The following is a 123,990-nucleotide window of genomic DNA, read 5'->3' as shown; positions in this document are numbered from 1 at the left end:
AGCATTTTGGAAGGCACAGGCGGGTAGATCATTTGAGGTCACGAGTTTGAGACCAGCCTGGCCAACATGGCAAAAACCTCTCTACTAAAAATATAAAAATTAGGTGGGCATGGTGGCGCGCGCCTGTAGTCCCAGCTATTTGAGAGGCTGAGGCAGGAAAATCGCTTCGGCCCAGGAGGCAGAGGTTACAGTGAGCCAAAATTATGCCACTGCACTCCAGCCTGGGCAACAGAGCAAGACCCTGACTCAAATCAACACAAACAAACAAACAAAAAACGCTAAAACCCACTTAGCCAGGCCAGTAGCCTAGGATGACATTTGCAGCCTCAGACCTGAGATACATGCTCGGAGTCACATGCACGTGTGTGTGCTAACACATGCACACACACCCTTCTTACTCTCAGTCCTCCCAGAAAGCAACCCACTTCCTCCTCACTACCCTGTATAACCCTCAAAGGTTCACCCCAGCCCCCTAGTCCCTCCCCCCATGCCCCACACAGCTTTGTCCCTCAGCCCATGGGGCTCAATTTAGTCAATTCTCTTTTCTTTTTTTTTTTTTCCTTTGAGATAGGGTCTCCTTCTGTCACCCAGGCTGGAGTGCAGCGGCCCGACATTGGCCCACTGCAACCTCTACCTCCCAGGTTCAAGTGATTCTTCATGCCTGTAATCCCAGCACTTTGGGAGGAGGCAGGAGGATCATTTGAGGCCAGGAGTTGAAAATCAGTCTGGGCAACATAGCAAGACCTCCACCTCTACAAAAATTTAAAAGAAAATTAACAGGGTGTAGTGGGGAGCACCTGTAGTCCCAGCTACTTGGGAGGCTGAAGTGGGAGGATCACTTGAGCCTGGATGTCACTGCACTTCAGCCTGAGCAACAGAGCAACACCCCACCACAAAACAAAAACAAATGAGAGTTGCAGAATAGCATGAACAACCTATATAAATCCTTTGTCCAAGGCCAGGCGTGGTGGCTCATACCTGTAATCTCAACACTTCGGGAGGCTGAGGCGGGAGAATCATCTGAGGTCAGGAGTTCGAGACCAGCCTGACCAACATGGAGAAACCACATCTCTACTAAAAATGCAAAAAAAATAGGCAGGCATGGCGGCACATGCCTGTAATCCCAGCTACTGGGGAGGCTACAAGGAGAATCACTTGAACCTGTGAGGTGGAGGTTGCAGTGACCCTAAATCATGCCATTGTACTCCAGCCTGGGCAACAAGAGCAAAACTCTGTCTCAAAAAAAAAAAAAAAAAACCCTTTGTCCAGATTCACCAACCACCCACATTTTGCCACATTTGCCACATATATGTGTGTGTATATATATATACACACATATATATGTACATATATAATATACATAGACATATATATGTGTACATATATAATATACATAGACATATATATGTACATATATAATATACATAGACATATATATGTGTACATATATAATATACATAGACATATATATGTACATATATAATATACATATGTATATATGCATTTTCTGGCTACATGATTTGAGAGCAAGTCGAAGTGGGAAGATCGCTTGAGCACAGGAGGTTGAGGTTGCAGTGAGCTGTGATCATGCCACTCCACTCCAGTCTGGATAATGGAGCAAGACCCTGTGTTACAATAAATAAATAAACAAATATTTATTTATTTATTTATTTGCTGGCCCCGGATCTAATGCTGCATCATGCAGGATCTTGGCTCACTGCAACCTCCACCTCCTAGGTTCAAGTGATTCTCCTGCCTAAGCCTCCTGAGTAACTGGAACTACAGACACTCACCACCACACCCAGCTAAGTTTTGTATTTCTAATAGTTGATAATTCTAGTATTTTGTAAAAATACAAAAATTTTGTATTTTTAATTGAGCCTCACCATGTTGGCCAGGCTGGTCTCGAACTCCTGACCTCAAATGATCCAACTACCTCTGCCCCCCAAAATGCTGGGATTACAGGCATGAGCCACTGCACCTGGCCTTCCTTCCTTTTTAAGCTGAATAATATTTCATTGAATGGCTATACCATACATAACTTATTCAGTCGTCCATTGATACTTTGGATGGATGGTTTTATTTTTTGAAATGGAGTTTCACTCTGTCGCTCAGGCTGGAGATCTCTATAAAGAATCTCAGCTCACTGCAACCTCCGCCTCCTGGGTTCAAGCAATTCTCTGCCTCAGCTTCCCAAGTAGCTGAGATTACAGGCGCCCACCACCAAGCTCAGCTAATTTTTGTATTTATAGTAAAGATGGGGTTTCACCATGTTGACCAGGATGGTCTCGATCTCTTGACCTCATGATCCACCCGCCTTGGCCTCCCAAAGTGCTGGGATTATAGACGTGAGCCACCACGCCTGGCCCGGATGGATGATTTTTAAAGGCTGAAAGAGAAGAAGGCAAAGAAGACAGAGAAGGACTGTCAAATAGAGGAGACAGCCGGACACAGTGGCTCACGCCTGTAATCACACTTCAGGAGGCAGATGCCGGAGGATCACCTGAGCAAAGGAGTTCCAGATAAGCCTGGACAACATAGTGAAATCCCATCTCTATAAAAAATTTTAAAATTATCTAGGTATGGGCGCACTTTGGTAGTCCTAACTACTTAAGAGTCTGAGGTGAAGGATTGCTTGAGCCCAAGAGTTCCAGGCTGCAGTGAGCTATGATCACACCACTGCACTCCAACCTGGGCGACAGAGCCGTCTCAAAAAGAGAGAGAGAGAGCGAGCTAAGGATGAAAGCTGAATGAATGACCAGGGGCTAGGATCAGTGATAACCCCTGACCTTGCCCTGGCTTCTAAGAGGGCAGGAGCTGAAGATGTTCTATCATTTCCATCTTACAGGTGCAGACGCATCACTTAGAGAAGACAGGTGGGGTGAGGTGGCTCACACCTGTAATCCCAGCACTTTGGGAGGCAGAGGAGGGTGGATCGCCTGAGGTCAGGAGTTTGAGAGCATTCTGGTAAACATGATAAAACCCTGTCTCTACTAAAAATACAAAAATTAGCTGGGTGTGGTGGCAGGTGCCTGTAATCCCAGCTACTCAGGAGGCTGAGGCAGGAGAATCACTTGAACCTGGAAGGCGGAAGCTGCAGTGAGGTGAGATCGCGCCACTGCACTCCAGCCCAGGCAACAAGGGTGAAACTCTGTCTCAAAAAGAAAAAAAGAAAAAAAGACAGTGACTCACTACAGGCTTTCCAGAAGAAAAGCCAGTTGTGGCAGTGCATGCCTGTAGTCCCAGCTACTCGGGAGACTGAGGCAGGAGAATAATTTGAGCCCAGCCTGCAGTGAACTATGATCATGGCACTGCACTCCAGCCTTGGAGCAAGACTGTCTCAAAAGGAAAAAAAAATGGCCGGGCACAGTGAAGCACACCTGTAATCTCAGAATTTTGGGAGGCTGAGGCGGGAGGATCACTTGAGCTCAGTTTCAGACCAGACTGGGCGACATAGTAAGATTCTGTCTCTACAAAAAAATGAAACAATTAGCTGGGTGTGGTGATGTGCACCTGTAGTCCCAGCTACTCAGGAGGCTGAGGGAGAAGGATCGTTGAGCCTAGAGTTTGAGACCAACCTGGGCAACATAGTGAGATCCCGTATACCTGTAGTCCCAGCTACATTGGCAGCTGAGGCAGGAGGATCACTTGAGTCCAGGAGTGCTAGACTTCAGTGAGCCATGCTCATACCACTGCATTACAGCCTGGGCAACGGAGTGACCCTCTGAAAAAAAAAAGAAAAAACATGCCAAGTACAGTGGCTCACGCCTGTAATCCCAGCACTTTGGGAGGCCAAGGCGAGCAGATCACAAGGTCAGGAGTTCAAGACCAGCCTGGCCAATATGGTGAAACCCATCTCTACTAAAAATACTAAAATTAGTGGGGCGTGGTGGCACATGCCTGTAATCCCAGCTACTCAGGAGGCTGAGGCAGGAGAATCGCTTGAACCCAGGAGTCGGAGTTTGCAGTGAGCCAAGATCACACCATTGCACTCCAGCCTGGGTGACAGAGCGAGACTCCATCTCAAAAAAAAAAAAAAAAAAAAGGAAGAAAAAGAAAAAAAATGAACCTGGGTCTCAGTGACTCCAGGCCACATGGAGCACAGGGGCGGGGTAGGGGTTGAACAGAGGAAAAGACAGAAGTTGCCTAAGAAGGGCTCACACTGACTCACAGAGGCTGTGCTGCGTCGACATGCCCATGGGGCAGGCACAGATCTAGTCCTGCGTCATGCCCACCACCCAGGAAGGAAATCCAAGATCCTCAGTCCTGCTTTCAGGCCAGGACTGACCCTCTCCTTCCTAACCCTCCCCACAATGCCCCTCCAAAAAAAAACATCGACACCTCGTGTCAAACTCCATCTGCACCCAGCAGGCCTTGCGCTCCCACGGCCTTTGCCTGGGTGCTTCCCTCTGCCTGGGGCACCCAGCTGCACAGAAAGAACCTTCTGCTTCCTTCCCAAGCAGGAACTCACAGCAAATGTGCCCTCTTCAAAAATTCATCTTCTTCCAGCTGGAGGGAATGCTCTGCTGTTTCTCACATAGGCCACCCTTTTCCTCATGCTGCTTTCTTTCTTTTTTTTTTCTTGAGATGTAGTTTCGTTCTCTGTCACCCAGGTTGGAGTGCAGTGGTGCAATCTCAGCTCACTGGAACCTCTGCCTCCTGGGTTCAAGCGATGCTCCAGCCTCAGCCTCCCATGGAATTACAGGCGCCCGCCACCACACCCAGCTCATTTTTGTATTTTTAGTAGAGACGGGGTTTTACCATGTTGGTCAGGCTGGTCTCAAACTCCTGACCTCAAGTGATCCGCCCACCTCGGCCTCCCAAAGTGCTGGGATTACAGACATGAGCCACCATGCCTGGCCTGCTCTCTTTCTTTCTTATTTATTTATTTATTTTAATTTTTAATTAGTTAATTTTTTTGTTAGGCATTTTTTTCTTTTTCTTTTTCTTTTCTTTTCTTTTTTTTTTTTTTGAGACAAAATTTTACTCCTGTTGCCCAGGCTGGAGTGCAGTGGCACCATCTCAGCTCACTGCAACCTCCACCTCCCGGCTTCAAGTGATTCTCCTGCCTCAGCCTCCGGAGTATCTGGGATTACAGGCATGTGGCACCTTGCCCTGATAATTTTGTATTTTTAGTAGAGACTGGTTTCTCCACGTTGGTCAGACTGGTCTCAAACTCCTGACCACAGGTCAGCTGGCGTGCAGTGACTCGATCTCAGCTCACTGCAACCTCCACATCCCAGTTTCAAGCGATTGAGAAAGGGCTTTCTGCTGGAATGGATGCTGTAGGAGGTGCTGAGCTCCTCATCACTAGGAGCAACCAAGGACTCTGGACACACATTTCACTAGGCAGGAAGTTCCGAGTCTGTGACTGCTGATACAGCACACCCTGGTCTGTGGGAAATGTGGTATTAACGGTGAAAACACAGGCAGACGATGGCACAGGGGAATGTAGACTAAAAGAAGAAAGACACAGCTGGGGATGGTGGCTCATGCCTGTAATTCCAGCACTTTGGGATGCCGAGACAGGCTGATCATTTGAGATCAGAAGTTCGAGCCCAGCCTGGCCAATATGGCAAAGCCCCATCTCTACTAAAAATACCAAAGTTAGTCAGGCCTGGTCGCAGGTGCCTGTAATACCAGCTACTCGGGAGGCTGAGGTAGAAGAATCACTTGGACCTGGGAGGTGAAGTTTTCAGGAGCAGAGATTGAGCCACTGCATTCCAGCCTGGGCAACAGAGCAAGATTCTGTCCCAAGAAGAGAAGAAAAAAGACCCAGGTTGGACACAGTGGCTCATGCCTGTAATCTCAGCGCTTTGGGAGGCCGAGGCGGGTATCATGAGGTCAGAAGATCAAGACCATCTTGGCTAACATGGTGATACCCCATCTCAACTAAAAATACAAAAAATTAGCCAGGCGTGGTGGCACACACCTGTAGTCCCAGCTACTCGGGAGGCTGAGGCAGGAGAATCGCTTAAACCCGGGAGGTGGAGATTGCAGTGAGCCAAGATTATGCCACTGCACTCCAGCCTGGGCAACAAGAGCAAAACCCCATCTCAAAAAGAAGAAGAAGGAGAAGGAGAAGAAGAAGAACTACAAAGTACTTGCTCACCAGATGGGGTCTCAGCTGCGGGGTCCTGCCACTGCCCTCCAGCCACGGTGGTGGGACCCACCCAAGGTGTCCAGATCCCTAGGAGACGGGGCAGTCGGGGCAACCCTTCCCATGGCCTCGCAGCCCGTGGCCGAACAGTTCCCAACGTGGTGGGGGTGGGCTAGATCCCCCTCCCCGGCCCCTGCTGGCTGCCTTGGCTCAGGACTGCATTTCTCCTTCATGAGCTCAGTCCCTGGGGACATGGGACCTGGGGCCAGGCCAAGACACAGCTGCCGGCTCCACTGACCAGGAACCTGAGAATGTGCCCTTGGCTTCTCCTCTTGGGACTGCAGTCCCGCCCTCTGTGCGGAAGCTGGGGCCAGGCTCTCGAGTCAGGCAGTGGGCTGTGGGAGCCCAGTGAGAACCAGCAGGGGTGAGGGCAGTTGGGTGTGGGCCTTGGGCAAGTGTGGGGAGGCTGGACCCAGCCATATTCCCTGGACACTGCTTCCCTGGGACACTCAGACGCTTGAAACTTCTATGGCTCCCCATTGCCTGGAGTGACACAATTCCTCTTCACCTCATCAGCTTTATCTCCCTGCCTCTCAGACTTGCCAGGCCTTTGCATGTAAGTTCCCACTGGTAGGAACATGCTTCACACTTGTAATCCCAGCACTTTGGGAGGCTGAGGCAGGCAGATCACCTGAGATTGGGAGTTGGAGATCAGCCTGACCAACATGGAGAAACCCTGTCTCTACTAAAAATACAAAATTAGCCAGGTGTTGGTAGTGCATGCCTGTAGTCCCATCTACTCCCAAGGCTGAGGCAGGGGGATTGCTTGAGCCTGGAGTTTGAGGCTGCAGAGAGCTATGATTGTGCCACTGCACTCCCACCTGGGCGACAGAGCAAGACCCTGTCTCAAAAAATAAAAATAATAATAGACCAGGCATGGTGGCGCATGCCTGTAATCCCAGCACTTTGGGAGGCCGAGGCAGGCAGATCACAAGGTCAAGAGATCGTGACCATCCTGGCCAACATGGGGAAAATCCATCTCTACTAAAAATACAAAAATTAGCTGGGTGTGGTGGCATGCACCTGTAATCCCAGCTACTCAGGAGGCTGAGTTGGGAGAATCACTTGAACTCGGGAGGCGGAGGTTGCAGTGAGCCGATATCATGCCACTGCACTCCAACCCGGTGACAGAGCAAGACTCTGTCTCAAAAATAATAATAATACTAAAGAGGCCAGGTGTGGTGGCTCATGCCTGTAGTTCCAGCACTTTGGGAGGCTGAGGCGGGCAGATTGCCTGAGGTCAGGAGTTCAAGACCAGCCTGGTCAACATGGTGAAACCCTGTCTCTACTGAAAATGCAAAAATTAGCTGGGCATGGCGGTGGACGCCTGTAATCCCAGCTATTCGGGAGGCTGAGGCAGAATCGCTTGAATCTGGGAGGCAGAGATTGCAGTGAGCTGAGATCGCGCCACCACACTCCAGCCTGATGACAGAGGGAGACTCCGTATCAAAAGAAAAGAAAAGAAAAAACCAGAACCCAAACAGAACCATTGAAACAAGATAGTTAAATGGGAAGGAGAGAGTGGGAGGTCACCTAAAGGAGGAGAGGAGCCTGCAAGGCAAACAGCGGGGCAGGGGGTTGAGGGATGGGTGTTCTAGGCAGAGGGAACAGCAAGTGCAAAGGCCCAGAGGAGGAAGGACACGTAGGCGAGAGGAACCTAGAGGAAGCCTGGGTGCCGGGTGCAGAATGAGCAAAGGTGGGAAGATCAGGGAAGAGGGTGGCACTCACTCCCAAGGGGCCAGCGGGTCTGGGATTCTAGCCCAAGCACAGTGAAGCCACTGGAGGGCTTTAGCACAAGAAGCTGATCTGACTTAGTTTAGAAAATTTAGAACAATCACTTTGGGTTTTTTTGGTTTTGTGGAGACAGAGTCTAGCTCTGTCGCCCAGGCTGGAGTGCAATGGTACAATCTCAACTCACTGCAACCTCCACCTCCTGGGTTTCAAGTGACTCTCATGCCTCAGCCTCCCAAGTAGCTGGGACTACAGATGCACACCACCATATCCAGATAATTTTTTTTTTGAAACAGAGTTTCACTCTTTGTCGCCCAGGCTGGAGTGCAACAGTGTGATCTCAACTCACTTTAGCCTCCGCCTCCTGGGTTCAAGCTATTTTCCTGCCTCAGCCTCCCAAGTAGCTGGGATTGCAGGCACCCATCACCACGCCTGGCTAACTTTTGTATTTTTAGTAGAGACAAGGTTTCCCCATGTCGGCCAGGCTGGTCTTGAACTCCTAACCTCAAATGATTCATCTGCCTTGGCCTCTGAGAGTTCTGAGATTACATGCATGAGCCACCACACCTGGTCAAAAAGAATCACTTTGCAAAGTCTAACATTCTTTTCTCCCAGGGAGCCTTCCCTGACTCTTCACACGGCCTCCATCAGGGCTCTGATGACTCCATGTAATCCTGCCCGGCTTGCCCATCAGATTCCAAGATAAGTGGGCATCTGTCTTGCTCAGTGCTGAGTCCCCAACATCCAGCACAGAGCTTGATGCACAGTAACTGAAAACATTGTCAACCGAATAAATGAATAAATTGAGAGCTGGGACCTAATCGTGTCTAGGGCCAGCCCTCAAGATCTCCTGAGCCCCCCTGTATGGACACAGACAGAGCCAGCCTCTACAGGATCAGGGGCTAGGTCAGAGGAAAAGATTGGGGGTGTTAGGGCTTCCCAAGGGAGGAGTGTGAGAACTGATGGAGAAGAAAAGGAAGTGGAGGGAAGAGAACTCATTTATTTATTTATTTATTTAGAGATGGAGTCTTGCTCTGTAGCCCAGGCTAGAGTGCAGTGGTGTGATCTTGGTTTACTGTGTGATCTCGGTTCACTGCAACCACCATTTCCCTGGTCCTGGTTCAAGCAATTCTGCCTTAGCCTCCCAAGTATCTGGGATTACAGGCATGCACCACCGTGCTCAGCCGTATTTTTAGTAGAGACAGGGTTTCATTTGGCCAGGCTGGTCTTGAACTCCTGACCTTGCGATCTGCCCACTTTGGCCTCCCAAAGTGCTATGATTACAGCCGTGAGTCACCGTGCCTGGCCTTTTTTTCTCTTTTTCTTTTTCTTTTTTTTTTTTGAGACAGAGTCTTGTTCTGTCACCAGGTGCCAGGCTGGAGTGCAGTGGCACGATCTCTGCTCACTGCAACCTCTGCCTCCCTGGTTTAAGCAATTCTCCTGCCTCAGCCTCCCGAGTAGCTGGGACTACAGGCACGTGCCACCATGCCCAGCTAATTTTTATATTTTTAGTAGAGACGGGGTTTCACCATGTTGGCCAGGATGGTCTCGATCTGTTGACTTCATGATCTGCCCACCTCGGCCTCCCAAAGTGCTGGGATTACAGGTGTGAGCCCCTACACCCGGCCTTTTTTTTTTCTTTTTCCTTTTAGATGGAGTCTCCCTCTGTCGCCCATACTGGAGTGCAAGGATGAGCAGTTTACTGCAACCTCTACCTCCTGGGTTCAAGCAATTCTCCTGCCTCAGCCTCCCGAGTAGCTGGAATTACAGGCACGGGCCACCATGCCCAGCTAATTTTTGTATTTTTAGTAGAGATGGGGTTTCACTACTAAAAAGGCCAGGATGGTCTCGATCTCCTGACCTCAGGTGATCCACCCGTCTTGGCCTCCCAAAGTGCTGGGATTACAGGCGTGAGTCATCGTGACCAGTCTCAAGCCCATCACATTTATCGTGCACTTTATTTCTATTATTATTACATTGTACTACATAATGAAATAATGATACAACCATAACGTAGAATCACTGGGAGCCCTGAGCTTGTTTTTCTGCAACTAGAGAGTCCCAGCTAAGGTTGCTGGGAGACAGTGACACACATCAGGCATGAGATTGTTGTAAGGAGCGTGCAACCTAGATCCCGTGCATGCACAGTTCACAGCAGGGTTCGCACTCCTATGAGACTTTAATGCTGCTGCTTATCTGACAGGAGGCAGAGCTCGGGTGGTAACGCCAGTGATGGAAAGCAGCTGTAAATACAGATGGAGTCTCAGTGGCTCTCCCGCCACTCAGCTGCTGCTGTATGGCCCCATTCCTCTGTGGTCTGAGGTTTGGGGACCCCTGCCCTAACTGCTCGTTTTTGCATCCCTCGCCCCAGAAGCTTGTCCTCCTTCCTGTAGGGATGCCACTTGTCCCCACTGTCCCAACTGTTTTTCCTCCTACTTGAGAGACAAGGAGCTGCTCCTCTGGGCTTTTTTTTTTTTTTTTTTAAATGGAGTCTCACTCTGTCACCCAGGCTGGAATGTAGTGGCACAATCTTGGCTCACTGCAACCTCCACCTCCGAGGTTCAAGCAATTCTCTGCCTCAGCCTCCTGAGTAGCTGAGATTACAGGCGCCCACCATCATACCTGGCTGATTTTTTTGTATTTTTAGTAGAGACAGGGTTTCACCATCTTAGCCAGGCTGATCTTGAACTCCTGACCTCGTGATCCACCCGCCTTGGCCTCCCAAAGTGCTGGGATTACAGGCATGAGCCACTGTGCCCGGCCTTCTCAGGGGCTTTTGACACCAGGAACTACATCCCTATTCCCTGACTCTCCTCCCTCCTCCATTCCTGGGGCATCACGTTTGCCTGGTTCATCTCCTACCTTTGTGGCCTCTATCCTCTGCCTGTCTCTGAGGTGTTGGGGGCCCTCAGGAGTCAGTCTCGAGTCTTGTTCTCCACTTTGCTCTAGGGAGACTTCACCCTGGCTCCCAGCTTCAGAGCCTCTCTGCTCCACAATACATAGATGCTTGCTGGGCTTTTTTTTTTTTAGACGGAGTTTCACCCTGTCACCCAAGCTGGAGTGCAATGGCGAAATCTTGGCTCACTGCCACCTCTGTCTTCCAGGTTCAAGCGATTCTCTTGCCTCAGTCTCCCGAGTAGCTGGGATTACAGGTGTCCGCCACCACGCCCAGCTAATTTTTTGTATCTTTAGTAGAGATGGAGGTTTCACCATATTTGCTAGGCTGGTCTCGAACTTTTTTTTTTTTTTTTTTTGAGAAGGAGTTTCGCTCTTGTTACCCAGGCTGGAGTGCAATGGCGTGATCTCGGCTCACTGCAACCTCCGCCTCCTGGATTCAAGCAATTCTCCTGCCTCAGCCTCCTGAGTAGCTGGGATTACAGGCATGCGCCACCATGCCCAGCTAAGTTTTTGTATTTTTAGTAGAGACGGGGTTTCACCATGTTGACCAGGATAGTCTCGATCTCTTGACCTCGTGATCCACCCGCCTCGGCCTCCCAAAGTGCTGGGATGACAGGCGTGAGCCACCGCGCCCGGCCCTGGTCTCGAACTTCTAACCTCGTGATCCGCCCGCCTGGGCCTCCCAAAGTGCTGGGATGCTGGGCTATTTTTGTCTTTAGCCCATAATATGCTTCTAGGTCCCTACCCCGGGATCCAGCCCCATCAGACTGAATATATCCCAAACCTGCCTCTGTACCTTCTCAGCGTATCTGGTCCTCTTCCAGTGCCTGGACTTGAGTGTCTTTCTCCACTGCCTGGACCACGCCCATTCTCCCTCTGAGGCCTCCCCACCCTGCGTCGGCCCCTCTGGTCCGGCCTTTTCACCACCCCCCAAGTAACATTCCAGACACAGATCTGTCCGAGACCCTCCCCTGCTGGCATGGGAAGCCTTTTACAGTCCCACGTCTTCCTATCCCAAACCTTCCTCCCAGTCTCACGGAAATGCTAAATCATCCCTGCGTGGGTGGCTTCTGTGGGTCAGAGCCCAGCTTTGCAAAGTTCAGCTCCAAGACTGCTTCCTCCAGGGACCTTCCTTCCCTCCCTCCCCCCAGGTAAGTGGTCCTCCCAGTTGCTCTTTCCGCCCGGGCCTGACCACACCCTGCAGGCAGTGTCTGAGCCGGGCTTTGTCTTCCACCACCTCTCCTGGAACTGGTGGCAGGGACAGATGAATGAATGAATGAATGAATGGGAAGTGAGAATTCTACTACTGAACCACCAATGCAGCTCTCTAAATGAGTGAGTGAGTGAGTGATGGAAAGTGGTCTGGAGGCAGGGAGAGGGACTGACCGATCTTGGGAGGAACCCCAGCCTGAGCCCGCGAGGTCCCAGCTCCCGCCCGAAAAGTTGCCGCGCCAAGGCCTTGAGCCAGGGAGGAAAAAAAAAAAAAAAAAACTCGCCGGGATTGGCTCAGGCTGGGGGAGGCGGGTCTAGGACGATACACGAGTTTCTATTCGCTCATTCGCCAAGAAGCTGTCCAATCGACGGGATCGCCTTCTTCAGAAGACCCCGCCTCCCTTACGCCCTCCCGCAGCCGCGGAGGCAGAAGAAGAAGGCGCCTTTCCGTCGTCCTAGCAACCGTCAGCGGACCCCCCCCCGCGTCGCCCGGGCAACTGTCCCAGGCCTCCCGTCAGCCTTTGCCTGGGCCCCTCCGGTCACCCGGACAACCGCTACCCGTTCCGGTCAACCATCAACCCGTCCCCCGTCACCCCGGCAACCGTCGCTGGACCCACCGCCCCCTGGACACCGTCCTGGTCCGGTCCGCCGACCTCCTCGCCCCAAATCTCCGCCGCGGGTTCGGAAGTCCCGGGGCCCCACGTCTCAAGCGTCCCCTCCACGTCTCGAGCGTCCCCTCCTCCTCCCGCCCGTCTCCTCGCCTCCCCGGGGCGGGGGGCGTTGCTCCTACCCCGGCAGGGGGCCCCGGGTTGGGCCGGGCCCCGGGGGTCCCTGCTCGGTCGGGACAGTAGGACCGCCCTGTGCTGTGGCCGCGCGCAGCCCTCTGCAGGCCTCGGCGCTCGCACTCTTGCGTGGGACTGTCCAACCGCCACAGGGAGCTCTTCAAAATGCAAGCCATGTCCCTCCCCTGCTGAAAAACCTCCCCGGCTCCCCTTGAGAACCGAAACCAAGCTCCTGGCAGCCCCTGGCGGTCTGGCTGTGTGGCCTCTTCTCTGAAGCCTCCTCCATCACTCTGTTAGCAATTCCCTGGCCTGCGTGTTGTGACTCCAGTGACCCAAGGTTCTTCCAGCCTGGGACCTTCCTAGTCACTGCTTCCCACTCCTCCAAAAAAGTGCATCCCAAGAGGGGCGCGGTGGCTCATGCCTGGAGTCCCAGCACTTTCGGAGGCTGAGGTGGGAGGATCACTTGAGCCCAGGAATTTGAGACCAGCCTAGGCAACATAGTGAGACCTTTGTCTCTATAAAAAAAATTTTGGGAGGCCAAGGCAGGCGGATTGCTTGAGGTCATGAGTTTGAGATCAACCTGGCCAACATGGTAAAACTCCATCTCTACTAAAAATACAAAAATTAGCCAGGCAGAGTGGAGTGTGCCTGTAATCCTAGCTACTGGGGAGGCTGAGACAGGAGAATCGCTTGAACCCAGGAGGTGGAGGTTGCAGTGAGCCAAGATCTCACCACTGCACTCTACCCTGGGCAACAGAGCAAGACTCCATTCTCAAAAAGAAATTTTTTTTTAAATTAGCCTGGCATGGTGGTGTGTCCCTATAGTCCCAGCTACTTGGGAGGCTGAAGCAGGAGGACTGATTGAGCCCGGGAGGTCGAGGCTGCTGTGAGCCAAGATCACACCACTGCACCCCAGCCTGGGCAACAGAGTGAGACCCTGTCTCAAAACAATAAAACAGTGCATCTCTCAGCTAGGGTCCCACCTGTGGGTCTTCAGAGAAGCCTTCCCTGATCCCTGTCTGCTCTCTCCTCCTTAAACTCTTTCTGGCTCACGCTGTATCACTAGGACCAAGAACACTGCATGGTATCTATGTTGAGTAAAAGCGTGTTGTGCTGGGGACAGGAGGGCAGAGGGGGATGACCAGCAGGCAGGCCCATCTCAGAGATAGAAGAATATATTTCTTAGGGCCCCTCAGTCTTCATGGTACAGGTGATGACAGCAACGTCCCCAAAAAGCCGGGCAAAAGCCAGGGAGATACAAGCTAATGCTATGATCAGCCTGGGGCTGGGTGGCCCACCCTCCACTTGTAACCCCCACCCCCACCTCAGAGGGCTCGAGTCAGCGGAAACTGTGGCTAATTTGGAGCAGAAGTTTCCAGGAGCTGGAGAGGCAGGCCTCAGATCCCAGATGGCTGTTCTGGGACCTGGTGCCTTCCTGCCCCCAATCCAGAATCGCCTGCTCTAACAGACCCGAAAGCTGTTTTCCCAGGGATCTGGAGCAGGCCAGCCTAGGCTGGGGTGAGAGAAGTTGACCTGACCAGGTCTTGGGTCGTGGGGGGTGGCTAAGGAAAGGGGATTGCGGGAGCTCCCCTGGGACTGGCTGGAGAGGAATCTGCACATCCACCTGTCTGCTGATGAGGGTCTGCCCTTGGGGAGGTTGTCAGGAGTCAGACAGGGAGGCCCCCAGCTCTTAGGCTAGGATTACCCTCATCAGCGCTGCCTAACAGAACGTTCTTCACTGATGTGGCAATCGAGCACTTCAAATACAGCTGGTGTGGCCAAGCACAGTGGCTCCTGCCTGTAATCCCAGCACTGTGAGAGGCCAAGGTGGGTGGATCATTTGAGGTCAGCAGTTCGATACCAGTCTGGTCAACATGGTGAACCCTCATCTCTACTGAAAATACAAAAATTAGTCAGGCATGGTGACATGCCTGTAGTCTCAGCTACTCGGGAGGCAGAGACACAAGAATTGCTTGAACCCAGGAGGTGGAGGTTACAGTGAGCTGAGATTGCACCACTGCACTCCATCCAGCCTGGGTGACAGAGCAAGACTCCGTCTCAAGTTAAAAAAAAAAAAGAAAAAAAGAAAAGAAATACAGCAGGTGTGACTGAGCAGAGCATTTTCATTGTATTTCATTTCTATTAACATACCTTTAAGCTGAAGTAGCCAAATGCGCCCAGCAGGATCGTATTTAGAGTAGCACTGAGCTGAAAACCCAGGCAGGAGGTGGAAAGCAGGGACAGGAAGATCAGGGTTTGAGGTTTGTGCAGTTATTCCAGGGACTGACTTTGGCAAGGAGCAGAGTGAGGCCCCAGGGAGGGGAGAGGTGGGACACTTGGTTCCAGTATCTAGCTCTGCTGGAGGAGAGGCATACCCAGGGTCAGAGCTTGTCACACATGCATTCATCCATGCCTGTGTGTGAGCACAGGGGTTGGTATGTTCCAAAGCAGTCATAGGTACACTTGTGTGAGATCCAGGAATCCTATACCCATGAGCGATTCAAGAGTCCACCCATGTATGGACATTCTATGGGCTCCCAGGTACACGCAGATGACGAGGGTGTGTTCCTTCCTGAGTATCCGTGTCTCCCGGGCAGGCCAGCAAGGGCCGCTAGTCCAGCAGGTCTTGCAAGAAAGCCCACATGTACTGGTGCATCTCCTGAGGGTGGCTCTGTGGGATCCAATGCCCTGCGCCTGGCAGGATGTGAGCCTCCAACCGGCCCGGCACAAAGCGGCTGCCGATGGCTTCCACCAGCCCCAGCTCAAAGTAAATGTCCTTCTCCCCCCACAGCAGCAAAGTGGGTGTGGCCAGCTCCTGGGGTTCCAGGGGGAAGTTCCTGTGGCCAGGAAAGAAAGACAGACAGGCAGAAGGATGGCTACCTCCCACCTGCCTGCCCTGCAAATCTCCTGAGCTTATGCCTGGTGTCTGATCTCACCTGAAGAGGTTTCGGTAGTAGTTGATGGGCCCAGTGAGACCACCAGGCTGTGAGAAGTGATAGAGGAAGGCCTCAAGCTCGTTGGGGGTCAAGCATGGGATGCCTGTCTTGCGGTGGGTGAGGGTGGTCTTCAGAATCTGGGTACACAGCAGGACTCTGGCTTCAGTGCCCAGCCCGCCCACCCCCAACCTGCTTCTCTCCCCACCCTCAACCCACCCTGTCTGTACCTGGAAGTCAGACATAGACAGCAACTTCTCCGGCAGCCAGGGGAGCTGGAACAGGAACATGTAGTTGGAACGGAAGAACTGGCCAGGGTGGCGCATGGAGTAGTCTGGGGTGGGAGGGTTGGGGGAGAGCGATTCAAGAGTCCACCTGTGTGTGGACACTGTATAGACTCCCAGGCACACGCAGATAACAGGAGGGTAACTGCAGAGTATGTGAGGCCTGCTCCTGGGGTGGCCCCACACACCTGCACCCCTACACACACCCAGGTCATGCACACAGGACTCAGGAATGCCACTGCTGCCTGCTTGAGTCTGTGAAGGTACTAGACACCCCTCCCGGCCTGGGCGCCAGCTACATTCTCTCCCGCCATGTGTCACTATTCACAGAATGGGGACATCTCCCAGGAACCCCCATATCCACTGGTGTGCATTCCCTGCAGGTTGCCTTTCCTCTGCCTTATTCAGCTAACATTTATTGAGCAACTACTGTGTGCAAGGCCTTGTTCTAGACACAGCAGTGAATGAGGCAGACAAAACTCCCTGTTCATCCTAGGGAACTTAATAACACCCCTCTTTCTACAAAAAATAAATTTTTAAAAATTAGCAGGATGTGGTGATGTGTGCGTATAGGCCCAGCTACTTGGGAAGCTGAAATGGCAGGACTGCTGGAGCCCGAGTCTGAGGCTGCAGTGAGCTTTGATTGCAGCACTGCACTCCCTGGGCCACAGAGCAAGACTGTCTCAAAGAAAAAAAAAAACCCAAAAACCAAAAAACTCCCTGCCCTCAGGGAGCTGACAGTCTAGCTGGGGAGACAGACAAGTAAACAATGACAGGCCGGGCGCAGCGGCTCACTCCTATAATCCCAGCCCTTTGGGAGGCCAAGGCAGGTGAATCACTTGAGGTCAGGAGTTACAGACCAACCTGGCCAACATAGTGAAACCCTGTCTCTACTAAAAATACAAAAATTAGCTGGGCGTGGTGGCGCATGTCTGTAGTCCCCACTACTCTGGAGGCTGAGGAAGGAGAGTCACTTGAACCTGGGAGGCAGAGGTGGCAGTGAGCCAACACTGCACCACTGCACTCCAGCCTGGCTGACAGAGTGAGACTCTGTCTCACAGAAAAATAAAAATAAAAAAAAAGGAAAGAAAACAACACGAGAGAGCACAGTTATGACCATAACACTGCATATTAACATCAGGTGATATGACAGACATTATTAACCTCCGCAGCCTGTTTCCTCCAGCTAGAACATGGGGATGCCGGGTGTGGTGGCTCATGACTGTAATCTCAGCACTTTGGGAGGCTGAAGTGGGTAGATCACAAGGTCAGGAGTTCGAGACCAGCCTGGCCAACATGGTGAAATCCCATCTCTACTAAAAATACAAAAATTAGCTGGGCGTGATGGCAGGCGCCTGTAATCCCAGCTACTGGAGAAGCTGAGGCAGGAGAATTGCTTGAACCCGGGAGGTGGAGGTTGCAGTGAGCCGAGATCGTGCCACCACACTCCACCCTAGGCAACAGAGCAAGACTCTGTCTCAAAACAAAGCAAAAGAAAAACCTTTCATAAGCCCAGGACCCTTAAGTAGGTTACTGTGTATACGTTCCTTGTTACTACAGGTGCTTAAAAAGCATGTGGATTACTCCTAAGTGTATTGTCATTGATTTTTATTTTATTTATTATTTATTTTTTTGAGACAGAGTCTCACTCTGTCATCCAGGCTAGAGTGCAACGGCACGATCTCGGCTTACTGCAACCTCCACTCCCAGAGTTCAAGTCTCCTGCCTCAGCTTCCTGAGTAGCTGGGACTATAGGCACCTGCCACCGCATCTGGTTAATTTTTTGTGTTTTGTATTTTTAGTAGAGACAGGGTTTTACCAACTTGGCCAGGCTGGTCTTGAACTCCTGACCTCATGATCCACCTGCCTCAGCCTCCCAAAGTGCTGAGATTACAGGCGTGAGCCACCATACCTGAACTATTTTATTTTATTTTTGAGACAGAGTCTCACTCTGTCATCTGGGCTGGACTGCAGTGGTGCGATCTTGGCTCACTGCAACCTCCGTCTCTTAGGTTCAAGTGATTCTCTTGCCTCAGCCTCCCGAGTAGCTGAGACTACAGCCATGCACCACAATGCCTGGCTAATTTTTTTGTATTTTTAGTAGAGACAGGGTTTTGCCATGTTGGCCAGGCTGTGTTGAATTCCTGGCCTCAAGCAATCCACCAGCCTCGGCCTCCCAAAGTGCTGGGATTACAAGCGTGAGCCACCGTGCCTGGCCATATTTTATGTATTTATTTTTTTGAGGCAGAGTTTCTCTCTCGTTGCCCAGGCTGGAGTGCGATGGGGTGATCTCAGCTCACTGCAACCTCCGCCTCCTGGGTTCAAGAGATTCTCCTGTATCAGCCTCCCCAGTACCTGGGATTACAGGCATGCACCACCATGCCTGGGTAATTTTGTATTCTTAGTAGAGACGGGGTTTCTCCACGTTGGTCAGGCTGGTCTTGAACTCCCGACCTCAAGGTGATCTGCCCACCTTAGCCTCCCAAAGTGCTGGGATTACAGGCATGAGCCACCATGCCAGGCCTATTTATTTATTTTTGAGACAGGTTTGCTCTGTCACCTGGAGTGCAGTGGTGTGATCATAGCTCACTACAGCCTCAAACTCCAGGGCAAAAGCAATCCTCCCACGTCAGCCTCCCGAGTAGCTAGGACTACAGGCATGCACCACCAATGCCTGGCTAATTAAAAAAAAAAATTTGTAGAGACAGGTCAGGTCTTGCTATGTTGACCAGACTGGTCTTGAACTCATGGCTTCAAGTGATCCTCCCACCTCAGCCTCTCAGAGGGCTGGGTTTACAGGTGTGAACCACTGAGCCTGGCGTGTCATTAATTTCTGAATGAGGAGTTCCACAAGGGAAAAGACCGGGGATGACTGCCCCTGATGTGTTGACAGGTATACACAGAATTGCAAACACAGATACACGCCCCTGCCCCCTTGCACACAAGTACATCCCAGCGTCCCAGTCTGTCACACACACCTTGGTACACCGACTTGGGGGCACCACTGACCACAACCATCCGCTCGACCAGGGATGGGTAGTAGATGGAGAAATTCCAGGCAAGGAGGGCACCCCAGTCGTGGGCCACAAGTACGCACTTGGAGTAACCTGTGGGAATCCGAGGAGCTGGTATCAGTGAGGTGCCAGGTAGGGCTGAAGCAGGGGTGGGGGAAGTCGGTCCCAGCAAGGACAAAGCGGGGTATGTGTGATGTGTGGGATGAGGGAGGCCACGCCCAGGATGGGGGTATGTCTGCACCCAAGCCTAGGATGACATCCTTGATGTCGGCCAGCAGCAGGTCAGTCGTGTAGCAGTCCACATCTCCAGGTGCATCCGAGGGGCCATAGCCTCGCAAGTCCACAGCCACAACATGGAAGCGGCTCTGGAACTCCCGGAGCTGGAAACGCCAGGAGAACCTGCCAGGCAGGCCAGGGAGGGAGATTGAGTCAGGGCCTTCAGGTTGTACCTGCACCCTACGCCCATCAGGGACCATTGGCAACCCTTCCTTCCTGCTCTAAACTTTCCCTAAAAGGAGGATGGGGAATCCCAGGCAGAGGGAGAGACTGAGGCTGAAGCCAGCTACACCCTGAATCCAGGGAGCCTTAATTAGCCTCAATACCCCTTTGTCCCATCCCTCAGGGCCTAGGGATCCTGGGTACGCTGGCTCAGTACCCCTGTCCTCCTCTATGTTCAGCCTGTCCCGATTTACGCAGGCCTCCTCCCTCCCTCTAGGGAGCCGGGGCTCCACCTGCCGCCAAGTCCCGTGCACCCCAAGGCCCCTGGGTCCCAGACATACCAGTTCTCAGGGAAGCCGTGCAGAAACAGCATGAGGGGTCCGTTGCCTCGTCCAGCTGAGACATAGTGCAGACGCAGGCCCGAGCTCTAGGGGGAGGGCACGGCCTGAAGCCTGGGGAACCCTCCCTCCCAAGGCTAGAACCGCCTCGACGCCACGCGACCCCGCAGCCCGGATGGCGCCCCCCGTGCTCTCACCTCGAGGTTCAGGAAGCCGTGCTCGCCCAGCGAGGGGTCGCTCAGGCAGGCGGGGGGCGCGCTCCGGCGGCGCCCGCAGCAGCCGCGCCGGGGCCGGCACAGCACGTGCGTGAGCGCGATGCAGCCGTAGACCGCAGCGGCCACCAGCGCCGCCGAGAACACGAGGCTCCACATGAAGGCGCGCAGCAGCTTTAGCGACAGGCGCGACGGCGCCAGCAGCGCGGTCACCACCAGCTCGGGCATGTCGCCGCGCTCCGGGACCACAGCTTCGCTGCCGGCCGGGGGTACCTGCAGCAGTGGCGAGGCGGCGTCAGGGCTCAGGAGCCCACCGCCTTTGGCCTCACGCCCCTCCGTGCTGTCGGGGCTTGTGGGACTCGATGAGAGAAGAGGCGGGCAGCTCAGGAGTGCATGACTCACCCGAGTGCCAGGTAAACACCTGGGCGCGACAAGGGCGGGAAACAAGGCTAGGGTACGGGAGCTGGAGAAGGAGGGGTTGGAAAGGTGGGAAAGAAATGAGCGGGGCCTAGAAGGGCTTGGGCGAGGCTTAGGGTTGGGGCGGGACCCAGCAGGACTCCGCAGTAGGTGGGTGCGGGTCTAAAGAAGGCAATTCCGGGCCAGGCGCGTGGGCTCACGCCTGTGATTCCAGCACTTTGGGAGGCTGAGGCAGTCGGATCACCTGTGGTCAGGAGTTTGAGACCAGCCTGGCCAACATGGTGAAACCCCGTCTCTACTAAAAATACAAAATTAGCCGGGTGTGGTGGCAGGCCCCTGTAATCCCAGCTACTTGGGAGGCTGAGGCAGGAGAATCGCTTGAATCTGGGAGGCGGAGATTGCAGTGAACTGAGATCGCGCCATTGTACTCCAGCCTGGGCAACAAGAGCGAAACTCCGTCTCAAAAAAAAAACGGCAATTCCGAGTCCAGACAAATCTTGGGAAGGGGTCCTGTGTCAAGTGGGCGGCACCTGGAGTGAGGGGCGGGCATATGCAGAGCAGGCGTGGCCTACAAGCCAGAAAAGAGGGAAGAGTTGAGGTGGTAGGCGTGGCTTACGCGGGTGGGCGGGGAGAGGGTGGAGCCTAGAGGAGTTGAGGCCTAACATTGGGCGGAGAAGGCGGGAGCCTGGGCCAATGAGCTGAGGGTCGGCCTGGAGGCCTATGAGGCCGAGGGCGGGGTGGGAACCTAATATGGCGGGTCGGGCGGGCCCGGAAGCGGAAGAGGGACAGGCAATGCCAGGTCTAGGACTAGAAGGGAGGCGCGGGCGGTGTTAGCAGACCGAGGAGGCTTCGGGAGGCCCGGGTGCTACCCGCCTGGAGCTCCCTACCCCGGGGCGCGGGACCCTACCCTTGGTCTGGCTCCAAAGATCTAGCAGCACTGACTTTACCCAGCTCTGGTTCCAACGGCGGGTCCAGCTGCCTCGGCCCGGCGCCGTCCTCCTGTTGGTCCAACAGACCAGCGGGACCACCCCTGTACGTCTGTGATTGGACGGCGGCGGCCACTGATGTCCAAGCGACAGGTCCTGGCCCGCGAGCCAATCGACAGGTGTTGAGGCCCAGGCTCCTAGAGTGGGCAGAGGAGGCGGAGATACCCTGTTTCCTAGAGGGCCTGCCTGGTTCCCCCAGGAGGACCCGGCCTATTGAGTGACTAGGGTTCTAGCCGAAAGAGGAAGTGGGACAGGGCCGGGTGTGATGGGGCCTAGAGTCACAGAGCCCTGCGGCCCTGCTGTCCCTGCAAGAAGCCAGCTTCTTCCTCCTATTTTGCAACCTTCTCCCGGTAACCTTGAACATTTTAGGGACACCCATCACTTAACCCGTATAGCAACCCTATTAAATGTAAGTAGTAGTATCACATCACTGTAATACAGAACATGAACCTGAATTTCGAGGATGAAGTCATTTGCCTGAAACAATGCATCCTGTTAAACAGCCATCCACAAAGACGTAGGGAAAAAGGCAGCTATCTGTGGCTACACCTCCCCTTCCTCCCGGAAGCAGCCGTTGGAACATTTTTAGCTTTTTCGTTTTTCTTTTTCTTTTTTCAGATGGGATCTCAATCATTGCTCATTGCAGCCTATAACTCCTGTTCTCAAACCTATATTTAGGACTACACTATATTTGGTGCCACCACACTCTGCTAATTTTTCAAAAACTTTTAATAGAGACGACCTGCTATGTTGTCTAGGCTGGTCTCAAACTCCTGGCTGGTGTCACCATACTCAGCTAATTTTTCAAAAACTTTTTTTTTTTTTTTTAAATTTTGAGATGGGAGTTTCACTCTTGTTACCCAGGCTGGAGTGCAATGGCGCTATCTCGGCTCACCGCAACCTCTGCCTCCTGGGTTCAAGCAATTCTTCTGCCTCAGCCTCCCGAGTAGCTGGGACTACAGGCGTGCACCACCATGCCCAGCTAATTTTTGTATTTTTAGTAGAGACGGAGTTTCACCATGTTGACCAGGATGGTCTCGATCTCTTGACCTCGTGATCCACCTGCCTCGGCCTCCCAAAGTGCTGGGATTATAGTGTGAGCCACCGTGCCCAGCCTCAAAAACTTTTAATAGAGGTGACTTGCTATGTTGTCTAGGCTGTTCTCAAACTCCTGGCCTCAAACAATCCTCCAGCTTCGGCCTTCCAAAGTGGGATTACAAGTGTGAGCCACCATGCCTGGCCTGTTTCTTGACTTAACCAATTTGTGACATTAGCCACAGACTTGCTCACATCACTACCCCAGTACGGGACATGCTTTTTCTCTGGTAGCTTCCTTTATAAAACTCCACTTGTCACCTCCTGCCCCTTTCCACCTCCCACTTTTGTCCATATACCTTTGTGCTGTCAAAGCTGCTCAACATTATACTGTCCTGGGATTATAATTAAGTCCATGAAGTTGCTACTTAAAGGTGAATAGTGGTTTATGTTCTGCCTCAGTAAACAATGCATCTCAGAGCTGAGTAGACGTCTATGATTACATTGCCCATAGTGTACAAACTTTTGTTTTCCCTGGACTACTTAACCACTACCTTTCTTTTGTTGTGTGATTAGCCTACATCATAGCTTTGGTTTTTCTTTTCTTTTCTGAGATGGGAGTCTCCACCATGTTGCCCAAGCTGGAGTGCAGTGGTGCGATCTCAGCTCACTCAACCTCTGCCTCCAAGGTTCAAGTGATTCTCCTGCCTCAGCTTCCAGAGTAGCTAGGACTACAGGTATGCACCACCACAGCTGGCTAATTTTTTTGTATTTTTTAGTAGAGATGGGGTTTCACCACGTTGGCCAGGCTAGTCTCTAAGGGATCTGACCTCAAGCAATCCACCCACCTTGGCCTCCCAAAGTGGTGGGATTACAGGTGTTAGCCCCCGCACCTGGCAGCTTTTTTTTTTTGACAGTCTCACTCTGTCACCAGGCGCCAGGCTGGAGTGCAGTAGCACAAGCTCAGCTCACTGCAACCTCTGCCTCCCAGGTTCAAGTAATGCTCCTGCCTCAGCCTCCCAAATAGCTGGGACTAGGGGCGTGTGCCACCATGCTCAGCTAAATTTTTTTTTAGTAGAGATGGGGTTTCACCATGTGGCCCAGGATGGTCTCCATCTCTTGACCTCGTGATCCACCCGCCTCGGCCTCCCAAAGTGCTGGGATTACAGGCGTGAGCCACCGCACCCGGCCAGCTTGTTTCTTGTACACCCTCCATTAAATCAGTTCTGACAATTTGATGTTCCCAGGATCTCTCCTGACTCCACTAATCTGGCTGCATGGCTGGTGGGCACCTGAGGACTCTCCCTTCTTCCTCTGCTACACATCACTGACCCACGCCCTCACCTCCCCACTCCTCCCATGTCTACCCTCAAACAAAAAGACAACAGCCGTCACAGGAGAGTAACTTTATATTCAGTACAAATGTTTATTTTTGCAATGAGAACTGCACAAAAAAAAGAACCTTTCATATATAAGTGAAAAGTCTACGAATTCCCTTCTACAAATGTCTAAAGTGTTTAATACAAGTCTCAGATTCACTGACATAATTATTGGCCAAGCGATCCGTGCATACAGTACAGTAGGGGCTTGTACACACCTCTTACTCTGGTATAGGACTAAGGTTTCTAGTACTTTGGGAAGGATTGGGAAATGGCTGGAGAAACTAAATAGATCCCAGTTCTAAGTACAACCCAGTTAGAGAAACACCCATCAGGGAGGTGTGGAGAAGGCCATGGCAGAGTTAAATCTTCAGCAGGAAGGTGCAGACAAACTATCACTCCAGTTCAGCAGTTGGACCCAGCCTGGGGAACTGTCTGAACAAAACCAGGAACAAAAATGAGGGGATGGGATGAGATGGAAAAAACCCCGAAAACCTAAGTATGTCACACTTGAAGTGGCACAGAGGTCTTTGAGGAAGTGCCTGGGTGGGCAGGGACGTTGAGGAGGAGGAGGGGGCTCTGGCTGGAGGCCTAAATACCCTCGAAGGGAGGTTTGGCAGATCCAAAGACAACAAAGGACCTTTCAGGTTGAAAAGTTGGGATGTAGGTTAATAAACAGTGCTAGAAATGTTTCAGTTTGTCTCTGCATACATATAAATTATATACTTTTATCTTACATCTTAGGGGCTCTTGTTGGGCATCACCTGTGCCTTGTGGCTAGGGCATGTGCGTATAGGTGGGCACACAGGGAGGGCAGCCACCTGTGGGCTTTCTTGGGCAGGAATATGTGCGCATGTGTGTGTATGTGCATGGCAGGGTGAGGATTCTAATGGGGGGTAGGGAATGTAGATTTCTCTAAGAATAACTGATTAACCCTGAGCTTAAATGAAAAGAGTTAGGTCGAGGCAGGCAAGGTGGAAGTCACCCGAGTCCTTTGGTGAGTGGGGGATGGGATGAAGGAGGGTGGAGGGGAAGAATACTGTCTGGAGTTTGGCCAGGGTTCTGCTGGAGCATACCCTCCATCTTGGCCAGGGTCCACAAGGATGAGTACCTGGCTCTGGTCACAGCTTCAGCCTGAGGTGGCCACTATGAGCTTGCATGGCTCCTGCCCAGGGCAGGCAGAGATAGGCCACAGGAGAGGGGCTGGTAATTCCTGGTGATAGTTCTTGTACAGAGGTGGTCCGGTGTCCAGGGTGGGCCCCTGGGCCTAGCCTAGGCAACAATTGGTTCACAAAGAAATGTCAGGGAGACGCCAGCATTAAAAAAGAGAGATGTGTTTATTCCATGATCAGTACAGACCAAATGCATATTCACCGTATGAAAGTCAAACCAGTCAGTGACTCCAGAGTTTGGCCAACACTGAGGCACCAGTGTCGTGGTGTAGAGTGGGTTCTCATGGCACACGTAACCTCACCAAGGGCTCCAATTATAAAAAAAAAAAAAAAAAAAAGCATGGGCAGGAGCGAGCGGCCGCTGGTCGGGGTTGGGCGCCAGGTGGGGGAATCTTTGCCTCAGTCTGTGGCGCCCCTAGGGCCCGGTGCCCACTTTATCCCTTGGCCCTTCCTTTCTCAGTTTAAAACAAAACAAAACAAAACAAAACAAAACAAAACCTCAAAACAGATCTGACATTAAAAAACAAGCCAACAAATGAGGGGTGGGAGGAGGGGAAGGAAAAGAAATTGCAGCTTTCTGGTTTTATAATTAAAAATAGACTAATGAAGTTTGAAACTGAGTAAAATATAGGCAGGATTTTTTTGTGTTTTGTCTTTTTTGTGGATTTTTTTGAGCTTTTTTTCTTTTTTTTACACCAGTTTGGTGGAGTCACCAACAAACTTCAAACAAAGATATGCCAACTATGTTCACTATACAGTACAGCCACGGTCACACACTACCCACAGCGCGGTGGCAGCCGCCGCTCAATGAGGAGACGATCACACCATTTCAGAGATAAGCAGTGCCATTGTGTCTGGAGAAGAGATAATTAAAAATAAAATAGAATTCAACAAAAAATATATATAGGAAAAAAACAAACAAACAAAAAACAAAACAAAACCAGAAACACAGGTGGGAAGGAACTGACTTTGGTTGGTGGCCTCACTCCCCGGGCAAGGCCTGCCCACATGGGACAGCCGCCTCGCTCTGGATGCCATGGACACACACACCTCCATGGCACTATTCCCTTTTGCACAAGCAAACACTTACAGAGAGCGGCTCTCAATTAAAGGCTTGTGGGGGAGGGTTGGGGGGGTCTGTTCAAGGCAAAGTCAGTGCCAGCGAGGGGGTGGGCTGGCCTCACCCACCTCCAGCCCACTCGGGCCTGCCCTGGCCTCCTGGGAGCGGGCGGCGATGGCTGGGGTGTGGGGAAGGACTCCTGGCGGGCAGGACGTCACGAATGTCAGGTTCTTGGGGACAGAAAACCAGTCACGGTGGCGACAGCAACGATGTCCTGTGTATACTGTGTAGACATCTGGCGGAGAGAAGGGCCTCTGCCCCGCATGTGGGGATGCAGGGCTTGGGTCCAGCCGGCACTTGCTCATAACGAGGCGTGCGCTGAGCAGACGTCCTGTGCGGGGTAGGTGGCAGGACGTCTGTCCGGCTGTCCGTAAGGCAGACAGGCTCTGCGATCCTCAGCTGCCCGTCAGGCCAGCCCCGGGCATAGCATGCAGGAGGGCCAGGCCCGGAGATGTCCCCTGGCCGCTGCCCCTACCTCCACTGCCGCCCCTAACACTATGGAAAGTCAACGTTTTGCCAGAAAATCAAAGTCAGAAGCCACCTAGGTGCTCTCAGAAAAGATTTTCTTCAAATATTGACAATAGATCACTCTGGAAATTCATGTCAATGGTAGCTGCCATCTGGAGGAGAAAGGAAGGAGTCAGGAGAATAACCTAGCCACCCCGAAGTTCCAAGCCCTCCCCAGGGCTGAGCCCTCACAGCACCACCTCGATACAGCACTCAGGCCCCTACACCTGAGCCCAGAGGACTGCATGCCGGCCGGCAGGGCCTGGGCTTCCCCACTGCCCCTCCCTGTCCCGGCTCCAGTCCCCACTTACCAGCTTCCCCAGGGGCTAACCCTTACACAGGGGTCCCCACCAGGCCCCCAGACTCACGGCTTCCCGGCGTCTTCGCTCCTGCTCCCGCTTCCGAGCCAACTCCCTCTGCTGGTCCAGCATGGACTGGGGCTGGGAGCTCTGGGCCTGGGGGGTGGCAGCGGCAGCCACTGCGGCTGCTTGTTGTTGCTGCTGCTGCTGTTGCTCCTGGCGCTGCTGCTGTTGCTGCTGCTGCTCCTGGCGCCGGCGTGCCTCCTCATGGGCCCGCCGGGCCTGCTCCAGCGCATCCTCGTCCTCTCGGTTCCTGGGCAGAGGGTCCTGGTCAGCCTGGGGACCTGTGTGGCCCCAGGCGTCCCCATACCCTGCCCAGAGCCTTCGCCCACCTCATGCGCTCCTGCCGCAGCCGCTCCTTCTCCTTCTCAGCGTGCTCAGCCTGAGCCTTCAGGGCCTTCTCACGCTCCTCCTTCTCCCGAGCAGCGCGGCGGAACTGCTCGAAGCTGTCACTGGATGACTTGGCAGTAGAGGAGGGGGTGGTTGGATGCTTCTGCACTAGGCTGGCCCAGGAGCCCATGTTCTTGATTTTTAGGTCCTGCAGAACCGAGAGATTAGGGTGGGTTAGGGGCCTGCTGTGTCCAAAGGGCATGGCAGGGGGACGTGTCCAAAGGGCATGGCAGGGGACGTGTCCAAAGGGCATGGCAGGGGGACGTGTCCAAAGGGCATGGCAGGGGACATGCCCAGCATAGCACCCTCCAGGGTCAAGGGGCAAATGGCACCCTCCCTTCCCGACCTTTTTGGGGGCAACCGGAGTCTTCGGCTCCTGTTTCTGTTTGTCCTTGTCAGGGGCCCCCGGTGGTGGTGCGTTCTGCTCGGGGGGCCGGATCACAGGCCTCCCAACATCCACAGGCTTCATCTCCGGCCCTGGAACATAAACACAGATGGTAGACCCAGGCCCACCTCACCCCGGCGGGGCACGGTCCACCAGCCCCACAGCGAGGTCACGTCCAACATGGGCCTGGGGGCCTGAGCCCTGGCTGTGGGCGGGGAGGGCACTCACGCTGGGGCAGGTGGACGGGGGCCTTGATGCTCTCCGGATGCTTGGGGGGCTCCGGCCGCAGCGAGGGGCTGAAGGGCTCGCTGCGGATGATGGGTGAGTGGATCTTCTCCTCCTTCACCACCACCAGGGGCTGGGGCTGGACCACGGAGGCCGCACGCAGCTCCTGGGATGGCACAGGCACAGCGGCCGGTGAGGTGGGCAGGCACCCCTGGCCCCGGCCCACGCCTGGCTCTGGGGGCTGTGGCCCAGCCCTGCCCGTTACCTGCTTCTTAGGCTGGACGTTTTGCTGGGGTGGAGACTGGTGGGTCAGGCTCTGGAACTGTGACATCTGGGGGGAATGTATCATAAGCGGGGAGGGGGCTTCGCGGAGATGACCTAGGAGAGGGGACAAGGAATGTGTTATGGGGCTGGCTTAGAGCTGCCACCCCTGGGCCACTTGGGCCTTGAGAGAATTGTCGGGAAGGAAAAGATGGGCTGGATGAAGAACCTGCATGTGAATGCCCAGGCCCAGGGGCAAGGGTCCATCAGCCCAGCTCAAAGAGTGAAGACCCATGCAAGTGACTGGGCCTGGTGAGGACATGACCTCTCCCCCAAAAAGCTGAGTGCCCCATGTCCCCCTGCACATGGGACCTAAGTCATATCCTTAAACTTAGTGCGCAGCAGGGCTTTCTGGAGCCCTGTGGCACCAGGCCTGGTGTTTAAACCTCCTGTGTGCATCAGAACCACCCGGGACACTGTGGAAAACTCAGATCCTGACACATGTGGGCTTAGCAGGGCCTGGGCCCTAATACTTTTTAACCCCACGGAGTTCGGCCTGGGTTCCCACCAACTAGCCTGGCCCACCTGGATGGTAACAGGGGATGAAGAACCCAGTCTTGGGGGTGGGGAACCTCAGGACCCTCCCCATGGTCCTATTCCCCACTCAGCCTGCATGCCCCACAGAAGGCGGAAGCCTGGAACTGGCCTCTAACTGGGCCAAGTGGGGAGCAGGCAAAACAGGGCCTGGAGCTGTCTTTTAGGAAATGGGCCAGCCTGCCACCTGCATCCAGCCCAAGGCTGGGAGGGATCCAGCAGACACAGGGACTACTGGGCCCTGAATCACAGTGAGCCAGCACCTCAGGACTGCGAGCTGGAGAAGCCGAGTCCTGCCCATCCAACACATGCCCTCCCTCTGTTGGAATCCCTGCAGGCAAGGGGCCTCACTGCCCCTTGACTAGCTCTAGCTTAGGACAAGCCACACTGTCCACACAAAAGGTTGCCTCTCTGCAAAGCTTCTGCTCCCAGCCTGGCCTCACACCCATCTCCTTTCACTGTCCGCCAGCACAGATACCCTTGGGATTTCCATGAGCCCTACTGGCTGGAGGCACCTATTTTCGTAGGCCTGGAGCAGACCACAATGCCCCAGGTGTGGTGGACCCTCCAGCCTCCCTAGAGCCAGGACCCACTTCTAACGCCAGAAGACATCTTGTAGCCTGCTGGAGCCCACATGGTGTCTAGGCCCACCCTGTCCTTGTGGCCCTCTGCTCTGTGTGGCTGGTTTTGCTGGCCCTGATGTCTCCTCCAATTCCAGCACAACAGAACCACTCTGGGCACTGCCATCCCCATGCACTGCTGGAGGGCCCCAGGCCCAGCCTGCCAGGGATCCACAGACATGCGACTGCAGCAGCTTCCCACTCATCTAGGAAGCGCCTTCAGTAGCACCTGTTGAGGCTGATCTGGGCAACAGAAGGCTCTGGATGCTGTGGTTTATAGAAACCACCTGCCTGCTGGTGGGTTCAGAGGGTGGCTCAGGGATGGCTCCTGAAAGCTGGCTGTGGGCTGAGGGATGCCTGTTAAGTCTCTTTGGGAGTCTAACAACTTGACTTTTGGCCCGAAGGCCCCAGGGCCTAAACTAGAGCTGGCTGGAGACCTGCCTCAGTACCTGTAGGCGGAGGGTCCACCCTAAGCCTGGCTCTTCGAAATGCCTTGCATCCCCTGTCTATCACCCGCAACAGGAGATTGGCTCTGCTTTGTGTGAGAACAGGCACAGCCAGCAGACCCAACACCAGTGTTTCCCAGGGAGGACAGACAGCTGTTCTTGGCTCAGGGCATACAGCGATCCACTTGGCACCTGGCAACTTTTTTTTTTTGAGATGGAGTCTCATTCCGTTACCCAGGCTGGAGTGCAGTGGCACGATCTCGGCTCACTGCAACCTCTGATGCCCAGGTTCAAGTGATTCTCCTACCTCAGCCTCTCAAGTAGCTGGGACTACAGGTGCCTGCCACTGCGCCCGGCTAATTTTTGTATTTTTAGTAGAGACAAGGTTCCACCATCTTGGTCAGGCTGGTCATGAACTCCTGACCTTGTAATCCACCCGCCTCGGCCTCCCAAAGTACTGGGATTCTGGGCATGAGCCACCATGCCTGGCCTGCACCCATCAGCACCTGGTACGCCCAAGACAGATGGCACATCTACATTGCTGAGGCCAGGACCCTCCACCCTGACCCTGCAGCACCACATCAGGAGGCAATGACTGGAACGTTCCCCTGCAGGAGCCAGCCAGGACATTTTGATTACTGACATTTAAACAAGAGCCCAGGAAAGGCAAGAGGGTGTGGCTTGACCAATGCTGTTGATGAGAAAAGGGTGGCCTGGATTGGACTGGAGGCTGAGAGCAGGCAATGAGGTCAGCTCCCAGGCAGGCTCTGAGCTGCATCTGAGCTTCCAGCTCAGTGCTCCCCATCATGGTTCCGGCTCCCCCTGAACCTTATTCCTCACCCTGCTTTCTACGTCGGCTGCTATCTGTAATCATCGCCTCCTGGAAGCATACCCTGACCCCCAGAGGTGGATCAGGTGCCTTGCCTGGGCTCCTAGCTTCCCCACCTAGTGAGGAGTCACCTAGCACTGTCGTGCTCCTGACTGTAAGACAGGGGCAAGAGGGGCCTGCTTCTGAGTCATCTCGGCTCACAAGCAAGACAGACACCTGATAAACACACTGCAGGAAGCACCAATGATCCTTCCAGGTCCCCCTCCAACCAGCCAGAGACTTTGAGGCTCAGCTCTGAACCCACTGCAGCCTGAAGCATGAGTTAACCCTTCCAGCTCCCTGAGGACAAAACTACAGGCCCAGCATCAGCCTCCCTAGAGACCACGGGTGTGGGCTACTTACCAGTTGAATAGGGGTCCGACTTGTGGTGCCGGGGCGAATGGTGGTGCTGCTGGATGACTTGCTGAGGCTTGGCAGGCTGCGGTGGGGGCGGCTGCTGGCCCGGTGGAGGGTGGGGGGGCTGCTGGCCCTGGGGTTGGGGGGGCTGTTGGATGTGGGTGGAGAACTGCATGGGCTGCAAGTGCACGGGCCGTGGAGGGGGCTGATGCTGCTGTTGGGGTGGGGGCTGGGGCTGGGGTGGGGGTGGTGGTGGTGGCTGCTGCTGTAGCTGCTGCTGCACAGAGGGGTGAGGTGGGGGCGGCAGGGGGGGTGGGGGCTGGGACTGCACCTTCACAGAAGGGAGTAGTGGCGTAGGGGGCTGCACTTTCTGCAGCTGCTGCAGGTACAGCTGCATCTGCATGGAGGTGAGGGGTGGGGCAGGTGGCTCTTCATCCTCCAGCAGCACTTGTGGGGGCTGGGCCATAGGGGGCTGTGGAAGCAGAGGTGGTTGGGTCAAGGCTGGTGACACGGCTGGAGGTCGGGCAGGCTTGGGAGGCAGGGCAGCAGCTCGGTTGCTGGGCCGTGATGGCTGCTGGGGCAGTGCGTTGTGCAAAGCTGGAAGGACACAGAACCAAGGCAATGAGGCCTGAGCACCCGTGGCCCTAGCCTGGTCTTTCTGCTCCATCCTGACCTCATCTGGACTCCAGTGGCCTCCTATTGGCCTCCCTCCAACTGGCGCTCTCTCCCCGACTGTGGCCTCCCACAAACTCCAGAACAGAAGCAGTTTTCAGAGAGGGCTCTAGGGCAGTATCATCCTGCCCTGTGCTCTGTGCCCCAGCTCCTGCTCCCCATGTTCACAATGGCCCTTCAGGCCTCAGTCAGAGCTCCGTCACTCACTTGCCCAGTTGTTCCCCAGGCCCCAGGAAGGTGGCCCTGTCCCCGTATCCCCCAAGTGCATGCTGTCCAGGCTTCATGGGAGGAATCCCATCAGCATGAGTGCATGCCCCAACCCCTCATGAGAAAAGCTGCAGAGGGGTCCCAGCTTTTCTCATCTAACAGACGCCTGGCCCAGCAAGAGAACTGAGTCAAAATCTTCTAGATTGTTACACAAATGATCTCAGGTGTTTAAAACAAAAGCAAAAATCTTCTGAAGCAACGTGTTAATAACTCCACTCCACGCAGAACCTGTCTTGAGGCATCTCCTTTAACTTCCAAGATGGCCCTGAGAAGCTGTGGACCTGCCCACTAGAGACCAGAGCAGCTGAGGCTAAGAGGCCGCCCAGCCACAGTGCTCGGGCACCGCATGGGAGAACCTAGGTGGGAAAGGGTCTCAGCCCATACTAAGGCAGGCCATGGCTCACCTGGAGGAGAGACCACTGCGTGCTGGTTGAGATGGGGTGGAGTGCTGTGCTCAGGCGGCTGGGGCAGGTGAGGGGGCAGCTCAGGCTGCGGTAGGTGCAGGATGGGCTGGGTGAAGTGACTGATGGGGTCAAAGACGCTGCCTGGGAGCTGGGGCTCCAGGACGGGCACCTGGGCGGCGATAAAGGGTGGGGGCGAGGACTTCATCGCCGGGGCTGCCTGCTGCGGCATGGAGGGCGGGGGAGGCGGGGGGTGGCGGCTGCTGTTGCTGCTGCGGAGGTGGAGGCGGTGGGGGCTGCTGGGGAGGCGGGGGCGGCTGCTGGGGCACAGGAGCCGGGGCCTGCTGCATCTGCTGATGGTGGTGGTGATGGTGCTGCAAACAGAGAGACAGACAGGCTGACGTCAGCCAGGCAGAATCGGCCAAGGCAGACCCAACGTCCCACCTAATGGAGGATGCCCCTGAGCCCATGTACCTTCTTCTGCTCCCTCCCGGGGTGCCCCTTCTTTTTTGACTTCGGAGCCATCTCTGCAGAGGAAAAGAGAAGGTAGTGAGGCTCTGGGGGAGAAGATGAGTGAGCTGGCCTTGGATGGAGAAAGAGGAGAAAACAGGGCACGTTCAGGAGAAGGACCGGTGACCCTGAGAGAGGGCAGCTGGGTTTGATGAGCGATGAGTTGGTCATTAAAAGGAGGGAGAGACATGCAAGGCATCACCTACCCACTTGCCTGCAGCTTTTCCTAGCGGGGACTGTGCCCGAAAAAGCCTCCCCTGCCAAGCTTCAGACCACCACGGCCACACGGGAAGTTGAGACCTCCTTGCCCAACACCTCCCACTACCCACAGGCCAGTCACTCACTATAGTGACAGAGCGCCTGGCCTGGACAGCAACCTGTTTTTGAACAACCTATGATGGCTGCAATGATCACATTCATCTGACAGTTGAGAAAAGTGGGGCTCTGAGAAGGGAGGGGACTTATCTATGGTCACATGGCTAAAAAGCAACTACTCAGGGACCCCCAACTGCATGGCCCTTGAGGCCTACTCCTTTCCATCCTCCAGGGGAAGCAGAGAAGCTCAGCTGGGGCTGAGAGAGGCAGAGCACGGTGAGGAACTTATCAGCAAGGGAGAACGCAGAGGGCCCAGTCCTGGGAGGAAAAAAAGGAGCAGGGTGTCCCCCTGGAAACGACCAGCAACTAAAGGGGTAGACGGACCTCAGAAGTCCCTGCCTTGGGACACAGTCACTGTGCTGCACACAGAAGGCAGCATGTGCCCTTGCTCCTGTGGGCCGACTGCTCGGCACCACAGCGGGGTGGATAGGTTCAGGGTGTGTCTGCTCCTTCGAGGTGTACTCGAGAGCCAGAGCACCCACCTCTGTCTCCACCCCGAGATTTACACCAAGGGACTTTTGCCAGCTGGACGTCCCCTCGCCAAACACGAATGGTGTACAAGCCCAGGATGAGGATGTGAGCCCTGGCCAGCGCTCACAAGTTGAAAGGTTACACAGTCGCCAGCCACTGAATGGGAGGCGGAGCCCATGGTATGGCGCCTTTTGGATTCCTGTCACTGAGAAGCACCTTGTGCACTGCCTGGCTTCACCTGAGCTCCTTGCCAGGGTGCTGCCTCTTGCTGCTTGTGTTGGAGGACACAGCTTTGTCCAAACTGCGGGTCCTTCCACTTGGATCTGCTTCGTGGAGGGCCACACTAAGCTTCTGCGAGGCATGTGACCCTCAGTGCAGCATGCCATCAAAAGGGATGGGGAAGGACCTTGTGCCCTGGTAAGAGCTCACCATTCCACGTGAGACAAGACACAGACACAGACCTCAGCAGCTACAGACACACGTTCTCGTACAAATGGCCAGGGGTTGCAACTGGGGATACTGGGGCCCCGCCTCAAACCTTCATATGGGGCTCGGGACACGCTGGGTCAGAGTATGATCTCATGAGAGGGATACTGTTGTGGGTGAGACGTGCCAGAAGGGACACCTTGGGTAGATTTGCAGGGTCAGGGCAATGGGGCATCTGACTGCTGTGGTGCAGGGGGAAGAGCACTGGCTGCAGAGGTTGGCGGCCCCAGGACCAGGAGAACCCTGCACACTAGGGAAGTGGGAAGAAAAGGCCAGGGCTTCTCTTCCAGCACTAATGCCAGCATGAGGAGGTGATGGAGCCATGGTGTCTGGGGGCATGCCTTGGAGAGGATCTGGGGCAGGAAGGGCAAGTCAGGGGGAAGAAGCAGGGCCACCGTGTGAAGTCTGACTAGGAGAAGCCTCAGGAATGTGCCCAAACGCAGAGCTGAGGGAGAAAGTGTGTGTGGAGGGGAAGGACAGGCCGAGGCTCGCCTGCTGTCTCGTGGCCTTGGAAGGAATCTTGTTTTTTCTGTTGTAAAAGAGGGATGGTCACTCTAATCCCTCACAGTCTTCCTGCAGGCTGTGAGCACAGGCCCACAGGAGATGTAGGGACAAAGTGCAGCAGGGCCTGTGGGGGTTCCAGGGGCATGTCAGTTGCCTTTGAAAGGCCACAGGGAGTATCCTGGGGACTTGTCTCCAGGGCCCCTTGCAAGTGCTGGGGCCCCCAGTCAGGGCCTAGAGAGTTGGGGAGAGAAGGTGGGAGGCACATGGCAGACGCCAGGACCAGACGACTAAAGGGGCTGCTGGTAGAGGTAGCCCCATCTGGCCCACATGGTCTGAGCCTGTCAGTTACCAGTAAAAGACAAGACAGGAAGTGCACAGCTTCACAACACACCAGCCCCAAGACACCCCCACACAAAACTCTCTAGAAAGGGTTACATGAAGATGGCCTCAAGTATGGTGTGATCTTTATTCCATGACAATCTTCAACTCAACACAAATTTCATCTTTACATAGGATGGTAATTGTACAAAGAAATAAAATGTTTTTGTAAAATCCGATTAAAACACTGATCCGCCCACCCCCCAGACCCACTCCAGTGAAGGAGACAGGATGGAGGGTAAGGTCAGGGCAGAGGAGAAGAGTCTCCGCCTGCACTGAGCAGCTACCTCACACCCCTCTTCAGGACCCATGGCCAGCTGGTGCGTCGAGACCTGGCTGGCACTTCCTGCACAGGAGGCTGCCAACACGGAGAAGTGAGTGGGCACTGTTCTCTCTGGCTCTGTTCCTGGGGCACCAAGCAAAGGTGACAGCTTGTCTAATGAGCTTTCAAGTTCAACGAGCCCTGAGCATTCTCTGCCACATGGAAGCCCCATAGGCAAGAAGGACAGGGACCATGAAGGAGAGCTGGCCTGTGGCTATGGCCCATGTGCACACACACGCAAGTTGTGTGTGTGTGTGGGGGCGGGGGTGGGTGCAGGTGGTGGCAGCAGGGGCAGCACGCAGGCCCTACATTGGGAATCCAGGCTGCCAATTGGTCCAAGAAAGCAGAATCTTCCCAGAAAGACAATGCCAGCAGCTCCCCAACTGTCCTATGGGAATCTCTGGGCATGAAGGCTTTCCCGCCTGCTCCTGTCCCAGCCAGGCTGGGCTGCAATGGGAACACATCAGGCGCAGGCCAAAGGGCAGCTCAGAATAGTTGGTTTGGCAAACAGAGCTTAACTGGAAGCTGGATGCCCAGAGAGGATCAAGAGCAGTCCAGGAACTCCTGAGCATCAACGCAGGGCCCTGGGAGGCTCCGGTGAGGCCAAGGCTAGCCTCTGCTTCCACGGCAAATTTGGGGCAGTTGCAGCTGCTGAAGCCCAAGGAGCTGGGGAGAGCTGCCAGGGCTCCCAGGCGGATGGGGAGCCTGCACCCGAGGGCCTGCCCATGGCGACCAGCCCACTTCTAGTTCCAGAAGAAGGCAGACCTTTAAGAAGCACCCACAAACTACACTTTAAAAAAGGAGAAAAAATGAAAAGGCCCTGAAACACAGATGCAGTTCCTTAAGGGACTTTTCACATCAGGCAGTTTTCTGCTGAGATGCTAGATTTGTGACCAAAAAAGGGCCGGTATTTATTTTTAGAGCGAAAAAGTCTATTCAGTGCCTCTGGGAGGGCTTGGATGATGTGGCCACCCTCGTCTGCCCCAATCCCAGGGACTGTCGTCATTCTAAGGTACTGAAGACCAGGAAAATGTTCACACTGCTAACACCAATCAGAGGTGTCCACAGGGCAGTCCTGGTCCACCAGCCCAGATCCGCCCCCTCTAAAGGAGAGAGGTGAGGTGGGGTGGCAGGGGGATAGTGGGCCCGAGGCCTATCACCAGTGCCTGCCTGGCAGGTCCTGCACACTGCAGCCTGGTTCCAGGAGGGACTTTCCCTATGTGACTTGAGAAGAGGGAGGCCAAAGAAACTGGGGAAATGCCCATCAGGCAACTTAAGCTTTTGGAAATGCATGGGAACAGTGGAGACAGAGGAGGAAAGACTCCAAAAGGCTGAGAGTCAGCTGTGGCTCAAGCCTCATAGGGTATCAGTGAGAAGCATGCTGTGGGAAGAGCCCCACTGAGCCTTCCAGGGTCTCGAGGCCTTACCTCTAAAGCTCCCCACTCCTTATCTGGGACAGCTCTAGAGGTCAGAGTGTTCTTCCTCACACTGAACAAGAGCTCTCCTGGGCTAATGTCACTGCGAGGTTCAGGAGGGAAGCAGTTAGGGTTCAAAGTCCCAGAAAAAGAGGGACGGGACAAAGAGAGAAAACATAGTTGGGGTCTGGCTCTGTACACAGAGCAGCACCACATGAATGCATGTGTGGGGGATTGTCATCACCCTCCAGGAGATGCCACCCACCCAGAAGACCCCAGATGACCAGGGAGGCTGGGCAGGACAGCCAGGCAGTCTTTACACAGGGAGGCTCGGGCAGCTGGCCAGGCAGGCAGCCTTCCCGAAGGCGGGACTAGGCGTGTGCTGCTGGACATGACTAATCCACCCCGGGGGACAGGCCCAGGGCTCTGAGGAATTCCATAACTTGATGGAGTCCTGTCCCTTTCACGGAAGAAAATGGACTTAAGCTATAGCTTGCTGGGAAGGAATCTGGAACTGAAGACCGTTTTATTAAGAGTCCGTGTCCAATGATTAGGCAGGACCTACGTAGAGGGAGAGAGAAACCAGTGTGAGAGAAATGGTGTGGAATGTACCGTTTAAGTCACAAGAACAGAAGAACTGCAGACTGAGCCAGCCTCCTGCACCCTGGTGGCTGATGGGCACAAGAACGGCGCTGGAGACTGGAGCCCTGCCCCCTGCCTGGCTAATCTAGGATAGGGACAGACCCACCTCCCCCTTAGAAAGGCCACATAGGCAGTACATGTGGATGCCTTGGAAATCGCCCCAGCCTCCCAAGCTTCTACAGAGTGGCCTTGGCTCCCACTGACGAGCTCCACATGTGCCCTGAATGAGCACACACCAGCATTTCCTTTACTATTCCTCAAGTGGCTTCTTTGGAACTTGAGTGGTGCCCCTGCCCTGTCCCCCCAGCCAGGTATGGCAAGCCCACCAGGCCCCCTGCTGACTCTGAGCTCATCTCACCTAGGGGCTGCGCGCTGTCTAGTCTCAGGGAGTCGATGTCAGCCCTTCCTCCTGGGTTCCCAAGAAAAGAGGTACCAGAGTGCAGAATCCCCAGTGGAGGAGAAGAAGCCAACCGCCTCATCTCTGCATTCCTCCAGATTGCCCAAACAAAAAGCTCAAACTCTAAAAAGCACAAACTATTATATACACTGTTGAGGAGGAGGAAAAAAAGGAAAAGAAACAGGCCAAGGAATAGAGTCTTATCCTTTCTTTCTTTTTCTGGGGCACCCAGCATGGCTCCCCGGACCAGGGAGGGGCGCTGGGCTTTTTCCCACCCACGCAATAGAGCGGATGCCTCTGCTGGAGTCACGGATGCAACTGACGCGCTACTCCCTGGCCCCTGAATGCGGGCATGGGAAAAACCCGCCCACTGGTGGCCTCTCACTCCGGGCCACATTCCACAAGGCTCACCCTCACCCGCCCATGAAGCCCCGGAATCCCTCCAGCTGTAAATGCTGAGTGTGTGCGGGGGGTGGGTGTCACCTGGCTGTGCAGACAGACCAGCTACTGCCCCACTTTCAAGTCTTTTCGTACTCCCCCACCTCCAGGGTCCTCACCCTTCCCCGAGGAAAGTGCCACATTCGAGCAGGCAAGCAGCAGGCCTGGAGATGCGACTAAGTCCCTCAAAGACTCTGGGGTTCAGGAAGCTGAGGCCGGTTGTGTGGTAAAAACGCCCCATGGCCTCTGTCTGCACTTCCCAGCTCAAATCTTTCCAAAACATCAAGCATTCCTTTTTCCCCTGGAGCTATTAAGAAACACCCACAAGTTCCAATCCTGGGAAAAGGAAGCCAGGAGACTAAAATAGCTGGACTGTGCTCTCGCTCCAACTAGAAGACCAGACCAAAGCCCAGGAGGACCTCTCACACCTCCATGAGACCCTGTCCCAGCCCACGTAGCTGAGGTTAAGGGAGTATTCCTAAGAGGAACATAAGCTGTGGGTCCACCTCTGCCCACAAAGACCTGTGCATGACACTTGGGAAGAGCCAGATATCAGCAATGTGACAAGTGAAAGCTAGAAGATTGCTAGGACATGCCCTGCCCCATGTGCTGGGCAGACCCAACCCCAGTACTGATGACAGCAAAGCCACAGTGCTGTCCACAGCCCACCTGGGAAAGTGTCCTCCTCCAGCCTGCCCCACCCAAGTCTGCAGATGACCTAGAAATGGTGGGTGCCATTTGTACCCTACCCCTGCCTGTCTCAATAGAGAACCCTCAAGCAGCTCCAGGCTTTAGCTGGAATCACAGCTCAATGAAAGACCACAGCCCAAGCAATGTGGTGGGGGTTCAGAGGAAGTGGTGGGGTTTGCCCACTGCACTGCATGCTGCCAGGGCAGAGGTGGGGAATACATGGTGGCCTGGGACCCAGCTGGGAAAGCAGCACCCACCCCCGACATCCTCTTCCTGCCTGTGTTCCATGGCTCCATGAACTGTAGCCTGGCCCCAGAGGACTGCCCCACGCCTGCATCGGTCCACAGCATCCTGGTCTACGGATAGCTGCCAGAAGGGGTATCTATGTATCGCACCCCCCAGCCTCAATCTAGTGCCTCTGTTCGGTTTCTTTTGGCGATTCATGTCTCAGGGCCTAACCCCATAGTAAGCGACAAAAATAGGCCCTTTCAGGAATTTCGGCTCTAATCCAAATGGAAACACAAGAACAAGGAGGGGAATGGGGCAAAACAATTAGGCCCCGGGAGACCAAAGGGAAATACCTTCAAGGTCCCCCCACCCTGCCCCACTCCCTCAAGGCAGAGCTGCCTGCAACTGGCCACAGACATCAAGGCTGCCCGGCTTCCTGGACCCAGGAGAGCAGCTGCTGCAGGACCTACACCCCCTGCTCTGCCTCCCACCCACAGAGTACAGAGCCTGTGTGGGACAGGGCAGCAGAAGGCTGCATTCACTGGTGTCAGGGTGTGGGTTCCCGCTTTGGGATCTGCCACATGAAACCCTTGCAGCAGCCCCTCCTGAGAGCAGAAGAACCCTGCCAGCCCATGACAGAGCTCACTCAGTGCACACAGAAGGCAAAGGAAAGCCCCTGCTGGCCAGGACTGCCAAGACAAAAGGGAGCCAGGCAAAACCCAAGGCGGGGAGGGCGCCTGGGAAGGGGAAGGCCAGAGCCCAGGCAGCTGCGCGAGCGGCCAGGGCTGGACCGCCAGAGCCTGGGAGCCAGAGGCTCTGAGACTGTAAATCTCGCCCTCCTTCCCGCCAGGACAGCTGTTCCCAGGACTCTCAGATTACTTGTTGCACAATCTTTCCACTTTTTCTGAAAGTGGGGGAGTGAAAAAATAATAATCTCGGCAGTGGCAGGAGGGGTGTGGGGCACTCACTCAGTAAGCCAGGAGCGCTCCCAACTCCTCTCTCAAAGCAGAGGAGTCCAGAAGAGGGTGCAGAGGCCAAGGGTAAAGGCCACGATCACAGACTGGAAATCAGGATGTGATGTCCACAGCCCCCTAAAGCGTCTCGTCTTGTGAGGGCTAAAGCAGCAACCCCACCACGGCCACACCACGTCATTTTAGTAATCAGGTCCCCTGCCAATTTCAGCATCTGGGGTTTCCACTTGGTCACTCAGATCCTTAGACGAAAAGGCAACAAAACCCCTGGTGGCAGCAGTTGGCTAGAAAAGAGGAGGTGCAAAAAACCAGAGGAAGGCAAGCTGGAGGCTCGGTTGGCACCAAAAGTGAAAAGTCAGCAGCCACCAGGAATGCTAATTGGATCCAAGAATACAGCCATTCACTCCACTAACCCCGCTGCGAGTGGAGGCCCTAGCATGGGGTGGCAGAGGCCAGCCCTTTCTGAGCAGCCATAGGGTGCAGCGCCTCCTGCTGGCTGATGGATTACAAAAGCAGTGTGGGGAGAGTGTCGGTTAGAGATCAAAGCATAAAAGATGGCGACAGGGAAGGCCAGGAGGACGGTGAGCTGCCCAGGGCATTCTCCACACAGTTGTGCTAGAAAATGTGGGCACGTGGAGTCCTGAAGGGTCCTTGAGCCAACTTCAAGGCAAGTCTCCTCACTCATTGGGAAGCAGAGGGCACCAGGGGAAAAACAATACTGACAGGGACCGAGGTGCCACCTGCCCCCACCCTATCTGTGCGCACACACCTCAGAGCAACATGGCTCTCCCCAGCTGCTGTGAAGGATCCCCAATCTCCCTTGGCACAATCAAGTTATTTACATGCACGGATTACTGAGGGTTAGCATTTATTTCTTGTTAGAATAAAATTCCAGGGGTGGTACAAGTCTATGGGAGAGCATACAGGAGTCTACTGCCAAAACACAGGTTCCCACTGTGGATCCCCACTCCCCAGCCTGCCTGAGACCCTACAGCCAGCTCTCAGGCGGTCTGCAGCACGCTGGCTCACTGATGCAGCTGCATCAGCCTAGCGGCATCCCCATCGGCCCTAGACACAGAATGTTAGCACTGTCTCTCAGCAGGGGCTGGTCACCAGGCCTCCTGGGCACCATGGCTTCCTCCTCCCTATCCTCTCCTCTGGGCCAGCCTGAGCATCTGTAGCCCTGAGAATAATGAGGAAAATGCATACTTGGAGGACAGCAGCTCCCTCCCCACCCCCACCAACACCCAGCATTGCTATCCACCTCTACCTCCCACTGAGGCTGCTGCTCCGAAAGTGGGCTCTAATGGGGAACCCAGGGACAGATGTGCAGCCCAATGGGGCATGAAAAGAAGGGACTGTTAGTTAGAACTGCAGGTGGGACACGCAGGTCCAGGTGTGCGTGGAGTTAGGGCAGATTCAGGAGCAGCCAATACAGCAACGAGCACACTCTGAGGAGGAGCAGGCAATGGCTGGGGCCCAGGTGATGGTAGGGCCAGCTGCAGTCTGCTCCATATCCACCAGAAACCAGCGAAGCATCTCCCTGAAGCAGCCACACTGCATGTGACTGTGATACGGGGAAGGTCCTGGGGACATGAAGTCTCCTCTGGGGCAGAAAGCTGGGTGCAGTCACATCAAGGTCCACCGTATCTCCTGGGCCCCCATGCCCACATTCCTCACAACCCAGCCTCCCCACTCGCCACCCAGAGCTCCACAGTGTCAACGCCCTTGGCCATTCGTCCTCCATGCCCAGCCCCTGGCAGGGACAGCATGAGAGCCACGCCGAGAGAATGGACACTGCTGCACAGAGTGCAGGGCTATCCCCGGCCCCAGGGAGACAGTTAACATAGACACAGGCAGACAGAGGACCTAGCAAGTTCTGGGAATGCTGTCCCTAGGCTCTAGCATCCTGGACACAGGACTGAGCTGTTATTGGGCACAGGTGGGAGGAGTTTGGTAAGACACGTAAGACACAAGTCACCTAACCTGTTTCGGAGTCTTCGCTGTCAGAGGAGCTGGATTCACTGGAGCTCTCCGACTCTGAGGATGAGAAGCCCTTCATCTTGGAGGAGCCGGCAATCACATCGACTTTCTCTGCTGCAACCCAAGCAATGGGAGCTGGTTAGGCAGGGCCCCTGCCCAGGAGGCCGCTCTTAGCCAAGGGCACACCCCATCCATCTAGAGGAAGAACCAGCGAGGAGTCTGAGCACTGTGAGCCCAGGGGCTGCTCCTAACTGCCAGCTGCCACTCCCAGAACCTACATGGACCCACAGTTTCCATGGGTAGACTGCTTACACTGGAATTACAAGGTTCCTTCAATCTCTCAAAGTCCCCTTTGGAGGGTTTATCAAGAATTCCAGAGACCAAGCAGAGGGATAATTTCCTAACACAAGGTACCGCTGGGCATGTGGCTTGGATTCTCTCACTTTTCTGGTAGAGGAAGAAGAGGACCCAAAAGGAACATGCTGCCCAGAGGTAATGCAAGGCAGGGAGAGACCTGGGGGTCTCCCAGCACAGCTGTTCAGATGTATGCTGGAAATCATCATGTGGTGTGCCCCAGGGAAGGGCCCAAGGACCCCAAAGAGCCAGTACAGGCTCGGGACAAAGACTGTGCAATGCTGTAACACCAATCCTAACTCCTACGGTCCTCAGAGGTAAGCTGTGAGCCAAAATGAGCCGTGACACAAAAGAGCTGCTTGGAAGAGTCCAGAGAGAACGCCACACTGAATTGTCCCTCCTACAAGGACACAGGCTGGCTCACTGCTGCATTAATGCATCAGTACGCAGGTCCTGGGACCCTGCAGACCCGCCTTTCCTCCTTCCCCCAAGAGGCCAGAGGAAGACTCAGCAGCAGGCAGTCGAGGTTGAAAGCAGCTGTGGCTTAGAACACAGCTTCAGCTATGGCTTAGAACAAGGTGCAGAGGGGCACCCCAAACACATCCAGCCAGAGATCTACAAAGACACTGACAGCAGCCTAGGGGCGAGTATGATGTCACAACCTTCCAGAGGTTTCTGTGTCAAGAACAGAAATGTTATAATTGGAAAAAAGGCACACAGAGAGAATGGACCAAGGAAGAGAAAGTGACACTTGGGGTCGACAGAAGAACCCCCATCCCCAGAGGGCTCAAACACACCTTGAGGTTTCCTTTTCTTCCGCAAACAGGAGGTGACATAGCGCTCCAGCTCACGCAGTGTGGATGGCTTCAGGGTCTCAAAGTCGATCTCTATCTCGTCAGGGTTGGAGTTCTTCAGCGAGGGCTCCCGTGACTGGATGATGTGCACCACTCGGCCCAGCTTCTCTCCGGGGAGCTTGTTGATGTCCAGGCTGAGCTGCCGCTTCTCCTCATAGGACATAGGCTTGCACTTGTCCTCTTCCTCTGACTCATATGTGGGAGGGGGCTTGCTCTTCATGGGCACTGGCTCCTTCTTGCTACGAAGGGACGATGCAGACACCATCAAGAACGGCCCCCTGAGGAAGCCAGGCACTCATTCCTCCACATGTATGCTGGGGAGAAGGGGTGCAGGGGGTGTCCTTCCCATACCCCTTACCTACTGGCCTTCACAGGAAACGAGGCATGGGCAACCCAATCTCTGGGAACACCCAGTGGAGACTGAAAACAAACTGTGGCTTGAGGCTACCTGAGTTGGGGTGGTGTTACAGCCCTATCCTTGCTGCCTATCCTTCCCCAACCAAATGTGGTGAGCCCCAAAGGCTCACCCCACAGAAAAGGGCAGAGGCAGTACAGCTAAAGTCCTGCATGCAAGCGGCCACCAGTCTGCCCTGGGGAGTCATGGCTGCAGGGGCCCTTCTCACCCGCTGAGGACAGGGAGGGGCAGGGGCCCACATGGTGTCTCAGAGGAGACGGTAGAAGGGGGATCCTCACCCAGGGCAAACTCAGGGGACACAGACCTGGCATTGCTGTTGCTGCTATTATTTTTCTTTGTCTTTTTGGGAGGAGGTTCCTTGGCTTTACTCTTTTTATTCTCTTCTACTTCCTCTTTCTTTTTGTGCTTTTCTTTTTTCTTTTCCTTCTTGTCTTTCTCCTTTTTCTTTGGTTTGTTCTGCTGGGGCTGAGAGAGGGCTGCAAGCTGCTCGTGCACGGCTTTGAGCTGTGGACCAGACAAGCAAGACACACACCCAGGGCTGAGATGGTCTTCCCGTCACCCAAGACCCAGGCGTCTGCTCCAAAAAACATGACAGTATGCGCCTGAAGCATCAGGGTGTGGGCATAGGGGAGGTAGAGGGAGAGATGGCCCCCAGCTGTGGGCCTGTCATGTTAACCAGATTCCTAACATGCCTATGCCCACCCATTCCCTCCACTCCAAAGACTGCCTATGTCCTCCGCACCAGAGGAGCCCATCAAGCCAACAGACACTAAGTGTCATGGCCATCCTGATCCCAAGAGAAGGGCCCTTAAGAGGCTAAATAAGAGCATACATGTCAGGCACAAAGGGCCTGATGACTGGCTGCAGGGAGAGAAGCAACCAGGTAGGCCTGGGAGAAATGAACATCCTGGCTCAACCTCCTCCTTCCCGACATCGACAGGATCAAGAAGCCTCCTCTCTGCCCAGAAAAATGGCCATGTCCCTCCCCATCCCCAATTGCAAGCTCAACACATACACCATACATACGTGTATGATCAACATGCACTTAACCCAGCAGAGAGGTAAAGGCCACAGGTGGTCCAGTGGGAATTCTGCTCCCTTGGGAACTCAGAGCCAAGAACATCTCTTAGAAACTTCTGCGGAGGCCACCCTGGTCCATGGACTCTGGGGATTGGGAATGGAGCCACCAACACCCTCACCTGCTCCTGGAGCTCAGCCAGCCGCTGAGCTCGCTCCTCCTCAGAGTCATCAGTCGAACTGTCACTGTCTGAGGAGCTATCGCTGCTGCTGTCGCTGGATGAGGGTGGGGCCACAACCTTGGTGGGAGGGGGCACTGCTGGGGATGACACAGCCACCACTGGCTCCTCAGGTTCATCTGGCATCTTGGCAAAGCGCATTTCGAACACGTCCTGGTAAGGAAAAGCTATGCCATAATGAGGACTGCTGGGTACCCAGGCCACAGCCTAGTATCACCCTGGCCTCACTGGCTGCTGGGGCCAACTCAATAGTAAGCAACAGAGGGCAAAAGAGGATGGTGGCCCTCTCTCTCTGCCACCAAGACAGGGGCAAGGGCCAGCTGAGGACCTCTGATAACTCTTCCAACACTCCTCCCTCAAAGCTCACTTTGAAGAGCAAGGTGGTCCAGATGCAGCTGGGCACTCACTCCCTGGGGGACACAGCCCAGGTAAGGACATGTGACCCAGGCCACCAAGGCAGCCAGCCCACTGAAGTGTGGGGGTGCTTGACAGATGGCGCTGGGCCAAGGGTACCCACAGTCCCCAAAAGAGTTAGCTGAGGATCCCGCCAGATGCATGGCTCACACACCAGCGGGGAGCAAGACAAGTCTGTAGTTTGGGAGGGCGTTCCAGGCAGAGGTCACAGCAGGTGCAGAGGCCAGGCTCTGCTGTAGCAGACACGGGTCTAAGACAGTCTCCTCATACTCCTCAGATTGGCCTTGGAGCACTTAACCAAGCAGGGCTGCACCACTGGTGGAGGCATTTCCAGGGCACGTGGGATAAGGTAAAAGAGGTCCAGGCAGCAGGTGTGGTGCACTGAGGATAGGCTACGAGAGGGAGCCACTATGTGCAGAAGACCCTAAGACCTTTCAACCCTTAAGATTCAGCAATCAGATGGAACCACATGGGGTCACTGAGCTCAAGGAAGAGCAGCCATGCACGAACACTGGGGTCTGGCCACACATACTGCCAACCAGCTGGCAAATCCCTGCCCTACCCTGGGAGCACTGAGCGCAATCCAGTGATGGCTCAGGACAGAGGCAGAAGCACCGGGGTGGCTTCCCAGAAGGATTCTGGGAACTGTTTTAAACCAGGAATAAACTGATCAACATGGAAAACACACCATGGCAAAGACCTTTCCCTAAATGTGTGTCAATGCTTCAGAGAGCATCACGGCTCTGGAATCCTCTCCTGATGGCTCAGGAAACACACCTTGAGGCTTCCTCTGAAGGCTGCTAGAGGAGACATCCCATATAACTGTGGTGTGGATTCCTTCCCCTCCAGGCCACCATCAGTAAGACTTCCTTTAGCCAATAACTTTTTCTTTTTTATGAGATAGAGTCTCACTCTGTCACCCAGGCTGGAGTGTAGTGGTGCAATCCCAGTTCACTGTAACCTCTGCCTCCCAAGTAGCTGGAGTTATAGGGACACACCACCACGCCCAGCTAATTTTTGTATTTTTAACAGAGAGGGGTTCTACCATGTTAGGCTAGGCTGGTCTTGAACTCCTGACTTCAAGAGATCCCCACCTGCTGTGGCCTCCCAAAGTGTTGGGATTACCAGCACTGAGTCACCGCGTCCAACCCAATAACTTTGTTTTCTTTCTTCTACTTTTTTCTTTTTTTGAGATAGGGCCTTGCTCTGTCACCCAGGATGGAATGCAGTCAATGGCTCAATCATGGCTCAATACAGCCTCGTCCTCCTGGGCTCAAGATATCTTCCTGCCTCAGCCTCCTGAGTAACTGAGACCACCATGCCCAGCTAAATGTTTGTACAGACAGGATTTTGCCACGTTGTCCAGGCTGGTCTCCAACTTCTGGGATCAAGGGATCCTCCCACCTTGGCCTCCAAAAAGTGCTAGGATTACAGGCATGAGCCACACTGCACCCAGCAAAGAAGTAACTCCTTGAGCAGGTCTGACGCAAGGAAGAAGATACACAAGAAGGGATGGCCAGAAACCATCACCAGTTAGCCTGACAGAAGAGGGGCCAAGGCAGGAAAAGGTAGGCGGCTTCACATCAGAGTGGAGGCCCCAGTAAGAGTGTAACACAGACCTCTAGCCCTGCAGCACCTGGCCATGTACCAGGTGAATAGTGCCCTAGATGTGGGTGGGCTCAGGTCCTAAAGTGACTCCAAAGGACATCTGGGGCCACATGAGCTTCTGGAAGAGCCAGGCCTGCTGCCAAGCAGCAGCAAGCAGGTTAGAGGAGAAGTGGGCCTCAGAAGTGCCAGGATATCATGGAGGGAGATGATCAGCTCTCCTTCCCAGGACAGAGGGAGTACCCTCTACTGAGTGGTAGCTGCTTCAGCGAACTGATCTGTGAGCCTCAGCCAGCTTCAAGACATGAGGACATCCTCATTCCTCCCTGCCAGGTGATGACTGTTGTGTAAATGGTGGAGTGGAGGTGTGTGGTGTTCACTCTGAGCCCTCCTTCCATTCTCTGGGTGCTCATGGTCTTGGCTCTCCAAAGGCCCCAAGAACAAAGAGCAAAGAATACAAGACATGAAGCCAGCTGGGATGAGAAACTAGCATCTGTGGGGCTGGGATTTGTCAGCTTCTTGGCATGTCCAGTTGCATGACCCTGTCATCCTTCTCTGTCTCTTCGATGTGAGAACCCTGTTCTAGACTGAGTGGGGGGCATCCTGGAAAATCCACGAGCCACTGGGCCCAGGTCTGCTATAGGAAAACCTTGCTGTGTGGCTGCAACAGTCACACGATCCCAAGTACCAGCCTGATGGTAAACAGGAACGAGCCTCCCTGTTCGAGGAGCTCATAGTCTAGTGGGAAACAGAAAGGCAAACGAATGGGCAGCAAGGGGTCACTATGAGCTGGAAGTATGCCGAGACCTCAGGGGTGCTGTGAGGCCAGCGAGAGGACAGTAACACAAGACTCAAGATGCACCGAGGGCAACCATCTCACAAGGGAGGCTGTGATGGTGAGGAGTAGTAGACACTAGTAGTCACAGAGGAACACGGAGTGCAGGCATTCTGCTGTTGGCTTGACAGTGTCTTGGGACCCAGGTGAGGCCCAGCCCCCTGCCCAGCATCCCAGAACCTCCACCCCACTCCTCTAGAGGTCTGAGTCATGAGGTCATGCTTCTCAGTTTCAGCACAGCCCACTGGTTTCTGACAAGTACCTTGGCTGTCAAGCTGTGGAACGTAGGTTTTCTCAAGGACTCCAGAATTTAGAGGCTGAGAGAGAAAAATGAAGTGGATCCTTTTCCAAGTAACTTTCAGGGGCCCAGCCAAATTAAGGGACCCAACTAAGCAGCTCCCAACAGCTCCTGAAGAAGTGAGCAAGGGCTGGCTGGCGCTTTCTCCCTCCCCTTCCCTGATGGGGAATTTGCTCTACCCATCAGAGAACTTAGAAATAAGAAAAACAAATGCTGAAATGCCACAGACACAACTGCCCACTAGAAGAAGTCTGCCCTGAAACCCCTCCATATCAATTCTGTTGTTGAAGCAGAAACACCTCTACCAAGTGCTGGCACAGAGAGGTGCCACTCCCAAGGACAGGCAAAGCAGGCTGGGGCAAAGTCCACCCACAGCAACCCCTACTCATTGCCTGAACTGGCCCCACCCCTTGAGAGCAAGGCCTGTGTCTACTCCAGTCCAGCACCTGGAGTCCGTTATGTAGGAAGAAACTCTTCTGCTGCAGAGTCTCTGCTGTGGCAGACATCCTAGTGGCCTTGCTATTGGTAAACTCCACATTCAGGCAGGCTCCTTCCCCTCCCAGAAGGAGAAAAATGCCAAAACCACTTGAAACCCCAAAATCTTTGTTGGAGAAAATTGTGAAAAAGAGGTGGCTCCATGGCGTCAGGAGAGGAAAAGGAAAAAGGGACAAAAATTAGGAAGGAAGAGCTAAACGCATAAGAGGATGCTTTATCTTTCTCTTTGTAAAGTAGCTCAAAAAAGTCACCTTTAGTACTGAGAGAGACTTTGTTTCTGATGAGCTGTTCCTATGAAGGTAGATGAAGGGCATGAGTATCAATGTGAGCAGAGTGGGAAAGAGCTATGCACCTGTCTTCTCAAGAGAGCGGGAGAGGGAGAGAGAGCACGATGGAGGAGCTGAAGGCACAAATCTGAGGGCACCACCGCCACTGGGTGGCTCTGAACAAAAACTGCATAGAAATTAAAAAGCCTGAACTCCTTCAAGGATGGGAAATACAAACACGAATGATGAAGGGTCAATGTCGCTTGTGAAGAACGCACACAGACAACACCAAAGTGAAGAGAGGGCAACAACTCCCCAAGCCCCAAGTCACAGAAAATAAAACTAAGAAACAGGCCAGGCGCCGTGGCTAATACCTGCAATCCTGATAGTTTGGGAGGCTGAGGTGGGTGGATCACCTAAGCCCAAGAGTTTCAGACCAGCCTGGACAACACAGTGAGACACCATCTCTACCAAAAAAATACAAAAATTAGCCAGGCATGGGGGCACATGCTATCCTAACTACTTGGGAGGCTCAACTGAGCACAGCAGGTTGAGGCTGCAGTAAGCAGAATGAGAATCTGTTTCCAAAAAATAAAAACAAAAATAGTAGAAATAAAAAGCTCCAAGCCTGAGCATGCATTTAAATAACAAGAGCCACATCCATACTAGTAAGAAAGAGCCCAACAAATCTCACAAGGGAAGTGTTTATCCTACTTCAAGAGTTTGAGCGGATGTCCTCTGAACCAAAGGTCGCCCCTGATCCAGAGTGAACAGGAGAGATAGTGCCTTAGGTCTGGTGGGAGTAGGTAGGGGATGCTATGGTGGGGAGTCTGGGACAACGTGGGGTACTGGTGCAGCTGGGAGGCAAGCAGGCAGTGGGGCTCTGGTGACCTCTGCCTGGCACAGATCATCAAAGGCTTTCCAAGTCCTTACTTCTGCCTGGGAAGCAGATGGCTGTGACAGCCAGGTGTGCAGAAGCCTGCTGAGACCTACAATGAGCACATCAGCACCTGGTGATGGCAGGTAGCCCAGCCCACAGCCTGTCGTTCTGTAATTCCAGCACTTAGGGAGTCTAAAGCAGGTGGATTACTTGAGCCCAGGGGTTCCAGACCAGCCATTGCAACATGGCAAAACCCCATCTCTTATTATTAAAAAAAAAAAAAAAAAAAAAAAAAAAAGAGCTAAATTAGCCAGGCATGGTGGTGCAAGCCTGTAGTCCTAGCTACTCAGGGGGATGAGGCAGAGATCTGCTTAACCCAGGAGGCAGACGGTGCAGTGAGCCAAGACAGCACCACTGCACTCCAGCTTGGGCGACAGGGCAAAACTCTGTTTCTTAAAAAAAAAAAAAAGGCCAGGCACAGTGGCTCACGCCTGTAATCTCAGCACTTTGGGAGGCCAAGGTGGGCAGATCACCTGAGGTCAGAAGTTAAGAGACCAGCCTGACCAACATGGTAAAATCCCATCTGTACTAAAAATACAAAATTAGCCGTGTGTGGTGGTACATGCCTGTAATCCCAGCTACTTGGGAGGCTGAGGCAGAAGAATTGCTCAAACCCAGGAGGCAGAGGTTGCAGTGAGCCAAGATCAAGCCATTGCACTCCAGCCTGAGCAACAAGAGCGAAACTCCATGTCAAAAAAAAAAAAAAAATTAGGAAAGATGATGATGACAGTACTAAATTGTGACGTTATTCTCCAAAAACTTTAATTCAACCTTATTAACCAAGAAAAGACATTATTTAAACTTAGGTATTTTTCCTTTTTTAAAAAAAATACTAGTAGAGTTAGTCTATACATCTATGCTATAATCTCCCCTCCCTGTCCACATGTGCACGTCACAGTGTGCACCACCCAGGCTCTCAACTTGAAGGAAGTGGCCCAGGACCCCTCCATGAGAATTGTGCCCATGTGGAAACCACTTCTCTGCAGCTAGAAGGCTCTCTTAAGGCTCTGGTGAAGAGATGTCCACAGTGCAATGTCCTCAGCTCATGACTGTGACAGTGCCTACTTTGAAGAATACCCTCCATGAACCCACCTGAGACAGGTCTGTTATGTAGAAGAGACTGGGCCATGCACAGCACACACCCGTTCTTCCAGTCAAAAGCAACTGAGTGCTGGTGGAGGGTGGGGAGGGGGCTTGCAGTGGAACACCCACTCTGCTTTAATTATAATCAAATAACCCCAAATTAAAAGGTATGCACTAGGCTGAGTTTAGGCACTTTTCTAAAGCAACATGGCATTATCCCAAGGAAAGTGACAGAGGCCCACAGAGGTCTACTCCCAAGAGTACCTCAGCCTGCTCTGCTGAGGGTGGCTGGGTCCTCCCGAGCCTCACCTGGAGCTTGCGGGCCATAGCCACCACCTCATGGTCGGGAGGGTTGTATTTATAGCAGTTGGAGAACATCAATCGGACGTCAGCACCAAACTCTTGAGCATCACGGTACTCACGGGCCTCCAGTTTAGACTGGAAAACAAGACGGGTCCCTGTCAGTTGTGTCTGCCACGTGATAGTGGAGAGGTAGCTGGCAGCAGACAAAACGGTTGCCTAGAGGAGCAGGTTGGTTTCTCAGTGGCTTTCAAGTTTGGTCCAGGCTGTAGTGGGGGGACATGCCATCACCACAGTTCCTAACCTCAGGGCTGGGACCGGCCTTGCCAGCATCCCAACTCACCCACCTGGCTCAAAGGCAGGTGGACTCAGAACCCACAAGAGGCAGAGCATGAGCCAGAACTGAGGGGAAGAAATGATGGAGGGCTGGGCCCACCTCATCATGATGACACAGTATGGGAGCTGGTCAAAGGGACACAGCACTGTCCCCTGCTCTGCCTGCCCCATGTTTGGAACTCCACTCCCAGAAGAAACATGTAACAAGTCGTAAAACCAAAAAGGCCTCAAAACACTATGGTGACAATGTTAGCACTTACAGCGTGCCTCCCACACAGTGGAGACAGCAAGGTCCCCCTCATTGCAAAGAGCCTGGCGCGGCCACCAAGCCCTAAACTCTCATGAAGCATCTACAGTGTGTGCAAGGCCAGAGGGCTTGTCTTGCTTCTCCTCAGACAGGAGAAGAGGCAGCACAGCTGCCTACAGTCACAATGGCCAAGCACCAGGTCTTGGAGCGTGTCCCATAGCACCCAGCAGGGGGCGCTGAGTTTCTCTGGGTTTTGGGGAAAAGCCCATGCAGCCCTCGTTCCAGGCCTGGGTCTTCTCTTGGACTGGAAGGTCTGGGGAGATTCTGATGTGGAAGAGGGGCCTGCCCACCTTGTCCCACCCTGCTAAGGCACATTCAGCTCACCTTGATTGTGCTCATGTCCATGGGGTGCTTGATGATGTCACAGTAGTCGTGCAGGCCCAGCGCCTCCACGTCCACAGGCTTATAGAAGGGCCAGGCATAGGCGGCGTGCTTCTTAGCGAACATCTCCTTGAGGATGCCGCTGCAGCACTTGAGCTGCTCTGAGACCTTGCTGCTCTTCTCTGGTGCTGGGTGCTGTTGAGAGTCGGGCACGTCCTTCTTTGGAGGTTTCACAGGCCGGGTGCTCTCCCGCCTTGGGCCCAGTTTGGTGGTCTTAGGCTCCGGGGGTAGTGAGGGTGGCTCGTGAATGGGGTCAATGGTGGTAGGGGTGGTGGTGTCTGCTTTCCTCTTCACTCCCTTCTTTGTCTGCCAAGAACACGGGGGCCAACAGGCAGAGTCAGAAACGGCAAGGTCACCCCCAATGCCAGGCCCCGTCTAGGGGCCCAACATTCACATAGGATGACCCAAAGATAACTGCATAGGCAAAGGGCCAAGGACAGGCAGACCCTGTCCCACCACTCTGCTCTGCAGCTAGGACAGGACCTGCCTGTGGCAGGAGAAAGCATACAACCGAGTGCTCACTTGGTATAAGTCAAAGAACCTCTGGAGGCTGCTTCCTACCTAACACCAGGGCATCTCCCCAGCTGCCTAGGGGAGGCAGGATTCAGAGACTACTTAGATGGCACATCTGCAAATATGCGCAGTCTAAATTAGAGAGAGGGGCAAGGGACAGGAGCCCGCTAGGAGGTGTGACATAATTATGGGATCTTTGAGTCAGCGAGGCATCTGCTTCTGGGCTGCAATTTCAACACAGCAAGATCTCCCTAGAAACACCCTCCAGTGCCTGGGACCCAGGACAGGCTCTTGTGCAAAGCATAGGCAAGGACAGGGGCCACTCTCCTCCCTGGTGACAGCAGCCCTCCAAAGCCCAGGACACTCACCTTTACAGGCTGCGGGGTGGCTGCGATGATGGGTGGGTGGCTCTGTACAGGTTGGGGAGCTGGAGCAGGTGGGGGTTGTGGCTGAGGGGGCACCGGGGGGGGCGTCTGCAGTGGCTGGGGAGGCACCACCGTCATAACAGGGGTCTGGACGATGAGGTCTGGGGTGACAGCAGGGAAGGGGTGAGGCGTGGCCTGTACAGGAGGAGGATTCGGCTGAGGGGTCTGGGTCTGCGGAGGAGTTGATGCTTGAGTTGTGTTTGGTACTGTGGAAACACCAGGTTTTGCTGTCCCTACGAATCATAGTAAGACAGGGAGTTAGAGGCCATGCTGACATCCACATGCTGACTTTGTAGGGATATACACCACACACAGTGAATGCACATCTGTGTGTTGTGTTTATTTGCCTGAGAGATGAACATCCCAGACTCCACTTTGCCAAACACGTCCACCTGTCCCTGGGGCTCTGAGAACAGTGGAAAACTGCACTTCCATTTCCTAAGGCGTCAGAGCTGCAACTCCCAACTCAGGCACAAAGACCCCTTCATGAAGCCTGGAGGCCTGGGCTCAAGGAGCAGGAAACACACACTCACTGTGGACAGAGCGGGAAAATGCTTCTCCGAGCTTCCAGGCACAGCTGCCCTTGTTCCCAGAAGCGCTGCTTTCTGAGTAAGAGCTTCTGGCAGGGAGCCGGCAGTAGCCACCCTCGCCAAGGTTTCTGGAAACTGGCAGGCCCCTACCTCCTGGAGCCACAAGGGACAGCTGGACTGTTGCCCTTCATGACTGGCTCAGGTGCTGCCTCCTAGCAGCTGTGCAGGGACTCCGAACACACAATGGTCACATGGCCCACCCAACCAGCTCCAAAAACTGAGGGGTTATGGCCAGAGCTCTAACAAGAGTGGGCGGACCAGGGAGCCAGTGTCTAGGAGCATGACCTGGGTCACCACATCCTTCGTGTGCACGCTGGCTACCATGAAAACAGACAAAGACACCCAGCGCCTTCATCTGCAGGCTCAAGCAGCACCCATGTTCCAGGTGCATCTCAAGGAGCAAGGGTGAGATTCTGCTGAGTTTCCCAATTCTCCTTCCCTGGGCACAACTCCTGGGCTTCTACCAGACTGGAACAGGAGGTGCCACCATGTCTGCCCAGCATTTAGCCCAAACCCCTGGTCCCAGGGAGTGAGGGCCAATATCCTCATGTAAGGATAAGGGATCTGACTTACATGAGGATCAGGGATGTGACCTGATATGTACAACAGCCACAGGGTGACACGTGAGACTAGTTCTCTCCTTGGTTACCCTTGGGTACAGCAGGGGACATAGCAACCCCCTTTCTGCCACCACTTCAAAACAGAGTGGGAGACCAGGTCAAAGGCTGCTGCTCACAGAAGCAAACAACTCACACTCAGGGAACACCTTGCAAATGTCACCCTTCTGCAGCATGGAGCTGCAAAGGACAAGATGTAGACAGCAGCTGCTGGAGAGTTTCCTAGACAGAATCATTTCCTGGAGTGGGCAGCTCTGCCAGCTGGCCCCTGGAAACCTGTGTCAGTTGAGGGGTGGTGACAAGCAGAGATAGACAAGGAGGGCTTTCATTTCAAACAACTGAGCATCAGAAGCAGGGATGGCTCTGACACCAGTGCATCAAGGTAATTCCAATGACAAACCTCAAGGTTTAGAACTGAGATGTTACTTAAAATGATTTCTGGTCATGTTAATGTCCTTAAAATGGAAAAGTAAAAATCACCTACAACACTGGCAGGGTGAAGCATTCAAACGTCGTCAAAGTGATTTGACAAGTTACAATTTCTTTTTGTCGTTAAGTCCATCACCTACCCTCAAAAAAAGCAGGGCCCAATTATTTCTGCTTACAAAAGGCCGCAGGGCCACATGACCTTGTGGGATGGATCCAACACTGAACCCAATCCCACCATGTCCAAACACCAACAGGGCCTGCAGTATATAATGTCACCATCTTCCACCCACTCCCAGCCCCCCACCGAACTTGGAAAAGGGACAAAGGTCAGGGAGAAAGCCAATTTACTTGCTATTTCAGTACTCTACCTGCTTCTTTCCTCCCACGTCCTCTTCCTTTTGCCTGTACTATCATGATCTCGGTTTCTTCTGTGGGTAGTTCGTTTATTTTTTGCAAGAAGAGCTTCTCCAGAGCTTCTGCCATTAAGACTATGTCATCTCCAGGCTGGATAAGGAGACACATGGGCAGAGTCAGAGGGCCCTCCCCTCCCCACCTCCGTAGACAGGGCACCCCATGCCACCCCCTGCCCCAAAGCATGAAGCGTCGTATTCCAGGTCCTTCCCCGATCTGCACCCAAAGGAGCCACAATGGCTACACTACCAGGTATCACAGAGGCTTGTGTTCCCACAGGTGTGCTGAGCCTACACTTGTCTACCTGTACCTCCCTCACGTTTTAAGCTCTGACCTGTCTGAGAAGCCATCCTAATGCCTTAAGCATCTGCCAAGCTCAGCCGATCACTGAAAGGGGCCCTCCTTTGACACAATTCGATTTCACCAGAAATACTTGAATGACACAGGATTTCTTGCCATGATACATTAGCAGGGCCCCAACAATGCTCCCCAACGTACCCCCATGGCAGCTCACCAAGACTCTGGGCACTGCACATCTCACACTAGTTTAAGGGGTCCCACTCTGTCACCTCATCTATAACATGCTGTTCCCACTCAGTTCTAAACTGAGAGCCTGGTCTGCACATTTTGCTCAAACCTAAGTGGTGAGAGCTGAGACTTTAAAAAACACAGTAAACTTCAAGAAACTCACCTACCCATCTCTTCTGGGCATTTTTACCCACTACACCAGCAGAGGTCAAAAGCTGAGTTCTGTATAGTGTCTCCCTCCAGAGTCGTTCTATTTGAAAGGGTTGATTTTAATCACATCTGTGGTCTGAACTGTAAACAAATGATCTGGCTTCATGGCACAGCCGAGCCGAAAGGTTTGGCTACGGGGTTAGGAAGTGACCTTCAGGTCTACATGTAGGATCGGGGGGACACTTGATCTATGGCCAAGAGTTATCGACAGTCATGTCCACAGTTCCAGCAGACCAACACCCACAGAGCAGCTGAGCTCTGCGCCGGCCCCATCACACCCTCTCTCACGTGGAGGTCTCTGTTTGGGCACACCTCTGCACAACTACATTTTAGCAGGCTCTTTCCTAACAATTTACATCACCCAAATGAACTTTGTCGTGAGTCACCACTGTTCTCCTCGCACCTCCTCTACTAGACATGCTTAGGAACCAAAATCCCAAGGGCACCAGAAGCTCATGCTTCAGGCTAACAAGGACGGCTTATAAGTTCAACATGGCCAGCACCCTCCTCCCAGCAAAAAATTCCACACCCAGCCACAGGCACCACCACAGGTCTCATTACCTCCACCTCCAAGGGTCTCCTCTCGCCAGACTCGAAGCCCAGCCACACCCAGCACCCCTGCCCACGGGCTCCTGACACGCCCACTGCCGAGGCCTCCCCTCTTTTCTCCCCAGGGCGGCTGGACACCCACCCCCATATCTCACCTTGTTGTAGATGTAACAATTTGTAAACATAGTGTTGAAGTCCTGGATACATTCCTGAGCATTCCAATAGTAGTTGTTTTCCAAGCGCTTCTTTATTGTTCCCATATCCATAGGTGTTTTAATGATCTTATAGTAATCCTGGAGAGCAAAGAACAAAAGGCCAGTGTCACCTAGGGAGCCAGGCAGCACAAACGCTGAGCTGGCCAGACTGGCCTGGGGACCTCACCCCGGGCTGTTCCACAGGTAAATCCACGGGAGCCATAGCTCCTAATGGCATCAGCAAGTGATCTCAAAATAAAGTGGAGCAGGGAAGGGTTCATGAATGCTGGGGAGTAATTCAGAGGGAAAAGGTACAAGTTTCCAACCGCCCTGTCTTGGAACAGGTTGGCTTTATTGAAATGCACATTTTTTCTTTTCTTTTTAAAATATTCTTTCATTTTTAATAAGGGGGAAACCAGGCAGCCTTTTAAAAGCAATTCTCACCCAGTAAAACAACCATGGCAGGTCCTACTTGTCCCCACCATTTGAAATTCTACCTGTCCATAAAATGCAAATCCCCGCAGCGCCAACGATGGAGCCCACTCTTGACCACACTCATGCCTTCTTGTCACCATGAAAAACTGTGGAGCATAAGCTTCCACCCTTAGTCTAAGTTCACTGGACTTATGTTTCTTTCACTTGTACACAGTCTACCACTAAGGATTCGTTAGTATCCAGATACAGTTGAACGACCAGGTTAACTGCCAAATGACAAATCTGGACAACCTTCACAATCCTCAGTTAAAAAAAAAAAATCCACCATCTCAACCCTCAAGCCTTCAGGTCTTACTCTCTAAGTGCCAAACAGAAGTAAACAGATAACAGATGTAAATGTCTTAAAGTGCCTGAAATCAAACTGCATTATCTTCACAACTTTTACTCTAAATCTAAACCTATTTTAAAACCAAGTTCATTTTTAAAAACAACCAAAGAAGGAATGCAGGGACAGAGCAAGCAGTGCCTGGGTTTCCAGGTATGAGGATCACAGAGGGTCAGGGAGGGGGGGCTGCATACAGGCAGCAAGCCCCCAATGACTAGACCAGCTCAGGCTGTTGGCCTGACCCATTGAGAGATATCACACCGAGTGAAGACAGATGCTCCCGTAGTTAAGTCGAGTGGCGTTACAGAACCAAATCCAAGTGGAGTCCCACCGTAGAGGGGCAAGCTGAAGGTGGAGAGGCTGTTGCAGGGAGGAGAGAGCAGGTATGCTGCTAAATGTCAATTCCTGAGGCCCTGCTCAGGAATGGTAGTGGACAGTTAATATTAGAAAAGGCCGCACAGGGTACGGGTGTGGGGTTTTTGAGATGTTGTGACACCAGTGAGAAAGGGACAGGGCCACCTGCTTCCATGTAAGGGTTTGCCACAGTCATGGCACTGCCCTGGGGGTGAAGGCTACAAGTGCACACCCTGGTACCTTAGGCAAGTGGTCAGGAGGGGAGACTGGAAGCGGACTATCAGTGCCACTTTCTTTGCTCTGACTTCCTTTACCAAGTCCAAATAGATCTAACCCAGTGGAAATTTAGATTTTACTCTATGGCCAAAGGCCACTGAATTGCCCACACTGTGTCACGTGGCTCAAGGGCAAACAGGACAGTGGGGAGGAAGTGGGGTAAAGGCAGAAAGAAAGGTGGGGGAAGTGGAAGTGCCAGCCTGGATAGTAGGTTTAGGGGCATGACAGGAGTCCAAAATGTGGGTGAAGACTTGGAAGGCATCAGAAAACAGACAAGGAATACTTTTTGGGGTGGCCTTATTAACATCTCCAGAAGGAGTTCCCAGAAAACAGCTTTAGCGTGACAATGCTCCTGACCAAGGACTCTCCTTAGCTCAGCCCCCTCCAAACGCCCTGAGATCACTCTTGCCCACCAAGCTCCCTCCTCAGCTCCTTACTATGCCATCTCTGAACACATCCGATCAGGGCCACCATGGATCGACCCCTTCCTTCCTGTATCAAAGCTAATGAGGGCAACATCAACAGTCATAGGGACAGGTAGATTCACACTCTGCCCAGAGCAAGAAATGTCCTACCCACTCTCCAGCCTGCACTTCAGAGACTGATCCCGAACTTCAAAACCCCATGGCCTAACGAAATACTCATACCTATCTGTCCCGCTGGCCGGCACTGTTCCCTGAACCTCACCTGGGATGCTGGTGCCTTCTCAGCAATCTCAAGTCCCTCAGTTCTCCCTTCTCCTGTCTTCACCTTCTCAGCCCTCCCCGCATTTTCTTATAACAAGCAGACCCCTCTGCTGTTCTGGCGCTGATACACTTCCCTTAAAAGCCAAGCTTCTTGAAATGGTGGCTTCACATCCTCACCTTCTCATTCACACCGTAGCAAATCTGGTTTCTACTTCTGTGTCACGTCATCCTAAGGTCACCAATGCCCTCCTAAAGGTCAACAGGACGGTCAGGTTGGAATCCTCATCTCTTTAACCTCCTGATATGGGAGCTTATGATATGGGCATCTGGGGAAATGCTCTCTTCTGGAGGCCTTCTGCCCTCCCAGCAACCCCTAAGTGCCTCAGAGAGCTCTGGGTTCCACTTAAGCCCCCAGCTCCTTCTCTCCTGGTTCTGTTCTATGAGAATGTTACTCTCAACTATAGACCCTGTCCAGCCCAGCTAGAGATTGGTGCAGTGAGCTCCCTCAAAACAGTCTCCCTCCCGCCAGCCACCACAGCTGACTGCCTCCACTCCTTATCTCAGTCAATGAAGACTGTGGCCCCTCTTTTGCCTCTATACTTTGCCTGAGCCAATTCAAGACCCAGACCCGCAGTGTCCTCTTCTGATTATTTTCCCCTGAGTGCATGACAGGTACTCAGTGAACCAGTAACACCAGGAGTTCTTACAAACACAATGGCTTTAAACTTGGGAGTCTGGACACCTGGCAGAGACTAAGGCCACTCCTACACATGAGTAGCTCTAGTGTGTACACACCAGCCTGGCTCAGTGGCTGCAACCACCTAATGCACTCACCAGGGGGTGTATGGGACTTGGCAAACAGCAAAGGACAATTTCAACACAATTAGTCTTTGGTGCTTTAATTAAAAAAAATGAAAGCATTTTTTCCATCTGCTCCCTGAGGTTCAGTTGGAGAAACAAGTTGTCCTTGCAGAACAGTTTGCTAGGGATATGGGAAAATGGAAAACTCTCTAGGGAAAGAAAAGAGGGGTGGGCTCACAAAAGCACAAGAGCAAGTGTGATGCAGCCACAGGGAGGAAGGGAAACACCCGTGCAGCTGCAGCCACAGCCACCTTTCTCCAGCTGGGGCCGCCTCTACGTACTTGCTCCCTGCAATGTAATCCACTACCTTTCCCCACCGTGTGCTCGGGGTGACAGTGATGACGATGCTAGGCGACTGCTACGGCAGCAAGCCAATCCCCCTCTAACACAGTTTGATCAAGTACGTCTACTTATCCTTAATCAACTATGTCCACACTTGGGAAGGGGCCAGGATGGCCAAGTGCTCTGACTTCAACTCACCATGGAAGGGGAAATAGATCTGTGGGCCTCCCTTTATCCCACTGCTTCAACCTCTACACAGTTTTCCCCAGGACTCCAATATCTAAGAAACCAGCTATTGTTAAGCCAATTAGCTCATTCTTTCTCCCCAGTTTCAACTGATCAGAACTGCTGAAACCACTCACTCAAGGGCCCTGCAGCTCACACCATGAATCCAAATGCATCTCCTACCCTGCCCCAGAGTCTGTCCTGACCAGGAGACATGCAGGAGAGAGGAGACTTTGAGGACAGCAGATGGCAGCCCTGGGCCCTACCCGTGCTACTCACAGGGAGGTTCAGCTTGACGGCATCCACAGGCTGCTGGAAAGGCCACGCAAACTGGTGTTTCCATAGTGTCTTGAGCACCACTCTGAGCAGGTATTGCAGTTGGTTGGTCTGCCTCTTGGGCTTGTTAGGGTTGGAAGTCTCTGGGGGCGGGGGGTTGGTGCTGGCTGCATTGGCTGGCTGGGGTTGGGCCTGGGCCTGCGTTGTAGACATTTGGGAAGTTTCTAGTCCATCCCCCATTACTGGCAGATTTCTCAATCTCGTCCCAGGGCCGCTCTCCGCAGACATGCTAGTGATCCCATCACATTCTTCACCAGGCACTCTACAAAGGAAGAGAAGAGTCCCCATGAGAGACCAGTTAGCAGATGAGCACCACTTGGAATGACAAGTCCCCCTGGCTGTGGGCTCCAAGCACCGCTTGGAATGACAAGTCGCCCTGGCTGTGGGCTCCAAGGACTGAGTTCCCCTGGCAGTAGCTGGTCAGATTGGCGAGGGGGCGTGGGCAGGAGAGACACCTCATGCTTTGTCTACAAGGGTTCCAATGTCTTTTCTCCCCAAAGACTTACCCTCCAGCAGGGAGGAGACCATGTACCAACAGAGGAGGCAAAGTGAGGTGGTGAGAGCCCACTAGGAGCCAGCAGGGGTTCTGGGAACTATGGAGGTCATGGGGAAGGAGGGACAATGAAGCCACATCTCAAAAACCTACACATCTCACAAACCTGCACATCCCTTTTCCCACCTGTGAGCTTTTAGGAGATGCTTCCTGTGTGTGGAGAAAAATGATTTGCAGGCTCCCAAATATGACATTTACATTAAAATTGTTTGCATTTGTTGCTCACAAAGTATTGAGCTAAGTCAGTAATTCCACTTGATGGGCCAGGCAGGGAGAAGCAGGAAGGTCGGGGCTGCCCACATGTGGATGGCCCACCCAGTCCACTGCCAAGTGCCCAGGGCAAAGCCACAAACTTACTAAGAATATTTTATTGGTAATTTAAATAATGCAGGTTTGCTGAGGAAAGAATCTGCATGTTTACTGCAGATAAAATAAAAAATGAATCCATACTAGTCTTACCATTTTCCTAACTATAAGTTGCACCTCCAGTGGCAACACAGGCCCCTGCTGTTAGTGCCTGAGCACCCACTCTGATGCCCTTCCCTCACATGAACAACCCCTACTGAGGGCCACCCCAACTTTGCAAACCCTGCCACAAGCATCCTTACAAGAGTGATTCTGAACACCTGTCTAGTTTTTCCAGTGGGACAAATCCCAACATGAACAGCCACAAGTCAAGGGTATGCATGTTTTTATTACCAAATTGCCCTCCGGAAACACAACCCACCCCTTGCAGTGACGTGAATTTCCATTCTGATGATTCATTCATTTGCTCAGATGTATACTGGCCATTTGCATCCTTTTTGTGACACTTTTCTACTGGCAGTAAATACATACATATAGCTGGCTTTTTAAACCCAGTTCCAGTAGTAAGAAAAACTCTGAAAGCTAAGGGCTGACTACATCTATCAAGCATCTCTAGTAATAAACCTAAGAGCTCAGTGAGGATACCATTCTGGAATAAACTTTTAGTGGATCCAGAAGCAGCTTTATGCCTAACACACAGTAGGCACCCTAGCTGACACTGAATTACTTTTTGTAATTTTTTTAAACCCAGGTTATACAAATTTTTTTGTAAATATAGTTCTGGCAAATAATCCTATTTTAAAAGCACCAAACGGAGAATTTGGTACATAAAGCAAATCCACGGACTAGGCTGTGGAGATAGGCGGCCAGTGAGATACAAGACACAAGGACAAATGACACCAGCCACATACCAGCTCGCTGGGAACCTTGGATCTAGTGTACCAGTTTTGGTCCAGGCATAGACAGATTATAGGACACACCATGTGACTGGACACAAGTATTGGTAGAAGGACAGCCATCACAGACAAGGAAACATATCAGTGGGGTTTCAACCCCACTCACATGTGGAGTCGGCTGGAGAGGGCTTCCACGCAGCATGACCAACAAGTCCAAAGGGGACAAGTGTGATGGAGCTCCATCACAAGGGGAGGGGAGGCCTAAAGGCACCGAGGAAGCCTAGATCCTGGGATGGAGGGTACACAGAGTGAGGCCAAGGAATGCCATGTAGTTTGGTTTCTACGAGTACATTTATCCTAGAAAGCAGCTCCAGAAACATATAGCTGATGCTGTGCACCAAGCACATGCCAGCTGACTGATGGCAGGCAGTGGCGGGGACAGTCCAGCCACAAGGACACAGGTCACCAGGGGGCAAAGCCAAGTTGTCCCAAAAGGAAGCAGCCTCCATAAATTTTTCATTAAGTAATGACATTCTGGAAATCTCCAAGCACTGTCCCTGAGACAAGATGAGGCCAAGGAAACACTTCTAGAACTTCTGGGTTGCACCATGCTTGTCTCTTTCCAAAAAGACTTGCAGCAAAGCCAAGGGATGAAGGACTCATGTGTGCTCTGGGCCAGTGACCACTCTTCTTCACTTTCTCTCATCAGGCCCAAACAGGACCTTGAGCCGAGAAAGCTGAATTTTCTTATTTTATTTTATTTTTCCTTTTTGAGAAAGAGGGTCTGTCACCCAGGCTGGAGTGCAGTTGTGCAATCCTGGCTCACTGCAACCTCTGCCTTCCGGAGGTCAAGTGATTCTCCCACCTCATCCTCCCCAGTAGCTGGGATCAGGTGTGTGCCACCATGCCTGGCTAATTTTTGTATTTTCAGTAGAGATGGGTATCACCATTTTGGTCAGGCTGGTCTCGAACTCCCAACCTCAGGTGATCCACCCGCCTCAGCCTCCCAAAGTGCTGGGATTACAGGCTACCACGCCCGGCCAGAAGCTGGATTGAGGAAAATTTTCTACAGAAAACTTGACTCTTGAACCTTGCCTCATTTGGTGTTTTAAGTCACTACAAAAGCCAAAACACCCTTCCCTAGCCAGCCAGCTCACAAGAGATGCACAACAGTTAAATCCTCAACAATGCCAACATTGCTTCTGGCCTCATCGCCACTTTACAGATAGGGAAACCAAGGCAGAGAGAAGTAGCTGACCCAGGAGTGGAAAGACCAGGTCTAAGCAGACAGGGTAGCCCAAAACGTTGCATCCGATTCCTGGGCAGTTTAAGTTGGCCTTTGAACTAAGGAAATCCTCACTAGTGAGCTGCACACGCGCACACACACACAAGAAGTGCCCAACAGTCACGATACAGTGACCACCATCCTTAACACACATCCATGATTACCAAGGGCAGGCCCCTGAGGAAAGAAACTGCTAGAGGTTGTCTGTTTGAATGTTAAGGTATGACAAGTTCAACACATGAGACAAACCTGGGAACTAAAAGTACCCCAAAGTTTCTTTAAGGAGGCTCTGAAGATAGCCAGTGAAAGTGACATCTGGCCGGGCTCAGTAGCTGAAGCCTGTAATCCCAGCACTTCAGGAGGCCAAGAAGGGTGGATCACCTGAGGTCGGGAGTTTCAGATCAGCCTGGCCAACAGAGTGAAATTCCATTTCTACTAAAAATACAAAAAACGAGACAGGCATGGTGACAGGTGCCTGTAACCCCAGCTACTCGGGAGGCCAAGGCAGTAGAATTGTTTGAACCCAGGAGGCACAGATGCAGTGAGCCAAGACTGCACCATTGCACGCCAGCTAGGGTAACAAGAGTGAAACAACGTTAAAAAAAAAAAAAAGAAAGACCAGCAAGAAAGACAGGAAGGACAGACATAAATACAGAAAAGAGAGAGAAAGAGGGGCGAGGAAGGGAGGGAAAGGAAGAAGGAAAGAGAGATACACATTCATGGTCCCACAAGAGGGGTCACCAAAAGATGCCTGCGACTCCTGTTCTGCACTCACTCTGGGCCTGTGAAGCACCTGCACTTCAAGGGACCACACTGATCTACTGCTATGCCCGCAGCCTTCCCATGACTACAGGAAAGACCGACCCTTGGGAAACTTCAAGAGCCCATTCTTACTGCAATGACAAGAAACATGAGGAAAACCAATCACTTCTAGTCTGTTACGGGGCAAGAAAGAGAAGTACACTGAGACGTCCTATGTGAGGGCCAGACGGCTTTTCCAAGACCCAAATTTGATTAGGTCAGCCTCCTTGGTTGAATTCTTCCCACAGTGGTTGCCCCCATCCCACACTGCCCCAGGCCATTAGCATCTATGCTCCAACAACAAGTCGGCCACCCCTGTCACCTTCAGCCTTTGATCTGCTACCCCTGCTGCCAGACAAGACAGATGGATGGACACAGACCTAGGCTCACAGTCTCTCTCTCTCTCTCTGGCCCACAGCATCTGGTGCTTCCCTAATCTCCGCCTAGTGAGTTCCATGGTCAGCCCCACGGTAGGCACCCCTGGGAACCTGAAGGCAGGCTCATCTTTATTTCACTTTTGTCCTCCCACCCAGCACACAGGAGGTGTACCCTCAGCAACCACACCCAGATTGTCATCCTGGGGCTTCCAGCTAGATCTCAAAGCTCTGGAAAAGAAAAACAGTTCATGCTCTCAACATGGATAATGTTAAGACCACTAGACTGTCACTTGCTCAGGCGACAGGTCCTAACATGCCTTGCCCTGGGACTCAGCGGCTGAGGTGGCATTTTCCCGAGTGATTAGGGAACACTTAGGGTGAATACCATGGAGGAGAAGGGCGGGGCTGCTCTGGCCATGGACGGGGAGAGGGATTTGCACTGACCTAGAGGGACAGGGTGGCATCTCTGAAGAAGGGACAGAGAATGAGACCGGAGGGGAGGAAGAGTGTGTGCACTTCTGTGGTGGGGGAGAGACAGGCAGCGGCAAGAGAAGGCATGCCTGGCATAGTTAACAGGAGACAACATTTTCAAAGTTTTCCATTGAAAAGATTAAAAAATGCTGCTCCCTCTCCATTTTCATACTGACTTGTGGCCATTAAAAGCAGGAGCCACCATTTACCATGTTAAGAATTACCTGAAGGTCAAGGGAAAGGAAAAAAAATTTGCTTATTGTTTCCAATCCAAAGAAGGCTACATAATTGAACTGGATGTCCTATTTTTGCATCTACCTCCAAGAGATAGATATCACGTTCTCAGTGTAGAAGAAAAGGAAGAAGTGAGGTTAGACAAGGCCATGGTTCCCAAACTGAGTACCCAGGTAGCCATGGGGATGTCATGGTAAACTCAGATGGCACTGCAGGAAGTATTAACACAAGGCAATTGATCATTTCAACATCAGATTGCATTATACTCCTTTCAACAATGTCATAGTCTGCAACACTTGGTGATCAGCAGTTGCTATAATAAAAAGCAAAGATCGCCTGGGCGCAGTGGCTCATGTCTGTAATCTCAGCACGTTGGGAGGCCAGGGCAGGTGGACCACCTGAAGTCAGGAATTTGAGACCAGCCTGGCCAACATAGTACAACCGTGTCTCTACTAAAAATACAAAAAACAAAAAACAAAAACAGGTGTGGTGGTTCGCATCTGTGGTCCCAGCTACTTGGGAAGGCTGAGACAGGATAACTGCTTGAACCCAGGAGGCAGAGGTTGCAGTGAGCCAAGATGGCGCCACCATACTCCAGCCTAGGTGACAGAGTGAGACTCCCCCTCAAAAAAACAAACAAAGAAAGCAAAAGTCATATAAAAGTATATAAAAATCAACATTAACAGGAAACACAGGTAGTGACATGCAACCTGGTTCTGAGGTTTGAGGATTTGTGCAGTGTCCAACAGGCAGACACATCCTATTAGAAAGTAATTATGGGCTGGGCACAGTGGGTCACACCTGTAATTCCAGCACTTTGGGAGGCTGAGGCAGGTGGATCACTCAAGGTCAGCAGTTCGAGACCAGCCTGGCCAATCTGGTGAAACCCCGCCTCTATTAAAAATACAAAAAAAAAAAAATCAGCCGGGTATTGTGGTACGCGCCTGTAATCCCAGCTACTCCAGAGGCTGAGGCATGAGAATCACTTGAACCCAGGAGGCAGAGGTTGCAGTGAGCTGAGACTGCACCACTGCACTCCAGCCTGGACAACCGAGTGAGACTCTGCCAAAATGAAAGTAACTATGGTTATGTAAAGATAATATATTCTTGTGTTTTTTCAGACAGCTACACAATTGAGACATTGGTACTTATTCTGTTGCTTGTGCTTAACCACCTAATAAACAAAACTGTTGGCTATTTCCTTTGGCCTACGAGTATCATAGAAAAAAAACTGAGATGTTTAAAGATGTTGTGAACCAAGAAAGTTTGAGAATCTCTGGGTTAATGAAAGTAAAAATGTAAATTTTCCCTCTAAATTCGTAGACCTCTGATTAAGCATAACTGTTTACAAGGATGTTCTTTGCAATCATAATATTTAAGTGAATTTTGGGAAAATTTTAGGGATAGTACTTTACAGAGAATACAACTGTAATGTTTTGTAACTCTGAACAGAAAAAAAATGGTTTCCTTGGACATTAACCTTATTTATAATCTGGCCAATAGTTCAGACAAATTAGAAATCTAAAGATGCAGAAAACAAAAAATCCAAAACAAGTTCAGAAAGTTTGAACACTTTCTGCAATGATGAAGTTCCTACTTGCAAAGTGGATGGCAGCAAGCCCTCTTCATTGGCATCCTCCAGCAAGTCACAGTCTCTTCACTGCCTACACCCCAATCAGCTCCTATCCTTTAACAGGGCTTTCAGGGTCTCCAGATAGGCTTTGTTCTGAGCCTGTTCATCACAAAGAAGCCTGGCCCCAAGCAACCTTTTCCCAGACCAGGAAAGGAGATTAGAAAGCAGGATAGAGATAGATGCAGACATGCAGGGCAGGCTTAGTTCTGGGACTCTGAAAGCAAGCCAGAGAGGAAAAGAGAAAGACCACAAACAACTGCCCAGAATCTGCTGATTCAGTTCCCAGTTCCAACCATCATAAGTCACTGAGAAAACTATGTGGGTTGGGACCAGCTATATTTTGCATTTGTGGTTCTACCTGAAGTCCTGGCCTCCCAGTGGGCCTCCTGAAACCCAGTGATCCTACCTCCATTCTGTGTGGTCTGTTCAGACTCACCCGTCTCCTAAAGTGATGGAGCACACAGGCAGAAAGATGCCAGGGAAGGCAGGAGCAGTCACCAAGATGATGGCTGGTTAACAGAAGGCTTTCTGAATTCTCCCGTAAAATATGGTGACCACACTTAGCACAGATTTACATAAGTCATCATCACACAAACATGCACTAGGGCCTAGCTAAGCTCCACAGTAGGTACCTGTCACTTCCTAGGCTGATACTATTATCTGGCACTTCATCTATACTGGCTTGGTTATCCACACAGCAACCCTAAAGTGCAGACTGCGATTTCATCATCTTCACGATCATCCCCATGGTGACAGAGGCAGAGTGGATGGTGGCCTGGTTGGCTGCACGTCACTTGGAGCAGCGTGTGCTTCAAGTCCTTTGCTCTGTAGCTGCCTCCACTCACCAAGCACAGTGGCAACACCTACAAGGGGCAGAGGCTCATCACCCCACACTGGTCTTTGGCTTGGACTGTAGCACCATACTTTGCTGTACACGTCAGTGGCCTGCCTTCTCCACAGAAGCAGCTGAGTGCCATGTGGCCCATAAGCTGGGTCTTAAGTCAGACTTCCAGCAGTAATATTTCCAAAGAATTTCATCCTCATAAACAAATCAGAGCTGAGACCACTTCCTGCAGCACCTGACCATCTGCTTGCAATGAGACATATACCCCATGTCATAGGTGAAATCTAAAACATACCCTTCTGCTGAAACTATGAGGTATGGGAGCAAGGGGAAGGGACACCAAGTTATCATTTATGCTTCCCAAGCAGTAAGATGCCTGCAGGGACATGGCTTAAATTTGTTTTATTCCATACACAGTGCTAGCCAATGCCAACTGACTACAGTCCCTTATGAAATCACAAGGTCACAGTCGCACATAACCTTCAGGTACAGGAGGTCACCTCTCTACCGCTCCAAGGCTCTTGTATAAACAAGTATTTGCGGGGAATGCTAGATTCTGCCCAGGGACAACAACAAGGGGATGAGGGACCCTGACTGGTAAAAACCTGGTAATTTCTCAATACTATTCATTTACAGCAATTTACATCTTATCTTGTCCTAGAAACATCTTTGCTGAAATGCTGGTTACACAACATCAGTATCAGAAGGTCTATTCCCCTCCTAGGCACTAGAGCGGCAGCTACTTCAAATTCATGACAGCAGCCCTGTTTAATTGTGCAATCTGTGTCAGTGGGGAAGCACAAACAGGATTACTTTTCCATCTGACCGGCTCAGGCAGCTGGTGAGAACAGCACTCGTGTCATCAGCCAGACTGCGCTGCCTGGAGCCGGGCCAGTGGCCATGCGCCGAGGCAGCTCTTAGAAGCCTTATTTCTCCTTCATGCAGTGTGTACACACCCTGCCCCCAACCCTTTGGACCAGCCAAGTGGTGGAGCCCCATTACCTGTGACTGTGCAGTACCACAGACCCTGCAGCTTGCCTTGAACCAGACAAGCCAAGGCAGAGATATACCAGCCTTCCTGCTAAGGGAGAGTGTGAGCCAAACTCATGCTCTCTGCCCCCCACTGGAGGGGACAGAGGCACACAAGGACCTTGCAGCCAGGAGGACCAGGAAACTGGACAAGCCACAATCCCACCAACCAGAATTCCAGTCTCTCTGCTTTAGAAACTCATCAGCAGGCTAATTAAACTAGGAGCACTGAAAATGCTGCACCAACTTTTCCCTGCAAAAGCTGCCAGCAGCTGGAGGGACAAGTGGCTCAGGTACAGTGAAAGGTTTCATTGTTACACGCGGGTTACATCATGTTGCTGATGGTTAAATCTGGGTGGATGGATTCATGAATGTACAATGTTCCTGTGAAAAGCATGCAGCAAAAACAAAACAAAACAAAACCTTGACATGGACAGGATCAAAACTTTTGGGTTGGCCAGACACGGCTCATGCCTGTAATCCCAGCACTTTGGGAGGACGAGGCAGGCAGATTGCCTGAGCTCAGGAGTTCAAGACCAGCCTGGGGGACACGGTGAAACCCCGTCTCTACTAAAATACAAAAAAAATTAGAGGGGCATGGCAGCATGCGCCTGTAGTCCCAGCTACTGAGGAGGCTGAGGCAGGAGAACTGCTTGAAACCAGGAGGCAGAGGTTGCAGTGAGCCAAGATCTCACCAGTGCACCCCAGCCTGGACGACAGAGGAAGACTCCGTCTCCAAAAATAGAAAAAAAAAAACAAAACAAAACCAAAAAAAAACTGTTGGGTTAAAACATATTCCAGCAGGGGCAGGCTAGGCTAACTTTTCTTATAAAGGACCAGAGAGCAAATACTGTCAGCTGTGCAGGACAAACAGTCTGTTAAAATAAAAATAGTTCATTCTGCCATCATAACATTAAAACAGCCACAAATAATCCTGAAACAAATGAGCCTCACTGTGTGCCAACTGGCCTGCAGGCCATAGTTTGCAGCCCATTCCACAGATTTCTCGACTTTGTGAAGGGGAGGGAATGTGATGTTACATTAGAAAAGCAGAATGCAAAATTACAGATGAAATTAGGTAACGATGCCAGCTGGGTGGGCACACAGACCTACAGAATGAAGCCGGAGGTGGTGGCAGGTGTGTAGATGACACCACCAACTTACAATGAAGACCAACCAACCACCCAGCACAAATGCAAAAACTACTCAGTCTCTATGCAATCTGTCCCCTTTCACAAGCCCCTACTGGCCTCTTGGTGTCTGTCTACTTCTACCTGGTTGAGCTGGCCCTCCAGGCACTACACCTAGCCAAATTAAAGGCTGAAAGATTATAACAGAAATATGTCATTAATTCAAACTATGCATTTATGAAATTCTCACTGACTCAGCTGTGCCCTTCCCAGGTAAGAGTGACATTTTCTCCTGGTTGCCTCTTAGCCATTACCATGGCTCGGCGCAGTGGCTCATGCCTGTAATCCCAGCACTTTGGGAGGCCAAGGTGGGTGGATCACGAGGTCAATGGTCTGAGACCAGCCTGACCAACATGGTGAAATCCCATCTCTACGAAAAATACAAAAATGAGCCAGGCACGGTAATCCCAGCTACATGGGAAGTTGAGGCAGGAGAAATCGCTTGAATCTGGGATCCGGAGGTTGTGGTGAGCTGAGATCGAGCCACTGCACTCCAGCCTGGTCAAGAGTGACTCTCCATCTCAGGGGGAAAAAAAAAAAGAGCCATTACCCCATCTCCTTTACCTGCCTTCACTTTACACCATTTTAGTTATCATCTTTTTCAACAGAGCTGGTGTGGGGGATGTAGCACTGAGATTCATCCGCACCATAATGTGAATCACATGCTGGCACACACAATCCTACGCTCTGGGGAGGCTAAGGCTAGAGCATCGCTTGAGCTCAGAAGTTCGAGGCTGCTGCCACTGCACTCCCGCCTAGGCAATAGAGTAAGACTCTGCCTTTAATAATAATAAATAATTACAAAACACAATATGACATGACTCTAAATTTATGGATTGAAACCCTGCTTTGAGAGAGACTCCAAGATGGCCAGAGACCAATGCATATCACGATGTCGAGGCTGGCAGTGAGCTGGGCACTTCACTCTGCTTAACAGGGGTGTTTCCTAGGAGGAAGGAAACACAGGGACACACTGGAGAATGAAAGACTCTACAAAGGCAGCAAGAGTGGGGAGGAAGTTCACTTCTTAGCACAAATAATTAAAATGAGAGGAAAGTTTAAGAGTGAAAAACGGGTTTAAACTCAGTCTTGGGCTGCCCCTGGTGTCGATCAGAACATTTCTCAGGATGACATCACACCGGTCTTCTGGAATTTTCCCATTCCAAACAAAAGCATAAGAACTAAGCTCATAATCCTCATTTAAATTTAAAACTATATGCCAACTTCCATGTAAGTGGTCAAGATCATGCTTTGGGAATCTGGGAAGCCAAGAGGGAGATGAGTGAAATGCAAATGACAATCTGCATGGTTCATGACCACATTGCCGGGGGCTGAAATGTTCCAAAACGCACCAGCTTAACCCACAGGCCTGTTACGCGTAAGTGGAAACAAAACTGAGCTCCTGAAACAGACCCACAAGTGGGAAAGGTGCCATTTCAATCAACTGCTCTAAATTTCACCCACTGGGAAGCAGCCTGGATAAGTAAGCAAGAGTGTATTATGCCTCTAAGTTTCTTCTCAAAGCAGCAAAGCAGCTGCTGGCTGACTCAAGGTGTCCCTGGAACCTGCCTACACTCACTGGGGACACAAAAGGGTAGAGGGCTAGCACAAGTGTTTCTAGAGACACCATGACCTAACACACCCAGCAACATTTTAACCATGACCACCAAGAGCCCCTAGCCCCTGCTGGGTGGGAAAGCCAAACTAGACAATGGCCACAAGGAGAGATGAAGCCATGCCAAGAAGCCAGGAACACACACATGAAAGGCAATGGCACACACTGACTCAGGGTGCAGAGATATCGGAGCCTGGGTATCTTGATGAAGAGGTGACGTTAATCTTTTCTTCAATGATATTACCCTGGGCACTTCATTGTAATTTTAAAAGATCTGGAAAAATGGTTATACCAGTCAGTATCCAGACACTCAAGAAATGGCTTCAGGCAAGATGACATTTCTTCTCATCTTGCCCTCACCACTCACCAGGTACAGAATCCAATCTATGGGGAACAGGAGGAGGAAGGGCACGGCTTTTTTTTTTTTTTTTTGGAGAAAAGGGAACACAGAAAGCTATGCTAAATTAACATCAGAGCTTCCAGCTTCCAAAGACCATCATATTCCTTGTTGACAAAGTATGAACTGAAGACTGACCCAAGGCCCAAAGATGACCAGTCAGTGAGAGCTGACAGTGTCTCAATTGCTGGATTTATATCTGATACACACCCCCAAGGGTACACAAAAGGCCATTCCTACATCTTCACAGAAGCCTTTGTGGTCAATGCTGTCCTAGGGAAACAGGCCAAGGGGTCTCCACCTTCCAGGCAATGTTAACCTCACTTTCAGGCTTCTCTTTCTTCAGGTAAAAGCAAGCCATCCAAATAACTCCCTCCATGCACTGCTGGGAGGCCTTCTTGCAGACTGAGTCCATCATACAAGAAGTAGACATATCCAGCGTCTACTTCTGTCCAGACAATCGAACTGAATCGGTTGCAGAGGGATACTTGGATGTAAACAGCTGTCACTCTCTCATCTCAGTAACTTTCAGAATGTAAAAGCAGCAGAATGAAATGAAACTTACACCATTTCAGATGAGAACACCTAAGGAAGCAAAAAACTTGGCAGGAATCTATTGCTTTGTGAGAACCATGTTCTTGTCTACCTTTAATTCCACCCTAACTTCCACAAAATAAATAACCCACAGAAGTCAAGCCCCCCAACTCTCACCCTGACAGGTGAGTGCATGGAGGTGCTGGAGAGAAGAGACACAAAGCGTGCCTCATCTCCTCACTATGCGCACCCTTCCTCCAGTCTCCAGCGTTTGCAGGCTGCAGCCACTCGCAGAGCAGCCCTGGGTGCTGTGCCCCAAAGGAGCCTCAGGTGCAGCCGAACTGGCATCTTGCAGACTCAGAGTCCATCATACTACCTAAGTTTACGCCCCTGCAGATGTGGCCAGCTTGTCCTTTTGAGTCCACTGAGGAGTAACAGCCACTTACTGGTAAGGAACTTTCAGACCGACAGAAACCAAAACCCAGGGCAGCGACTATCACACTCCCATGGAACCTGCAGGAACCTGCAGCACTCCCTAGGAATGCCTCATCACCTTTCTACTAAAAATGTGATTAAGTTCAGGAGTTCAAGTCCAGACTGGGCAACATGACAAAACTATCTCTACCAAAAATACAAAAAATTAGCTAATTTTTTGTATTTTTGGTAGAGATGGTTTTGCACACCGCATCTGTGGTCCTAGGTACTCTGGAGGTTGAGGAGGAAGGATGGTGCACATCTGTGGTCCCAGGTACACTGGAGCCTGGGAGGCAGAACCAAAAATGTGCCACTGCACTCCAACTTAAGTGACAGAGTGAGACCCATGTCAAAAAACAAACAAACAAAGGGAAGAAATATCTAAGGATGTAGAAATAAGGTGCATCAGATAAAGCTTTAGACTAGGGTCTAGCATACAGAATAAAAGAATAAAAGAAAACATGCACATCCCTGAGTAGAAAAAAGAGGCAAGATAACAGGTATCTTTGGCTAATTTTTATTACTACTTTATACATTTTTTTTCCAACTCCATGAAATACCATGTATATAGTTATCAATCAGAAACTAAGGGGAAAAAATACTTTAAGAGGAGGACTTAAATGGCCAGGGATGGGTGGGGGCCCAAGGCACAGCAGGAGAGACACGTGGCTTAGTCAGGATGGTGCCCACTCTGAGTTTAGTAACTGCTTTAGGGGGCATGTGTGGGGAGAGTCAGAGAGCAACATACTGGGCAACATGAGGCCCACGGGCCTTCCCCAGCTTCCTAAGTCATTCCTAGGTTCTCTCAGATGCCATGCTAGGCTTGCCTTGTCCAGGGAGGGAGCCATATCAAGCAGGTGCCCCATTACCCAATGCCCTCCCAACAGTTCTTCCCATGCCTCTGTCCTCTCTACGGACCCACAGCCAAAAGCCAGACAGAGGGGTGCAAAGGTCTTTCCTCAGGTATCCAGTAACACAAATCAGTCCAGTCCCCTCCACTCCGAGCAGATGAGGAAAGCAGTAGAGCTCCTTCTCTGAGCTGGCCTAACACGGAGGAGCCAGCACGGTGCTGCTACAGCAAGGCCATAATCAGGTACGGTGGTATCACAGGGTGCAGGCCTTATTAGCACAGAAGATGAGAAAGAGACTTCAGCAACAGAAACAGGGAAGTAAGAGGGGGATCAGGTGCAGGGCATGAGAGAGGAAGGTGGCTGGTGCATGGAAGAAGTGGAACTCCATACTTGCACATCTGTGCATATCCAACAGAAATCTAATGTGGCTACTCAGGCTATTTTAAATTTTCTAGGAGCCACATTAACAGAGAAAGTAGGTGCTTACCAGTATATTTTACTGAACTCAACATATCCAAAACACCATTTCAACATGTAAATGTGTAACATTTTTTTCTCCCCACTAAATCTGTGAAATCTATGTGTGCATGCCCCACAGTCACAGCACAATTTAGGTGCTAATTTTTTTTTTTAAGACGGAGTTTTGCTCTGTCACCCAGGCTGGAGGGCAATGGTGTGATCTTGGCTCACTGCAACCTCCCCCTCCTGAGTTCAAGCGATCCTCCTGTCTCAGCCTCCCAATAGCTGAGATTACAGGCACCTGCCACCATGCCCGGCTAATTATTGTATATTTAGTAGACACAGGGTTTCACCATGTTGACCAAGCTGGTCTTGAACTCCTGACCTCAGGTGATCCACCCACCTAGGCCTCCCAAAGTGCTAGGATTACAGGCGTGACTCACCATACCTGGCCTAGGGTGCTAAATTTTTATGCAAAATATGTGATCTGCATTTAGATTCCACAAAACTTGCAGCTAAAAAAGTAGATTCACATACCCAAGGTATCCTCAACACATCTGGATATTTTTCATTAACTCAACTATCAGTTTTGAAAATTAATTAGAACTTGATTAAAGTAATTCATTTCCTCAGTAGCACTAGCCACATTTTTTGATGCTCAAAAGACACGAGGTTAGTGCTGACCTGTGAAAATCTACAACGTTTGTGTCCTTTGTAGGGACATAGATGAACCTGGAAACCATCATTCTCAGCAAACTGACACAAGAACAGAAAATCAAACACCACGTTCTCACTCATAGGCAGGTGTTGAACAAAGAGAACGCAGGGACACAGGGACGGGAGCACTACACACTGGGGTCTGTTGAGGGGAAATAAGGGAGGGACAGTGGGGGGTGGGGAGTTAGGGAGAGATAGCATGGGGAGAAATGCCAGATATAGGTGAAGGGGAGGAAGGCAGCAAATCACACCGCCACGTGTGTACCTATGCATCAATCTTGCATGTCCTTCACATGTACCCCAAAACCTAAAATGCAATAAAAAATAATAACAATAAAGAAACAAGAATAACAATACATTAAAGTAAGCCCTCAACAAGGGATGCCAATTGTCATTTAAAAAAAAAAAAGAAAATTTTAATTTTAATATATCCCAATTTATCAATTTTATAATTTTTTTTTTTTTTTTGACAGAGTTTCAGTCTTGTTGCCCAGGCTGGAGTGCAATGGTGTGATCTCGGCTCACTACAACCTCCACCTCCCAGGTTCAAGCGATTGTCCTGCCTCAGCCTCCTGACTAGCTGGGATCATAGGCATGTGCCACCATGCTGGCTAATTTTATATTTTTAGTAGAGACGGGGTTTCTCCATGTTGGTCAGGCTGGTTTCAAACTCCCGACCTCAGGTGATCTGCCTGCCTCAGACTCCCAAAGTGTTGAGATTACAGGTGTGAGCCACTGCACCTGGCCTAAATACATTTCTAACATGTTCTAGGCACCTACGATGTTCTACATGCCTTTAAAACAAAAACAGGAATGCTAAGTCCCTTTTAGGAGCAGTATGAAGTATATGTGCTCATGCTAAATGCTGTACACAGTATCAGTGTTTATCATCATTTTAAGGGGTTCCTTTTAAGAGATATGCCATTTCTCTATGCTATGTGGGGGAAAAAAAAAACAACTACAACGTTTCACTGGCTAGGAGGGGAAGGGCAGGCATATTAAAAACTCTGCTCTGGGGCCACAGGGATGGGGAATACTACACATTCAGGCTGGTTAGACCCCAGTCAGTTTCACACCACCATGTTCATCACTCACAAACCCACCTGTGCTTTAAATCAACCTGCTCATCTAAATATACCTATTTAATTGAAAGCATTAACATAGCATTACTATTAACACATCACCTGTGATGTGTGAACCTGTTTGAATGGGGGAAACGCATGGGAACTATCAACATGGGATACAATCATTGTTGAGTTTCCTGTATGCAAAAATATTTATGTGGTTTTAGAGGACAATACCTTTATTCTTTTTAAAAAGGAATAGGTAAAAACTTTAATAATCTCATGGTAAAATAAATGTAACATAAAATTTACCACTTTAACAATTTTTTACTGGATAGTTTGGTGGCATTAAGTACATTTACACTGTTATACAACCATGATCCAGAACCTTTTAATTTATGTATTTTTTTTTTTAAAGACAGGATCTTGCTATGTTGCTCAGACTGGTCTCAAATTCCTGGGCTCAAGCAATCTTCCTACCTAAGCTTCCCAAAGTGCTAGGACTATAGATGAGCCACCACACTGGGTGCTTCAGAACTCGTTCACCTCGCAAAACAAACTCTGTACCCCATATATATATTAAATAACTCCGGCAACCACCATTCTACTTTCCGTCTCTATGAAAAGTGACTCTTATCGGTACCTCGAGTGAGTGAAATCACACAGTATTTGTCCTTTTGGGGTTGTCATATTTCAGTTGGCATGATGTCTTCAAAGTTTATCCACATTGTAGCACCTCTGGATTTTTTTTTTTTTTTTTTAAGAGAATCTCTCCCTTTGTCACCCAGGCTGGAGTGCAGTGGTGTGATATAGGCTCACTGCAACCTCCACCTTCCAGGTTCATCGATTCTTGTGCCTCTGCCTTCTTGAGCAGCTAGGACTACAGATACGTGCCACTACGCCTGGCTAATTTCCGTATTTTTAGTGGAGATGGGGTTTCACCATGTTGGTCAGACTGGTCTCAAACTCCTGACCTCAGATGATCCGCCGCACCAGGCCTGAATTTCATTCCATTTTAAGGCTGTTTATGATTAATACTTCACATTTTGCCTATTTATCCATCCATCAATGGACATGGGTTGCTTCTGTAATACCTTTTGGCTATTGTACACAGTGCTGCTATGAACATGGTCATACAAATGCATGTTCCAGTCCCTGCTTTCAAAAGAGAACGCCCTTAAGAGATGTTTGCTGAAGTACATAGAGTTAATATCACATTGCAACTTACTTTGAAAGGATTTATGGGGGGCTGGGAAGGATCACCTGAGGCTAGGAGTTCTAGGCTGCAGTGAGCTATATAATTTGCACTCCAGACTGGATGACAGAGCAAGACCTTGTCTCAAAAAATAATAAATAAATAGAAGGAGAGAACTGAAACACAGAATCCAGTTATAAACTTGGACAGTTACCCATCAAAAATCAGCTCCTACCCAGAAGCTGTTTAAGAGGCACAGGCAGAATTCACCCAGAACTACACACTGCCCTAAGCCCATCCACACCCTCAGCTGGCTTCTCCTGCTGCTGTGCAGATAACAGAACAGCTTCACAGTCTTCCCTTGTTCTTACCAAACCAGCCGAGCAGCTGGTGCTACACAGGCTGGTGTGCTGCCCACCAGACATGCAGGGCTGCTGAAAGGAGGAAGTCAACGCCTGAGGGTGGCCACTAAGCAAAGTAGCGGGTGCCTGCCCCAGCAGATGGAGGAAGGCTGAGTTCTGAGCAGACTACTCTGTGAATGGCATGAATGAGCTCTTTCACTGGCACCAGAGAGAGAACACGCAACAGTACCATCTGCTGAGGGGAGGGAAAGGTCAGAGGAGCAGGCACCGACTCCTTAGACCTTCACAGCCACCAGGTCCCCACTGTGCCAAGGCTCCTGCAACAGGCAAGCTCCCTCCTCCGCCTGTGAACATGAGAGCTAAACAAAGTCAGGTACAGTTTCTTGGTTCATTACCCAGGGAAAGCAAACTACAGAGAGCCATATTAGAAATGCTTCATGTCTCTTACCTCTGGTTGCCTTTGTTCAGCACCCCCAACTTCCAGGCCCAGGCCCCACAGTTCTGTTTCTGGGTTCTGACAACTAGTGCCCTGAGGCAGAGGCCAGGCCCTGAAGAGAGAATCTAGGCAAGCTTGAGATGTTTCTCCCATGACCTTTCCAAATGATTCCAGTAGAAAAAAAACGCAATTACTTTTGCACCACCCTAACAGATCTGATAAAACCAGGAAACTGGAAGCTAGGAAAGGCCCAGAGAAGTGTGCTTGTAAGGACACTGCAGCCCCCGGTGTCTGGGTTCTGCTCAAGGGGCACCACCCACAGCCAGGTCCCTGCCTGCACAGACAGGAAGGAAAAGAGGGGCACTTCACAGGGTGCTAAAGCCTCTCAGCAAGGGGCTCAAGTCAGGGAAGGCTTTCTGACAAAGCAGCCTGAAGGGCAAGGTGTAATTCGCATTTTTATTTTAGTTCTTAGAGAGGTTTGGTTTCAAGGTAGGACAGACACATAAAAATCATTTGAGTCCCTTAGGCTTAAGAGTAGGGCAGGGGCCACAGTCTGGGCACATGAACCCCTAATGACAGAGGTGTACGTTACTTCTGAAACACAGAAAATGAAATCCCTGAGGACTATACTGGGGATACACTGGGGATTAAAAAGAAGCTCCCATCCAGCACCCCCTCCTGCCCAAATGACATTTAACACCAAGAGTAAGCTGACATGCAGATTATTAGAAGTGTATTCAAAGTCAATGTTAAAAAGTTAGTACTGGACCATTTCAATTCTCTTCAAAACACAGCACTGACTTATAATGGAGTTTTTGGTGTGCCTCCACTAATCCTGTTACCACATTAGAACACAAAGATAGAATTTGTTCCCTTGGCGTTCACTGGCTGACATAGAAATAGCATCAAAATGCATTATACTTTCAGGTGAAGAAATGCATCATGGGTGCTGAAAAAGAAAAATCCTCATCAAATCCACTACAAACTCAAACCCCTTTAATAATAAATGGGTGCAAGTATCTACCCAGAACAACACCCAAACAGATGTGTTCTAGGCCTGGGGAAGCAACCTCATTCATTTCAAAATACAAAACACCAACCCACAGAAAGATGCTCTAGGCAAACAGCTAATCTGGCCAGCTTGAAACTCTGCCTCAGATGGTAAAGCTTCACAACACATACACCCGCTTCTCAAAGCCTGCAGTTTTCACATTTCCAGGTTGTTCCATTCTTGTACCCATATGTATGAAAACATAAGTGTAGCCCCCCTTTTTCCTCATAAACACAGGCTCCCTCATGAGTTGGGTTTGCTATCTCTAGGGGATGATATACAGGCTATTATAAATTTGATTTCAACCCAAAGAAAACATTTGAGACGTTTTAATAATAAGTGTTCATTATAAATGAAAAAGAAAAAAGTCTACTGCATTAAAGAGGTAGATGGTAATTTTTTTTTTACTGGTCCCAGATGGAAAGAAGTGGATTTAATTGCACTTCAGATCCTGCAAAACTCCCAAGTTGATGGGTTATTTTAACTGTGACCTGATCATTGCTTATCACCCACCACCACCACCTCCATCCCCTTTCCTAACATGTGTCTACTGGGCCTGCTTCTGACCTGCTATGCCCTGCTTCAGGAGTGGGTCTATAAGGAGATGGTGATGGCGTTCGGGTGAAGAACAGACTGCAAATTGGCTCTTTGTTGAGGCTAGCCAAACAGCAGGTGCCTGGGGATGACTCAGTATTCCCATCATTTGAAGTGTTCCTGGTTTAGGTGAAAACATTGGGAGTTGTGACTCATCCTACTACATATCTTGGGAGACCGTGGGTTCAGGAGATTCAACACAAAGACATCTGCCCTTGTGGGTTCACAGGGACAGAGAGACAATCAAGAATGAAAATAACTAAAATTAGGAGATGGTAAACACTATGGAAAAAAGAAATGTAGGCAGCAGATGGGATGGCGCTTTTAAAATTCCTACTCCTTATGACTTCCACAAGTGAGGCTCTGTAGTTCCAAATCTCTTCTCATTGCCTCCATATTATGCATTAAACAGGGTGGTAGTCCACCCAGAGAATACATTTTCTCCACTGGAACATCTCATTCATGTGCAAATTGCTCTAAAGCTGGTTCCCCTGATATATAACTATTTTGAACACGGGGTTGTGGCTTACTTAAAACCACAGCTTTCATTTGGTGATAGCGTCTTTATACTATCATCTTTAAAGATAATGAGAAAGGACTGAATTTACCTTTGAGAATTAATGTACATATAAAAAGAGCAGCTCATTAAGCCAATCCCATACGACTTCAGTAGTTCACATGCCTTACTCCTTTGCCTAGACATTGATTATAACAAGCTTATGTACATTTCCCTGAGTCAAATGAAGGTTCAGTCATCCTTGACCCTACCCTTCAGGCAGGTTATAATGACAGCAACCCCTAGGTTTACACTGTAACAGCCAGAAGGATGGTAATTCCTTCCAGCATACCAGTTATTTTGCTAGGTAGTAACAAAATGATTCGCTAAATAAATTGTAAGCAGTGCTGAATGCCAGCCACTCAGCTCATCAACGTCACATTTTTCATTTTACAAGTATGTTCCACCTTTAATTGGGAAAGCAAGCCAAAAGGAGACCCCCTAGTTATCACAACATGCCACCATGCTTAATTATCCCACCCTGGTCTTCTCTGAATGCTGGGAATTCTCAGAAGTTACATAGCTCCCACAGGTCAAAGGCAAAAGAGCCTCATTTCACAGCCACCTGGAGGTGCTTTCATGACACTTACCTATGGCTGCAGACTCAGATGACTTATCTATGCCCCAAAGGGTCTCTCTCTGCTGCTGGAAATGCTGGACCCAGAAGCCCTTGGCACTAATTTGGACCACACAATGGGCTATGGGGAAAACTGCCTGCCTAATAGGGCATTGTGAGCAAATGAGAAAACCTCTGTAGATGTTTAAAAAGCCCAAAACATCCCCAAACTAAAAGTCTAGTTTTAGGTTTCACAATTTTGGACGTCAAAGGACCTCAGAAATAGAAGGAGGGTAACTCTGCTCACTGCTGGGTGTTAATGTCCTACTCTCTAACTCCTCTTAGAGTCAAGTGCCCCTGAAAGGGTGCTTCCTGCCAGACCACACCAAGTGCATGCTTGGGTGCCCTCACAACAGCCGTCTACTGTTGATGCCAAAAGTTCAAGGGGGTCAATGGCAGCACCACTCAAAAGAGTGACATTCAGGCTGGAAAAAAAAATTTTTATAAGCGCATCTTTAACTGAAAACAAGATTAGCTGAACCTCAGGTGCCAATGTAAAAACTGAAGCTAAAAAACAAGCCTGAAACTATACCGTTTCTCTTGTTAAAGACACCAGAGTGGTTATTTTAAGGGCTCCTGGCTACCTGAGCCCAAACCAGAAGTCCCAGGAGGGTGGCACTGGGTAAGGCCACCACAAAGCCCACACCACTGAACAGGCTGGTTTATCTCAGTTCCCAGGACACCAGATCATTAAGTAGTCCATTAAAAGGTGAATAGCAGTTAAAGGCACAAGACAGGAAGCAACAGCTGGCAATTCGATAGCAGGAAAGCAGACAGCTACATCCTCTTGCCAAAAGAAAAATCAGCCAAAAGTTTAACAGCCATGGCAGAGGGTAAGAGCTTTAGTCAGCCTGTGCAGGCACCACTCCGTTACAGTCTCTGGCGGATATGAGTGATATAGTATGGTGTCCCCAAGCTAGCGACCTGGAAGAGGTAAAGTACACGTATATTTTAAATGTTACTTAATTTATTGTAAAACACACAAAACATAAAATTTGCCATTGTAACCATTTTTAGGTTTACCATTTGGTGGCATTAAGCATTTACATGGTTGTGCAACCATCATCACTATCCTCCCCTGAAACTTTTTCATCATTCCAAATAGAAACTCAAGCCACTGAACAGTAACTCCTCAATCCCCCTGCTCATGGTAACCACTATTCTGTTTATGAATTTGACTATTTTAGGTAATTATGTAAGTGGAATCACAATATTTGTCCTGTGTCTGGCTTCTTTCACTTAGCATAATGTCTTAAGATTCATCCAAGTTGTACCACATGATATGGTGAAATACACATTTGGTCTTCACTGTCTGCTGGTATACAACTGCTGAGAATCCCCAAAATGGTAAGTGTCTTTTTGTATCCTAATGAGTACACTGATGGCTGGGGGCTCCTGGATAGCCTCAGGCTGGGGGGCATTGCCAGGGGAAACCAATCACCTGATTAGAAAGCTGGGACTTTCAGCTCTGCCTCCCAAAGTGGGAGGAGTAAGTGTTAGGTTAAACTGATCATCAGTTGTCAATGATGCAATCAATCATACATATGTAACAGGGCCTCCAAAAAACCAGAAGAACAGAGGCCAGAAAGCTTCTCGAAAGCTGAACACAGGAAGGTTCCCGCACTCAGAGAAGGCACTGAAGTTCTGTGCCTCTTCCCCTGTAACTCACCCTATGCAGCTCTTCATCTGCACCCTTTGTGACATCCTTTATAATAAACTGCTCAGTGTTTCCCTGAGTTCTGTGCCACTCTATTAACTGAATCCAACCAAGGAGGGGGTTGTGGAAACCCCCTTTAATATATGTGGCCAGTCAGAAGCACAGGCAAAAACAATCTGGGGTTTGTGCTCAGCACCTGAAGTAGGAGATAATCTTGTGTGACTGAGCCCTCAATCTGTGGAATCTGATGCTATCTCCAGGTAGACAATGTCAAAACTGAATTCAGGTGTCTACTGAAAAAGTGAGCTCACTGAAGCTGCTGTCCACTGAAGAACTGAAATGACTGGCTGTTAGTGGGGAGAAATTCCCACACATTTCTTGGTGATCAGAGGTCACAGAAGTCTTGTGTTGGTTGCTTAGAGAATTTTTTAACAAATAAAAATCGTGGTTTTTTTATTACCCTATATCCACAGAGAGTATATGTCAGAACTGCATTCCTTTTTAAGGCTGAATAATATTCCATTGTATGGTGGATCATATTTTGTGTATCCATTCATCTATGACAGACATCTGGATTGCTTCTACCTTTTGGCTACTGTCAACAGTGCTGCTATAAACATTGAAGGCATGCTCAGTTTTATCTCAGGGGAAAGTTTCCCATCTCAAATGACTAGCAGAAATAGCTTCAGCCTTCTTCCCAGGTTTCATGAGGGCTGAAATGCAGCCCAAATAGTCACCTGGGCCTTAATGAACCAGACCACCACTCTTTCACTCCATTCTCAGAATAAGAAGGTGATTTCTGCAATGAAAACAGCAAAGGAAAACTCCAGGAGCAAGTATAAATAAAAGTATTTAGCCAAACATGTCCAAGAAGAGTCTGCGGCTTGCCCAGGCTCCATCTCTTCTCACTAGACTGTGTGGCTTCTGGATTTTCAAAACACAGCACCCAGCCCAGGTTGAGGCCCGGTACAAAGCTGCACTGTGCATAACTGGCAGCATCAGGGAAACATTACAAAACACTGATGCCTGTGCTCCTTCTCAGAGAGATTCCAACAAAAAAGGGTCCTGGGTGGGGGCCAAAGTACTGGGATTTTCAAAAGCTCCCCAGATGATTCTAACATTTAAGACATGATTTTGAACCACGGCACAATCAAGAAATGGAGCACCGTGCTAGGACACACCAGGAGTCTGAGTTTTAGCAAATGTAACAATTTTCTTCTAATCTGAAACTAAACATTTCTGTGTTGAGTAAAACATAAACAAAAACACCAAGGCAAAATTGTTCTTGTTCCCTTGCATGTCTACAGCTGTAACTGATAAAGGTCTGGACGTGCAGTTCACAGCAGAGGAGAGAGACTGTGGCTGCTCTGGACACATCTGGAGGACAGGCACCCAGCCCTCACGGTACTTTCCATTAGCTAGGTGGAAACACCTCGTGTGAAGATTTCCTAGGCCCATTTACTTCCTCTTCACTCCAAAAAGGGATAAGAGGAGGAATGCTGGTAAGTGATTTTTGCAGCTAGCACTGAACACAAGTGAAGCTTGGTTATCTTGCCACCTGGAAGGTTAGGTGGGGGGAGGATGACACTAAAAGAACTGGCCCAGAAATGCAGGGCTAATTTTGTTCCCTTTTCCCACTATTTTTGCAGAAATCTTATCAATATACCATAGGCAGCCAACAGCTCAGGAGAGGCTTCTGTTCCAAAGTTTCATCAAGCCAATTCTTGGGACTTCTTTGCTGGTTTCTGAGGGAAGAATGTTGTAAATGATGGCTGGGTGCCATGGCTACTCCAGAATGAACAGAACTGCTGATCTCCTCAGAGCCTGGGGCTCCAGAGCCTGGCTGACATCCAAGATGCCTGGGACACAGAGAGCCAGTGAGGGGCATCTGAAGCCCTGTGCAGTGAAGTAGCAGGCAGTCAAGGACACTGAAAGGTGTGCAGGCTGTACCAAGCCCCACGTCCAGAAGGCCAGAGACCAAAGCACATGACCAGCTCCAAAACAAAGATAAAATTACGGTTCAACTATGAATATGTTCCCTGACTGTCTCAACACTCAACACCATACTACTACTTTGTGCTGTTTACAATTTCCTAGCCTGCTATTAAATAGAGGTTCCATGAAGGGGGACAACAGCCCAGAGGACAAACCATATTGTTGAAACAGAATCTCTATCCGTCCCAGAAAACTCAGCTTGCTGAAGAAAGCTGTGCCATGTCCCACCGCAGTCTGGAAGTGCCACAGTGTGTGTCTGGTGTCTATGCAGACTGTATTCCTGGCACCTCAGGGCACCAGGCATGTGACAAGAGCCCAGGGACTAGACAGATTCTCCCATCTCTCCCACGGATGCACTTTGCTGTCGCTAGCTCATGTGGCCTCCTGACCCTTGATTCTTTCTATCCCTGCAATAGCTTATCCTCCATGGCACTCCATCTGGCTAAACCTTTTCCTTCAAGAGGCTTTCCTTGTGTCCTCTACTTCTGTCAATTTCAAGCCTGCCTTGGGTGGCCCTTCCAACTGTTCCTGTGGCCAGAATTTGTCTTATTACAATCACAAGGTCTACTTAATGCTGAAAAACTAGATGCTTTCCCTCTACATCTGGAACAAAGCAACGATAACCTTTCTTAGCACACTTTTTCAATCATCATACTTTAAGTTCAAACCAATGTAATAAGAAAAGGAAATGAGAGGGGCACAAAATGGGAAGGAAGCAATAAAACAGTCTTTGTTGGGGCTGAGCATGGTGGCTCATGCCTGTAATCCCAGCACTTTGAGAAGCTGAGGTGGATGGATTACCTGAGGTCAGTTCAAGGCCAGCCTGGCCAACACAGTGAAACTCTGTCTCTACTAAAAATACAAAAATTAGCTGGGCATAGTGGCACATGCCTGTAATCCCAATTATTCGGAAGGCTGAGGCAGGAGAATCACTTGAACCTGGGAAGCGGAGGTTGCAGTAAGCCGAGATCACGCCACTGCACTCCAGCCTGGGCAACAAGAGTGAAACTCAGTCTCAAAAAAACAAACAAAAAACCTGCCTTTGTTCACAGATGACATGATTGTTTATGTAAAGAATCCCAGCAGGGCACAGTGGCTCACACCTGTAATCCCAGCACTTTGGGAGACTAAGACAAGCGGATCACAAGGTCAGAAGTTTGAGACCAGACTGGCCAACATGGTGAAACCCGGTCCCTAGTAAAAAAAAAAAAAATACAAAAATTAGCTGGGCATGGTGGCATTCACCTATAATCCAACTACTTGGGAGGCTGAGGGAGAATTGCAGTGAGCCAAGATCCCACCACTGCATTCCAGTCTGGTGACAGGGCAAAGAAAAGAAAGAATCCCAAAGACTCCCGGAACTAAGAAGCAAGGCTACAGCATACACAAACATCAACTGCTTCCTTATATACCAGCAATGCACAATTACAAACAACCACAGCATCTACCACACTGTAATGCTGTGATTATTTGTTCCCCTTCTTCCAAGTTCATATTGGCATGGACACCATCTAGTGAGTGCTTCACAGGCTGACAGGCCTCAATTTGTGTTTGAAGAAAGCCAGAGATTAGCCACGATGGTCAGCCGCACAAAGCTCAAAGCCTGAGGCAGAGGCCAGAGCATGGTGTCTGCAGACCAGCCAGTGTGTCTTTAGATAACAGTGGCGCAAAGAGTAAACCATGGCTGCTAAAGTGGGCAGGGAGTCAAAAGGATCTAAGATGTGAAGCAGCACCCCAAAGTGCAATCTCTTGACCTTCCAGCCACACCAAAGTTCTGAAGTACCGCTCCGCCCAATGGCAGAGCTTTAAGTTTGAAAATCCAGGGTCATAAAGGAGGACAAATCAACTTACTTTAAATCCTCCGAAAATCCCCTTGGCAAAGGAGTTGTGTTGACAGAGACTTCTCTAATCTGAAGAACAAGCGTTTCTCCCTGGTTCTCTAGGCATATGACCTTTTCTGCCCACCCCCTCCCCTTCTCATGGAGGGTAGGCTAAGATGGCAATGCCCCTCCACCAACCACCACCACATGAAACAAACAGATCCTGCCCTTGTGACCCTGGGCAGGCACCTCAGTCCCAGGTCCATCTTCTAGGCAGATTTTGTAACATCTACCTTGTATCCTTGTGAGGAGTAAACAAAAGATACATAAAAGCAGCCAGCATAGCTTCTAACAGATGATGTTTAAAAGCTCCTTCCCCTGACACACAAAATTACAGGATGTGAAACACTAGTAGCCCTTAGCTACAATAACCCTCAGCTACATTCTTGACAAAAGACACAACATAGCATGGCAGCCAGACCTGGCATGGTCTCCAAGTTGTGCTCTCCCATTGACCAGGCTGCACAGACTGCAGAACCTTCCAAGCTGCTCTTTCTGCAGTCCTGAATCTACTCTAGAGCTTTTGCTAAGAAACATCAATGGACTATACTGCTGCTCCCTACCTTCCTGAATAAACAATGTAGGCACAATACAGAGAAGCACTGAGCCACCACCACTGCTGCCCCCTCAAACCCTGGCTTCACAGTTTTAAAATTGCCTTGGGGTACACTTCAGTTGCTCTTCAAGCCTTTTACCCATCAAAGCCTGACGTACTTCAGCACATTCCTTTGTAGTGTTTACTGGACAAATGCAAGGAACTAAGATACATTCTGTATTTAGAGCTAATGGGCCTCTGTCAGAGCAAGTTGACATCTCATCTGCTTTTGGAGGTGACTCTGCTCAGGGATTAGGTTTAGTGAGAGATGCCCCACCTGCTGGCAAATGGAATAGGTTGTGGGCTCTAACCACGAATCCTCATTTCCGCTGTATGAAGCCAGCCTTCATCACAGGAGATGATAAGAGGCAGAAAGCCTCTTAAAGTTGGAAAATTGCAGGTGAAATAGTAATGACAGCATATAAGGACCAAGCCCAGGAAACCCAAGGCACCAATAGAAGGGGGAAACAGGTGCTATCTACATGCATGCCCATCCACAACCTCAACCATTCCTGCAATCTCACCTGCAAGGTGAAAGAAAGGGAAGCATTACAGTAGATTCTATTACAACCAGTGATGTCTGCAGTTGGGAGAGCCACTATGAGGCACAAGACAATGACGTGTATCACACAGGTACAGCAGCACCCAATAAGCCCAAGAAAAGATCCCTCTGTTCCTGCCTCTGCAGGCCCAATGACTCACAGTCAAATTTGAACTTTATTGTAAGCAACAGTTTAAGATGGGCTCTGCAAAAGACACAAACATGGGTGGATGTCCACAAACAAAAATACTGTAAGCACTGCTGGAATATTTGGTTTGTTTGCCTGATTCTTAGCTAAATCTGTAGAGGACTGTGGTTAATTCAACGGCTTTTAAGAAAAATACAAAACACTTTCTTTGCTTTTTTTTTTTTGAAATGGAGTTTCACTCTTGTTGCCTAGGCTGGAGTGCAATGGCGTGATCTCAGCTCACCTTGTAACCTCCACCTCCTGGGTTCAAGTAACTCTCCTGCCTCAGCCTCCCGAGTAGCTGGGATTACAGGCATGTGCCACCACACCCAACTATTTTTTTTTGTTTTTTTTGGATTTTTAGTGAAGATGGGGTTTATCCATGTTAGTCAGGCTGGTCTCAAACTCCCGACCATAGGTGATCCATCCGCCTCGGCCTCCTAAGGTGTTGGGATTACAGGCGTGAGCCACTGCGCCCAGCCTGCATTCTTAAAAGAAAAGTTGGCAGTCACATCCTTCTCTCCCCACTCCACCCCAAAAAAGAGATGAAAGAAATTCTTTTTTTTTTTTTTTTTTGAGACAGAGTTTCACTCTTGTTACCCAGGCAGTGCAATGGCACAATCTCGGCTCACCGCAACCTCCGCCTCCTGGGTTCAGGCAATTCTCCTGCCTCAGCCTCCTAAGTAGCTGGGATTACAGGCACGTGCCACCATGCCCAGCTAATTTTTTGTATTTTTAGTAGAGATGGGGTTTCACCATGTTGACCAGGATGGTCTCGATCTCTTGACCTCGTGATCCACTCGCCTCAGCCTCCCGAAGTGCTGGGATTACAGGCGTGAGCCACCACACCCAGCCTTGAGATGAAAGAAATGCTATACAGCTTCCCTGACACTTTGAACTAAGCCAAAATTGTAACAATCTACTTCCCACAACCAGAAAATCAGCTTAACAGAAAGAATGCCCAATCATTCATGTCTAGTTAAATAATCTATCTGACTCTACCTAAGGCCCAAAGAAAGAAAACAGGTCCCACACTAAGAGATTCCCAAGCAGCCCAGAATAATTTCCTGGGATTCTGACATTTGGGTAACTGCTGACACATCATATCACCTTTACGAGTCACAACGCTCTTCTGCTGGCACAGAGCCCTTCCCCAGTCACGGTGGCACCACAAACACTTGCAGAAGTGGACACATGGGGAGTAAACATGCTCAACTACCATGGCTGCCCACTAGGGTGGCTAGGTATCCCCCACTTCGTGGAAATAGACAGTGTCTTCTATCTGGGACAGAAGAGAGGCTCTCATCAGTCTTGTCTATTCGTGATCTATGTGTCTGTCTTAAGGGACAAGGCGCCATCACCATATGAAAAGTGATCATGACACAGAAAAGGGAAAGAATGACTGCCAACATTTAAAAAAGAATTCCCCAAGACTAATGGTTGTTGAAGAGTTCTGCAACTTTCACAGAAAGTCACACAATTCCTTTGTATGATGTATGTGTTCAGTCAACATAGCAATCAATATGAAAAGTGATCATGCAGAAAAGCGACAGAATAACTGCCAACATTTCAAAAAGAATTCCCCAAGACTAATGGTTGCTGAAGAGTTCTGCAACCTTCACAGAAAGTCACACAATTCCTTTGCATGATGTATGTGTTCATTAATGAGGGTGGGGAGGGGTGAATGGAGAGGCAAACATGTAGGGCCTGGGGTACCCCCGCCACAGCCAAGTCCCACTAAGAAGCTGATCTACACAATTTTCGGTTTATTTTGTGATCCCCAGCTTCAGGCAGAGCTCTCAATATGGACACGTTGAGAGACACACAGAATACGGACACATTTATAGGGACATATTTCCATGGTTCCTTCAGTGGCCCAGCATGAATGGACTCCTTGGTATGATGTTGTTTCCTTTTCCCAGGGCAAGGCTGCAGCAACCAGCTGGCTTCACTCAGGGGAATGGGGCCCAACATTCCAGTACTATCTGTCCTAACAGCAAGTGGTCACCCACTTCTGCACCTCACCCACCCAGGCCTGTTAAGGTTCATAAGCAAAACACATGGCTTAATTGCTGCTCTACAGAATTGCTGTTCTACAGAGAGCATATCAAGAGCTTCCTCTCCAGCTACAAAGAGAATCCCTTGTAAGTTTTCGCCTGGCCAGGCACAGTGACTCATGCCTGCAATCCAAGCACTTTGGAAGGCTGAGGTGGGAGAATCACTTGAGCCCAGGAGCTGGAGACACGCTGGACAACATAGTGAAACCCCACCTCTACTAAAAAATTTAAAAATGAGCTGAGTGTGGTGGTATGTGCCTGTAGTTCCAGCTACTCTGGGGGCTGACATGGGAGGACCGCTTGAACCCGGAAGGTCAGAGACTGCAGTGAGCCATGATAGCCACTGCAACTGCTGCCCGGGTGACAGAGCAAGACTCTGATCCAATAAATAAACAAAACTCATGTGTGGGCAGGACGTGGTGGCTCACGCCAGTAATCCTAGCACTTTAGGAGGCTGATTACTTGAGGTCAGGAGTTCAAGACCAGCCTGGCCAACAAGGTGAAACCACATCTCCACTAAAAAAAAATACAAAAAGCCAGGAGTGGTGTTGGATGCCTGTAATCCCAGCTACTTGGGAGGCTGAGGTGGGAGAATCACTTGAACCTAGGAGGCAGAGGTTGCAGTGAGCCGAGACTGCGCCACTGCACTCCAGCCAGGGCGATAAAGCAAGACTCCACCTTAATTAAAAAAAAAAACAAAAACAGGGCCGGGTGTGGTGGCTCACGCCTGTAATCCCGGCACTTTGGGAGGCCGAGGCGGGTGGATCACGAACGAGGTCAAGAGATCGAGACCATCCTGGTCAACATGGTGAAACCCCGTCTCTACTAAAAACACAAAAAATTAGCTGAGCGTGGTGGTGCGTGCCTGTAATCCCAGCTACTCAGGAGGCTGAGGCAGGAGAATTGCCTGAACCCAGGAGGCGAAGGTTGCAGTGAGCTGAGATCGCGCCATTGCACTCCAGCCTGGGTGACAAGAGCAAAACTCCATCTCAAAAAAAAAAAAAAGTGAGCCATGCATGATGGCTCACGCCTGTAATCCCCACACTTTGAGAGGCCAAGGCGGGTGAATCACCTTAAGTCGGGAGTTGAAGACCAGCCTAGCAAACATGGCAAAACTGTATCTCTACCAAAAATACAAAAATTAGCCAAGTGTCATGGCACGTACTTGTAATCCCAGCTACTCAGGAGGCTGCGACAGAATTGCTCAAGCCCAGGAGGTGGAGGCTGCAGTGAGCTGATATTGTGCCACTGCACTCCAGCCTGAACAACAGAGCAGGATTCCATCTCAAAAAAAAAAAAAAATTAAAAACTGCTTTTCTGAATGGAGGACTCTAATTAAGGTAAACTACGAGTTCTGTGACTTGCGGTTTACACTTAAGAGAACAAAGCAGCGAGAATAACAATCTTAAAGGAGTAATACAGAGTCCAAGTGGTGTACATGACCCTTGTATTCACATCAACTGGAGATGAGAAGCTACTCCCTGCTCAGAGTAAGGAAAAGTTAATACATAGTTATTCAAGAGTGTTTAAGGTACAGACAATTAATCTAGAGAAATCCAAACTGTGTGGATAGAACAAAGCTACTGTTTAAAATATTTTTCATACTAATGCTTCCTGTAGGACCTTGACCCTATGTTTAAGTTTTGATTAAATGTCAAACTAGTAAAACTGTTTGCCTATTCAGGGAGGGAGAGAAGACGCCTCGTCAACACAGCGCCAGATTCAAAATTCCCCATTAGCTCTGACAGCGAACACCTTCAGATTCAGAGGGGAAAAGTAGCCTTACACAGACAATTCAGCTTATCTACTGAGATCATCTTATTAAATGTGTAACTGTCATTACAACAAAATGCAATACAACAATACAATAAAACACAACAAAGCCACGAAGAGAGATAAGGCTGCCCAGTATTCTAGCACCTATTTGCACAATTAGCCCAGAGTTACTTACAAACAATATTCCTCTTATATAGTCTGTGTTCTGTTTTTGATGGGACACTGTGTACAGAACCCATCTACCACCTTTAACTGGGATGCGGTAACCAGAGCTCACACAACCACTTCCCAACTGTTTCTGTCAGGATGTTTCCAGTTTTTCAAGTATGAACATTACAGGGTTAAGAGAAAGACCAACAAGCGTTTGATGGCTAATTATGACAAAGTCCCTGATCAAGATGCCAGCAAGAATATTCACCGCAACAGACTCCATGCACAATGCTTGCCCTCTGAGCCCCAAAGCACTTGTTCTCACATCTGACCACCAAGGTAAGATGAAAGAGCTCAGGGTACAAAGAAATATCCCCTCATCTGTCATAGTAAAGGGTTACCTTCATTACCTCCTCTCCAGAGATAAACTCAAAGTCCCTCTGATCGCTTCTTCACATTTAATCACACCATCCTAGCCCATTCTATTCTTTTGCAAGTCATTCAGAGAAGGTATACGGTGGTGACATAGATGGTGACGACCACCAGGTCCCCCTGGTCTCCAGCCTCTCCAGCCATCTGTTTGTTTACCCACAGGGACACACACTGTGTGCCTGACAATAATTAAACAAGCTTTTCTGCCCAAAAAGGCTGAGCTCAGTGCCTCCAGGCTCCCCGCCATGGTTACAAGTGCTGGCCTAACCAAGCTGTGCCTGGACCCAGCTTTGTGACTGTACCAGGGGCATAGGAAGCGTTAAAACACATTTTTTTGAGACAGAGTCTCACTCTGTTGCCCAGGCTGGAGTGCAGTGGCGCGATCTTGGGTCACTGCAACCTCTGCCTCTCAGGTTCAAGTGATTCTCCTGCCTCAGCCTCCCGAGTAGCTGGGACTACAGATGTATGCCACCACACTGGCTATTTTTTTATTTTTAGTAGAGATGGAGTTTCATCATGTTGGCTAGGCTAGTCACAAACTCCTGATCTCAGGTGATCCACCCACCTCGGCCTTCCAAAGTGCTGGGATTACAGGCGTGAGCCACTGTGCCTGGCCAAATCACATTTTTATGCTTTCATTTCTACAATAAACGCATCAGATATCACATGAAATCAGCTATAGGACTGACTGAGCACCTGCCTGCTATACATTTTCCAAGCCGCCAGTGCCCTGTCGGGGGATATGCTGAGCAGCCAAATCCAGCCTGGCCATGATGCCTGTAGTAAATTGGCAGGCAATGTACCAGCAGCAACTTTCCCTGTTAAGCGCCAACTTTCCCTGAGTGTCCACATGCTTAGAGAACAAGGTTGAACTGAAACCAACACAGTTGGACTTAAATCAACAAGCAATTACTGAATGCCTGCCTAATGAGACATGGGGCTCAAAGTGTCTGTATGCTGTATTCCGATCTCACAAGAACCTTGCACACAGCAGGGATTAGGGTCTCAGTTTTGCACCCAAGAAAGCTAATGCTAGAAGAGACTGTTAATTCATCTAAGGTCACACCTGACTCCTTACCTTATACTCCCCAAAAATCATTTCCTGATGGATCAAGGGCATAAATTGGAAAGGCAAAACCTTACAACTTTCAGAAGAAAATATAAAATATATTTCATTTCAGGAAAGTATTCTTCCCACCAAACGAAAAACAAAGATTCATAAATTCACCTATATTAAATTGAGACCTTTTTTTCTTTAGATGGAGTTCTGCTTCTGTTGCCCAGGCTGGAGTGCAATGGCACAATCTCGGCTCACCACAACCTCTGCCTGCCGTGTTCAAGCAATTCTCCTGCCTCAGGCTCCCAAGTACCTGGGATTACAGGCATGTGCCGCCAAACCTAGCTAATGTTGCATTTTTAGTAGAGATGGGGTTTCTCCATGTTGGTCAGGCTGGTCTCGAACTATGGACCTCAGGTGATCCGCCCACCTCGGCCTCCCAGAGTGCTGGGATTACAGGTGTGAGCCACTGCGCCCAGCCAAGACCTTCCTTTTTTAAGTTTTTAGATATGGTCTTACTCTATCACCCAGGCTGGAGTGCAGTGGCGTGATCTCACTAAAACCTCTGCCTCATGGATTGAAGCACTTCTCCCTCCTCAAGCTCCAGAATAGCTGGGATTATAGGCACTACTGTGCCCGGCTAATTTATGTATTTTTAGTAGAGACAGGGTTTCACCATATCGGCCAGGCTGGTCTCTCAACTCCTGACCTCAAGTGATCCACCATGCCCAGCCTGAAATCCTAGCACTTTGGGAGGTCGAGGCGGGCGGATCACAAGGTCAGGAGATGGAGACCGACGTGGCCAACATGGTGAAACCCCGTCTTTACTAAAAATACAAAAAAATTAGCTGGGCATGGTGGCGCACACCTGTAGTCCCAGCTACTCGGGAGGCTGAGGCAGAACTGCTTGGACCCAGGAGGAGGAGAGGTTGCAGTGAGCCAAGATTGCGCCACTGCACTCCAGCCTGGCGACAGAATGAGACTCTGTCTTAAAAAAAAAAAAAAAAGAGCTGCAGAATGGATGCAGGCATGAAAACATTCTTCTCCTTGGACATCTCCATCAGAGCTCTTGGGTGACAAGGTGCATTATCAGTGAGTTGTAATATTTGGAAAACAATTTCTCTAAGCAGTAGGTTTCAACAGTGGGCTTAAAATATTCTGTAAATGATATTATAAACAAATGTGCTGTTTTACCATTTATGCAGCACAGGCAGTAGATTTAGCGTAATTCAGAGTTAGCATAATTCTTAAGGCCTCTGGATATTCAGAATGGTGAATGAGCAGTAGCTTTCACTTCAACTCACCAGCTGCAGTTGCCCCTAATGAGAGGCAGCCTGTCCTTTGAAGCCAAGTACTGATTTTTCTCTAGCTATGAAAGTCCTAAATGGCATTATCTTCCAACAGAAGACAATTTTGTCTACACAAAAATGTTTACGGTAGCCACCTTTATCAATTATCTTAGCTATATCTAGATAACTTGCTGCAGTTTTTCCATCAGCACTTGCTGCTTCACCTTGCACTTTTATGTTATGGAGATGGCTTCTTTCCTTAAATCTCATGAACCAACCTCTACTGGCTTCAGACTTTTCTTCTGCGGCTTTATCACCTCTCTCAGCCTCCACAATTCGAATTGAACCTAGTTTTTATGGCCTTGTCTAGATTAGGCTTTGGTGTAAAGGAATATTGTGGCTGGCTTGATCTATCCAGACCACTACAACTTTTTCCATGTCAGTAATAAGGCTGTTTAACTTTATCATTCGGGCATTCACTGAAGCAGCACTTTTTAATTTCCTTTGAGAACTTCTCCTTTGCTTTCACAACCTGGATAACTATCTGGCTCAAGCAGCCTAGCTTTTGGCCTATTTCAGCTTTCAAAATGTGTTCTTGGCCTTTTGTTGTTGCTGTTAAAGAAAGGGTATTGCTCTGTCATCCAGGCTGGAGCGCAGTGGTGTGATCACTGCTGGTTGCAGCCTCAACCTCCTAGGCTCAAGGAATCCTCCCGTCTCAGCCTCCTGAGTAACTGGGATCACAAGCATGTGCCATCACACCTGGCTAATTTTTCCTTTTTTTTTTTTTTTTGTAGAGATGTGGCCTCACTATGTTTCCCAGGCTGGTTTCAAACTCCTGTCCTCAAATGATCCTCCCACCTCTGCCTGCCAAAATGCTAGGATTACAGGCATGAACCACCATGTCTGGCCATTTTAGCTTTTGACTTGGTGTGAGAGATGTGAGACTCTTCCTTTCACTTGAACACTTTAAAGGTCATTATAGGGTTATTAACTGGGCTCATTTCAATATAGTTGTGTCTCAAGGAATAGGGAGGTCTGAGGAGAGGAAAAGAGACGAGAAATAGCCAGTAGCTGGAGCAGTCAGAACTAACATTTCTAGATTAAGGTCACCTTCTTATATGGACATGGTTTGTGGTTCCCCAAAACTACGATACTAACACCCAAAATCATTGATCACAAATTGTAACAGATAATATTCTGAAACATTGAGCACACTACCAAAATGTGACAGAGATGAAGTGAGCACACACTGTTGGAAAAATGTTACTAATACAGACTTGCTCAACACTGGGTCACCACAAATCCTCAATTTGTAAATAAACAAAAAACTGCAATTATCTGCAAAGCACAATAAAATGAGATATAGCTATACATGGAACCAAGACAAATCTGGTAAATTCAAAATTCAGGATGGGCAAGGAAACGAAGTAGGGAAAAGAACACACAGGAAGCAGAGGCGACTGAGTTGTTGAGGCCAAGTCTTCTCAAGTTGGGTGACACAAATCAGAATCACTCAAAATTGAAGTGCCAACCAAACCACTGCACCATTAATCACTGACAGAGCACCTTCAGCAGAGTACGAGCACTGCAGGGTCAGTAGGAGCAATTCTCTCTGCTGTGCTTGACCCTCATCAGTAACAAGCAGAGCTAACCCTGAAGGTGGATGGACTGCTTTTGCTACCCAATCTCACTAACAGAGAAACAGGCTCAAAGATTAGGCAACCTGTTCCAGATCACCGCCAATTTTTCCAAATTCCACTGGGTGAATGTCCATTTTGAGTTTCAGTACCAGTAGTCACATTAGTACTCACCTGCTGACCTGTTTAGGTAGTATATTCCATTTTCAGCAAATTCTAATTGCCCGCATAAAACACACCAGAGGCACAGAGATCTTCAACTCTGCACAAAATGCAACACTGAGTGACTATCTCATACTCTTTCAGGACAAGACGATGCCAAAAACAAAAAAAGCCTGGGTGCAGTAGTAAGTACCTATAGTCCCAGCTACTTGAGAGGCCAAGGAGGGAGGATTGGCTGAGTCCAGGAGTTCTGGGTTATATTGCACTATGCCAATCAGGTGGCTGCACTAAGTTTGGCATCAATGTGGTAACCTCCAGGAGTGGGGACTACCAGATTGCCTAAGAAGGGGTGAACCAGCCCAGGTCGGCCAGGCGTGGTGGCTCACACCTGTAATCCCAGAATTTTGGGAGGCCCAGGCAGGCAAATCGCTTGAGGCCAGGAGTTCAAGACCAGCTTGGCCAATAAGGCAAAACTCCGTCTCTACTAAAAATATAAACATTAACTGGGCATAATGGTATGCGTCTGTAATCCCAACTACTCGGGAGGCTGAGGCAGAAACTGCTTGAACCCAGCAGACAGAGGTTGCAGTGAGCCAAGATTATGCCACTGCACTCCATCCCGGGCAAGAGAGTGAGTCAGACTCCGTCTCAAAAAAAAAAAGGGGGGGGTGGTGGGCGGTGAGAAGGAAAAAAAAGGGGGCAAGTCAAAACTCCCACACTTATGAGTAGTGGGGTCACGCATGTGCATCGCCACTGTACTCCAGCCTGGGTAACACAGTGGAGACCTTATCTCTTAAAAGAGCAGGTTAGGCCGGGCACGGTGGCTCATGTCTGTACTGTCAACAGTTCGGGAGGCAGGCAGACAGCTTGAGGCCAGGAGTTTGAGACCAGCCTGGGAAACATGGTGCATCCCTATCCCTACAAAAGTTAGCTGGGCGTGGCTGTGTGCGGTGGCTCACGTCTGTAGTCCCAACACTTTGGGAGACTGAGGCGGGCAGAACAATTGAGGTCAGGAGTTGAGACCAACCTGGTCAACATGGTAAAACCTTGTCTCTACTAAAAATACAAAAATTAGCCAGACATGGTGGTGGGAGGCTGTAATCTCAGCTACGCAGGAGGCTGAGGTAGAAAAATTCCTTGAATCCACAAGGCCAAGGTTGCAGTGAACTGACATCATGCCACTGCACTCCAGCCTGGGCAACAGAGTGAGACTCCATCTAAAAAAAAAAAGTATATGGCAGTTTAACAATGAGGCACTTCCTGTACAAGTCTTCATCCTCTACCCTCAACCAGAATCTGTTAGGAACAAGTACAGTGAGTGAAATAGGTTCTGACATGTATTTTTAGCCTCAGGTACACGTGTGCTTGTGAGCAAAAACAAGAGGGAGAATGATGTGGATTGGAAGCCTTTAACTCCAAGATCTCAGCACTGTACTGCCTAAAAAGATTAAATCTTTTTTAAATGCACAAAGATACAGACTTAAAATTCTACCTTTTGACCACACCATGACATTCAGGTCTACACAGAGAGCCACCTTGCAATTGGTATGCCACTTGACAAGACTCATCTGAGCATGAGCAGCCACCAAAACCACTGAGAAAATATGACTTGCTAGAAAAAAAAAGAAAAATTAATAAAAAATAGAAAAGATATTTTTAAAAATTATTAAGGCCAGGCGCAGTGGCTCATGCCTGTAATCCCAGCACTTTAGGAGGCAAAGGCAGGCACATCACCTAAGGTCAGGAGTTTGAGAACAGCCTGGCCAATGTGGTAAAACCCCATCTCTACTAAAAATACCAAAATCAGTCAGGCATGGTGGCAGACACCTACAGTCCCAGCTACTTGGGAGGCTGAGGCAGGAAAATTGCTTGAACTTAGGAGGTGGAGGCTGCAGTGAGCTGAGATCGCACCACTGCACTCCAATGGCGACAGAGCGAGACTGCATCTCAAAAAATAAATTAATTTTTAAAAATAATTTTTTAAAAAAACTCACAAGGGCTGGGCATGGTAGCTTATGCCTGTAATCCCAGCACTTTGGGAGGCTGAGGCAGGTGGATCACAAGGTCGGGAGATCAGGACCATCCTGGCTAACATGGTGAAACCCTGTCTCTACTAAAATACAAAAAATCAGCCGGGCGTGGTGGCGCAAGCCTGTAGTCCCAGCTACCTGGAAGGCTGAGGCAGGGGAATCGCTTGAACCAGGAGGTGGAGGTTACAGTGAGCCGAGATTGCGCCACTGCACTCCAGCCTGGTAACAAAGCAAGACTCCGTCTCAAAAAAACAAAAAACAAAAAACCCACAAGATTTATCCTGCAATTGCTGCTCAAAGTGATGATCACAGGGAGAGAATAAAAAGTATAATGGCTAGACGCAGTGGTTCACAGCTGTAATCCCAGCACGCTGGAAGGCCGAGGTGGGCAGATCATGAGGTCAGTAGTTCGAGACCAGCCTGGCCAATCTGGAGAAACCCTGTCTCTACTAAAAATACAAAAATTAGCCAGGTGTGGTGGTGCGCGCCTGTAGCCCCAGCTACTCGGGAGGCGGAGGCAGAAGCATCGCTTGAATCTAGGAGGTGGAGGTTGCAGTGGGCCAAGATGGCACTAATGCACTCCAGACTGGGTGACAGAGTGAGTGAGTCTCCATCTCAAAAAAAAAAAAAAAAAGTATAAGCTGTAACACTGGAGGAAGAAAAATGGCAAAAATAAAAATAAAATAAATTTTTAAAAAAGGGGAAAAAAAGCATAAGCTAAAAATCCTTAAACTTTAAACCTCTGGTAGGTTTAAAAGGAATCTGTGCTATCATCTAAAAGATAACAATTATTGGCAAGGATGTGGAGAAACTGGAGCCCTCATATGTCCAGCAATGTAAAATAGGGCAGCCACTTTAGAAAAGTCTGGCAGTTCCTCAAAAGGTTAAACATAGGTAATGAATGTCCCAGAAATTCCACCCCTACGTATATGCCAAAAGAAGACAAAACATTTCTACACAAAAAGTATGTATGTGGGCACTCACAGAGGTATTATTCATAAGAGCCAAAAAGTAGAAACAAATATCCACAAACTGATGAACGGACGCTAAGGACATAACCAGATTTTCTGAAATTGGTGGTGCGGGGGGGGCAGCTAGGGAAGGGGAATTAAAGATGCTTCCTTTTGGAGGAGCAAACTGTGTAGTGTGGCAATCAATCCTGAGGCTCCATGCTGCCCTTCCAAGGACTGAGGTACCATATCGAAGAACTACAGTGCAAGAGTAAAGGACAAAGCAATCAAGTCATCCAGGCACAAGTCTCAGAACACTGAGTGCAGAGAGAGGCAGAGCTTGCCAATCTGGCTTCACTGGAGGCTCCTCTCACCTCTGCTCCGTCTGCTCAAGAGTCAAGTAAGCGCCCTTGCACTTAAAATATTCCAAAATCTAAGCTGTTCTGGTTACATTCTGAGGCAATGCACAGAGAAATGTTAAATGTTGATTTCATGAGCCTTTTCAGGGTGAAATCAAGACAGAAGCAAACTACTTGCTGTGGAAATTACTGTACAAAGTAGATTGGAGTGAGAAGCCCACTGACAGGATGAGACCTTGGGAATTGAGGAAAGGGACTTTCCTTAAATATGGATTGGATCTCACTACCCAATTTTTATTTAATCAATATAAAGATCCAATCCATACTTATCAGTCTTTTTTTTTTTCTGAAACAACGTCTTGCTCTGTTGCCCAGGCTAGAATGCAGTGGCACAATCTCAGCTCACTGCAACCTTCGCCTCCCAAGTGGCTGGAACTACAGGTGCATGCCACCACATCCAGCTGATTTTTGTATTTTTTATTAGAGATGGGGTTTCACCATGTTGGTCAGGCTGGCCTCGAACTTGTGACCTCAGGTGATCCACCCACCTTGGCCTCCCAAAGTGCTAGGATTACAGGCGTGAGCCACCACACCCCGCTTAAACAGTCCTTTAGGCTGTCCTGACAGATACCTGGCTGGACACTGCTACGCCACTGCTTGAACCATCTGAAACTGTATGTCTACTTTTCACAGGTGCCTAATAAAATATTCCATCCTCAAATCAGTTTTGGCATGGAGGCAGGATATAGGGAATTTAAAGTCCCCGAGCAGGCTTCTGCGATCAAGTTCTTAGTCCTAACCTGTGTTCAAAAAGTAGGCAATAGAGAAAGAGAAATTCACACAGCAGGTAATTTAAAAAAAAAAAAGAAAGAAAGAAAAAAGAAAAAAAGTAGGCAAGATGGCAGGGAGCGGAGGCTCATGCCTGTAATGCCAGCACTTTGGAAGGCTGAGGCAGGTGGATCATCTGAGGGCAGAAGTTCAAGACCAGCCTGGCCAACATGGTAAAACCCTGCCTCTACTAAAAATACAAAAATTAGTTGGGCGTGGTGAAACGGGCCTGTAGTCCCAGCTACTTGAGAGCCTGAGGCTGGAGAATAGCTTGAGCCAGGAGGCAGAGATGGCGCCACTGCACTCCAGCCAGGGCGACAGAGAAAGACTCTGTCTCAAAAAAAAAAAGTGGGCGGCAAGTGGATATTTGTACACTCATGTTCACTGCTGCATTATTCACAACCCAAGTGTCCATTAATAAAGGAGTGGAATTCTGACATGCTACAACACAGATGAACCTGGAGAACATTATGCTTAGTGAAATAAGCCAATCCCAAAAAGACAAATTCTAAGTACTGCCTAATTCTACCTATATGAAGTAACTGCAGTAGTCAAACTCATAGAAACAGAAAGTCGAACACTGGCTCCCACAGGTTGGGGGAAGAAGGGAAAGGGAAATCAAAGGATACAGTGTCAGCTTTGCAAGATGAAAACTTTCTAGCAACCTGCTGCACAACAATATGCACATAGTTAACACTACACTTTAAAATGGTTAGGATGGTACATTTTGTTTTGAACACACACGCACATAGGCAAACGGGTTCAGCCCATATTCCTCAATACTAACATGAGAGAATGCCTTCACAGGCCTGGGTCAAATGAGATGCTATACAGAGCAACTGTTCAATAAACACCCACTACTAATAAAAACAAACGTTGGTCAGGCACAGTAGCTTGCAACTCTTAACCTGTAATCCCAGCACTTTGGGAGGCCAAGGCAAGCGGATCACTTGAACTCAGGAGTTTGAGATCAGCCTGGTCAACCTGGAGAAACCCTGTCTCTACTAAAAATACAAAATTAGCCAGGCGTGATGGAGCACACCTGTAATCTCAGCTACTCTGGAGGCTGAGGTAGGAGAATCACTTAGAACCCGGGAAGCAGAAGATGCAGTGAGCCCAGACTGTGCCACTGCACTCCAGCATGGGCAAGAGAACAAGACTCTGTCTCAAAACAAAACAAACAAACAAAAAAATACCAGGCGCAGCTACTCGGGAGGCTGAGGTGGGAGGACTGCTGGAAGGCGGAGGTTGCAGTGAGCCAAGATTGCACCACTGCACTCCAGCCTGGATGAGAGAGACCCTGTCTCCAAAAAAAAAGTGCAAATGTCATGATATAGGAATAACTATTTAATATATTAATACTTACATTTCACAATCTGCAATCATGTAGTAAAAGCAAGCGGGCTGCATCATTTGCCCTGCAGTCTCCTAGCACATGAATTCAGCAGGCAGGAGGGTGGGCTCCATCCACCTTGCTTACTGCTGACCTCCAGCACCTATACAGTCCCTGGCACTCAGCACAAATAACTGCTCAATTACCAGAAACATCAAGCGCTTATCAGAAAAACCCCATGATGAGGGAGAGGGAGGACTGAATACACAGGCCAAATTCGAGACTCTCCACCTTAGGAACTCAGGGGCCATCCTGCCTGAACCATCAGGTGATATTTTCTCAAGTCATCCCAACTACTGGTTGACCATTCCAGGTGTACCCACCACCGGCACCTTCTAGAACCACGGCTCAGCCTTCAGTATGTGCTTGAACCTTCGTTTGCATTTCACATTTTCCACACACAAAGGTAATGTGCCAAAATGAGCCAGTCCTGCTCCCAAAACCCTGCTCACAAAATGGGGGACGTAGGGATGTGGAGGCATAGAATGAATGAAATGAAAGATATGAGATAAAGCAAATTCCAAAGAGAAGTGGGGAATTTTCTAGGTTCCAAGAACAGAGGGCAAAACTAGAAAACATGATGCTTATCTGGGTCATTGGAGTTCACTCTACAACACATCATTTTGGAAAGAAAAGCCCTTCACCCTTCCCCAGATGAAAGCAAATTCACTAACCTGTGTTCTTACTATACATGGGCCTGGCTTTCTCAAGTCTGGGGCCCTGCTGGGCCTCTATTCCCGACGTCCTATTGTAAGCAGAGATCTCACCCATCCTTCTGGTGATGCCCAATGCCCCCAAGTCTGGTCTAGATGAATCCCTGCATTCCAGGCCTGCACTCCAACTGCTCAAATGACAGTATCCATGAGGATGTCCCACACGCTCCACATGGTTAAGAAACTAAAGTGGCCTCATTTTCTCTAAAACCTGTTAAAGCAGGTTGACAGCAGCGCTACTGAGTGTTCCAAGCCCCCTTCAAAGGCTCACTTACCACAGGGGGCAGTGGCTACCAGGCTGGATAACCCAGCTGCAGAGTGTTCCCAACGCTGCAGCAAGTCCCCCTCCCCTGGACAGCACTGCTTTGGGGTAGTACACTATAAAATAAGTAAAGTCCAAACCAGACCTTGGAAGATGGAGGGAGTGGGGTTTAGGGGACACCTGGAAGAAGTGAAGAATTAAAGGAACTGAATGAGGCAATTGTGTGTGATAGAACCCAGAAGCCCAGGGTGCCACATGATAGGAGTGTAGATCTTATCCCATATGCAGTGGGGTTTCAGGGTGGCATAATCATGCTGCAGTCATATATTCTATTTTCATCCGTACTTTTCAACTAGCTTACTAGCAGCACTGTGTGTGGAGTTTAACCACTTCTACCATTTTCTCTGAACTCAGTTTTTTTTCACAGCTATTCAGAGCCAATTTCCTATGGAAGGAGATCATGTGTCATTTTACAAAGTCAAAGAAAAGACATAAATAAATCACCACCTTTCTAGCACAGGGGCATTAGGATCTTGTGCAACAATCTCCACCACTGGAGACATTATAATCACTGAAACACCTGCCTCACTCAGTCATGTCTACAGTGTACGAAGGACAGACACAGGAAACCTCTCTGTTAACCATCACTCCATATGCAGAATGCAAAACAGTGTCTGATTACCAAGTGTATCCAGCACACACATTGGATGTGGATGTTGACTGAGTCCCATTTGATGTGCCTGAGGCAGGCAGGAAATTCTCTTTGAAAACAGAATCCTTAATGGAGTGGCGGAAGCACCCATGAGCTAGAACTCAATTCTACCCTACAGTAAGCAACACTTCAAGGGCCAGGCATAGTGGCTCACGCCTGTAATCCTAGCATTTTGGGAGGTCGAGGTGTGTGGACCATTTGAGGTCAGAAGTTAAAGACCAGCCTGACAACACAGTGAAGCCTCATCTCTACTAAAAATATGTAAAAATCAGCTGGGTGTGGTAGCGGGCGCCTGAAGTCCCAGCTACTTTGAAGGCTAAGGCATGAGAATCACTTGAACCTGTGAAGTGAAGGCTGCAGCGAGCTGAGATCACACCACTGCACTGTCTCAAAAACAAAAAAGCACTTCAAGACTGAGAAGCTCACCTGAAAGATCATCCAGTTCATACCCTAATTTTAACACACCTGGGGCACCTGGACTAAAGAGGCACTCCAGTTAACTCACTTCCCCCACAACCCTCCCACTTCTGGACTCAAAGACTTTCACAGAGTAGCAAAGGAAAAAATGGAAGTGAAACCAAATCAAAGCAATTTGGTGCTCTAGGGGAAACTTTTTCAAGATGAAGTTAAATTCCCCTCTTGTGACTGTCTTCATGAGTTTCTCATCAAGAAACTCATTAGGGTAGCACTGTTTTTACTAACCAGATGTCTGGGTGAAAAGGAGACCCATCCAGTCAGCATTCTGCATCCCAGTTCTGGCCATCCCCTTACCCTGGTGAGCACCTCCAAGGAACAGTTACTTGCTTTCAGACCTGTCCAGGTCTCTGTTCAAACCTCTGCTGTTGTCACTGAAGAACCAGACTAAACACTAGCCCGCTTCCTGTGCTCCCAATTGGAAGGTCTCTTCCCCTTCAGGCTGCCTGCCTGGACATCTTGGAGAGTACTTCTGTCCTCATTACATATCATCCAAACCATCTGAGTTCATTGAGAGCAAAGCTGAACATGGTGGACTCCCACAGCTTGTAGCACAGCAGTCAAGAGCTAGTGAGCTCTGGAGACAGGTGCTCCCACTTACCAGCTCTGTGACCCTGCAACTCTGCCCAAGTGGCAGCTCCTCAAGCATCAGCTTCCTTATCTGCAAACTGGGATGTACTAGTGGCCAGTGCATACGGTTGTTTCCTGAGGACTTAAGGAACACACAGTAGCTTAGAAATATTCGCTAAAATGGAACAATCAGCAGCAGTGTGCTCAAGCTCAGGGTCTGGGGAGGGGAACATGGCAGCGAAGTGATCAGCTCTGCAGCTCCCTACTACATTATGGTTGACACAGAAATTGGAATGATGGATGTCTGGCTTCACTACTTCAGAATAGGTATGCAGTAAGTACCAGGAAAAAAAAAATTAAGGAAGATGTCAAGCAACCAGTGAGAAAATGTAGTTTTAAACTTACTTTACAGGGAAGCCTACTCATAGGCAGCTATTTGCTACAAACCCTGAACTTTTCAGAGTCAACAATCAAAGATAAGGGCTGCCTTAAGGTGAACAATGGGGGTGGGGGGCGGAGGAAGGCCAGGAGAAAGAGACACAGGCCAGAAAGGGTAACCAGCTCTCACGAGTGCAAAGGACATCAGTTACCAGAGCATACAGGCCCAGAAACTGAAGACAGGCAAGCTACAGGGAGCATGCTGTGCAACTCAAAAGGGCCCAACAGAGAGACCACTCCAACACTGGTAATTTAAAACTGCATTCCTGGGATTACACATAGGCGAGCTATTATTTTGAAATAGATGAACATGAAAGTGGTATTATTTCCAAGCAGCTAATCTGTCAGCTCAATGGTTTCCTACTGTCAAAAGGAAAACAAATGAAGAGTCTCATACACACGCAACTCAATTACTTGGCAGCTTTTTATAAATCAAAATGCTTCAGAGCCAAGTAATTTTTAATGAAGATTATAAATGAAAACAACCTACACAAAGATAGCATCACCTTTCACAAAACTCTTTCACGTACATGATCTTATCTCGAAATACAGAACAGAAAAGCGAAGTTGCTTTAGTTACAAAAATCACGCCTGTAAAGTAAGACTGCAATTCAACTGAGCAGAGAAATGGGATTAATACAAGCCAAGACCAACAGTAAATCAATGAGGGAAAACATCCATTAGCACATACAAGTTTAATCTTCAAACCATAGAGATTAGGTGAAGAAGTCTGTAATACGTGCTATTCTTAAAAGTAGTAAGATTTATTTTCCATCCTCTGACTCAACACTGCCCCAATTACAGAAGTATGAATTATTCAAGTTTATGGCATTGTGCACACTGCCTGGTGTAGCATGTCAATATCCCTAAATATAAGCATGTCATGCTGAAGAATGGTACTTCCCCACAGGCTTTCTTCCTCAATCTGCAGGTTGAAGTGCACGCGTAAGCAAATGTCCCATAGCAAAGAGCAGGCGTTAAGCCACATAAGGGACCACCATCATAAATTTTGTAAGCCTACCCACATCCAACACCACCAGATAAATAACCAGGCTGGCTATGAACCCATTCAGTTACCTTCTGCAACAAAGACTCCATATAAACAGCAAATTACGGAGACAGTTTACAAACAGCAGCAGCTTTAGTGAAGAGCCCTAGTACCAAGACCTTCATCTGCGGCCTCTGCAATAGAACCTTTATGGTACATTCTGAAATTCCTCAACCCCAGGAGAAAGCATAAGCTGACAAAGTTGGGGGCATAGGGGCCTTGGGCAGGTTCACATCATTGCTGACACATTACCTCGCAACTCTGTGAAACCTCTGGAGAATTTTTACAAGGACAAACCAAAATGGGTGCTCCACCCTGTTTCCAAGTCATAAAGTTGTAAATGTCTACAAAAGCAAAATGCATATGAAAACCAGCCAGGCACAGTGGCTCACCCATGTAATCCTAACACTCTGGTAGGCAAAGAAGACAGGAGGCTTGCTCGAGTACAGAAGTTCAAGACCAGTGTGGGCAACACAGTGAGATCTCGTCTCTACAGAAAAACAAAAATAGGCTTGGGAAGCCTGACGCCTATAATCTTAGCACTATGGGAGGCTGAAGTGGGCAGATCACTTGAGCCCAGAGTTGGAGTCTGGGCAACATGGTCAAACCCCATCTCCACAAAAACACAAAAAATTAGCTGGGCATGGTGGTTCACACCAGTAGTCCCAGCTACCTGGGAGGATGAGGTAGGAGGATCACCTAGGCCCAGGAGGCCAATGCTGCAGTGAACGACTGCACTTCAGCCTGGGTGACAGAGTGAGATCTTGTCTCAAAAGATAAATATAAAAACAAGCTAGGTATGGTGACACACACCTGTAGTCCCAGCTACTCAGGAGGCTGAGGCAGGAAAATCGCCTGAACCCAGGAAGCAAAGGTTGCAGTGAGCCAAGATCACACCATTGCACTCCAGCCTAACAGAGCGAGACTCCATCTTAAAAAAAAAAAAAAAAAAAAAGTCTTCAAAGCCATCAAGAGGCAGTGTGAGGTGGCTCATGCCTATAATCCCAGAACTTTGGGAGGCCAATGCAGATGAATTGCTTGAGCCCAGGATTCCAGATCAGACTACCTGAGTAACATGGCAAAACCCTGTCTCTACAAATGAACAAAAAATAAAAATAAATAAAAATAAAAATTAGCCGGGTGTGGTGGCCCATACCTGTAGCCCTAGCTACTCGGGAGGGTGAAGTGGGAGGATTACCTGAGGTTTAGACTACAGTTAGCCATGATCACGCCACTGCACTCCAGCCTGGGCAACAGAGTGAGACTCTGTCTCCAAAACAAAAAAACAAGCCATCAATAGCCTTTTAACCAACATCATAATAAATTTTTCTTCCTCCAAGTAAAATCAGGAAATTCACTCTGGTACCTGGTCTTTACAGTTCAATGTTTATGCATATGTGCATTTTTGTGGAGAGAAGATCCAAAGCATTCATCACATACTTAAGGAGATCTCCAGTCTCCTCTTAAGAAGTGATGATCTGCCGGGCGCAGTGGCTCACGCCTGTAATCCCAGCACTTTGGGAGGCCGAGGCGGGTGGATTACGAGGTCAAGAGATGAGACCATCCTGGTCAACATGGTGAAACCCTGTCTCTACTAAAAATACAAAAAATTAGCTGGGCATGGTGGCGCGTGCCTGTAATCCCAGCTACTCAGGAGGCTGAGGCAGGAGAATTGCCTGAACCCAGGAGGCGGAGATTGCGGTGAGCCGAGACCACGCCATTGCACTCCAGCCTGGGCAACAAGAGCGAAACTCCGTCTCAAAAAAAAAAAAAAAGAAAAAAAAAAAAAAAAGAAGTGATGATCTAAGGAGAAGCAGGGCCAGTCCCATTCTTGGCCACCAGACACAATTATTTTGAGTCCCTTAAAGGACTGAATGTTTCCAACAGTAAGAACTGTAGGAAAACGATTATTACAGTAAGACTTGACACTTGTTTTTGATTATGGAAATCTGAGGAGGCTTTTTGTAGTACTAGAGGAATGCCTAGCAGCAAACTACAAGAACTTGAGTATAGAAACAGTTTAGCAAATAGCCAAATTACAATTGTAGCTTTTGCAGGCACAGAAGATAGATTAATCCCATCTCCTGAAGTAACAATAGTTATTTGTTATTTATATGGGAGAGAGACCTAACAGGACTAATACAATTTCAATCTTGTAAGCATTTATTGAAACTTCTTATCTACCTGGTCTCTTACCCAAGACTTTCCTTAACACTTCCTCATTTCCTGAACACTTCCTCAATAGTCTAAGCTGATTTCACTCCTGGGCTCCTGTCAGGGCTGTTTATTGGCCACCTGCATCTTTCAGCTCACCCAAGTGACTCCTGAGACCTAGTTTAACTTCTCCCAGAGCTCCTTCTATGCCTGACACAGGTAAGATAAACTGTTGTATTTCATCTTCTACAAAACTATTTGGGATACACACATCCTTAATTAACTCTAAACTATCTTCATTTTACCTTTTGTGACTAACTCAATTCTGAACTGATTTCCACTAATTCTGGTTTACATACTAGTATGAAAACCTCCTTTCAGCCATCTAAAATTTCTTGCTTCAAGTTTGGGGGTACATTTTACTTCTAGTATAGAACTCTTGGCCAAGTGTGGTGGTCCATGCATGTAATCCCAGCATTTCAGGAGGCCGAGGATCACCTGAGGTCAGGTGCTCAAGACCAGCCTGGCCAACGGGGTGAAACCCTGCCTCTACTAAAAACACAAAAATTAGCCAGGCATGGTGGCACACGCCTGTAATCCCAGCTACTCCGGAGGCTGAGGCGGGAGAATCACTTGACCCAGGAGGCGGAGGTTGCAATGAGCCAAGATGGCGACACTGTACCCCAGCCTGGGTGACAGAATGAGACATCATCTCAAAAAAAAAAAAAAAAAAAACCTGGTCAACATGGTAAAACCCCGTCTCTACTAAAAACACAAAAAATTAGCTGGGCATGGTGGCGCGTGCCTGTAATCCCAGCTACTCAGGAGGCTGATACAGGAGAATTGCCTGAACCCAGGAGGCGGAGGTTGCGGTGAGCCGAGATCGCGCCATTGCACTCCAAGCCTGGGTAACAAGAGCGAAATTCCGTCTCAAAAAAGAAAAAAGAACTCTGCCAGTTGGACAAAACATCCCATCTAGCATGCCTCAGATCAATTCACGAGATGCTGCTGGAGCTACTACTTGGGTGAGGGAGTGGAGGGCAGAGACTGCTACAGGCGCCATGCTTGATGCAAGCCAGTTAAGCATTCCCATTCTGCACATGGTCAGGGATGGGCAATGATGCAACCTAGAGTCCTCTGCCGTCAGAGGGCACTACTGGGGAGGACTCACTCTTGACCTTGAGGTCAGAACATTAGTGACAGAGAACAAGTTCTGAAGTCATTGTGGAGCCCCTAGATTCTACTACTCCTGAGCCTCATGTCACCATCAGGCAACAAATTCCCTTCTGCTTCAACTAATTTTGTTTATTTATACCAGAGAGAGACCTAATTAATATAACCATTTCCTAACAGTAATCTAAATAAAGTTAGAAGGACAACATCTGAGAATAATGGACAGTGGCTTACCACACATGCGCACAAATGACACTCTATATACTTCTTGTATTGCCTGTGGCAACTAGACCTTCACCACTATATGCTTCTTCAATTTTCCTCACCCCACCCCCTACAAAGCTTCTAAAAAACAGTGAGTACAGGAAAGAAAAGAAACTAATGATCTATGCATTTCATCTGCTACTAGAAGGCATATCCAGGACAGTCATCCTTGGGCAAATGAAGAAACAGGTCACAAAATGGCCAATAAAATAAAATAAGGTACTCATAATTGCCATCAAGTAGCACAGAATATACTCCTCTGACATGATCTCCTCTCCCCAATAAGAAACACATTTTATCATGTACACAACACCTAAAATCAAAGCAAAGGTTTTAGGACATGTCCTTGAAAAGTGTGACACCCTTTCACATTTCCCTTTTCTCTCCTATACACCAATTGCAACCCACTAAATTTGTTTCATGACCCATGGTTTTAAAAACACACGTATAAATAATTATTTTCTTCCAGCTAATTGGGAGGCTGAGGCAAGAGGACCACCTGAACCCAGAAATTCAAGTCCAGCCTGAATAACACAGCAAGACCCCATCTGTTAAAAAAACAAAACAAAACAAACTACTTTCTCTTAAAATCAAGATTCCGATCAAATTTCTCTGGAACCAAAAAACCTATCTGCCCCACTTTATATATGAAAAACTGAGGCTAGAGTGGATAGGCAATGGGTCCAATGACACAGGTGGATGTCCCCTGCTGAGTGTGCCCCAGCCACAGTGTAGAGCCCAGACTAGCACCCTCCACTGGGCTAGCAGGTTCCACCTCCATGTATTTTTTGTTTGTATGTTTCAACTCTCATGATAATGATCTGCTCCCACAAAAATACGTTTCCTCAAACAGCATGGAAAATTTTCTAGTATGAAGTCCCCAAATTTTTCTCACCCTCTTCTCTTTCCTTTACACAAAACCTTGAAAGCTAATCCACCCAGACATGTATGTGTTACTGCCTGAGGAAGAACTCGGGACATTAACCACACACAAGGACAGGATAATTACTACTTCATGTTTCTGAAAATTGTGTAATACCAAGCCAACACCTCTCCCCTCGCGCTGGCTCCACAGTGCACCAGTGTCTCTTGATATAACAACAGCTAGTAACAAAGATTTCAGCCTCGAGCAGAGACCAAGACAAGGAAGGTGACCACGTACACAAAGTAGGACGGGCCTGGACAGCATTTCTCACACTCTTTCAGGAAGACAGCAGAGCCAGCACTCCTTGGTCCCCACCTTTCTCGAGAATCCCAGTCATCTTTATACAATTAGACATGAGGCCCAGGTCAGTACTCACATGGTCTCACTTTTGTCATTGTGCAGGCATACTGATCCCGTTTCACAGAAGAGAAAACTGATGCTTACAGAGATGATGTAACTCCCCTGAGGTCAAGGCCAGAAGTGGGCGGGGCTGGGACTGCACCCAACAGTGAACTCCATGGTGTTCTCTCTCCTCTCCTGGTACACGGCTCCACCCAAGTCCAATCAACCCTATCTGCCACAGCCCAAGTTCCCAGAAACTTCCTACACTGGGCAGAACAGGCTAACACATGTGGTGGGGGGCGGGGATCATACAACAGTCTACACCTAGGATAAATGAAAAACAGAACAAATGTCAAATTTATTCACATTCTCTTAATTTGAAGTTAATGCTTAGATAATGTGACAGCCGTCTAAACAAAATATGTTTCAATTGCATTTCACACAAACAAAAGGGAACCTTTGTGGAACTGGATCCCAAAGACTCCTAGTAACAGTGACTGGAATTAACTGGTTCTTCTGGTCAAAAGGCCCAAAGTCAATCAGCAGTACGACAGGCTCCCAATCAGGACCTCCATACATCCAGCTGCCAGGATCACTCTACCAAAGTTTTCCGGGGAGAACTTACACCCTCCTGGGGACTAGAATCCTTTCACCAAGCCCAGATGCCAATACAATTAGAATCAGGGCCAATGGAGGCCAGAAAAATATGGAAAGATGTTTCTGTGTTCCGGAAAAACTTTGGCCCACCAGTGACTTCTGGCTCCCTGACCATGTCTTTGTCTTCAAATAACCAGGTTTCCATAAGATGGGTAAGTTACCTTTTAGGCTTGAGAATACACTGGGCCAGCTTTCCCCGCTGGATCATTTCCCCGAACTCTGCAGCAAACATCCCAGGATGGATGACCCCAAAGCTGCTGTCCCTCTACTAATCCCATTATCACCACTTTTAATCTCATCATCAGATAAAAACAAACTCAATCCCTCTTTCAAGCACCTCTTCCATTGGTCTCCACTTACAGGTCACTTGGAAGACGTACCTGGAAGAAGCACCTCCGAAGGCACCTGGTGGACCGTAGTGTCACCCAGTGTCATGCCCTGGATCAGCTGATACATCTTCCTGGCTGCCAGCAACTCTACTGGGATCCCTGGCTTCCTCTTCCCACTTCTATTCTGCACTCTGGGTAAGTACAGCAGTAGTTAACCTTGAGAGGGCACAGCACTGCTGCCAAGACCTGTGTTTGTGTGTCCTCTGAGACACGGTCTCATTTTACCCTCATCTGAAAGATGGGCCAGTGGGAAGGCTAAGTGACAGACTGAAAGTCACACAGTGGGTAGCAGGGCCAAGATTCTGAGGCCTCAATATGCTGTACTGGTGTTATCAGTCTTTGTAGCAGGACAGCAAAAATGAGATAGGACTGGATGCCAAGAGGCTGCTCAAGCCCTCCAGGGTCACACTCCCTAGAGCATTCCAGTAACACTGGGCTCATAGTGCCAGGTTAGGAGACTTGATTTCAGGAAACAAAGTCCAACTCTGAGCAGGAAAGGGTAGAAAAGTCAAAGGGCAAGAGCCTAGAGACGCTTCTACTTCTCACCACATTCAAAAAAACACATTTTGTTTTCATACATCATCATTTGTGGGGGAAAAAAATGTTTAAAATCTCACCCCTATAAACAAGACACTGTCTGGAGAAATGAAAATACATGCAACCTTTCCAGAAAATAATTTAAATCAAGTTTTCAAAAATATACACCCATCGATCTAGTGACACCCCCTAATTCTAAGATGAAAAAAAGAGAAAACTTGGAAATTAATGTCCAAATGTCCAAAAATACCAGAATTAAGTTATGGCACATTCACAGGATAGCTAAGCAGCCAGTTAAAATGGAACATTTTGGGAATGTTCATAATATAGCATTTAATTTAAAAAAAAAAAAAAAGGCCAGGAGAGGCTGGGTGCACTGGCTCATGCCTGTAATCCCAACACTTTGGGAGGCTGAGGCGGGCGATCACCTGAGGTCATGAGACCAGCCTGGCCAACATGGTGAAACTCCGCCTCTACTAAAAATACAAAAATTAGCTGGGCATAGTGGCAGGTGCCTGTAGTCCCAGCTACTCAGGAGGCAAAGGTAGCAGTAAGCCAATCTCTCCATGGATGACAGAGCACGACTCCAGCATGGGTAACAGAGCGAAAGTGTCTCAAAAAAAAAAAAAAAAAAAAGAAAAAAGAACTTCACTACAGATACAGAAAAATGACTGGAAAAAAGTGAATTAAGAGACGATTTTTACCATCATTTTAACATTCTATACTTTCCAAGTGCCTTAAAATGACCATGCATACTTTTGTTTAAAGAAAAAAAAAAAAAAAAGTCTTACAATCTCCTTTTCAAATGATGTGGACCAACCAATGTTCCCCTTCAGGGCGTAGACAAGAATGAGACAGATGGCTGCTTTGCCCTAACCCTGACACTGGACTCTCTTCCTCTACTTCTTCAGAGTGGAATGTATCCCATGAATTAGGCTAGGACATGGGGACATGGTTTAATTGAGGTGGGTAGCCTGTTCAGACTGAAAACAAATTGCTTTAAAACATTACCCTTTACAGTAACAGAAGTGCCAGTATGGGGTGCACCTTCAAGGCTGTTCTCCATGGAGTAGCATTTCAAACTGTTCTGTAACCATGCACAATTTAAAAAAACCAAACGGTGACCAAACCACACAGGCAGTAAGATTACAACACGTCAACCTGCTGATATCTATCCCTGCAGTTCCATTTCCTCATTCATTTAAATAGTTACTCAGTATCCCATTAAGCTTTAATTTTAACCCTTCTACCTAAGTACTAGAAAAATCAATGCCATTAGAGTCACTGTCCATCCTTGAAAACTTAAATGTAGACATATGACCCAGCTATTCCACTCCCAGATATCTGTCCCAGAGAAAAATCTGTACACAGGCCACGTGCGGTGGCTCACACCTGTAACCCCAGAACTTTGGGAGGCTGAGGTGGAATCACCTGAGATCAGGAGTTCAAGACCAGCCCAACCAACATGGAGAAACCCCGTCTCTACTAAAAATACGAAATTAGCCAGGCATGGTGGCGCATGCCTGTCATCCCAGCTATTCTGGAGGCTGAGGCAGGAGAAATCACTTGAACCCAGGAGGCAGAGGTTGCGCTGAGCTGAGATCATGCCATTTCACTCCAGCCTGGGCAACAAGAACATAACTCCGTCTCAAAAAATAAAAAAATAAAATCTGTACACAAAAGGCCAGGCACTATGGCTCACACCTGTAATCCCGGCACTTTGGGAGGCCAAAGCAGGTGGATGACTTGAGCGCACGAGTTCAAGACCAGCCTAGCCAACATGGTGAAACACAGTCACTACTAAAAATACAAAAATTAGCCAGACATGGTGGCCGGCACCTGTAATCCCAACTACTTGGGAGGTTGAGACAGGAGAATCGCTTGAACCCATGAGGTGGAGGCTGCAGTAAGCTGAGATTTTGCCACTGCAATCCAGCCTGGGCGACGGAGAGAAGACCTCATCTCAAAAAAAAAAAAAAAAAAAAGTACACAAATGTGTTTTAACAGCACTATTCACAATTGCCAAAAAGTGAAAACAACCCAAATGTTCACCACTAATGAATGGGTAAACAAAATGCAGCAGAGCCATTTAATAAAAAATGCAGTTATAAAAAGGAATGAAGTACTGATTCATGCTACACATCATGAACCTTTTGAAGACAGTACAGTGAGTGAAAGATGCCAGGCACAAAAAGTTACATATTGTAGGATTCCTGAAATATCCAGAACCAGCAGATGTATAGAGACAGAGTATATGAGTGGTTTCCAGGGGCTAAGGGGGCAGGAGGGTGGGGAATGACATGTAATGAATTTCTTCTGGGGGGTGGAAATGTCCTTAAATTGGTTGCAGTGATGGCTGCAAATCTCTGTGAACATATTTAAGAACTGATGACTGTATCATATACAATACAATGTTTATCTCAAAATTGTTATTTTTTAAAAAAAGTTTGGTAGGATTTTTTAATAGTATTATGCTCAAATTATACATGATATTCAATAAACGTGGGGAGTGAACACATTAATAATAAAGACTATATATATTAAAGTCATTATATAAACATCTTTTGGTCTTTGTACATAGTAAGGGCTCAGGGACTAACTGTAAAGACAGACTGGCCAATCATGCACACACAAAGTCAAAATACTTAAAAATCACTTTTTTAAAAGTGATCAGGTTTTTACTGACAACATGAGATTCGCATTAAGAAATGCTACCTATGTGTGTATCACGCACTTCATCTCCCTCTTAAAAATACTTTTTGCAGGTGAGGGTTGCACCACAGCACAAAGTCACTCACCCCACTTCAAACTGTTAAGTGGGAAATGTACAGTAGTGCGTGGAAACACTGCACGCCAGGCTGCTCGGACTAGTAATAAGCTTACTGCAATTCCAGGGGACCTCGTCGTCATCTTAGTTAAAACTCACATTCCTTGTAAGTCACTACTGAACAATTATGTTCACGACTAACAACATTTTCAAAGAGAGATTTGGCATTAGAGCATGCAAAATTCTTGCATACTCAATTATTTCTCTGGTTTTTACTCACTGAAAGACTATTTAAGGTGCTATTTTCAGGAATAAGATACAAAAGAAAAAAACAGCCAAAGCCAAGAAAACAAAACCCTGTCCTCATCAAACTTACATTCCGTCTTTTTTTTTTTTTTTTGAGACGGAGTCACGCTCTGTCGCCCAGGCTGGAATGCAATGGCGAGATCTTGGCTCACGGAAACCTCCGCCTCCCGGGTTCAAGGAACTCTCCTGCTTTAGCTCCCTAGTAGCCGGGATTATAGGCGCCTGCCACCACGCCCGGCTCATTTTGTATTTTAAGTAGAGATAGGGTTTCTCCATGTCGGTCAGGCTGGTCTTGAACTCCCGACCTCATGAGATTCACCCGCCTTGCTGCCTTGGTCTCCCACAGTGCTGGAATTACAGGTGTGAGCCACAGCACCCAGCCCATCTTTTTTTTTTGAGTTAACAAGGAAGTTTTTTCTTTCCAAACTTGTCTTTTATGTATTAAATGTTAGCACCAACAAGGTATTTCCCCCACAATTCTCACCTTGCAAATGTACTCTTCTCTAAATACTAAAAATCACAGAGATTTATAAAACATTAGGAGCAGCCTCCAATGACAGGCTTATCTTTCTTTTTACCAATTTGCCAGGACCATAAAGACAAACATGCTCTACTCTACAAGTTTATTCAAAATCAGAAACCAAAACGTTTTACATTCACAAAACAAGACAGACATTAGGTTGTCAGAAGCAGATTTAACCGCCCAGGGTCTTCGAATCACTGAGGTGCCAAATGGTTTTTTGCTTTAAAAACAGAACAAAATTCAATCTCTCTCTCAAATCTGTAAATCTCAAGTCATTCAATAACCTGACTGTGAAACAAGAAAATATTGTTACCCTCAGCTCCTAAAGCAAAAGTGCAATTTAGTACAAAGATCACAACAACTGGCAAAAAGGCAACTTTTGGAAACAAAGTCTAAATTCCTTTAAACAATTCAATAATTTAGTGGAAATTTTACTAAGTGGCCAGTGAGTCTCTTGCAATTCTTAGCTACCCTGCCCCGCTGTCAACCAGACTAGCGAAGCTAAGCATACAGCACCCAAGAAAAGCCAAACAATCCTTAAAATGCAGCAACTATCTTCCTATCTTTCATCTGTAGGCAAAGTTCCTTATCTTCAGCAATTCCACTGGGCAAGATACACGGAGGTGGGCTCGACTCCTCCCAGTTAAGACCAGTTAAAGCCATTCTAATAAGACCAGCTTATTCCAGCTTGAGCCTTTAGATAACTAAGTTTCCTACTAAAGTCAGATGTATGGAGGATAACAGAGACAGCAATACATTTTGTTTCAGGTTAGGCTTTGCCTTCTCCATTTGATCAATGGAAACCATGAGTGGTTTATCTTTCCCTGGTTGAAGTTTTTTGGGGGGAAGCAGCTGGTTATCTACAACCCATCAGTGGAAAAATAATCCCCATCCAAAATGAACAGAAATAAATGTTTTATTAAATTATTGGCGGCCGGGAGAGGTAGCTCACGCCTGTAATCTCAACACTTTGGAAGTCTGAGGCGGACGGATCATCTGAAGTCAGGAGTTCGAGACCAGCCTGACCAACATGGTGAAACCCCGTCTCTACTAAAAATACAAAATTTAGCTGGGCGCTGTGGCAGGCGCCTGTAATCCAGGTACTGGGGAGGCTGAGGCAGGAGAATCGCTTGAAGCGGGGAGGCAGAGGTTGCAGTGATCGCGCCACTGCACTACAGCCTGGGCGACAGACACTCCATTGCCCCCGCCCAAAAAAAAGTATTGGCAAGGTCATAAAACAGATTGTGCCACCAAAAACCTTCTTCAAATTGAAAACACATTGATAAACCCTTTTGAATATTGCTTTCTTTACAACTTCTAAAGACTACAAATTCCTTGGAATTTGTAGGAAACTTGACAGCTCCATTCATTAAAAAAAAAAAAAAAAAAAAAACTCCTGACCATTATTAGAGCCTCAGAGCCACTGGCTTAGAGATAAACTGCGACTTGGTTTTTGGAACTACGGACTGTTACAGTCCCGTCGAAGGTAAGCAAAGACATTCCAATTCTCCCGTGACATAGATTCCAAAGGGTCACTTGCATCCAACACGCACACAGAGAAATGAGCCCAATGACAAGACCAGAAACCTCACCAGGCTGCACGAAACGTAAAGAAGGTAAACAAGCAAATAAAAATCTTAAAAAATCAAGCGTGGTCTTGAGTAAAAGGCAGGTCAGCCACCCAACAGAAGCACATGACTCATGCACGGGCCTGAAGTATTTACACCGTCCACTACACCAGAGGGGGGTTTCCCATCTTCATGAAAGGCCAAGCCTTGGGGGCATCTCAGCCGGTGAAGCCGTGCCATTTCCGTTTGGAAGGAAGGGGATCATTTTATTTCGCTGAATCACAACTCCCCTACGTCCCCACGCCAAACCACCACCACAGCCATACACGACACTGCAAATAAATGAAGCCGTTGCAGGGACGCCGGCGAGCACCGACCGAGCAAAACAAAGCGCCCAGCAAGGGGCTACCAGGCTGGGAGTGGGTGCGTCAGGAGGGCCAAGCTCACCCCCCCGGGGCACCGCTCCCGCCCTCTGGGGCCTGTCCTCCGACCAGCGTGAAGCGGCAATCACCTCCTTCCGGAGAGAACCTGCCCCTTTCTCCACAGGGCTCCCGAGACCACCAGGAAGGTGAGGTGATGGGGGCGGGGGCTAGGTGCCCCGGCCCAGGCAAAAGAACCTGAGTGCCAGAGTGAGAGCGCGTCGGGCCCAGCCCACGTGAGCGCCGGGGCAGGGCCCGCGCCCGCTTAGAGGACCGCAGACGGGGACAGCGGCGCTCGCGGGCCCCGCGCCAGGCCCGGACTTACCCGGGCCGGGCGCGCCGCAAACCCCACGGCGGCCGCTTCCTCCTCCTCCTCCTCCTCACTTGACAAAATGGCGGCGGCAGGAAGTGCCGGGCGCCTCGGCCCGCCCCCCGCCCGCCCCCGGCCGCCCGCCCCGCCGCGGCGCCCGCGCCCCCAGCCCGCGCCCCACCGGCTGGCCCGAGTCCGGGTCCAACAGCACCAACGGCGGAGCGGCCACGAGCGATCCCGCCGCCCCGAGGCAACGACGCAGGCCGTCCTGGCCCGGCGCGAGCAGCGCGCGAGGCCAGCAGGCCCGAGCCCGCGTAGCCCCGGTCTCCCCGCCCCCGCGCCGCGCCGATGGCGTAGGTGGCGGCGCACCGGCCCCATTACGCAATGCAGGTTACGCGGGCCGCGCCGCGAGCCCCCGCCGGTCGCCCCGCGCCGGCCGCCGCCCCGAACAGCACCGGTCCTCACCTGAGACGCTAGGCCGCACGCCGCCCCCGCCTGCCGTCAGCCCGCTGCCGTCGCCCGCTCCCCGGGCTCCTGCGCGGCGCCGGGGCCCGCCCGCCGTGCCCGCCGCTCCGCCGAGCTCACAGGCCGCGCTCGCCCGCGGGCACCGCCGGCAGCCGCCGCCGCCGCTGCCGCCGCCACTGCTTCGGCTCTTCGGCTGCGGGAGAGCAGAACAAACAGCCCAGCCGCCACCACTGCCGCCGCCGCCGCCGCCAGCGCACTGACGTCACCGCACACGCTGCGCGCGCGGCACCGCGCCGCCGCCGCCGCCCGGTGTGCGCGCTCCGCCCCCGTGCCTGGCGCGAACGAGCTCCGGAAAGACCGTGGCTGCGAGGTGAGTAGGGGACGCCGCGGACTGAGGGAGGGGACCCCCACTCTGAACTATGGAGCGGGCTGGGGGAAACGCGCGGACTGCAGACTGGGCCTGTGGGAAAAGTTCTGAAGGCTGAGAGAGACCTCCAAAATACTGAGAAATGTCCGAAGACAGACACAGGGAGGGAGGACGGTGAGGAGGAACCCCAAAGACTGATGGTGGAGGCGGAGGACAGAGCCCTGTCTGAGGGAGGACTCCAGGTGGGGAGGCTGAGACAAGAGAGCTGCGATGGGGGCGCCGGGGCTGGGGTGAAATGGAGGAAAGGAGATGAGAGAAGGCTGCAAGCAAGGCCAAGACTGCCCCTGGGATCTAAAGGTGCAGGGAGGTAGCACTTTTCCTCTTTTGTGTCCCCCTGCTGACCTTCTTCCACCCTACCCTTTTTCTTTTTTAAGAGACATGGTCTTGCTCCGTCCCCCAGGCTGGAGTGCAGTGGTACCATCAAAGTTCACTGCAGCCTCAACCTGTTGGCCTCAAGCGATCCTCCTGCTTCAGCTTCCCAGGTAGCTGAGACTACAGGTGTGCACCACCACACCCAGCTAACTATTTTTTGTAAAGATGGGGTCTCACTATGTTGCCCAGACTGGTCTCAGTCTCGTGGGCTCAAGTGATCCTTCTGCCTCGGCTTCCCAAAGTGCTAGGATTACAGGCATGAGCCACTACACCCTGCTCTTCCCATCCTTAAGACTCAACCCTGTAATCCCAGGCACGGTGGCTCAGGCCTGTAATCCTAGCGCTTTGGGAGGCCTAGGCAGGCAGATGACTTGAAGCCAGGATTTGAAGACCATCCTGGCCAACATAGTGAACCTCGCCTCTACTAAAAATACAAAAATTAGCCGGGCGCGGTGGCTCACGCCTGTAATCCCAGCACTTTGGAAGGCCGAGGCGGGTGGATCACGAGGTCAAGAGATCGAGACCATCCTGGTAAACATGGTGAAACCCCGTCTCTACTAAAAATACAAAAAAATTAGTTGGGCATGGTGGCGCGTGCCTGCAATCCCAGCTACTCAGGAGGCTGAGGCAGGAAGAATTGCCTGAACCCAGGAGGCGGAGGTTGCAGTGAGCCGAGATCGCGCCATTGCACTCCAGCCTGGGTAACAAGAGCGAAACTCTGTCTCAGAAAAAAAAAAAAAAAAAAAATTAGCCTGGTGTGGTGGTGCATGCCTGTACTCCCAGCTACTCAGGAGGCCGAGGCAGAAGAATCACTTTAACCTGGCAGGCGGAGGTTGTGCAGTGAGCCGAGATCATGCCACTGCACTCTAGCCTAGGCGACAGAGCAAGATTCTGTCTCAAAAAAAAAAAAAAAAAAAAAGGCCCAGCGCAGTGGCTCATGCTTGTAATCCCAGCACTTTGGGATGCTGAGGTGGGCGGATCATGAGATCATACTGACTAATGCTGTGAAACCCCATCTCTACTAAAAATAGAAAAAAAAATAGCCAGGTGTGGTGGTGTGCCCCTATAGTTCCATCTACTCCGGAGGCTGAGGTAGGAAAATCACTTGAACCTGGGAGGCGGAGGTTGCAGTGAGCCGAGATTGTGCTACTGCACTCTCTAGCCTGGGTTACAGATCAAGACTCTCTATTTAAAAAAAAAAAAAAAAAAGGCTCAACCCCAAGTCAGCTCTCCGGGGCGTATGTGCTTCCTCTACATGTGAATCCGAGCAAAAAAAAACATCACACAACCTCTTCTGGGGCTTGCAAAGCACCCCACCTGGCCACTTGGGTCCAATAAACATGGGGTAGTTTTCAGATCCCAAAAGGAAGAAGTTAGGCGTAGGTCTCTTGCAGCTTAAAATTATTCTGTGAAATTTTTCAAACCTGGAAATGTAACCACTTCTCCTTCCTTTTACATATATATGATCCTGTCTCTGTCTCTCTCTCTCTCTCTCCCTCTCTCTCTCTCCCTCATACGGAGGGAGAGAGAGACAGGGACAGGATCTTGCTCTGTCACCCAAGCTGGAGTGCGGGCCAAATCATAGCTCACTGTAACCTCAAACTCTCACTGTCAAGTGATCTTCCCACCTCAGCCTCTTTAGTAGCTGGGACCACAGGCATGTGCCACCATGCCCAGCTAATTTTTGTATTTTTGTGGAGAGGAGGTCTCACCATGTTGCCCTGGCTGGTCTTGAACTACTGGGCTCAAGCAATCCACCTCCCTCAGCCTCCCAAAGTTGCTGGAACTACAGGCGTGAGCTACCACACCCAGCCCACTCACTTAATTCTCATCTTTTAAAAAGGGAAAGCGGCCGGGCATGGTGGCTCATGCCTGTAATCCAAGCACTTTGGAGACCAAGGTGGGCGGATCACCTGAGGTTGTGGGTTCAAGACCAGCCTGACCAACACGGTGAAACCCCATCTTTAAAAAAAAAAAAAAAAAGGAAAGCAGGCTGGATATGATGGCTCATGCCGCCTGTAATCCCAGCGCTTTGGGAGGCCAAGGCGAGTAGATCACTTTAGTAGGTCAGGAGGTTGAGACTAGCCTGGCTAACATGGTAAAACCTTGGCTCTACTAAAAATACAAAAATTAAGCCAGGCGCAATGGCTTACGCCTGTAATCCCAGCACTTTGGGAGGCTGAAGCAGGCAGATCACCTGAGGTTGGGAGTTCGAGACCAGCCTGACCGACATGGAGAAACCCCGTCTCTACTAAAAATACAAAATTAGCCGGGTGTGGTGGTGCATGCCTGTAATCCCAGCTACTTGGGAGGCTGAGACAGGAGAATTGCTTGAACCCAGGAGGCGGAGGTTGTGGTGAGCCAAGATCGCACCATTGCATTCCAGCCTGGGCAACAAGAGCGAAACTCCGTCTCAAAAAACAAAAAAATTAGACAAGTGTGGTGGCAGGCACTTGTAATCTCAGATACTCAGGAGGCTAAGGCAGAAAAGTCACTCGAACCTCGGAGGTGGAGGTTGCAGTGACCCAAGATTGCACCACTGCACATCAACCTGGGCAATGGAGTGAGACTCTGTCTCAAAAAAAAAGGCCAGGCACGGTGGCTCATGCCTGTAATCCCAGCACTTTGGGAGGCCAAGGCAGGTGGATTACCTGAGGTCAGGAATTCGAGACCAGCCTGTCCAACATGGTGAAAACCCATCTCTACCAAAAATACCAAAAAAATTTGCCGGACGTGGTGGTGCATGCCTGTAATCCCAGCTACTCTGGAGGCTGAGAATTACATCAACCTGGAGGCAGAGGTTGCAGTGAGCGGAGATCATGCCACTGCACTCCAGCCTGGGTGACAAGGTGAAACTCTGTCTCAAAAAAACCAGTCTACATGGTATTTTCTTTTTTTAAGTCCAAGTAATGAAACATTTCCTTATGGCCCCTGGTTTCAAAATATATTGATACAATAGGATACCAGTAAAATAGTTTCTTTTTTTTCTTTTTTTTTGAGAGAGTCTTGCTCTGTCACCCAGTCTGGAGTACAGTTGTGCAATCACGGCTCACTACAACCTCCCGCCTCCCAGGTTCAAGCAATTCTCCTGTCTTAGCCTCCCGAGTAGCTGGGACTACAGGCACATGCCACCACACCCAGCTAATTTTTGTATTTTTAGTAGAGACAGGGTTTCACCATATTGGCCAGGATGGTCTCGATCTCTTGACCTCGTGATCCTCCTGCCTTGGCCTCCCAAAGTGCTGGGATTACAGATGTGAACCACTGCCCCCAGCCAAATTGTTTATTTTCTATCATGTGTTTGCTCATGCTTAACCAGAGGTAATCATATAGTGATTTATGATTAGTAATTATGGGTCCTAAGCAAAGTTAAAAATGAAATTCTTTTTCATTCATTCATTTATCTGTTTATTAATTTATTCATTTATGATAGGGTCTTGCTCTATTGCCCAGGCTTGAGTGCAGTGTTGCATTCATGGTTCACTACAGCCTCGACCTTCTGGGCTCATGCGATCTTCCCACCTCAGCCTCCCAAGTAGCTGGGACTATAGTCATGTGCCACCACACCCAGCTAATGTTTTAAATTTTTTGCAGTTGGCTGGGTGCAGCGGCTCATGCCTGTAATCCCAGTACTTTGGGAAGCTGAGGCGAGTGGATCACTTGAGGTCGGGAGTTTGAGACCAGCTTAGCCAACATGGTGAAACCCCATCTCTATTAAAAATACAGAAGTTAGAAAAAAAGAAAAAAATTAGAGCCCAGGCATGATGGCTCACGCTTGTAATCCCAGCACTTTGGGAAACCAAGGCAGGTGCATCACCTGAGATCAGGAGTTCAAGATCAGCCTGGCCAGCATGGTGAAACCCCGTCTCTACTAAAAAATCAGCCGGGTATGGTAGCAGTTGCCTGTAATCCCAGCTACTCTGGAGGCTGAGGCAAGAAAAT

At 49.8% G+C, this 123,990-nt stretch overlaps 2 protein-coding genes across 2 annotated transcripts; both read right to left on the bottom strand.

Annotated features, from left to right (window-relative positions):
• Positions 1-14,750: 14,750 nt before the first annotated feature.
• On the bottom strand, positions 14,751-20,451 carry EPHX3 (epoxide hydrolase 3). Its single transcript, XM_012457773.2, has 7 exons — positions 19,988-20,451; positions 19,794-19,879; positions 19,256-19,413; positions 18,979-19,107; positions 15,947-16,050; positions 15,720-15,856; positions 14,751-15,620 (listed from the first exon to the last, which is right to left on the bottom strand). Exons 1-7 carry the CDS (start codon positions 20,228-20,230, stop codon positions 15,395-15,397), a joined length of 1,083 nt encoding a protein of 360 aa, XP_012313196.2. The 5' UTR covers positions 20,231-20,451; the 3' UTR covers positions 14,751-15,394.
• A 3,391-nt stretch (positions 20,452-23,842) lies between these two features.
• BRD4 (bromodomain containing 4) lies at positions 23,843-118,850 on the bottom strand. The gene is given in 21 exon segments (XM_064381712.1): positions 23,843-26,731; positions 26,987-27,230; positions 27,310-27,515; positions 27,714-27,844; positions 27,981-28,143; positions 28,243-28,355; positions 31,130-31,720; positions 32,467-32,716; positions 32,718-32,837; positions 32,938-32,990; positions 42,277-42,387; positions 43,425-43,720; positions 44,201-44,400; positions 45,096-45,305; positions 51,398-51,526; positions 52,356-52,718; positions 53,294-53,583; positions 55,355-55,490; positions 56,840-56,977; positions 60,662-60,980; positions 118,800-118,850. Coding segments are annotated over 20 exon segments (4,098 nt in total). The 5' UTR covers positions 60,947-60,980; positions 118,800-118,850; the 3' UTR covers positions 23,843-26,662.
• Positions 118,851-123,990: the final 5,140 nt, after the last annotated feature.

Source organism: Aotus nancymaae, unplaced genomic scaffold (genome assembly GCF_030222135.1).
Source record: "Aotus nancymaae isolate 86718 unplaced genomic scaffold, 86718_ANA_hifiasm-v0.15.2.pri h1tg000028l, whole genome shotgun sequence".
In the NCBI taxonomy this organism is placed as follows: Eukaryota; Metazoa; Chordata; class Mammalia; order Primates; family Aotidae; genus Aotus; species Aotus nancymaae.
The sequence above is the reverse complement of the archived record's forward strand: the minus strand, read 5'-3'. Positions and strand labels throughout refer to the sequence as shown.

What these genes read in the sequence shown, in the direction of transcription:
- EPHX3 (XM_012457773.2), bottom strand. Translation starts at nt 20,230, where the DNA reads ATGCCCGAGCTGGTGGTGACCGCGCTGCTGGCGCCGTCGCGCCTGTCG. An exon ending in CCCCAAGTCGGTGTACCAAG is followed by an intron (nt 16,051 to 18,978) that starts GTGTGTGTGACA and finishes CTCCCACCCCAG; the next exon opens with ACTACTCCATGCGCCACCCT. An exon ending in TACTACCGAAACCTCTTCAG is followed by an intron (nt 15,621 to 15,719) that starts GTGAGATCAGAC and finishes TCCTGGCCACAG; the next exon opens with GAACTTCCCCCTGGAACCCC.